The sequence below is a fragment of the Camellia sinensis genome, chromosome 3 (assembly GCF_055761805.1).
Source record: "Camellia sinensis isolate YWXY chromosome 3, ASM5576180v1, whole genome shotgun sequence".
In the NCBI taxonomy this organism is placed as follows: Eukaryota; Viridiplantae; Streptophyta; class Magnoliopsida; order Ericales; family Theaceae; genus Camellia; species Camellia sinensis.
Window position 1 is genome coordinate 128,007,243 of NC_138963.1, and position 144,179 is coordinate 128,151,421.

At 40.3% G+C, this 144,179-nt stretch overlaps 1 protein-coding gene and 2 long non-coding RNA genes across 3 annotated transcripts; all 3 read left to right on the forward strand.

Annotated features, from left to right (window-relative positions):
- The first annotated feature begins 6,415 nt into the window (after window positions 1-6,415).
- Window positions 6,416-79,348, forward strand: LOC145821831 (uncharacterized). The gene is made up of 11 exons (XM_082918401.1): window positions 6,416-6,518; window positions 29,703-30,015; window positions 30,828-31,919; window positions 32,087-32,215; window positions 32,347-32,635; window positions 32,798-33,493; window positions 33,556-33,775; window positions 33,834-33,891; window positions 33,995-34,026; window positions 34,156-34,297; window positions 79,147-79,348. Exons 1-11 carry the CDS (start codon window positions 6,416-6,418, stop codon window positions 79,346-79,348), a joined length of 3,276 nt encoding a protein of 1,091 aa, XP_082774527.1.
- Window positions 79,349-114,804: 35,456 nt separating this feature from the next.
- On the forward strand, window positions 114,805-118,288 carry LOC145821127 (uncharacterized). Its single transcript, XR_014363167.1, has 3 exons — window positions 114,805-114,872; window positions 114,954-115,058; window positions 118,093-118,288. It is a non-coding gene; the product is annotated as an uncharacterized LOC145821127 (long non-coding RNA).
- A 17,108-nt stretch (window positions 118,289-135,396) lies between these two features.
- LOC145821128 (uncharacterized) lies at window positions 135,397-136,084 on the forward strand. The gene is made up of 3 exons (XR_014363168.1): window positions 135,397-135,481; window positions 135,566-135,664; window positions 135,873-136,084. It is a non-coding gene; the product is annotated as an uncharacterized LOC145821128 (long non-coding RNA).
- The last annotated feature ends 8,095 nt before the right edge of the window (window positions 136,085-144,179 follow it).

The following is a 144,179-nucleotide window of genomic DNA, read 5'->3' on the forward strand; positions in this document are numbered from 1 at the left end:
AGCATTCGTTTTTTATATTAAACATCCATATGCATGTCATTCGCATGTTATTGTAGACACCCCATTTTTGAATGCCCTAAAGACTCGGGCACTACTGATGGTTTACTTGGTGGAGAAATGTGTGCAGGGCAAAAGTTCAGTTTCTTCGGCAAGGAGAGAGACAAATCTCAACTTCATATCCCTTTTGGACCAAAACAATCTTGATCAAAATATTTTAGACCTTGAAACCCTCTCTTTCAAAATGTTTTGAAAATAAAGTTCCTACGATGTTCCGATGCTCGCATTTCATTAAATGTTGCGCTTTTCGATAAACTGAGCAAGGACAAAGTGGAAATGAATGAAAGAGAGATGAAAACTTTGAAAAATATTTCAAAACACTTTGTTTAGGGGTTTGGAGTTGAAGAAAAGAAGAAAGGAGAGAAGAAAATTAGTTTGGCAGAAGTTCGGCATGAATACAGGTAGGACCAAAACTGCGCGGCTTCACCAAAACAAGAATAACTTTTTTTCTAGTTGTAAATTTGATGCAAGGTTAGTTCCGTTGGAAAGATAACTTCCGGGGCTTCAAATTGGACACAAGAATGACCTGAAAAGGAGTCCTGATGAAGGAGTTATGCCCATTTGAAGTTGGACCTGGAAAGTATAAAAGCGGTCGGCCGACCAGAAAAACTAGCTGGCCGACCAGAAAAAGTGGTCGGCCGACTAGAAAAGTGGCTGGTAGGTCCCAAAATAAGATTTTTTTGAAGATATTTTCTCTCCAACTGTTCTCCACAACTTCCAGCTGTCCCAAAAATAGATATTTCGAACCAACTCTTACTTTTTGATATATATGAGCCATATCTCCCATTTTGCAAAAAAAAGACTTCTTGGGCAAGCTTGAGAGCTTCTCTCACTAAAATCCCTCTCTCTCTACAAAACTTCCTGAACAAGATCTCTGCCTCTCTCTCTGGAGCCTCTCTCTCTTGCTCTTTTTGTGCATAGAAGTGTATAGAAGTAGAGATATACAACTTGTTTGCCAAGGCATCCTTCATCAAAGTTGCATATCATTGGGATGAGGTCCCTTAGAGCTCATTTTTGGACTGTTGGAAAGTCATTTGAGCCAGCAAAGAGGCCATTTTGTTGCTGTGCTACAAGAGTAAGCACATCTCCTCTTTTGTACTTGTTTTGCACACTTGCTTCACCACCATTTTCCCCTTGTTTTGAGGCTGTTTTTGGGTTAGTGTTGAACTACAAAAACCTTTATTTTTCAGTCCTAAAAATGGTGGTTTAAGCCTTGTTTGGCTAGGGGGTTGTCTCTCCCTTTTGTTTCTTAGCTTGCATAGCTTTTGAGCCATCTTTCAAGGCCTTTCAAAACAACTTTTCATAGCCTTTTCACCACTGAAATATAGAGGATTTTTAGTGGTAAAAACCTTGCTTTGAGGTCCCAAATGGGTGGGGGTTGTCCCCCCTCCTCTTCTCTTGTTTCCTTGCATTATTGGCCTATCAAAGGAGCATGTGTTTCTACTGTTTTGAGGCTTGGTTCAGGTACTTTTTTGTGACTTCTAGGACCTAGCTTGACTCTTTCCATGGCTGGTTTGGTCACCTTTTGCATGCTTCTTGTATGTGTAGTGCAATCCCATTTGTGGCTCATCAAAGTAGCATGTCTTTCTAGCATGTATGGGCTCCATTTCAGTAGGTTTTTGGTCATTATTTAGCATGTCATAACTCTGTCTAAAGTTGGTTTGATAGCCTCTTGCATGCTTCATGTACTTGTAGTATAAATCTTGCTTACTAGCTTTGTATGCATGTTGTTTTGGCTCATCATTCTAGCATATTTTGGTTATGCTCCAACATGATTTTATTCAAATTTTGGGCTGTTCTAAGACTGTTTTGGGCTTCCATGGTCATATCACTCATGTTTTGTATAGTTATAGTGCAAATCCTTTGGCTAGTCTTGAGTTTTGAGGTCCCTAGCATGCTATATTTGTGATGTTTGCATACCTTGGCGTCATTTGGCATGGAATTTTAGAGCTTATATCTTTGCCATACTCCCATATTTATCACTCTTTAATTGTATTTGAGAGTTGAGCTTTGTGCCTGGCTTGCGAGCCATCATTTGCGCATGCTTTTTCTTGCTTAGCATGCTATCATTTCAGTCCATTTCGGCCACTATTTTCACATGCATTAGGTCTGTTTTGAGTGCTTTAGGTCATTTGAGCATTGCTTGGTATGGTTGTAGTGTAAAGCCCTTGACTAGCTTTGTATTTCAAGTCTCTTGGCATGCTTTATTTGAGCTATTTGCATGATATGGCTTCACTTTGCATGTAACTTCAGAGCATATAGACTTTCCAAGCTCCCACTTTTGTCACCCCTTGAGTGCCCCTAAGGGTTGTGTACTTGTTGCCTAGCTTGTGGACCAATATGTGTGCACGTGTGTCTTGCCTTTTGGTGCCTTAGTCTTGGTGTTATGGCCACTGATTTGGACATGGCTGAGGCCTATCCATTTTGGTTTAAATCCATCGAGCATTGTGTATGCCATGTGGTTCATTGCGTTGTATATGCCATGTCCATTTGCATTGCGTATGCTAGTTGTTGTTCATATTATTGCATGCTTGTGTTGCCCTGCATTGAGTATGTATGCATTAGCATTGTGCATGCCATTAGCCTTGTTAGGTTGTTCATGTCACATTGCATATTTGCATGCTTGCGTTGCATTGCATTCTTACATACTCCATGTTACATTGCATTGTGCATGCCATGCTATGTGTTGTATTGTGCTTGGGATAGGAGTTAGCCCAAACACGGGAAATGAGGGGCATTTCATACTCGAAGTGATGAAACGTACCTCAATTTCCAGTTGCCGACACTCTTGACTATACATGATGGAGTTTTAGGCTTTACGTGTTCATATGTTTATTCATTTCATATTGAGTTGCGCAATTCGGCTCCTCAGCCATCATGCATCAAGATGCATGATTAATGGCCCGAGGATCGAGAACTATACTCCCTTGAGCTCGTGTAATGATAGGTAGGGTGGTTGTGCACATATATCTTGCAAATACATTGCCATGCCCTTTCTTGCTCTCTGTTGCAGCAAACTGGAAGAAGTGCAGCAAAACTGATCGGCCGACCAGTATTACTAGCTGGCCGACCACTTTTTTTTGTTTTTCAGCAAGAAAAGTGGTCGGCAGGTGGTCTCCCTCCCCAACAACTGTTCGGCAGTATCCCTAGATGTCTCCTAGGTGGAGTTAAAGCTTTGTGGAGCTTGGTGAAGTGTTCTGAAAACAGTTGCAAACAGAGGCAAGTTGGGGCATCGCGATGGATTTCCGAGCGAGGCAATTCGAGCATGCATGCATCCCTCGTGATGAGGCCATTTCAGTGCTTTGTTAACTTAGAATAGTTATTTGTTTCAACTTGTTTTGTAATAATTAATTAGCTAGAATAATTTGTTAATTAGTCGATTCTGTATTATTTATTCGGACCCTCCGTCGAGAGGGCACAGTTGTTGTAATAAGTGTGCGTGTGTGTGATGCATGTCTTCTAACCCCACGTCTTTCTCCCTTTTATTTTCTAGCTTACAATGGTTAGTATTAGGGTATATTTTGTTTAGCATACCTTATGCTTGCATGCATGCATTCATTCATTTGTATTGCATGCACTGGGCTCGGCGCATCATACTAACTGCATTGTATTTCAATCCCAATTTGAATACATGTATCAAGTGTTGCATTTCACATGACATCTTAGGATAGCCGAGCCTATTTCTAGTTGCATTTTGCATGTGTTGCATTAGCCATCTTAACAAAACTAGGATCATGCATTGATTACTAACTAGTTTTGTTTTGGCTCGGAGTACTCGGTGAGTGTTTATGCTTTTGCATCTTGCATTAGTGTGAGTGTTGCCATGATAGCATACTTATCACGAGGCTAACTGCTTAAGTGATATAACTGCCTGAATGCCTGTGGGTTAAGGTTGGATTACTTGAATTGGAACAATTCATCGAAATGCGAATCTTAAGCCCACTTGAGGTGGCAAAATCCTGTTTTCTTAAGCCCACTTGAGGGTGGCAAAATCCAGGTCTTAGCCTACTTGTGAGTAGCACATTCAGACCCTTATGCAATGATTTGTTCCAAATTAGGCGATCTAGTCTATACTTGTGTGTTGTGCGCATCACATAGTAATTCTAGCTAATTAACCGGAATAAGAACACATGTGTTTTCAAAAACAAGATATCATGCTTAGTACAGGCCGATCTTTGATCGGGTGAGTAGGGGTGCTCATAGATGACCTTCCCCTTTCGTACCCAAGTTCCCAAGCCGAGGCAACTTTGGTGATGACGAACACGTGGCCTTAGGCACGAGTCAGGGTTTCCTAAATTTTCCAAAAATAAAATATTTAGGTGGCGACTTTGTATCTCGCAAAACAGTCCATGTTTCACACTTCTTTCTAAAAATTAGTTTTTCAAAATGATTTGTCGGATTTGGACTCTTTGGTGATTTATCAATCTCGTATCGCACTTTGTGAAATTAGATTCAAGCCCATGACATTGAGTCCGAACTGTAGTGAGCCCAAATGAACAAAACGGGATTTTTCCCGGGACGTTCGGGCGCGTCTATAGTTTTTGGCGACTCTGCTGGGGATTTAGAGAACTTGACTCGAACTCATGATATCTTGTTTTGATTACACTTATGTGTTTCTTTGCATTGCATTTGCATTGGTGCGCCTAGGACACCGTGTTTATCATCTGCTATTCCTGAACGGTTTGCTGGAGGCTCGCTTTGAGAAGCGTGCCATAAGGCTGACCGGTTACGGGCTCTGCCACGACGGGAAGACAAATCCCGATTTTTACCGGGGCACCCTCTTTGACCATTCGACCCAGTGCATATCGGAATCCATAGTGACCATTCCAAACTAGGACAGGTTGCTTACCCGATTGTAGGTTGTTTGAAACTGCTGCGTGCGTAGTGAAACCCTAGCTCCTGACAAAATAGGACAGGGAAACCCTACCCCACCATAGGGGTGTTTTGGCTCTCATTTGCTTGTTATGTGCTTTTAGAGTGTGCCTCTACAAGGAATGCATGTATCAGTTTGCAAGTCTGGGTATCAGGCCTGAGGGCATCAGTATTTTGGGGGAATCAGTTTTACCTGAGGGTATCAGTTTACAGGCAGAATTTTGGGTAGAATTCAGTAGAGAGTGCAATCATTCAGCTATGCTCACATTTATTCCAGTGAAATTGGGCTGCGATGCTGCCTGTTTTCTCTTTTGCAAGGTAGTCTTGGAACCGTAGCTTCAGAAGGCTTCAATATCCCCCGAGGTTCATCAGACTTGTGCTGATAGACTTTGTCCGGTCAGAGATTTAGTTCAAGGGAAATCAGTGTTCCTTTGCCAGAGGTAGGGTAAAAGGGTTAGTCAGGCACAGATCACCAGTTCAGCAATTACCAGATCAGTGGCCCTTATCCACCCCACCAATGAATAGTCATACTGAGGTCTCAATTTCTACTACAGGGACAGATATACTAGTTGTTCAGATAAACCAATACTCTATGGCAGGTATGGAAGAGATGATGCGTCAGCTCCAGGAAAGTATGCAAGCCATGCAGCAGGATGCTGCCCGTCAAGCAGAATTTGCCGCACGCCAGGCCGAAGTTATGGCCCAACAGGCAGAGTTAATCACCAGGCTACAGCAGCAAATTGGGACATCTGCTTCACATCCAGCTCCCCCCCCACTAAGAGTCCCAATACTCGGGGAGACAGCAAATGTCCAGGAAGATACGGATATCCTAACGGGGCGGGCTCCGCCCCCAATCCTACCCCAGCTGTCCAAGGCACCCACACCCACCAACCTACTAGATTCTCCCTTTGAGTTTGAAGTGGACCCCACAACACTAAAAGTGAGCAAGCTAGAAAAGCTATTCAAGAAGTCTCAGGGCATGAAGTCCATTCCGGATATTGAGGATGAGTACACCGATTCAGCCGTGACTCTGCCGAACCGATTCAAAATGCCGCATATCGACCGCTTTGACGGCTCTGGAGACCCAATGGTGCACCTCCACCTATTTTCCGATATCCTAAGGCCAATGGGTTTGCCCCAGAAGTTGTCTCTCTTCAGCCGAACCATGTCTGGGATGGCCGCAATCTGGTATGCAAAATTGGAGGACTCTGTGAAATGAAACTGGGAAGAGTTGGCGGAGGCCTTTATTGCTCAATACTCCTACAACACACAGATTGAGGTCACAACTTGTGATCTCGAAGTCACCCGCCAAGAACCAAAGGATGGTTTCTCAGAGTTCGTGACCAGATGGAGAGCAAAGGCCTCAATGATGACTACAAGGCCTTCCGACAAAGATCAGATCAGGATGATTGTTCAGAATTTGCATGGCAAGTTACTGCAAAAGATGGTGATTCTACCTCTGTTTACCTTTCTAGCCCTTCATGAAATGGGGGTTCAAATCGAGGATGCTATCAGACAAGGAATCTTTGTGGAAGATGATGAGCCTTTGCAGAAGAATGTTGTTCGCAATTCCAATGCTACTACTGATGGTAACACAATTGCAAAATGCTGAGAAGTAGACTCTATCACCACTTCCCTCAATGGCTAGAAGCCAATCACTTCAAATTGGCCCTAAGCCCGAAAGTTCAATCCTCTTTACATGAGTCTCCTAAGCTTTGAAAAAGCAGCAAGAAGAAGGGCACCTAGAACTCCTAGAACCCCAGCCCCTTCCAAATCCCCTTCCACCAAGATATGACCTAGCTAAATACTGTGCCTATCATCAACAACATGGTCATGATACGAATTGTTGCATCCGCCTCCGTCAAAAGATTCAGGATCTTATTGACGAAGAGACCATAGCTCCACCCAAAGGACCTTAGGTTAGTACTGACTCTTCACCTCCCCACCTCAACCACATCCATACACTACCATCCACCTTCGACCCCAGCATATACATCACCCCGGCCCAGCTACCCAAACCTGAGGTGTTCATTCCAGAAAGCATGGACTTATGCATGATGGGTGCACCTGAACCCCAATCATCTCAAACCTGTGAACCCACTACTTCTGAGTTGATGAGAATGATTGAAGATCTTCAAAGAACTGTGACAAATATGGCCTCCGGCACATTGGCTCCCTCATCGACCACATCACATGCTATGAGTTTCACGACAAAAGGCTCCCCAATCTTGGGATGGGTTGTATTGGAAGAAGGCCAATCCCTTGGCAAAGTGAAGGCACGAGGTAAGAACAAGGTAGGGGCAGGCATTGATCCCCATGAGCACCTTCTGTGGGCAACGGAGGCTTTGAAGGCGAAAGGGCTAAATAAACAGCAAGTGCTCGCAGTTGTTGCAAAGATTGTGGAGGATACTTTCGTCACTCAGAATGAGAGCAGTTCGAAACAAGGAAAAAACCAGGAGAAGGGCCATCGTACCAGAAACGATCCTGTTAGCTCTAATCCTCCACTAGGAAGAGGTCAGCAAACCAGGCCAGAACTTGCCAATCCCTTTGCTGGCGTGTCCAACAAAAATCCACAAACCTTGAAGTACCAACCCCGAGGTCAGAGGGTCTTCCATGCCCTCCATATGCCTTTGTCCGAAGCTTTCCAAATCCTTGTTGGACAAGGCCATCTCAAACCCCTTGAGCCTCGGCCTCTCCCGAATCCTCTTTCGGCTATGCATGATGCTGCCCAGTACTGTGCCTTCCATCAACAAACTGGTCATGGCACTGACAATTGCTTTCATCTTCGCCGCGAAGTGCAAGATTTGATTGATGACGGGGTCATTGCCGCACCAAGCTCTGCAAAGTCTATCGCCATTCGATCGGTGAACTTGGGAGATAATGTGACCATGTGATCGGGGGATGAACCACCTGTGGATGGCACTCAGTTCACTCTAGCTATGGGGATGGTACACACTATTTTGAGCATTTGCGAATGCTATTTACTTTACTTTCTGACTTGGGTATTGGGTCAATCTTGTTGTGTTGTACAGAGTTAGTCTTTTCTTGCTGAGTCAGTTGGGTCTGTCTTGTTGTACCGAGTCAGTCCTATTTTGTTGGAGTCGGGTGATTTCGGGGGTGTTACCTCAGACATCACTTGCTTATTTTGTGTTTGTCTTTTCGTTTTCTTTTGAGTCTATTACTGCCTTGGAGCTAGTAATGCCAACAGATTTGAATGAACAACAGTGATTTTCACACTCTTGTGTTTGCTTCTGCCTTGTGCTAGTTGTGCCAAAAGTTCAAAATGAGGTGGCAGCATTTGACTAAAAACTGTGTCTTTTCTGTGCTTTGAAATCATTACATTGACCTGAGTTCTTCAAAACTTTTTGAACATTGTGATGAAGATAAAGATGAAGGAATTCCTCGGGATTTGCCAAAAAAATGATCAATTGAGAGAAAGAGAGGCATGCTAAGCCCTTAATGATTGAGATCATGCTTGTTAATGTGAGTATTGAGAAGGATCCTGGCTTGATCCAGATTGATTTCACATTGTCTTCCGCATGAGCGATTAGTCGCTTTCTTAAAAGATTTCAAAAAAAGTTTTGCGCCGTCCTGTGAAGACCTGTGTGGAATCTCTCTTGAGATTGTGCAGCTTAGGATCGCTCTCAGTCCCGAGACTCGACCCCTCACTTTCAAACCTTGAACTTGAATTCAGCATGTTCAACGGTCAACTACTATGTGAGGCCTGTGTGGCCAGATTCGAAGAAACCCTCGAACAAGGGGCAGGGAAGTCAGATCAAGAAGATCAGATGTCATCAAAAGAAGCTTGCAAAGCTAGATCAGAAGCACCCCTCAAACTAGGGGCAAAAATGTCAAAGGTGCTCGAAGATTCAAAATTATTGGGATGTTTCTCAAGCTAACAAAGATCAGCAAGAATGCCAAATCCTAGAGGGGAGGAAAGAAGAAAGTATTGCTGAAGGACAACCGAGTTCCTATCCACAACACTAGGGGCAAATTCAGCCCCCCATTGGATGGACTCCTGCATCATCAGTAAACAGCAGCCATTCTCCTGGATTCAGATGACTTCAGGATCTCCAAACCATTTGATATGGGCAAAGCTACACTTTTACCCTTGAGAGGCTCGCTGGGCTTAAAACCCGGAAGGGCGTCCCAGGCGAAAGTTAGAGCAAGAAAAAGAAGAAAAATGAAGAAAATGAAAGGAAAAGATGAAAAAGAAAAAAGTTGAAAAGAAATGAAAAGAATTGAAAAGAAAAGAAGAACATAGCTCGCAAGGTTGAAAACCCGGAAGGGCGGCCTTGGCAAAAGTTAGAGCGCAAAAGAAGAGGTCAATACCCAAGTGTACGTTAACCCCGAACTACGTAAGGCCTGATTCTTATCTTTGGGATACGTAGGCAACTTCATTTTGATGTCCAGCCATAAAACACTTCAAATTCGACTATGTCCATGTGATGGTTCTGGTCATCGTTGTCTTCTATGTATTCGAGAATTTGGTTGTAATTGTCACTGTGAGGACTGGTTACCACATGCTGCGTCGCTATTCAAACTAGGGGCAACTTTCCGTTGCCATGCAGTGCTGCGGTGCTATTCAGACTAGGGGCAACTTTCAGTTGCCATGCAGTGCCGCTCAGACAAGGGGCAATTTTTCATTGTTTTGGATCTGAGGTTGTGCATCTCAAGAGTAAATCCTGCGTTGGTCGAGCAGTGGCCATTTGCAAAAATAGTTTTTGAGAATTTTTAATGATGTTGACTAATTCTCTTGAAAATTATTCCATTTTTCTAAAATTGGACCATTTCTTAGACCCAAAAAAGGGAAATTTTCAGTGCTCATAACCTGACTTGCATGATTTTAAATCAGAAAGTTCAACAAGCATGTTAATCTAACTCTCATATTGATTAAAATTGTTTTGGTAGAAAGCAAAAACAAAAAATGGTCAAAATGATGAACTAAGGGCGCAGTTGACTTAGGTTTTCTGTCTGTTCCCCGTTATCAACATACTTGCTAGAAAGGGCACCATATTTGCCTGAAAGGGGACAACTGAAGCTGATAACAAAGGGCTGAAAGCTCTCTCATCCTCCAAGCAACGAGGTATCAAGCCAAGTGCGAAGCACGAACTCGAATGGGGCAAGATATTCCACTCCCTCTTCTGGGCCAGATCTAATCACGTCCAAACTCCCTAGCATAGCATCGTCAACCGATGACAGTTGCAGATATACTACGCGTCTGATCGCATTGCAACCCCTCTGTGGGAGAAACTCGCTATTGTGAACAAGAATAAGAATCTGGTAGAATAACAGGGGTAAGAGCCCACAACTTCCTGCTTATCCATCAACCACCCAAGGGAGGGATAAAAAAAAATGAGAGATTGAAGAATAGAGAGATGTGCACTGAGAGGAAAAGTGAGTAACGGGCTTTTTCAGAAAAACAGAGCCTGAGGGCCGAGTGATATGAGAATCACAAATGAGAAAGGGTAGGAAACAATACCCGAAGAAACTGGCTCCTCACGAACTGAGAGGTCTCTCGCCATTGGAACACGTCTGAGTGTCGTGTCACTTGTTTTTGTTTGTCTCGATTCTTGTTTTGAGTCGTTTCAAGTGTCTTTGTTTGTGTTTAGGTTGTTTACCTTTTGTTTTTCTTTGTTGAGTCGTACTGCGCTGGGTCCAATCGTAGGCTCAATACCCAGTTAAGAACTCATTTCTCAATTTCAAAATGAATCGTTTTGTGCTCAGGAGTGTTGTGCCGTTCTCAATATTTGTGCCAAAATAGGATTGGTTCTTTCATAAAACTGCAGGGTTCAACCCAGGTCATGTCAAAATAGTAAAACCAGGACCTATCTGAAGTTATGAAAGTTCCGGGCTGCAAAGCAAAAGAAAAGAGGAAAAATGTCGGGTATCTGAGTATGTCTCAACTCCTGCAAATTCCGTCCTTGCATCCTGTGTGTTCAGAATGAGCAGAGTACTATGTTACGAGCTGTGTGTTCAGAATGAGCTGTGTGCTGTATGAGCTGTGTGTTCAGAGTGAACAGAATACTGTGTTGATTGTTTCAATGCCAGAGTGGCAATCAGACTGCTCTCCCTGAGTACCATTCCCCGTCAAAGTTATCTTGGTTATGTTTGCAACGAGGGAAAGTTGTGAATATGATCAGGAAGGAAAACGACATTTGTGGTTTCTGCATGCAGGACCTTTGTACTGCGAGTTGAAGGTAAGTGTTCGAAGAACACAATGGAGGGGAGATCCCCGTTAGAGTAATGTGGTTTACCGCCACTCACTCCATGAGGTGCTTTCTAAAGTGTCGCTTTGTTTGTTTATTGCATTCCCTAAACATCATGCTCTACATTGCTTGTAACATGTACTGTATCATCGCACTTATTGTGTTTATTTGCATCTTGTGTTATCTTGTACCATTTATCCTTTTACGCCGAGCTGTGTTTAGGATCGTTGTCCTCCGAGACTTTTGCAGGTTGTGCTGAGCACGCGCTTGATAGTTTGTTTCAGACCTCCTCTCACGATTTCAGCGTGGTTTGAGTGTCCATTTCCTCACACGATTTCTGCGTGTTTGGAATTCATCTCAGGTTGTGTTGTGTACGCACCTGGGCAGTTGTTTTCAGGCCACTTCTCACGATTTTAGCATGGTTTGAGTGTCCCTTTCCTCACACGATTTCAGCGTGTTTGGAATTCATCCCAGGTCGCGTCATGTACGCGCTTTGGCGTTTTGTTTTCGACCTCCTCTCACGATTTCAGCGTGGTTAGAGTGTTCTTTTCCTCACACGATTTCAGCATGTTTAGAATTCATCTCAGGTTGCGTCGTGTACGCACTTGGGCGGTTTGTTTTCGGACCTCCTCTCACGATTTTAGCGTGGTTAGAGTGTTCTTTTCCTCACACGATTTCAGCATGTTTAGAATTCATCTCAGGTTGCGTCGTGTACGCACTTGGGCGGTTTGTTTTCGGACCTCCTCTCACGATTTTAGCGTGGTTTGAGTGTCCCTTTTCTCACACGATTTCAGCGTGTTTGGAATTTATCTCAGGTTGTGTTGTGTACGCACCTGGGCGGTTTGTTTTCGGACCTCCTCTCACGATTTTAGCGTGGTTTGAGTGTCCCTTTTCTCACACGATTTCAGCGTGTTTGGAATTTATCTCAGGTTGTGTTGTGTACGCACCTGGGCGGTTTGTTTTCGGACCTCCTCTCACGATTTCAACGTGGTTTGAGTGTCCTTTTTCTCACACAATTTCAGCGTGTTTGGAATTTATCTCAGGTTGCGTCGTGTACGCACCTAGGCGGTTGTTTTCAGGCCTCTTCTCACGATTTCAGCATGGTTTGAGTGTCCCTTTCCTCACACGATTTCAGCGTGTTTGGAATTCATCTCAGGTTACGTCGTGTACGCACCTGGCCGTTTGTTTTCGGACCTCGTCTCACGATTTCAGCGTGGTTTGAGTATCCCTTTCCTTACACAATTTCACCGTGCTTGGAATTCATCCCAGGTCGCGTCGTGTACGTGCTTGGGCGTTCTGTTTTCGACCTCCTCTCACGATTTCAGCGTGGTTAGAGTGTTCTTTTCCTCACATGATTTTAGCGTGTTTGGAATTCATCTCAGGTTGCGTCGTGTACGCACCTGGGCAGTTTGTTTTCGGACCTCCTCTCACGATTTCAGCGTGGTTTGAGTGTCCCTTTCCTCACACGATTTCAGTGTGTTTGGAATTTGTCTCAGGTTGTGTTGTGTACGTAGCTAGGTGGTTGTCTTCGAGCCTCTTCTCGCGATTTTAGCATGGTTAGAGAGTTCTTTTCCTCACACGATTTCAGCGTGTTTGGAATTCATCTCAGGTTGCGTTGTGTATGCACCTAGACGGTTGTTTTCAGGCCTCTTCTCACGATTTCAGCGTGGTTAGAGTGTCCCCTTCCTCACACGTTTTCTGCGTGTTTGGAATTTATCTCCGGTTGCGTGGAATGCGCTCCTGATTGGTTTTCTTTGTTCTGCCTCACCTCACGATTCCAGCGTGGTTGGAGTGCGTTACCCCATTTGCATCTATTGCTCTATCTGTTACATCCATTGCATCCTATCTGTTTTATGCTGGTCTAGGAGTCCTTAAATCCTCTGGTCTAGGAGACCTTAAATCCTGCATCTTTATTCGCACTGTCTTGTGCACTTTCTAGTCTAGGAGACCTTAAATCCTCTAAAGGTGCAATTCCTTTGGTGTTTGTCGTGCCTGAACGACTTCCAGTGGTCTGGTATAGCCACCTACCCGTGTTTGCGGTGAGTTCCTAGGAGACAAACTGAGACGGTGGAAACTAGAGTTCGAATGGGTCATGCCTAGAATGAAAAGGTTCGGGATTTTCGAGACTAAAGTCTGGTTTAAATACCAAGGGGTATATCATCGGCATGAAATCTGTGTGGCAGCCTGTAGACGCGCCCGCGGAGGGGGGCCTCGCTGCTACAGTTCGGACTCGATTTGTGTCACGGTTCTTAATCTGAACCAAAGAGTCCAAATCTGGCAAATCGTTTTGAGAAACAGATTTTTGAAGAAGTAGTGCCAAACATGGACTGCTTTGCCAGATATAGAGTCGCCACCTAAATATTTTTTAAAATGAGGGAATTTAGGAAACCCTGACTCGGTGCCGAAGGCCACATGTCCGTCATCACTGGAGTTGTCTCGGCTCGGGAGCTTGGGTACGATCGGGGAAGGTCAGCTATGAGCACTCCCTTTCGCCCGGTCCAAAGACCGGCCTCTACTAACCATGATACCCGATTTTGAAAACGTTATGTGTTCTTATTCCATTTATTAGCCTAGAATTACTATGTTATGCGTATAGCAAACAAGTATAGACTAGATTGCCTAATTTGGAAAGGAACATTGCATATCCGTTTGTTTTGAAAATGTTTTGGAATTTGCTACTCGCAAGTAGGCTAAAACACGGATTTCAATGAGTTTTTCCAACTCAAACAATCCAACCTTCACCCACAGGCATTTAAAACAGTTTAACACATAAACACTTAGCCGCATGGCAGGCATACTGTCATGTTAACATTCACACGCATGCGAGATGCTAAAGCGAAAATACTTACATCGTACTCCGTGCCAAAACAGTAAACTAGTTAGCTAACATGCGTGTCCTAGTTCATGTTGAATTGCCTAATGCAACACATACAGGATGCAATTAGATAGACTCGGCTAACCTAAGCATGGCATCTGAAATGCGATCAACTATCACATAGTCAATTTTTTAATTGAAGTACAAATGCAGTTAGCGTGATGTACCGAGCCTAATGCATGCAATACAAATGCATGGATGCACGCATGCATAGCATGAGGTATGCTAATTTAAACGTGCCCTAATCTACCATCATAAGCTGGTAAATAAAAGGGAAGAAAGACGTGAGGTTGGAAGGCATACACACACTCACGCACACTTATTACATATTTACCCTCACTCAGAGGGACCAAATAAATATTACAAATTAATTAACTACGCAAGCTAATTAAATATTACAAATTAATCAATTTAATTAACAAATTAAATTAAGCTAAGAAAACAAATAAACCGCCTCGAGAAACGCACCACCATGCATAGGCTGCCTCTGTTTTCCTTCCTTCACTCCTCTGGAGGCTGTCAAAACCTCAGGACTGCGTCCTTGGGCACCGGGGATTGCCACCGGCTGAGTGGAATTACCACCGGCAGTGGTGTGTGCCCATCGGCATAAAATGAAGCTGTCGGCAGAGGAATTGTTGTCGGTCGGCACCTTACACTGCCGGTCAGCAGAGTGTTCCTGCAGAATCTGCAAATGACAGCAACAGAGGGCAAGGCAAAGCATGGCAGCACAATTCAAGGCATATATGCACCAACCATGCCCCTTATCATGATAATGACTCAAAGGGGCATGTGCCTCGATTCTCGGACCACCAATCACGCATTTCCATGCATGATGGCCCAAAGAACCAAGTATGCAACTTTGATTTCCAATGCAATGCAAACCAATCAAACCAAACAAGGCCCAATTCCTATCATCAAGTCAAGGAACAAGGCATGCATGCAAGATGCAATGCGACCTAGGCACACAAGCTAAGGATGCAACATGGCATGGCAACAAACTTATGCAAGCATACAAGCAAACATAGGGGCATGCAAATGGATGCAAAGATGGACTTATGCATGAATTAGGCAGCTCAAAATAGGCCTAAAACAGTAGCCAAAATGCTATAATGAGGGACCAAATACATGCACACATGCACCTAATTGAAGGCCGACACTTAAGCACAAATTGAACAACCCTCAAATACATTTGAAAGGGGGAATCATGGACTAATTAGCATGCAACATAAGCATTGAAATCATGCTAAAACATAGTGCCAAACCAAGCAATAAATCAAACCAAATATGCAACAAATGGCCTAAGTGCTCAAAACAAACCAATGGAGCATTGGACTACACTAAGCAAGACCAAACATGGCATGAGCTTATTGACCAAAAACAGAGTTTTGGGACATTAATACAAGGCCTAAGGATCACTTAGATGGCATCCAAATGACTTAAAACAAAGGCATGCATAATCACCAAAACATGGACCATGAGATGACAACCTTACAAGGCATTAAAGGGACATCAAATGCGAACTCTCAAGCATACAATAAGGTCTGAAATAGCATGGTGGATGGTCCCAAATCACCAAAACAATGCAAGGATGGCATGCTATACATTCACATACTTAAGGCCAACAAGCCGAAATGCAAAGGGGCTATATGATGCATGCCAAAATCGACCCAAACACTTATGGACAGACCTAAAACATGGCAAAATAAGCACATAATCTTCACAAGACTAAGCCTAAAACATGCTCCAACAAAGGCTAGCAACCTAAAGCATATTAAGGCATAAACAAGGCATTACATGGCAACTACGCTAAGCATGCATGGAGTACCAAAACCAAGTAAAAACAGAGGCATAACATGACATATTAAGCATAAAAAAGCAGCCAAGTCATGGTCAATACACCCTCAAACATAATGCTCTCTCAAGAGGCCAAAACATGCCCTTTTCAAGGACAACAAGGAGAGGGGGTGGCCCTCTCCTTCTTGGGACTTCAAGGCATCATCTTCACCACTGAAATCCCTCAAGATTTCAGTGGTGAACAGACCCCAACACGAAAATCCCGGAGCTAGCACAAAAGGGCACAAAATGAGGCCTTTTAAGGCCTAAGGGTGTTCAAACTTACCCAAACCACAAAACACTCTTAATAAACAATCAAGAGGACTAAAAAATAGAACTTTTTTGTATTATACACTAAGCTTAAAAACGAATTCAAGATAGGTAGAAATACAATGCAAAAATGAGGTAAAAAGGGGTGAGATTCTTACCCTTGAAGCCTTCTTCAACAATGATGCTCCAATGGCCTTCCTTAGCTTGAATCCAAAACCAAAACTTCAAAACCAGTCCCTTAGAACCTCAAGAGCCAAAGGAAGGTGAAACACTATGTGTTTGTGTGCAATAGTATGGACTAAACACACTAAAACACACACAAGAGGGAAAAAGAGAGAGATAAGGTGTAACAAACCCTAACCCTAGATCTCAAACCCTAACAATGGCTGTCTAAGCTCTCAAAATATCTTAAAATGTCTAACCCTTCAAGCCAAGAGACCAACCTCTCCCTTTATGGCACTTCTTGTCTTGTAAAGCTTACAAGACAAGCTTCATAAGAGGGAGATCCCTCCATACACGTGTATGGAGGGGAGCAAAAGCAAGACAACTGTCTTAAAATATCTACAAAAGCAGATGCACAGTAATCGGCGGGCCAAAAATGCCATCTTGGCCAAAAAGAGTGCAGGCCGGCACTAAAAAGTGCTGACCGGCAACAAATAGTGCCGGCCGGCAATATACATTGCCGGTGGCAGCAAAAACTAGCCGGTGGCCTCTAGCCACTGCCGGTGATGGGTGGGGATGGTCCACAAGCCCTACCCTGCCCTTCCAAGGCAAAACACAAGTGTTTGGTGCAAAACCAGACACTAAACGGTCAAGTTCGGAGATCCTGAGGCAAGGCACGCGAGCCGAGGCCTCCGGGAACTCCAAACGAACACAAACATGGATAATCACCCGAGTGTTCAAACGGTGACGTCCAAGTCTTGAGGACGGTCAAAAATGGGGTGTCTACACAGCCCCATAGATTGAGATAGCATATGTATGCGCCTCAACTCTGGATACTGAACCAACCTAGTTTGTCACCCTGTTAGAGAATAGGGAAAGCTGCGACCATAGTCAGGGAGAAAAGTAGTACCTGTGATTCACCCGAGAAGAAGGGGAAGGTCCCCAACAGCATGAGGTAGGTCATTGCCAATTGCCCCTGTAAGGTACCTTCACTTCCTAGCTATTACATTGCATTGCATTGCATTTCATAAATCCTGAATTATCAAACCGGCTTCGCGTAGCGTATAAGTCCAATTTTCAAACCGGCTTCGCGAAGCGTATAAGTCTAATTTTCAAACCGGCCTCACATAGCGTATAAGTCCAATTATCAAACCGGCTTCGCGTAGCGTATAAGTCCAATTATCAAAATCGGTTAACAACAGCAGATGCGACTGTCTGTTCACACCACCCAAATCGGATTCGCGTAGCTATAAGTCCAATAATCAAAATCTTCCTGCATAACATTTTGCATCCTGCCCCTGAACTACGCTGGTTTGATTCCTTGAAAAGGGATACGTAGGCAGCCTGCGAGTTCAACCAACTACATCTGTATTTTGTTTGTTTGTCCAAGTCTTCGATCTTGTAAAAAATGGGTCGTCTCTGGCCTTTGACATTCACTCCCGTCACTTCTTGACTTCTGAGTTCTATCAAAGAGGGGCAACTATAGACACCCCATTTTTGACTGCCCGTAAGACTTGGGCACTACTGATGGTTTACTTGGTGGAGAAATGTGTGCTAGGCAAAAGTTCAGTTTCTTCGGCAATGAGAGAGACAAATCTCAACTTCATACCCCTTTTGGACCAAAACAATCTTGATTAAAAGATTTTAGACCTTGAAACCCTCTCTTTCAAAATGTTTTGAAAATAAAGTTCCTACGATATTTCGACGCTCACATTTCGTTAAATGTTGCGCTTTTTGGTAAACCGAGCAAGGACAAAGTGGAAATGAATGAAATAGAGATGAAATCTTTGAAAAAACTTTCAAAACACTTTTTTTAGAGGTTTGGAGTTGAAGAAAATAGGAAAGGAGAGAAGAAAATTAGTTTGGGAGAAGTTCGGCATGAATCCGGGTAGGACCAAAACTGCGCGGCTTCACGAAAATAGGCATAAATTTTTTCACAGTTGGAATTTTGATGCAAGGTTGGTTCCATTGGAAAGCTAACTTCCGGGGATTCAATTTGGACATAAGAATGACCTGAAAAAGAGTCCAAATGAAGGAGTTATGCCCATTTGAAGTTGGACCTGGAAAGTAGAAAAGCGGTCCGCCAACCAGAAAAACTAGCTGGCCGACTAGAAAAAGTGGTCGGTCAACCAGAAAAGTGGCTGGCAGGTCCCAAACTAAGATTTTTTTGAAGATATTTTCTCTCTAGCTAATCTCCACAACCTCCAGCTATCCTTAAAACAGATATTTCGAACCAACTCTTGCTTTTTGCTATATATGAGCCATATCTCCCATTTTGCAAAAAAAAAAAAGACTTCTTGGACAAGCTTGAGAGCTTCTCTCACTAAACTCCCTCTCTCTCTACAAAACTTCCAGAGCAAGATCTCTGCCTCTCTCTCTTGCTCCTTTTGTGCATAGAAGTGTATAGAAGTAGAGATATACAACTAGTTTGCCAAGGCATCCTTCATCAAAGTTGAATATCATTGGGCTGAGGCCCCTTAGAGCTCATTTTTGGACTGTTGGAAGGTCATTTAAGCCAGCAAAGAGGCCATTTTGCTGCTGTGCTACAAGGGTAAGCACATCTCCTCTTTTGCACTTGTTTTGCACACTTGCTTCACCACCCTTTTTCCCTTATTTTGAGGCTATTTTTGGGTTAGTGTTGAACTACAAAAACCTCTATTTTTCAGTCCTAAAAATGGTGGTTTAAGCCTTGTTTGGCTAGGGTTGTCTCTCCCTTTTGTTCCTTAGCTTCTATAGCTTTTGAGCCATCTTTCAAGGCCTTTCAAAACAACTTTTCATTGCCTTTTGACCACTGAAATCTAGAGGATTTTCAGTGGTAAAAACCCTGCTTTGAGGTCCCAAATGGGTGGGGGTTGTCCCCCCTCCTCTTCTCTTGTTTCCTTACATTATTGGCCTATCAAAGGAGGATGTGTTTCTACTATTTTGATTTCTTGGACCTACCTTGACTCTTTCCATGGTTGGTTTGGTCACCTTTTGCATGCTTCTTGTATCTGTAGTGCAATCCCATTTATGGCTCATCAAAGTAACATTTCTTTCTAGCATGTATGTGCTTCATTTCAACAGGTTTTTGGTCATTATTTAGCATGTCATAACTCTACCTAAAGTAGGTTTGATAGCCTCTTGCATGCTTCATGTACTTGTAGTATAAATCTTGCTTACTAGCTTTGTATGCATGTTGTTTTGGCTCATCATTCTAGCATATTTTGGCTATGCTCCAACATGATTTTATTGATATTTTGGGCTGTTCTAGGACTGTTTTGGGCTGCCATGGTCATATCACTCATGTTTTGTATAGTTATAGTGCAAATCCTTTGGCTGTCCCTAGCATGCCATATTTGTGATGTTTGCATACATTGGCATCATTTGGCATGGAATTTCAGAGCTTATCTCTTTGCCATACTTTCATATTTATCACTCTCTAATTGTATTTGAGAGTTGAGCTTTGTGCCTTGCTTGCGAGCCATCATTTGGGCATGCTTTTTCTTGCTTAGCATGCTATCATTTCAATCCATTTCGACCACTATTTTGACATGCATTAGGTCTGTTTTGAGTTCTTTAGGTCATTTGAGCACTGCTTGGTATGGTTGTAGTGTAAAGCCCTTGACTGGCTTTGAATTTCAAGTCTCTTGGCATGCTTTATTTGAGCTATTTGCATGATATGGCTTCACTTTGCATGTAATTTCAGAGCATATTGTCTTGCCATGCTTCCACTTTTGTCACCCCTTGAGTGCCCCTAAGGGTTGTGTTCTTGTTGCCTAGCTTGTGGACCAATATGTGTGCATGTGTGTCTTGCCTTTTAGTGCCTTAGTCTTGGTGTTATGGCCACTGATTTGGACATCGCTGAGGCCTATCCATTTTCGTTTAAGTCCATCGAGCATTGTGTATGCCATGTGGTTCATTGCATTGTATATTCCATGTCCATTTGCATTGCGTATGCTAGTTGTTGTTCATATTGTTCCATGCTTGTGTTGCCTTGCATTGAGTATGTATGCATTAGCATTGTGCATGGCATTAGCGTTGTTAGGTTGTTCATGTTGCATTGCATATTTCCATGCTTGCGTTGCATTGTATTTTTACATACTCCATGTTGCATTGCATTGTGCATGCCATGTTATGTGTTGCATTGTGTTTGGGATAGGAGTTAGCCCAAACGCAGGAAACGAGGGGCGTTTCATACTCAAAGTGATGAAATGTACCTCAATTCCCGGTCACCGACACTCTTGACTATACATGATGGAGTTTTAGGCTTTACGTGTTCATATGTTTATTCATTTCATATTGAGTTGCGCAATTCGGCTCCCAGGCCATCATGCATCGAGATACGTGATTGATGGCCCGAGGATCAAGAACTATACTCCCTTGAGCTCGTGTAATGATAGGGAGGGTGGCTGTGCACATATATCTTGCAAATACATTGCCATGCCCTTTCTTGCTCTATGTTGCAGCAAACTGGAAGAAGTGCAGCAAAACTGGTCGGCCGACCAGTATTACTAGCTGGCCGACCACTTTTTCTGGTTTTTCAGTAAGAAAAGTGGTCGGCAGGTGGTCGCCCTCCCCAACAACTGGTCGGCAGCATCCCTAGAGGTCTCCTAGGTGGAGTTGAAGCTTTGTGGAGCTTGGTGAAGTGTTATGAAAACAGTTGCAAATAGAGGCAAGTTGGGGCATCGCGATGGATTTCCTAGCGAGTCGATTCGAGCATGCATGCATCCCTCGTCATGAGGCCATTTCAATGCTTTGTTAACTTAGAATACTTATTTCTTTCAACTTGTTCCAAATTAGGCGATCTAGTCTGTACTTGTGTGTTGTGCGCGTCACATAGTAATTCTAGCTAATTAACAGGAATAAGAACACATGTGTTTTCAAAAACAAGATATCATGCTTAGTACAGGCTGATCTTTGATCGGGCGAGTGGGGGTGCTCATAGATGACCTTCCTCTCTCGTACCCAAGTTCCCGAGCCGAGGCAACTTTGGTGATGACGGACACATGGCCTTAGGCACGAGTCAGGGTTTCCTAAATTTCCCAAAAATAAAATATTTAGGTGGTGACTCTGTATCTAGCAAAGAAGTCCATGTTTGGCACTTCTTTCTAAAAATCAGTTTTTCAAAACAATTTGCCAGATTTGGACTCTTTAGTGATTTATCAATCTCGCATCACACTTTGTGAGATTAGATTCAGAACCGTGACATTGAGTCCGAACTATAGTGAGCCCAAATGAACAAAACGGGATTTTTCCCGGGACTTTCGGGCGCGTCTACAGTTATTTACATTATTATGCATGCATAACTTGCGCTGTTACGCTTGTTTTTATTTTCATTATTTTGCATACATAACTTGCGCTGTTACGCTTGTTTTTTTACTTACATTATTTTGTATCCATATAACCTGCGTTGTCTTGCATGTTTTATTTGCGTTGTTTCGCATTCCTGTAACCTGCGTTGTCTCGTATGCTTTATTTGCGTTGTTTCGCATTCCTGTAACCTGCGTTGTCTCGCATGTTTTATTTGCGTTGTTTCGCATTCCTATAACCTGCGTTGTGTCGCATGTTTTATTTGCGTTGTTTTGGCATTCCTATAACTTGCGTTGTCTCGCTTGTTTTATTTGCGTTGTTTCGCATTCCTATAACCCGCGTTGTCTTGCATGTTTTATTTGCATTGTTTTGCATTTCTTTAACCTGTATTGTCTCGCATGTTTTACTTGCGTTGTTTCGCATTTCTTTAACCTGTGATGTCTCGCATGTTTTATTTGCGTTGTTTCGCATTTCTTTAACTTGCGTTGTCTCACATGTTTTATTTGTGCCGTTACGTACTTCTTTAACTTGCGTTGTTTCGCATGCTTTAATTTGCGCTATTACGTACTTCTTTAACCTGCGCCGTTACGCATGTTTTATCTTACGTTATTACGCGCTTTTCACTTGCATCATTATGCATGTTTCTAACAATATTGTACCTGTTGAGTTTCTTTCTTTTACAGGCACAATATTGTATGTACGGTTCATTTGAAGCTGGCGCGACCAGACAAATCAAACAGGTATTGTATTTACTCCGTGTGAGGCGTAGCGAGAATTGTGTAATTCTCTTACATCCTTTTTGCCTGTAATGTAGTTAGATTTGTATTCGCCTGCTTAAAACTGTTGCATTTATTGTATATAATTGCCTCGTTATAGCTTTCTTTGCATAATCATAAGTTATGCTCTTGCATCGTGCATGTTATTTGCATCTTTCCCCAGCCTGCGGCCGCATCTCTGCATGATTGTATTGAATGATTAGCCTAAGTCTTTGGCCTTGTCAAAAATGGGTCGTCTCTGGGCTTTGACATTCACTCCCGTCACCTTGTGACTTTCGAGTTCTGTCAAAGAGGGGCAACTGTAGACACCCCATTTTTGACCATCCTCAAGACTTGGTTGTGCTTGCAGGTACATCCAACCATAAGTTCGATTGCTCGTCGAGTACTCGACTTTCGCGGCAGAATGTCACAAGCTTGAGCTTTCCAAACCGTGTATCCTTTCTGCCCCATTCTTGGACCATGTGTTGGCCCTTCTAGCTTGATCCTCATAGTGCACTGCCGGCCACTTTTTGGCCCCGCCGGCCTTGCTTTTTCCCCTGCCTGCTACTGATGATGCCTGCCGGCCATCATTGAAGCACTACAGGCCACAACTGATGGTCGGCAGAACACTTGTCTCAGCAGGTTTCATGCCAAATCTTTTGAGCCAGCTGGTTTTCACTCATCTCTCCTCCATACACATATGGAGGGATGAAGCTCTTGCCAAGCTTGTTTAACAAGCTTTACATTGCCCTCTTCTATATAAGGAGAGGCCCTTCCTCTCTATCAGGGGTTGAGCATTTTTTAGAGAAGTTGTATCTCTTTCTCTCTATATTTCTCATTCTCTCTCTTTATATTTTGTTTGTTTGTGCTCTAAAGTCCTTTTTTCTTGCACTTTTGCACTACAACACATAGTGTTACACCACCATCATTGAGCTGAGGTTCTTGGGAGTGTTACATGAGCTCTGAAACTTGGTTTTTGGCCTCAGAAGTTGCTGGTTTCGAAGTTAATCTTCAAGGGTGAGTATATTCCCCTTTTTAGCGTTTATTTGTATCTCATTTTGGCCATCCTTGCATTTTGTTTTAGGCCTTGCTTTCAACTGAAAAAAGTTATGTATTTAAGTGCTTTTGATGATTGTTTAAGGCCTCTTTGGTGTTAAGGGTGTTCTACCCTCTTGTATGCCTTGTTTGGCCTTGTTTTGTGCCATGCTTTAAGGCCTTTGAGTTAGTCTTTGTTTGGCCTTGTAGCCACTGAAATCTAGTGGATTTTCAGTGGTAAGCATGTGGTTTTGAGGCCTCAAATCAGAGGGGGTGATCCCCCTCTCTTTTTATTTTATTTGCTTGAATTATTGGCCTATCAAAGGAGCATGTATCCCTATACTTTTGAGGCTTAGTTCAGGTCCTTTTTTGTGACTTTTAGGACCTGTATTAACTCTATCCATGGCTGGTTTGGTCACCTTCTACATGCATCTTGTATGTGTAGTGTAATCCCATTTGTGGCTTATCAAAGTAGCATGTCTTGCTACCATGTATTGACTCCATTTCAGTGGGTTTTTTATCATCATTTGACATGCCATAACTCTGTATAAAGCTGTTTTGGTTGTCTCTTGAGTGACTCATGCACTTGTAGAACAAATCTTGATTACTAGCCTTATATGCATATTGTTTTGGCTCATCATTCTAGCATATTTTGGCTATGCTCCAAGATTATTTTATTCTTATTTTGGGCTGTCCTAAGACTGTTTTGGGCTGCCATGGTCATATCACTCATGTTAGTATAGCTATAGAGGAAATGCTTTGACTAGCCTTGAGTCTTAAGGGAGCTTGTACGCTAAACTTGTGATGTTTTCATGCTTTGGAATCATTTGACGTGTTATATCAGTACATGTTTCATGGTCATACACTTGCCTTTGTCATACTTTCAATGCCTTGAAGAGTTGGTGTTTTATGCCTTATGAATGGATCATTGTGCATGCCTCTATGATTAGGTCTTTGGGATGCCATCTTAGTAGGTTTTTGGGCTTATTTTGACATGATGTAACTCTGTTTTATGTTATCCAAGTCATGCCATGTTTGGTTTTAATAGGTGTAGTTCAACACCCCTTTTGTAGCCTAGTATGCTTCATGTTTTTGGCCTTTTGTTCTAGCTTGTTATGGCTAGCTTCAAGCATGTTTTTAGACTCACCTTGACCTGCCTTGGGACTGTTTTGATGCCCTTGCCCCTTTGGGCTTACTTTGTATAGCCATGGCTTAAGTCCCTTTGCTATTTTCGAGCTTTGAACTTTTTGCATGCTTTATGTGCCTTGCTAGGGTGGTTTGACACCATTTCATGCATGCTTTTAGAACTTTTGGGTGCTATCATATATCCATGTTTGTCACTCTTTAAGTGTGCTTAAGAGTCACATCTTTATGCTTTGATCCTTGAGCCAATTGGCATGCATGTTTGCCTTGCCTTTTCATGCTTTTCATACCATCTTTTCAATACTTATGGCCACTTATTTGGGCATAACTGAGGTCTACCCCTTTTGGTTTATGTCCATTTAGCATGTTCACTTGCATGTTGCTTGCATGCTCATCTTATTTAGCATTGAGCATGCCATGTAGTTCATAGCATTGAGTATGCCATGATTGTTTCTATGTAGTTCATAGCATTGTGTATGCCATGTGTTTGCATGCTTAGGTTACATCGCATTGTGTATGCTATGTTGTCCATTTGCATTGTGTAGGCTAGTTGTTCTTAGCATTATGCATGGTGCATGCCATTAGCCTTGTTAGGTTATTCATATTGCATTGCATGCTTGCATGCTTAAGTCATATTGCATGTTTGCCATGCTTGTGTTACATTGTTGTTTGGATTAAGTATTAATACGAGCACGAGAAACGAGAGACGTTTCATACTTGAAGTGATGAAACGTGCCTCAATTGTCGGCCGCCGACGCTCTTGACGATGCATGATAGAGTTCTAGGCATTTATATGTTTATTTGTGCATTCATTTTACATTGATTTGTACAAGTTAGATCTTTGGCCATCATGCATCGAAATACGTGATTGATGGTCTTGGATCCGATTATGCCTCTCCCTTGATGTTTCGAGGTGATATAGGGTGGCATAGTGCGTACATATCCATGGGAGACCCTATCTTTCCTCTGTTTTGTGCTCTGTTGCAGCTTGGTGTCATACCACACCAGTGGTCAGCAGCCTCTCATCCTTGGCCGGCACCCCCCTCATCTTTGGTCGGCAGTTTGTACTCTTGGCCGGCAGGGTGGTCGGTAGAAGCTCCTCATGGTCGGCAGGCCACTGGTGCACTCCCCAGCATGGTTTTGGTAAGATCCAGGAGTAAGTTTTCAAGGACACCCTGCAGACAGAGCCACAAGAGAGCAACCGGAGAGTTTTCGGGACAAGAACCGAGCATGCATCCTCTTCTAACTTCAAGCAGAGCTGAGGCAGCATTGTTTATTGCTTTTCTTATTCATTAGCATGAATTTGTATTTAATTAGTTAATTTGATAATTAGTTAAAGTTTTGTAATAATTAGTTGTAGCTAGTTATTCAATTTGTTGTGTAATTAATTAGCTTGTTAGTTAGTTAGTTAGTTAGTTAATTTGTATTATTCATTCAGACCCTCCGTCGAGAGGGCGAATTTTGTAATAAGTGTGTGTGCGTGTGTGTGTGCATGTCTTCCAACCCCATGTCTTTCTCCCTTTTACTTACTTGCTTACAGTGGTTAGATTAGGGCATATTTTGTTTAGCATACCTTATGCTTGCATGCATGCATCCATTCATCTGTCTTGCATGCTCCGGGCTCGGCGCATCATACAAACTGCATTGTATTTCAATACCAAGTTGAATACAGGATTATCAAGTTGCATTTCACATGACATTCTAGAATAGTCGAGCCTACTTTAGATGCATTTTCGCATGTGTTGCATTAGCCATCTTAACATGAACTAGGATCATGCATTGATTTCTAACTAGTTCTTTGTTTTGGCTCAGAGTACACTGTGAGTGTTTACGCTTTAGCATATTGCATGAGTTATTGATTGCCATGTATAGCATGCTTGCCATGAGGCTAACTGCTTAGTTGATATAACTGCTTGAATGCCTGCGGGTGAAGGTTGGATTGCTTGAATTGGAACAATTCATTGAAATCCTCGATTTAGCCTACTTGCGAGTAGCAAACTTCAAACCATTTTCAAAACAAATGGATATGCAATGTTTTGTTCCAAATTAGGCGATCTAGTCTATACTTGTATGTTGTGCGCATCACGTAGTAAGATTAGCAAATTAACCGAAATAAGAGCACATGTGTTTTCAAAAACAAGATATCATGCTTAGTACAGGCCGATCTTTGATCGGGCTAGCGGGGGTGCTCATTGCATGACCTTCCCCTCTCATACCCAAGTTCCCGAGCCGAAGCAACTTTGGTGATGACGGACACGTGGCCTTAGGCAACGAGTCAGGGTTTCCTAAATTTCCCAAAAATAAAATATTTAGGTGGCGACTCTGTATCTGGCAAAGCAGTCCATATTTGGCACTTCTTTACAAAAAAATCAGTTTTTCAAAACGATTTGCCGGATTTGGACTCTTTGGTGATTTATCGGTCTTGCATTGCACTTTGCAAGATTAGATTCAGAACCGTGACATTTGAGTTCGAATTGTAGTAGCAAGCCTAATCCGGGCGCGTCTACAATGAGAATTAACTAAAATATGAGCATCAAATAAATGTGCAACATTCTTAACCAACACATATTCTTTTCAAGGTCATTCAATATAGATAACCAATATCTCAATTCATTTCCATTCTACCATTTTGGATAAATCAATTAGCCAAATTCATTATTATCAAGCAACCAATATGAGACTACAACTCAATGGTTCACAATTCAATACATTCATCAAATTCAACACTTCTATTTCTTGCCATTTTACAGAACCACGTCCGAGGGAACCAGCACCCATAAATATATAAGATTTCGTGACTTTCACCCTGGACACTACGGCTAACTTAATTATCAATGGAGTCCATCCCCTATCTCCTCCCAAACAATGGAGTACATCCTTTATCTCCTTTCAAACAAAGATACATATACAATGTATTTAAACAAGTTGTCATATACAATGACCAATCAAATCACATATTGAATAGTTTAATCCAACCGTCATATTTAATGACATAATCCAATTGATTAGTTTCAATTCACCTAATCCTCATGTAGTTTCTACAACAATCATAGCTATCCTCTACCGATAGCCCAAAGCAGATATTTCTAAACAGATAAATAAATCTAACAAACAAATAATTTATCATATTTTCCATATATGAGTGATTTATCAAATCCAACTACACAACTCACTTGTGCATTCTTCCAATTTCATATTTCTCATAACGATTTCATTATTTATACCAATAATTTATTTAACTCGTATTAGGGCAAATCTCCCCCTTTTTAAACATCAACCCCCAAGACTCAATTTCATCATTTATATACAAATAACCCTATTTTCAAGACCTCACATACACATATGCAACCCCAAATAGAAAACCCCTCTTTCAAAAATTGAAACCCAATCCCTAACTTCACTCAAATCTTCCCAAATCCCACAATTTACACGAAATGACAAATATCTAGGTTAAAACCCATATTAAAGAGTAGAATATCCCTACCTCAAGCTTAGACGAGAGAGAAGAGAGGAAGCTCAAAAGTCGGTGGTGACAAAACCACGTTTTGCTCTGATCAAAATGAAGCCCTTGACAAGCTCTACACTTAATCTCAAAGGAGCAAGGTGAAAAGGTCACTCTAGGTGAGTAGATCTAGAAATTTAAGTGAAAAAGTTTGAGTTTTAGAGAGAGAAGAGAGAAATCACAGTTCAAGAGGAAAAAGGGGATGAAAATCATGAAAGAAAAATGGTTTGGGCCTATTTATAGTAGTAAGAAATAGCCCTAAGGTCAAATAAAATAATAGGGCCAAAACCCCCCTTAGATAGGACCCATTCGGACCTCAAAAATCGGGAAAAAAAAAACACGCAGTGGTCAACCTTTCGAGCATGGGGGTCTACCCTTAGGTAGAAAAGACAATCTGCACAAGTAAGGGGGGGTCGACCCTTAGACAGGAACGGGTCGACCCTATTTGCCAGCAACTAACACACAGACATAAGAGGGTCGACCCTCCCCAGTCTGGTGTCTACCCTATTTTCCAGCGACATCGCCAACAGGTAAGGGTCGACCCTTAGGAAGGCTGGTATTGACCCTAGAATAGAATTTCTAAGTTTCCAATGAACTTTTGACAAGAACAAGTACGAACAACCAAACCCAACAAGTTTAAATTAGATTATACTCCTCCAAAACCAATCCATAATAACACCAAAGATTTTCAGAATAAAAATAAAGGATTCGAATACACTTTCCCATAAGCTTTGAAGGATACAGGTGCTACATGTTAGACCAATTTTCCCTAAATAATATGAATGAAATATAAGTTTTTTTTTTTATTTTTTAAATCGGTATTTAAATTTATAATCTAAATACAATGAAAATGAAATATTACGTATGAGTCTTATAAATAGTATATTAAATGGTTGGTGTTATTTTTGTACAAAGTGTGCAGTAGATGATGATGAACCACCAGTGTGGTATAGCGATCCCAGTTTTCCCTCCATTGTTTATTGTATTCCGAACTTGGGTTCTGTCATGGTTGTTGTTGTCTTTATCTTGTTTGCGTCCTTTAAATTCTTTGTATTTGATTTTTGAGATGGATTAGGCAGGTTTGAAACAGGTTGGGTGTGATTTGAAAAAAATAGTTGCTGTCCAGATTTTGGTTTCTTCGCTCAAGCGAGGATTTTGTTGCTCGTGCGAGCTTTGGGTTTTAGTTCCTTCGCTCGAGCCAGGGTTCCTTCGCTCGAGCGAGCTTTGAGCGGTGTGTCTCTTGGCTCGAGCGAGCACTCTTGCGCTCGAGCGTGCGTTTGCGTCTCTTTTTGACCTGAAGGTTATGTTTCTTCGCTCGAGTGAGCGAGGACTATGTTTTGAGTTTCTTCGCTCTAGCGAGCACTCTTGCGCTCGAGCATGCTTCTGGGTTGTAGACTTGAGGCTTTGCATTGTTCGCTCAAGCGACGCTTCTTGCACTCGAGAGAGGTTCTTTTGTGTCTGGTCGCTCGAGCGACCACTCCTTCGCTTGAGCGAGCCTCAAGTATATCAGTTGCAGTAGCATGTTTCTACTTCACTTTTTCATCTCCTTTTTTCCGCAAAACCCTATATCTGGTACGCTCTCTCTCTACATACACCTTCTCTCTAGAAATACACTTAGTTCTTAGGTGTCTCTACCCTAGTCTCTTTGAAGAAAAGGTAGAGCTTTGCTTGGGCTACACTTTGATAGGGGCATGACATAGTGGCTGAAATTCAGCCTGATCATTCTGAGATTGAAAAAATTGCTACTATTGATACTGATCAGATACCTGCATTCCATTCTGGGGTTGTGGAGCTCGTTCACCCCGCAGTAGCAGAAATTATTAGCAGCATTGAGCATGGGGGAACAGAGGCAGAAAGAGCATATTCCCTGGAAATGCAGGGTGGAAAAGAGGCAGTAAGAGCTAATTCACTGAAAATACTGGGAGGAAAGGGAGATAGTAGGAAAAATGTGGGCAGTTCCACCAAGAATAGGTCCTCTGGCAGAAACTCAGGAAGCCAAAGGAAGAAAAAGAGGTAAATTAGTGATTTTTTTTTTTTTGTGGTGATCTGGTTGTGTCCAGATTTTTGTTATGTTAATCATGTCTATAAATCTTTCTTGTTGGAATGTCAAAGGGTTTAACCACCCTTCAAAACATAAAGAAGTCATTGATTTTGTGAAAAAAGAAGATATTAAAATTATGGGAGTTTTGGAGGCAAAAATTAAACTGGAAAATGAAGCTAAAATTTTTGAACAAAGCTTTAAAAATTGGAAGTTGTTGTCCAACTCACAACCAGATCTGCCAGCTAGAATTTGGATTTGTTGGGACCCAAACTTTTGTGATATTTTGGTGGTTCAACAGTCAAACCAATTCATTTTTGTTAAGGTGACTGTTTTTGAAAGTGACTTTAATTTTTTTGCTACTTTTGTTTATGCAGAAAATAAGCATGAGTTGAGACTTCCTCTTTTTTGTGATCTAAAAAAAATTGCTATCAACCATGCTAGTCACCCTTCTGTCTTCCTTGGTGATTTTAATGCTGTTCGGTTTTCGTATGAAAAAATGAGGGGTAAGGAGGGTTGGAATAGTAAAAATGGTACCTTCAATAATCTGATTTTGGATTCTGAGTTGGAAGACTTATGTTATAAAGGGTGTCAATTTACTTGGTCTAATAAGCGGGGGGGTGGCAATTTTATTACCTCTAAAATTGATAGGGTTCTCGTTAATGAGAGGTGGCTTACTGTTAATCCTAACTCACATGCTCTCTTTTTGCCTCTTGGAGTCTCTGATCATTCTCCTGTGATTGTGCATTTTGGTTCTGATGCTGTTAAACTTAATAAACCTTTTAAGTTTTTTTGATTTTTGGGCTGACCATGTTGAGTTCCTTCCTAAAGTGCATGATATGTGGAGAAAATATGTCAGGGGCTCTCCTATGTTTAGGGTTTGTCAAAAGCTTAAATCTCTAAAACCTATTTTAAAAGCTTTGAACAAAAAGGAGTACAGCGAGATTTCTACCAGAGTTGGAGTGGCAAAGGATCAGCTACTTAATTCTCAGATTAAGCTTGATAAAGATCCGATGAACTTAACTCTTCAAGAGGAGGAAAGGACTGCCTATGGTAGATATGTGGATCTCAGTAAAGCTGAGGAAAGCCTTGCTCATCAGAAATCTCGGGTCCAGTGGTTAGGTTTAGGGGACAGGAATTCCAAATTCTTCTTTAGAACTATTAAGGGGAATGTGAATAGGGGGCGAATTCATAGTGTTGTCCTTCCTAATGGGGATAGAGTGACTAAAAGTGATGAGGTCCATAAATCCTTTGCGGACTCTTTCACTAGTTTATTTGGGAAGCCTTTTAATGACCATTACAATGGGTATGATAGGATTAGTAATCTGGTCACCAAAAGAGTGTCTGAAGCTCAATATCATATCCATGCTAGGGAAGTTACTGTGAAAGTGATCACTGATGCTTTTCGTTCCCTTAAAGCAAATAAGACCCCTGGGCCTGATGGGTATTCTGCTGGCTTCTTTTTGAAAGCCTGGGATATTGTGGGGAGAGAGGTTGTTGAAGCTATCCAATCTTTTTTTACTTCGGGGGAGCTCCTTCAGGAAGTGAACAGTACCTCCATTGCTCTTATTCCTAAGACCCCCAATGTTGAAAGAGTGGGAGACTTTCGTCCTATCTCTTGCTGTAATACTTTGTATAAGTGTATTTCGAAGATCATTGCTGATAGGATTAAGACTGTTCTACATGATCTCATTGATCCTGTGCAATCAGCTTTTGTCCCTAGGAGGAGAATTGCTGATAATATCTTTCTTTCACAAGAGCTTATAAGGGGCTATCATAGGTCTTCACCTTCTCCTAGGTGTGCCATGAAAGTGGATATTATGAAAGCTTATGATAACGTTAGATGGGACTTTGTTCTAGATGTTTTAAATGCTATGAGGTTTCCCCCTAATATTATTCTTTGGATAAAAGCCTGCATGACTAGCCCTACATATTCCATTTGTATTAATGGGAGTCTGCATGGCTATTTCAGGGGGGAGAGAGGGTTGCGGAAGGAGACCCCATGTCTCCTTATCTTTTTGTTATTGTTATGGAGATCCTTTCCAGGATTTTGGCTGAGAAGGCCTCTCACCCTGATTTCAAATTTCATTGGAGGTGTGAGAAAACGAAGATTGTTAATGTGTGCTTTGCAGATGATTTGATGATCTTCTGTAAGGGGGATGTGTTCACTGTCCAGTCTATCAAAACTGGCTTAGAGGAATTTGAAAACTTATCTGGGTTGCCCCTAGCCCTAATAAGAGCCACATTTTCTTCTCGGGTTGTGCTAAGAACTTGAGGGATGAGATTCTTCGGGTGTGTAATTTCAGCGAAGGTGCTTTGCCTGTGAGGTACTTAGGGGTTCCTTTAGTCTCTACTAAACTCAAAGCTACTGATTGTGATCAGCTTATGGAGCGGATCACAAAGAGAATTAAAAGTAGGACTAATAAGTGCCTTACTTATGCTGGTAGAGGCCAGTTGATCCAATCTGTCCTTTTTTCTATGAAATTGTATTGGACTTCACTGTTTATTCTTCCTAAGAAGGTCATCCATTCTATGGAGAGTCTATTTAGAGCTTTTTTCTGGTCTGGGTGTGATCTGAAGAAGTATGGGGCTAAGGTGTCTTGGGATAGAATGTGATCCCCTAAAAATGAAGGGGGCTTGGGGTTTAAATCTCTCCAAGTGTGGAACAAAGTTGCTATTGCTAAACATGTCTGGTTCCTCTTTTCTGGGGGTGACCAATCTATGTGGTGTCTTTGGATTAAATCTTATATCCTCAAGGGTAGAAGTTTTTGGAGAGTTAGGGTGCCAAATGACCCCTCCTGGGTTTGGAGGAAAATTCTTTCTCTTAGGCCTATCATTTACCCGTTAATCAAGCATAAGGTGGGTGATGGTTCTAGAGTTTTTCTATGGTTTGATAATTGGCACCCTATGGGATCTGTGTGGGATAGATTTGGGCCTAGAATTGTTCATGATTCTGCTTTGGGTATTGATGCTAAGGTTAGTGAGATTGTGGAAGGTACTACCTGGAAATGGCCTTTCCCTTCTTCATGGGAGATTATGGACCTCATTTCTAGTACTCCTACTTTTCTCCCTTCGGGTGGGTCTGATGATGTGAGTTGGAGCCCTACTGCTAGTGGTAAATTCACTATCCAGTCCACTTGGCATGTTTTGAGGGCTCATTTTGTTCCTGTGAACTGGTCTAAGCTTCTTTGGGGGCCTCATAATATCCCCAAAGTGAGCTTTGTGGTGTGGATGGCTATACTTTGCAGATTGAACACTGGTGATAGGTTAAAAATTTTTGGTGTGACCCAAACTAGTGAGTGTGTCTTCTACCAGCACCTTTGTGAAGATCGCAACCATCTTTTCTTTGAGTGTCCATTCTCTGATAGAGTGTGGGCCTGTATAAAAGGAAAGAGGAATGTTGATTGGCCATCAATTCCTTGGGGTGATTTGGTTCAGATTATTGCAACATCTGTTAAAGGGAATCTTTGGGGACTATTATTACCAAGCTTGCCTTTACATTTACTGTGTACCAGTTACGGATTGCTAGGAATAATAGAGTCTTTGGTAAGGATATGGTCCCTGAAGAAGTGGTCATAAAGCATATTGTGGACATGGTTCGATTCAGGGTTATGCACATAACAAATTTGAATTCACAGCATACTGATAGATGGTACTTGAGTTCGTGGAGAATTCCTCATGCTGTGCTGAAACATGCCGAACCTGCTGTGAGGGATGTGAGTTCACAGAATGTGGGTTGAGTGAAGGAAAGCAAATACATTGTGGGGTTTCCTAATGTTTGTTATTGATATAGGTTTGCGGCCCACTAGGAAGGAGCAGTTTGAGTGTGTGCCATATTTGATGAGGGTTGAGTATAGTGTGAGGAACAAAATTAATCCTAACCCACAATCACTAGCCATATTGAGAGGGGCTAACATGTTTTTTTTATATATTCTATGTATCTTTATTTTGCAGGTGTATGGAGCATTGTTTCTTGAGTGATGAGAGTATATATATTTGTGGGTTGAGTGATGAGAGCATTTATATGTGTGTTGTAACAAGCAATATGCCTTTGTTTTATGTTTGCTATTGGTTTGTGGATTGGCTAATCCTGTCTTGGTATTTGCTCTTGACAGGGTTTACTATAATGTCTAATCATTGTTTTGGATGTATGGAGTGGCATCAGTGTACCCTCCGTGTTGATACTGTCTGTTTCGGTGCTCAGCCTGGGTTAGTGCAAGCTGTGGAATTGTCTATGATCGTGTTGATGGCGGCTTTGTGTGTGAAGAAAGCTATTATTTTATTCTGTTTTACTTAATTTGTTTTGTTAGATGGCCCACCCGTGCGGGATGTGCACGGGGTATTCTGTTTGTTATTGTCGGATATTTTCTACTTTGTCATATGGGTGTGTTCATGTCCCTCATCAAACCTGCATGCGGCCCATGAACACATTGGCAGATATTATGCTGTTTTGATTGGGTTTCTAGTTTTGTTTGTTTCTTCTTGCATTTTCTTTCGGACTAGTTAGATATGTGTTGGTAGTTTTTTAATCTGGTTTGGCTTTGGCCTTTTGTTTTGTTGTTCGTGGTCCTGTCTCTTGTATAGTTTGGTTAGGGCCTGGGGTATGCTCGTTGTAGTGGTGTAAGTTTTTTGTTTGTTATTTTATGACTTATCCACCCAAAAAAGCGGCTACACTTTGATCTGAAAAAGGTTGGATTTGGAGCACTTTGAGTTTCTTCCTTCTTCTCCTTTGAGCTCCGAAACTTGAGGTAGGGATAACCTACTGTAGACACCCCATTTTTGACCGTCCTCAAGACTTGGACGTCACCGTTTGAACACCCGGTGATCATCCATGTTTGTGTTCATTTGGAGTTCCCGGAGGTCTCAGCTATATGCCTTGCCTCAGGATCTCCGAACTCGACCGTTTAGTGTCTGGTTTTTCACCAAACACTCGCATTTTGCCTTGGAGGGGTAGGGAATGCCTTGTGAGGCACCCCCACATACCACCGGCCATGGCCAAAGGCCACCGGCTGGTTTTTTGTCTCCATCGGCACTGAATTTTGCCGGTCGGCATCCTTTTTTGCCGGTCGGCACCTTTTGTTGCCGGTCGGCACTAAATTTAGTCAAAATGCCTTTTTTGGGCAGCCGACTACTGTTCATCTACTTTATGTAGATATTTTGTGCCAACTGTGATAGCTGGCACCAACTCTGCTTCCCTCCATACATGTGTATGGAAGGATCTCCCTCTAACCGAGCTTGTTGAATAAGCTTTGCAAGAGGGACTTCTATAAGAGGAGGAGCCTTCTCCTTATTCTAGGTTAGAAACTTTGAAGGCAAAACTAGAGCTTATACATATAGATACACCCTCTCTCTATACTTCCCTCTCTCTCCTCCTTTGTGTGTGTTTCTTGGCCCAAAAGTGTGATTTTACCTTACTTTTGCACTAATACACACACTATTACACCTTGCTTCGAGATTGAGGGACTTTGAGGGTTGATTCTTGAGTTTTGGGGCTGTTTTTGATCAGAAGAAGAGGGTTGCATTGGCTGTTCTTGAGGTGTGCTTCAAGGGTGAGCATCTTGCTTTAGTTTCCCCAAACTTGCACTAGTCTTTTACCTATCTTTCTTGCTGATTTAGTTTTTGTGCATAACATAAAAAAAGCTTATATTTTCATGCTTTAGAACTTTCATTAAGGGTCTTTAGTAGTTTGAGTTCAAACTCACCCTCTTAGGCCTCATTTGGCCTTTTTGTAGCCTCCTTGGTAAGGCCTTATTTGCTTAAGTGTTTTGGTCTCCTCACCACTGAAAACCAGTGGATTTTCAGTGGTAAGGAAGGTGGTTTGAAGTCTTGCATAGGGGAGGGACACCCCTATCCCTTCATTGTTTTATGTCCTTGCATTTTGGCTTAAAGGGTAACATGCATGCTTGATTAGTTTTAGCCCCTATTTAGAGGTTTTTGGGTGTTTTTAGGTCATTTGTAATCTCTGTTTTTAATCGGATTTGTGGCCCTTTGCATGCTTAATATACTTGCTTTACATCCCCATATTTGGCCTAGAAATGTATCTCATGATTAGGCCATGATTCTTGCATGTGTTGGCTTAGTTCCATGAAGGTGTTGGCACTATTTTACCATGTTTAAGGTCTGTTGGCCATCTATTTCAGTCATGCTTGCCCTACTTGGTATCCTCTATTTGTGTTTTGGCTTGTAAGCTTTGAACATTTTGACCTCTAGCATGTGAAGCTATGACCATCCTCATGATTTGGCACCATTTAGGACCATATTTCAGTCAAAAAATCATGTTTATATGTGTGCATGTGTGACCTCTTTCATGCCTTGAGAGTGTGCCTTTTTATGCCTAAATATGAGTTTTGGTGCATTCATCCCATTGGAGCCATTTAAGCTGCCATATTAGTAGGTTTGGAGTCCATTTTGCATGCTAAGTTTCTGTTTTGGCTTGTCCAATTCATGCCATGAGTGGTCATGTTGGTGGAGGTGAAATGCCCTCCTTTTGTGCCTTAACTTTAGGACCATTGGCTTGCTTGTTGGCATGGGTTTTTGTCCACCTTTCTAGGCACTTTTGGTCACTGTTTTGGGGTGGATCAAAGTCTGCCCCTTTATGGTTCAAGGCCTTCTTGCATGCTTGACTCATGTCCATTGCATGATTGCTTCATTAAGTGTTGTAATATGTTGATCTCATTCCTTAAATGGTCCATGTTTGCATTGCACTTGCATCTTGCATGCCTAGCATTACATACTTGTCATATTAGTTACATATCATTTGGCATGCCTTGCATAATTAGTATCTTGTTGCATTTTGAGCCATGTGAGCATAACATGCATTGCATTACTTGGTTTGGGGTGTCAAGCCAAGTGTGAGGGTCAAGGAACATTGATACTATGAGTGGTGTAATATGCCTTGATTCTCGGTCACCGGGACCCTTGACTTCGGCATGATAGGGTCTTGGTCCTCATTTGTGTGGTTGCATGCATCTTTACATCAAGTGGCAAACTTGATCCCTTGGGCTATCATGCACCGTTGATGGCTCGAGGATCGAGGGCCATGTTTCCCTGAGTTCAAAGCATGATGGGAAGCATGACCATGCTTACATGTGCCTAAAATCCCATGCCATATACTGTCTGTTCTCTGTTGCTGTCAAATTTGTCTTCTGCAGGAAGCTTCTGCCGACCGACAGAATTCAGTGCCGACCGGCCATTGGTGAATGGCCGATAAATCCAAAAACAACCGATGGAAATTCTGCACTGCCGGTGAGAATTTCCCCGAGCCAGTGGTACTCTTCAGTATGCAAGGAATCTGTCCTAGGGCTTTGGCAATTTTCAGAGAGACAGGGCAGTATAAACAGAGGTGGCAGGGGTATGGTACAGGTTTTCCATGCGAGCCGGGTTTCAAGCATGCATCACACGCGCATCCCGAGGCAGGGGGCTGTGGCCACCTTTCTTCCTTTTGCATTCATTCTGTTAAGTAAATTAGAAATTCTGTAATAATTTATTTGTTTATTATTCGGACTGTAATATTCATTTGGCCCCTCCGAGTGGGGGCAATTATGTAATAAGTGTGCGTGAGTGTGTGTATGTCTTCCAACCTCACGTCTTTCTTCCCTTTTATTTACCTGCTTATGATGGTAGACTAGGGCATTTTTAAAATTAGCATACCTTATGCTATGCATGCGTGCATTCATGCATTTGTATTGCATGCATTAGGCTCGGTACATCACGCTAACTGCATTTGTACTTCAATTCAAAATTGAATACGTGCATCAAAATTGATCGCATTTCACATGCCATGTTTAGTTTAGCCGGGCCTACTCTAATTGCATTTTTGCATGCGATACATTAGCCATTTTTAAACATGAACTAGGGCATGCATGTTTGCTAACTAGTTTATTGTTTTGGCACGGAGTACGATGTAAGTATTTATGCTTCAGCATCCCGCATGCGTGTGAGTGTTGCCATGACAGTATGCTTGCCATGCGGCTAAATGCTTATGTGATAAAACTGTTTGAATGCCTGTGGGTGAAGGTTGGACGGCCTGAGTTGGAAAAAACTCGTTGAAATCCATGTTTTAGACTACTTGCGAGTAGCAAATTCCAAAGCACTTTTCAAAACAAACGGATATGCAATGCTTGTTTCCAAATTAGGCAATCTAGTCTATACTTGTCTGCTGTGTGCATAACATAGTAATTCTAGGCTAATAAACGGAATAAGAACACATAACGTTTTCAAAACTGGATATCACGGTTAGTAGAGGCTGGTCTTTAGACCGGGCAAGAGGGGGTGCTCATAGCTGACCTTCCCCAATCGTACCCAAGCTCCCGAGCCGAGGCAACTTTGGCAATGACGGACACGTGGCCTTTGGCACCGAGTCAGGGTTTCCTAAATTTCCCCATTTAAAAAATATTTAGGTGGCGACTCTGTATCTGGCAAAAGCAGTCCATGTTTGGCACTTCTTTTTCTAAAAATCTATTTTTCTCAAAACGGTTTGCCAGATTTGGACTCTTTGGTTCAGATTAAGAACCATGACAAATCGAGTCCGAACTGTAGCGAGGGCCCCACGCGGGTGCGTCTACAGTTTCTGGCGACTCTGCTAGGGAGTTTAGAGAGCTTGACTCGAACTCGTGATATCCTGTTTTGATTTCATTTATGTGTCTCTTTGCATTGCATGTGCATTGGTGCGCCTAGGACACCGTGTTTGCCATCTGCCATTCCTGAACGGTTTGCCGGAGGCTTGTCTTGTCAAGGCATGACCATAAGGCTGACCGGTTATGGGCTCTGACAGTATGGGAACACAAACCCCAGCTTTACCGGGGCACCCTTTTTGACCATTCGACCTAGTGCATATTCGGATCCATAGTGACCATTCCAAGCTAAGACAGGTTGCTTACCCGATGTTAGGTTGTTTGAAACTGCTGTGTGCATAGTGAAACCCTAGCTCCTGACAAAATAAGACAGGGAAACCCTACCCCAACATAGGGGTGTTTTGGTTCTCACTTACCTGCTATGTGCTTTTAGAGTGTATCTGTACAGGAACGTACATGTCAGTTTGCAAGATTGAGTATTAGACCTGTGGACATCAGTATCAGTTTATGAGGATCAGTTATCTGCGGGTATCAAGTTCAGTTTTGGGAACATTTATTCTGGGAAACAATGATCAGTATCGACGAACAGTATGTTCGGCTTACCAACTGTGTATTATGAAATGCCCAACTGCGCGTTGTATGTGTTTATTTTACGCTGTTACGCCGTCCGATTGTTTGTTTATTTACTGCTTTATTTATCTTTTTGCTAGGTAGTTTAGCACCATTGCTTCCAACCCGGTAGACATTCCTCAAGCACTCTGGATTAGAGGTCGTCGGCTCCATCGATCTGAGGATCTGGTAGACGGACAACCAGTGTACCGCTCCCTACCCCCGGTTACCAGACAGAGGACAGCTAGGCAGAGGACATCAGTTCAACAATCAGTTCAGAGGGCCTTATCTACCCCACCTGAGTTCAGTACGGATCAGGGTGCTATTTCACCTACAGAAAGGGAACATATACCAGTAATTCAACCGGAGCAGAATAGTATGGCTAGCTTAGAGGAGATGGTGCGCCAACTCCAAGAGAGCATGAAAATGATGTAGCAGGATGCTGTTCGGCAGGCAGAGTTCGCTAAACAGCAAGCCACGGTTGTGAGCAAACAAGTAGAGTTGATTGTGAAACAGCAAAACGGAGCATCTGCTTCGCAACAAGTTCCTCCCCCACCAAGGGTTCCGATACCCAAAGAAACACTGAATGCCCGGAATGTCCAAGAGGATACCGATCTTCCAACGGGGCCAGCTCCGCCCCCGATCCCGCCACAACTATCCAAGGCACCCACGCCTGTCAATATATCGGACTCTCCTTTTGAGTTCGAAATGGACCCCACAGCCTTAAAATTGAGTAAGTTGGAAAAGATGTTCAAAAGATCCCAGGGAGTCAAGACCATCCCTGACATCGAAGATGGGTATACCGATGCAGCCGTGACGCCGCCCGACAGATTCAAGATGCCGCAAATTGATCGTTTTGACGGATCCGGGGATCCTGTGGTGCACATGCGATTGTTTTCGGACATCCTAAGGCCAATGGGCCTCACTAGACTGCAGAAGTTGTCTCTATTTGGCCGGACCCTGTCGGGTGCAGCGGCCATATGGTATGCCAAATTGGAGGATGGCGTCAAGAGGAGTTGGGACGAGATGGCTGAGGCCTTCATCTTACAGTACTCATACAATACACAAATCGAGATTACGACCAGGGATCTCGAGACAACGAGACAAGAACCCAAAGAGAGCTTCTCGGAATTTGTAACCAGATGGCGGGCTAAGGCTTCGATGATGACCTTAAGGCCCACAGACAAAGACCAGATTCGGATGATTGTGCGCAATCTTCAGTCGAAGCTAATGCAAAGGATGATTGTACTCCCCTTCCCTACCTTTTCTGATCTGCATGAAATGGGGGTGCAGATCGAGGATGCCTTAAAACAAGGCTTAATTGACAATGACTGGGAGCAACCCCGTAGAACCTTCAACCGTAACACTAATGCAGGCCCGAGTGACGCTACAACTACCAGGACCTCCGAAGTGAGCATGGTCACGACCAACCCTCCCCCAAGAAATATGGCAGCCGCACCATTCTCCGGTGCGTCCGGAAGCAGCCCACAAACAGCCAAATACCTTCCCAAAAATACCAGAACCTTCGCTCCGCTTTATATGCCCCTGTCCAAAGCTTTGGTGGTTTTGATCAGAAAAGGGCATCTGAAGCCCCTAGAGCCGTGGCCCTTACCAGAAAGACTCCCCGCTGCCCACAATCCAGCCAAGTATTGTGCATTTCACCAGCAGCACGGTCACGACACCGACCTGTGCTTTCGATTGCGTCATAAGATTCAAGATCTCATTGATAACGGGGTGATTTTACCTCCTGAGAAACCCAATGTTACTACAAATCCTCTCCCCACACATAACCAAGCTCCACCACCCAAAAGAATCAATTTCATCCATACTGGGGTCGTGTCGTACGATCCTAGCATCTATATCACACCTTCCTACCTACCTAAGCCGGAAGTTTTCCTTCCTGATTGCACCGATTTGTGCATGATGGACGTCTCCATAACCCAACCCAAGCCAGTAGTGGTGACCATTGAGAGCAGGAGAGAGAAGACTCCAAAGGAGAAGGGGGTTGTCAAGCTAGAGTCTGCGGAGTCTGGGAGCGATGTTGGGAATACTTATAGTCCGAGTGACTACATTTCACCGATGGGCCAGAATAGACCAGATGTGACGTTTCCAGCAGAGGGAGAGTTGTGTGCAATCCAAGGGGACAGTCTAGGACAGGGAACAGATGATTTGACAACTGTGGAAGAGGATCTCGCCAAGTTCCAGTTTTACAGTAACCAAGATCCAGAAGACTCAACCGTCAACTGGTTCGATTTTGAGGAATCGGTAGAGGCCACGGGATGGTTGGACGATCAGCCAGATGTGGTAGGAGAGTTTCAGTCAGAATAAGGCCCGGCAGGGGCAGGAATGTCAGTAACAGCCGGGAACGTTGAAGAACAGAGTACATCGCCGGGGAGCGCCGGTGTCGATAGTTTCGCTCGGGAATGGAGCATTTTGAGTACAGGGATTATTGAACAATCTACTGCATTGGCATAGTCAGAACAGGAAAGATTCGAAGATTCTGAGAGGATCAGGAAGTCAAAAGCCCACATGGGGATTGAGACTGCTGTGAGTACAGAAAGAGAAAATGCTGCGAGCATAGGGATAGAAGGTACTGCGAGTACGAGAACAGTCATGCCAGAACCGGACAGGTGCCTGTCGGCCGCAGATGGAATGTGGTGAGAGGATGATGATCTGTGTCTTGCCCACACCGACGAAGATTGGGGGAATAACCAACCAGATGATACCTGGTATATCGGCGAAGTCGATCACATGACCAGGAGTGGACGGTATTTCAAACCTCCACACCTAGATCAACCAGAGGCGTCTGGAAAAGATAGGGAGGCAGAAAAGCAAAAGGAAAAGCGACTCGAGGATGAGGCCGTGTTAAGACAATTGAAGAAGATACAAGCAGACATCCCCATTTGGGGGCTGCTTATGGCTTCTCGAGTACATAGGCAGGCTGTCCTTTCAGCCATGGACAAAGCCAAGCTTTCTATAGACACCATGCCCGAACAGCTGGTGGGCCTAGTCTTTTCGGGAGGAGCTACCCCGATGCTGACCTTTTCCGACAAAGAATTACCACCTGAGGGTGCGAACCATAACAAGCCGCTCTACATCTCTGTGGAGTGCAGAGATAAATGGATACCCGTGGTGCTTGTCGACACAGGGTCCGCCATCAACGTCTATCCAGCAAGAACAGTCTACGCGATCGGTTTGAAAGTCGCGGATTTTGTGCCAACGGCCTAGGTGATTCGGGCGTATGACAACACAAGTCGGGAAGTAATGGGGACAGTTAAGATTCAAACAAAGGTTGGGCCGGGACAGCATGAGATAGATTTCCATGTCTTGGAGGTCCCTGCAACGTTTAACCTGCTTTTGGGGCGACCGCGGCTGCATCAGGTGAAGGCGGTCTCCTCCACCCTACATCAAGTGGTGAAATACCCCTATGGGAAGGGAGTAGCCATTGTTTTCGAAAACTCATCAATCCATCCGCCGCCGGAGGTATCTACGCCTGTTCTAGAAATCGAGCACGGTATGCAAGATGTGTTCATATCGGGTTTTACCTTGGCTGAGGCTCCAGTTGTACAGGACTTCATGGTAGCTAATGAAGGGGTATATGTCAGTGCCCAAGCAGTCTATCTCATGAACAAACTCCAGCACATCCCCGGGATGGGATTGGGGAAGAGCGGCCGGAAGGGCGTCGCAGCATTGGCCGAAGTGCCACACAACCCTCATACCTTTGGATTGGGTTACCTACCCACCAAAGAGGACTGGATAAGGAAAGGAAAAGAGATGGCCGGAAGGGCCAGAGCGAAACAGATGGGGAAGCCCTTTGACTTAATGCACCGGCCCATTCAGGGTACCCTGAACGGACGCTTCGTCCGGGAGGGGGAGGACTTTCCGTTCTGTGGCTTCCCCGAGCCGTGGCTGAACGCAGAAAGGAAGCGTGTACCGGGGTTTGAGATTTTCTTTGATCTACGGCTACCTGAGAATGACATCGCCGAAGGACAGGCAAATCTATCGGCTGATGCTGAGCAGAGTGAGGAAGTGCAGTCTGAGGACGCTGAAGATGAAATGGGGGTAGCACTGGCGTGTCTACTTTCAGATCCTCCGATCGAACAGAAGTGCTTGGGGGATAACTCCTCAGTATGCATGATCGGGAATGAAACGGCTGCGGGCCTACCATCAGCTATTTTGGATGCAACCATCGCACCCTCCCTCATCTGGCAATATGCAGAAAGATTTCTGTCCAGCAGCACCGGGTCAGGTAGTGAGCCGGAATCTGATTCCACCGAGTCCTGTGAGTCAGAATCAGGTTCCAGCTCGACTGAGTCTGAGTCCGGTATTCCTGGGGGTGATAACCCGGATGCCACAGTCCTGTCTAGGTCGTCATTTTCTTTCTCTTTTGAGTCTGTTGTAATAGAAGAATCGGACGGCTTGGAAGTATTTAATGAGAGTGATGTGGATGTGGTTTTTGAGTATTTTTCTGTGCCTTTGATTTATTGCTTAAATCAGGATTTTCAAAATTTTGTTGAAAACGACGAGGAAGAAATTTCTCCGGTTTTGCAACGATTAATTGATCAAGAGCAGGAAAGATTTGTTAGACCCTTAATGAATGAAATCACTACTGTAAATGTTGGTATTGAGAAGGACCCGCGGCTGGTCCAGATCGGGTCCACGTTGTCTTCAGAGGAATGCGAGCGCTTAGTCGCTTTATTAAAAGATTTCAAAGATGTTTTCACGTGGTCCTACGAAGACATGCCTGGAATCGATCCTAAGATTGTACAGTTCTTGATCCCGAGGCCCGACCTGTCAAGCAGAAACTCAGAAGGATCCGTCCCGATTGGGCCATTAAGATCAAGGAAGAGGTCACCAAGCAAATTGATGCAGGCTTCCTGCTGGTATCCGAATACCCGACTTGGTTGGCCAACATTGTTCCAGTGCCGAAGAAGGATGGCAAGATCCGAGTATGTGTGGATTTTAGGGATTTGAATAGAGCTAGTCCGAAGGACGACTTCCCCCTGCCGCACATTGATGAGTTGGTAGATTTTACAACGGGGCATGCTTTGCTTTCGTTCATGGATGGCTTCTCAGGATACAACCAGATAGTGATGGCACCCGAAGACTGGGAGAAGACTGCTTTCACCACCCCGTGGGGGACATATTGCTATAGAGTGATGCCGTTTGGGCTGAAGAATGCTGGAGCCACATATCAACGGGCTGCGACCACAATATTGCACGATATGATCCACAAGGAGGTTGAGGTGTACGTGGATGACATGATTGTCAAGTCCAAAGAAAGAGAGGGCCACTACACCGCCTTACAAAAGTTCTTTCAAAGGATCAGGGAGTTTTGGCTGCGGCTGAATCCCCAAAAGTGTACATTCGGTGTTACAGCGGGAAAAATGTTAGGGTTTCTGATTACACAAAGGGGCATCGAGGTCAACCCTTCCAAAATCAAGGCCATCTTAGAAATGCCACCACCAAGGACTGAAAAGGAGGTGCGAGGCTTTCTAGGTAAAGTGCAATTCATAAGACGGTTTATCTCAAAATTAACCTTGACTTGTGAACCACTCTTTGGTCTCCTGAAGAAAATAAAGAAATTCCAATGGGACGGCCGATGTCAAGCAGCTTTTGAGCAGATCAAAGAATATTTACAGAACCCGCCCGTGTTATCACCACCAGAGCCGGGGAGACCGTTGACATTGTACCTTTCAGTAACTGAGACTACCATGGGCTGCATGCTTGCACAAGAGTCAGAGGACAAGGTGGAAAAAGCCATCTACTATCTGAGCAAGAAGATGCTGGATTATGAGACCCGCTACAACCCGCTGGAGAAGGCTTGCTTGGCCTTGGTATGGGCTACCAGGAAGCTGCGGCACTACCTGTTAGCTCACTCTGTAATGTTGGTTTCACGCTTGGATCCCATCAAATATCTTTTCGAGAAACCGGCACTTACGGGTAGGCTAGCTCGCTGGCTGTTGTTGCTTTCTGAATTTGATCTGAAATATGTAACACGCAAGTCAGTAAAAGGAAGAGCAGTAGCGGAGTTCCTTGCCGACCACCCGGTTGAAGGGGATGAAGTGGTTGAGTACCTGTTCCCAGATGAAGCCATTCTGCATATCGAAGATGAAACTTGGACGATGTACTTTGACGGAGCGTCGAACCAATACGGGTATGGGATAGGAGTGCTGCTGATAACGCCGGACGATTCCCGTATCCCTTTAGCATTCAAGCTCTGGTTCAAAGTCTCGAACAATGAAGCAGAATATGAGGCATGTATTGCTAGCCTAGAAGCAGCCCTAGAACTAGGGGCAAGACGGTTGGACGTTATTGGGGACTCAAACCTTGTTGTATCTCAAGCAAAAGGAGACTGGAAAGTCAAAAAGGAAAGGATGATAATTTACCATCAAACCTTGGATTTGTTAATTCCTCGATTTGAGAAGCTGAATTTCACCCACCTGGTAAGAGAAAACAACAGGGTTGCAGATTCACTAGCAACTCTATCTTCCATGATAGACATCCCGTCTGGAGTCCGGATGCGTCCAGTCATTATTGACCAGAAGTTTGCGCCAGCGTACGAGTCAATTTCCGCCATAGATGAGGTTCAGGACGACAACCCCTGGTATTACGACATTTGGAACTTCTTGGAAAAGGAGGCGTATCCACTAGGGGCAAATGCCAAGGATAAAAGGGCAATCAGAAGAATGGCTGTTCAGTTCATCATCTGCGGGGGTAAGCTGTACAAGAGAGGTCATCTGGGAATGCATAAGCTCTGTGTAGAAGCTGAAGAATCAAAGCGCCTGATGAAGGCCATCCATGGAGGAGAGTGCAGTGCACACATGAATGGAGTAATGCTGGCCAGAAAGATCCTCAGACAAGGCTACTACTGGTCTACAATGGAAGAGGATTGTATCGGTTTTGTTCGGCGATGCCACAAATGCCAGATCCATGCAAACCGCATGAACATCCTGCCATCAAAACTGTATAACATGACTTCGCCATGGCCATTTTCGGTTTGGGGAATTGATGTGATCGGGGCTGTTACTTCGAAGGGATCGAATGGGCATGAGTTTATTTTGGTCGCGATAGATTACTTTACAAAGTTGGTCGAGACCCAATCATATGCCGTGTTGAAAGCATCGCAGGTTGCAAAGTTCATCAGAAACAACATCATCTGTCGCTACGGGGTCCCAAACGAGATTATTTCGGATAATGGTTCCCACTTTAAGAAGGAAGTAATTGACTTGTTGGAGAAATATAATGTGGCTTTTCATAAGTCATCCACGTACCGGCCGCAAACCAACGGAGCAGTTGAGGCCGCCAACAAGAACATCAAGCATATACTATAGAAGGTGGTGGAAACCTACCGGGACTGGCCAGATAAGTTGCCGTTTGCTCTGTGGGGCTACAGGACTTCAATTAGAACTTCTACCGGGGCGACTCTGTATTCATTGGTCTATGGGATGGAGGCCGTTCTACCTATCGAAGTTGAGGTTCCGTCATTACGAGTATTGGCCGAGTGTCAAATAGCCGAAGCAGATTGGCAGCAGAGCAGGTTTGAGGAACTCATGCTCTTCGATGAGAGAAGACTGAAAGTACTGTACCATGTTCAGAGTTATCAGCGCAGAATTGCCCGGACTTTCAACAAGAAGGTTAAGTCCCGGAATCTAAGGGAAGGAGATCTGGTGCTCAAGGACAACCGAGCCCCCATCCACGACCCAAGGGGCAAGTTCAGACCTAATTGGACTGGTCCTTACATTATCAAAGCTATCTGGTCAGGTGGAGCTGTGGTTCTGATGGACCTAGATGGCCTGGAGTTCTCCCAACCGATCAACATGGACAAGTTGAAGAAATATTACCCTTGAGAGGCTCGCTAGGCCGAAAACCCGAAAGGGCGACCTAGGCAAAAGTTAGAGCACAAAAAAATAGAAAATATAAAAACTGAGCTCGCAAGGCTGAAAACCCGCAAAGGGCGGCTTTGGCAAAAGTTAGAGCGCAAAAGGAGAGTGAAAATACTCGAGCGAACCTAAGCCTGAACTACGTAAGGCTTGATTCCCATCCATGGGATACATAGGCAGCTTCATATTGGAGTTCAGCAATAACTTTTTTTCCCCGATCAACTTTGTCCGTTTGATCGTCTCGGCCATCTTTGTCTATTCAGCATCCAAGGGTTCGGTTATGATCTCCGGTGCAGTGCTCTTCAGACTAGGGGCAACTTTCTGTTGCCATGCAGTGCCGCGGTACTATTCAGACTAGGGGTAACTTTCCAGTTGCAGAGCTCCGGGGTTGTGCATCTCAGTGACAGATCTCAGGCGTGTCCAGTTCTGACCCACATCGAAAATGTTTTTGAAAAGTTTTAATAAAAGCTGACTTCATTCAGAATAATCTTTTTACAACTTTGACCATTTTGGACCAAAGCGAAAAATTTTCAGTACCACAACCTTCAATTTCATTGATTTCAAAACAGAGTTCTCCTACTCTTGCATACAATCAAAGTCGCTTTTTATTACATTCATGAAGAAAACTTGAAAGTACTAATAAACAATAAACCCGAGGCATAGTCTAGTCAGGTGCTCCTGCGCCCTCTCCCAGAGCTGGTCGAAGCCTCTGGCGCTAAGCTGGGTCCGACCTGTGCCTCCTCGTTAAGCCAATCCAAGCACTCGTCAGACAAAGTGCAACTGAAAGTAGGAGCGGGGGCTAGGAGTTCTCTCATCCTCCACGCGGTGGCCTGCCAAGCAAGTTGTGCACCTCGGACTGGGAATGCAGCAGGATACTCTATCCCCTCTGGCGGGCAGGTCTGATCATGGCCAAATTGACGTCGAATCCAGAATGGGAAGTAGAATACACAGTGAGTAAGACCAATCAATTGAATCCCAGTCTACCGGGGCATATTGTAACTCATTGCCGGAAGGCTCAGCCAAGGGCACCGCCAAGCAATACGGTCTGCAGACAAGTGGCACATCCAAGCGAACTACCATCTTGCGTCTAGGGCATTGACTAGACGGTGCCGGAAGAAGTAGCCGCGAGTTGAATATGCTGGGCAAGAGTCCACAACCTGCAGTTGTCCATTAACCATACCTGGGAAGGGATGAAAAAATAAATAAATAAATAAAAAATAAATAAATAAAAAATAAATGATGAGAGAATAAAGAATAGGGAGATGTATGAGGAGAGAAAAGTGAGAATAGGGTTTCGTGAGAAAAGACCGAGCTTGAGGGTCGAGTGATGTGAGCAATGCATATATGTGAGATTGGGTGAGAAACATTACCTGTAGTAGTAGTGGACTCCCTGCTAATCTGGTCGTCTCATGACGATAAAAGGCGTCTAAGCCCATCAGCGTGTCAGCCAGAGTCATGGCAATACAGCTCTTGCCCTCCTTCAAGCCTTGGGCAACCTCAGTCAGCCGGACACTAGACCCTCCGGAGCCTGAGACAAATAGAAAGTGAGATAGCATGCACAAACAGAGGGCGTGTTGCCGGAAGCCTTGCCAGTGATGGTTGCTGCGATCGCCGGCATCAGAAAACCGATCGATCAAACTCGGAATGTCCAGCATCCCGTCATAAATCAGAGACCGAGCGTCACGCATACCGAGTCCACACATTCGGCCTAAGGATTGGGCATGGCCAAAATTGAGTTGGGGTAGGACCTCCTCGTCGCGCTCGGACTCCATTAAGGCTCGAAAATCTTCAAAGGTAGGACATATCTCTTGCCCAGCAAAGCTAAAGGCGTGCGTCACCAGATTCCAAAACCTTGCCGTGGCATGAAGAAACGGGAGGTGCAATGGGGTACGACCCAGAGTGAATAGTGCATTTATGCCGAAACCCTGGAAATTCACTTTTTTCGAGCCATCCAAGCTAGCAATCCAAGCTGTGAGATTTTGAGCAAGAAACTCTTCCATTGGAGCAAATCAGTGTGAAAGAGAGAAAAACTACGAAGCTGGGGTCTTTTATAGGAGATAAGGTTGGGTGGAGGACAGGTGTCAACATTCTGGTGATCCCCTCATTAAGTGCCGGCCGGCCAAACTCTTTGCTGACAAACCATTATATCTTGCCAACCGAACAAACTTTTGGCCGGTGGCCATTCCTCGCGGCCGGTGGCCTCTACCCCTGGCCGGTGGGCTTCCTCTTAGTTCCCTGAGCTGTTTATGCTAGGCATTGGGGAACTTCACCACCTCCGATCCCTCCCCTGGCGATCGATTCTTGCGGGGTCACACCTGTCCGCTTGACAAGTTATTGTGCATTTGTTTATCGAGTTGTACTCACACTGGTTTGGTTATATCGCGTTTTTGTTTTGCTTATCGAGTTGCAAGTCGGTTCACTACCTGATTATTACGATGCAAATTTTCAGTATTCAAAATAAGTTCAATTTCGTTCACGTTGTGGTGTGATACCTTGTGATGCGATGCAAAGAAGGTTTACAAATGCAACATCTTTTGAACAAAATGGTTGTTTCATTCCCATCACGCGTTTTGCAAAATGTATAATTTTGAGAAAAAAATAAAACCTGCCCGAGGCAGTGCAATGTGCTTAAACTACCAGTAAAAAGGAAAGTAAAGCATAGAATGGCAAGGTAGCAAAGTATCGGAACTGATACCAATAGAACTCCCCCTTGCGGTCAACGTACCTTCCGCACCTTTGTTCAGGTTAACTATGTGGTTTGACGCCTTCATCACTCGAGACAATACGGGAAAGCACACTTTTGAAACATGAACCTTCGAGTCGACCTTAGGCCACGACCTCTGCGGGCGATGCTCGATTCATACGAAGGACGTCCCGTCCCGTATCTTTCTCATATCTTGTGGATTCCCACAAATCATTTCAATTATGCTGTGTTACAGTATTTTGCATCCCTGCATTATGAATGATATGTTTTCGCTCACATACGTTCGAGTTTCTCTTTATATTCATTATTTGAGTAGACCGCACGTTAATTACATTACCCGCGTAGACCGCATGTTTGTAATCAATTTCATCACTTGCGTAGACCGCATGTTAATTACATTACCTGCGTAGACCGCATGTTCGTAATTAATTCCATTACTTGCGTAGACCGCACGTTAATTACATTACCTGCGTAGACCGCATGTTTGTAATCAATTTCATTACTTGCGTAGACCGCATGTTAATTACATTTACCTGCGTAGACCGCATGTTTGTAATCAATTCCATTACTTGCGTAGACTGCATGTTAATTGCATTTACCTGCGTAGACCGCATGTTTGTAATTAATTTCATTACTTGCGTAGACCACATGTTAATTACATTACCTGCGTAGACCGCATGTTCGTAATTAATTCCATTACTTGCGTAGACCGCATGTTAATTTCATTACTTGCGTAGACCGCATGTTTTGCCTGCGTAGACCGCATTATTGTTCAATTTCATTACTTGCGTAGACCGCATGTTTTGCCTGCGTAGACCGCATTATTGTTCAATTTCATTACCTGCGTGGACCGCATGTTTTGCCTGCGTAGACCGCATTATTGTTCAATTTCATTACTTGCGTAGACCGCATGTTTTGCTTGCGTAGACCGCATTATTGTTCAATTTCATTACTTGCGTAGACCGCATGTTTTGCTTGCGTAGACCGCATGATTGTCCAACTTCATTGCTTGCGTAGACCGCATGCTAATGATCAAATTCATTGCCTGTGTAGACCGCACGCTCCATTTACACATCTGTGCCTTCGCAGCATTGTTATGCTCCCCACTTGCTTTGCGTTGTCACGCATTTCGAGTACACTACTATGCATGTTGTTGACAATATTGTACCTGTTAAGTTTGTTTTCTTTGCAGGCACGATATTGTATGTACGGTTCATTTGAGGCTGGTGCAACCAGACGAGCCGCACAAGTATTGTATCCTCCGAGTGAGAAGTATCGAGAATTGCATAATTCTCTTACATCCTTTCTGCATTGTAGTGTAGTTTGGTGTTTGTTAGCTTAAAGTTGTCGCATGTATGCTTCATTACAGCTTTCTTTGCATGATCATAAGTTATGCTTGGCTTCGTGCATTGTCTTGCAATTTCCCCCTGCCTTCGGGCGCATACCTTGTTTGTCTCGCATGTTTGTCTAAGTCTTCGGCCTTGTCAAAAATGGGTCGTCTCTGGGCTTTGACATTCTCTCCCGTCATTGTTATGACTTTCGAGTTCTGTCAAAGAGGGGCAACTGTAGACACCCCATTTTTGACCATCCTCAAGACTTGGACGTCACCGTTTGAACACCCGGTGATCATCCACGTTTGTGTTCATTTGGAGTTCCCGGAGGTCTCAGCTATACGCCTTGCCTCAGGATCTCCGAACTCGACCGTTTAGTGTCTGGTTTTGCACCAAACACTCGCATTTTGCCTTGGAGGGGTAGGGAATGCCTTGTGAGGTACCCCCACATACCACCGGCCATGGCCAAAGGCCACCGGCTGGTTTTTTGTCTCCATCGGCACTGAATTTTGCCGGTCGGCATCCTTTTTTGCCGGTCGGCACCTTTTGTTGCTAGTCGGCACTAAATTTAGTCAAAATGCCTTTTTTGGGCAGCCAACTACTGTTCATCTACTTTATGTAGATATTTTGTGCCAGCTGTGATAGCTGGCACCAACTCTGCTTCCCTCCATACATGTGTATGGAGGGATCTCCCTCTAACCGAGCTTGTTGAATAAGCTTTGCAAGAGGGACTTCTATAAGAGGAGGAGCCTTCTCCTTATTCTAGGTTAGAAACTTTGAAGGTAAAACTAGAGCTTATACATATAGATACACCCTCCCTCTATACTTCCCTCTCTCTCCTCCTATGTGTGTGTTTCTTGGCCCAAAAGTGTGATTTTACCTTACTTTTACACTAATACACACACTATTACACCTTGCCTCGAGATTGAGGGACTTTGAGGGTTGATTCTTGAGTTTTGGGGTTATTTTTGATAAGAAGAAGAGGGTTGCATTGGCTGTTCTTGAGGTGTGCTTCAAGGGTGAGCATCTTGCTTTAGTTTCCCCAAACTTGCACTAGTCTTTTACCTATCTTTCTTGCTGATTTAGTTTTTGTGCATAACATAAAAAAAGCTTATATTTTCATGCTTTAGAACTTTCATTAAGGGTCTTTAGTGGTTTGAGTTCAAACTCACCCTCTTAGGCCTCATTTGGCCTTTTTGTAGCCTCCTTGGTAAGGCCTTATTTGCTTAAGTGTTTTGGTCTCCTCACCACTGAAAACCAGTGGATTTTCAGTGGTAAGGAAGGTGGTTTGAAGTCTTGCATAGGGGAGGGACACCCCTATCCCTTCATTGTTTTATTTCCTTGCATTTTGGCTTAAAGGGTAACATGCATGCTTGATTGGTTTTAGCCCCTTTTCAGAGGTTTTTGGGTGTTTTTAGGTCATTTGTAATCTCTGTTTTTAATCGGATTTGTGGCCCTTTGCATGCTTAATATACTTGCTTTACATCCCCATATTTGGCCTAGAAATGTATCTCATGATTAGGCCATGATTCTTGCATGTGTTGGCTTAGTTCCATGAAGGTGTTGGCACTATTTTACCATGTTTAAGGTCTGTTGGCCATCTATTTCAGTCATGCTTGCCCTACTTGGTATCCTCTATTTGTGTTTTAGCTTGTAAGCTTTGAACATGTTGACCTCTAGCATGTGAAGCTATGACCATCCTCATGATTTGGAACCATTTAGGACCATATTTCAGTCAAAAAATCATGTTTATATGTGTGCATGTGTGACCTCTTTCATGCCTTGAGAGTGTGCCTTTTTATGCCTAAATATGAGTTTTGGTGCATTCATCCCATTGGAGCCATTTAAGCTGCCATATCAGTAGGTTTGGAGTCCATTTTGCATGCTAAGTTTCTGTTTTGGCTTGTCAAATTCATGCCAGGAGTGGTCATGTTGGTGGAGGTGAAATGCCCTCCTTTTGTGCCTTAACTTTAGGACCATTGGCTTGCTTGTTGGCATGGGTTTTTGTCCACCTTTCTAGGCACTTTTGGTCACTGTTTTGGGGTGGATCAAAGTCTGCCCCTTTATGGTTCAAGGCCTTCTTTCATGCTTGACTCATGTCCATTGCATGATTGCTTCATTAAGTGTTGTAATATGTTGATCTCATTCCTTAAATGGTCCATGTTTGCATTGCACTTGCATCTTGCATGCCTAGCATTACATACTTGTCATATTAGTTGCATGACATTTGGCATGCCTTGCATAATTAGTATCTTGTTGCATTTTGAGCCATGTGAGCATAACATGCATTGCATTACTTGGTTTGGGGTGTCAAGCCAAGTGTGAGGGTCAAGGAACATTCATACTATGAGTGGTGTAATGTGCCTTGATTCTCGGTCACCGGGACCCTTGACTTCGGCATGATAGGGTCTTGGTCCTCATTTGTGTGGTTGCATGCATCTTTACATCAAGTGGCAAACTTGATCCCTTGGGCTATCATGCACCGTTGATGGCTCGAGGATCGAGGGCCATGTTTCCCTGAGTTCAAAGCACGATGGGAAGCATGACCATGCTTACATGTGTCTGAAATCCCATGCCATATACTGTCTGTTCTCTGTTGCTGTCAAATCTGTCTTCTGCAGGAAGCTTCTGCCGACCGGCAGAATTCAGTGCCGACCGGCCATTGGTGAATGGCCGATAAATCCAAAAACAGCCGATGGAAATTCTGCACTGCCGGTGAGAATTTCCCCTAGCCGGTGGTACTCTTCAGTATGCAAGGAATCTGTCCTAGGGCTTTGGCAATTTTCAGAGAGACAAGGTAGTATAAACAGAGGTGGCAGGGGTATGGTACGGGTTTTCCAGGCGAGCCGGGTTTCGAGCATGCATCACACGCACATCCCGAGGCAGGGGGCTGTGGCCACATTTCTTCCTTTTGCATTCATTCTGTTAAGTAAATTAGAAATTCTGTAATAATTTATTTGTTTATTATTCGGACTGTAATATTCATTTGGCCCCTCCGAGTGGGGGCAATTATGTAATAAGTGTGCGTGTGTGTGTGTATGTCTTCCAACCTCACGTCTTTCTTCCCTTTTATTTACCTGCTTATGATGGTAGACTAGGGCATTTTTAAAATTAGCATACCTTATGCTATGCATGCGTGCATTCATGCATTTGTATTGCATGCATTAGGCTCGGTACATCACGCTAACTGCATTTGTACTTCAATTCAAAATTGAATACGTGCATCAAAATTGATCGCATTTCACATGCCATGTTTAGTTTAGCCGGGCCTACTCTAATTGCATTTTTGCATGCGATACATTAGCCATTTTTAAACATGAACTAGGGCATGCATGTTTGCTAACTAGTTTATTATTTTGGCACGGAGTACGATGTAAGTATTTATGCTTCAGCATCCCGCATGCGTGTGAGTGTTGCCATGACAGTATGCTTGCCATGCGGTTAAATGCTTATGTGATAAAACTGTTTGAATGCCTGTGGGTGAAGGTTGGACGGCCTGAGTTGGAAAAAACTCGTTGAAATCCATGTTTTAGCCTACTTGCGAGTAGCAAATTCCAAAGCACTTTTCAAAACAAACGGATATGCAATGCTTGTTTCCAAATTAGGCAATCTAGTCTATACTTGTCTGCTGTGTGCATAACATAGTAATTCTAGGCTAATAAACGGAATAAGAACACATAACGTTTTCAAAACTGGATATCACGGTTAGTAGAGGCCGGTCTTCAGACTGGGCGAGAGGGCGTGCTCATAGCTGACCTTCCCCAATCGTACCCAAGCTCCCGAGCCGAGGCAACTTTGGCAATGACGGACACGTGGCCTTTGGCACCGAGTCAGGGTTTCCTAAATTTCCCCATTTAAAAAATATTTAGGTGGCGACTCTGTATCTGGCAAAAGCAGTCCATGTTTGGCACTTCTTTTTCTAAAAATTTGTTTTTCTCAAAACGGTTTGCCAGATTTGGACTCTTTGGTTCAGATTAAGAACCGTGACAAATCGAGTCCGAACTGTAGCGAGGGCCCCACGCGGGCGCGTCTACACCTACTCCTTTCTATGAGTTTTCAATGGTTAAGCTCCATGTATATGTGAGACCTTGGAAAATGGGATTATTGGTGTAAGATTGAGGAAATCAAGCCTTAGGGTTGAAGTTGAGAAAAGGGGGAAAATTCCCTAATTGAATCTAATTAATTAATTTGATAATTTGTGAAAATATGAAATTGAGTTGGAAATCATGAAATTGGGAAATTATGAGATTGAATGGTGTAGTTGGAATGATTAATCACTCACCTATGAAAATGTATTAATTTATCTATTTGATAAATTTAATTATCTATTTAGAAATAACTGTTTTGAGCTATAGGTGGAGGATAGCCATGATTGTTGTAGAATTGCATGATGATTAGGTAGATTGAAACTAATCAATTGGAATATGTCACTGAATATGACGGTTGGATTAACACATTGTATATGTGCTTTAACTTGATCATTGTATATGATAAGCGTTTAAATACATTGCATATGTATCTTGTTTGGGAGGAGATAGGGAATGTACTCCATGGTTTGGGAGGAGATAGGGGATGGACTCCATTGATAACTAAGTTGGCCGAAGTGTCTAGGGTGAAAGTCCCGAAATCTTAATTATGTTTGCATAACATAGATGAATTGAAGTGCTAATAATATGAGTTGTAGTCTCATTTTGAGTTGATTATGATTGAAGTATTGATAGCATGAGTTGTAGTCTCATTTTGAACTGTTCGGATAAACAATGTACAATATCTATGAATTGATTTGGATAATGAAACGGAAAAAGGATTGAAATACACTTGTGAATATGGATTGGTTATGGAAGAGATGTACGTTGGTTTATATGAGTTAAACATTTATCATATGCTAATGTTTTAGTTATTTCTCATATTTGGTTTAGCGTATCTCTACTGGGCTTTGGCTCACCCTATATGGGACATCATTTTCAGGTACAGGTGATATGCCGCCTCCAAGGATGTAGCTTGGGAGGTTTAGAAGCTGAAGGTTTATTTTTGTGGTTATCTTATGTATTACATGTAATTCAAGCCAAGGGCTTAATATGTTTAGAGTTAGAACTCTCTTTCATTAAAACCAAGTGTTGACTTCGAAAGTTATAAGCCCGTACGGCATTTACTTTTGTTGTCAACCTGTAACACCTTTTGTAAGAAACACTCTGATGAAGGAATATATTTTACTTTCTAATGTCTATGGATATTATAAATGATTGGTTTATGCATTTATTTTGAGGGAGAGAGAGAGAGAGAGAGAGAGAGAGATACCCATTTCCTATATAAATGATTGGTTTATGCATTTATTATAAAGGCATTTGCTTTATGCTATTCCTGTCATCAATGAGAAGATACCCATTTCCTCTATAATTCAAAAATTGAGAGAGAGGGATAGAGAGATAGAGAGAGAGAGAGAGATGTGAGAGATGAAATAAAATTAAGTTGTAGTGAAAAGGGAAAATATAACAATCTCGATTTTTCCCCATTGTTTATTGTATTCTAGACTCGGGTTCCGTGGTTGTATGTTGTTGTTTATATCTTGTTTTCATCCTTTAATTCTTTGTATTCGAGTTTTAGGGTGTGTTGGGTGAGTCTGGTACAGGTTGGTTGTGAGTTCGAACAATTGGCTGCTGCCTAAGTTTTTGCTTCTTCACTCGAGCGAGGCCTTTTGCGCTCGAGCAAGCCTTGGGTATTTGCTTCTTTGCTCGAGCAAGGGTTTGTGCACTCGAAACGAGTATTGTGGGTCTTCAGGCTTCTCTTTCAGACGCAGCTTTCGCTCGAGCGAGCTTTCTTGCGCTCGAGCAAGCCTTGTGTCTTGTGTCTCTTCGCTCGAGCGAGAACTCTTGCGCACGCTCGAGCATGCTTCTGCGTCTCTTTTAAACCTAAAGGGTGGCATTCTTTGCTCGAGCGAGCTTTCTTACGCTCGAGTGAGCCCTGTGTTGTTGGTTCCTTTGCTCGAGCGAGAACTCTTGTGCTCGAGCATGCGTCTGCGTGAGTGGCAGACCTGAAGTTTCGAATTGTTCGCTCGAGCGACACTTCTTGCACTCGAGCAAGGTTATTTTGTGTCTGGTCGCTCGAGCGACCAATCTTTCGCTCGAGTGCCCCGTGTATATCAGATCGCAGCAGTGTGATTTTACATCACTTTTTCATCTCCTTTTCACCCCAAACCCTAAATCCGGCTATCTCTCTCTCTACTCTCTCACTCTCTCTACAAATACTCCATGTTCTAGAGGTTTTCTACCCTAATCCCTTTGTAAGAAAGCTAGAGCATTGCGTGGGCTATCTATTGATCCAAGAAAGTTGGTATTTGGAGCATCTTGAGTTTCTCCTTCTTCTCCTGTGAGCTCCTAACTTTGAGGTAGGAATAATCTACTCCTTAATATGAGTTTTGACATAAATGTTAGTCTTTTTGTATAAATGGTGGGATTTGAGAATTTTGGGTAAAGTTAGGGTTTGAAATGTGAAATGTTTGAAAGAGGGGTTTTCTATTATTTGGGCTCCATTGTGTATGTAAGGTCTTGAAATGGGGTTACTTGTGCATAATTGTTGAAATTAAGCCTTAGGGTTGATATTTGAGGAAAGGGGAAAAATGCCCTAAGATATAAGATCCATGTATAAGATATTTGAGGATATAAAAATGTGAAATTTTGGATCTCTAACATAAAATTTTCTTATTAATTAAGCCTTAGGGTTGATATTTTCTATAAGGCTTAATTTTTCTTATAATCTCGAGATTGAGAGCGCTACGACAATATAATTTTTCTTATTTTGAGGGCGTTATAGGAAAGAAAAAAGGAAAAAAAAGAAAAAAAAGTGGGGGGGGGGGATTTGAAGGAATGAGGAATGGGGGAAGAGTAATGATAGAGATCCTAAATTTTTAATTAATTATCTTATATAAGTATGAGACTCATATTGTGTGGGTTCTACACCCATATGAGACCTTTGATAAATTTTGGTAGAATTTTGAGATTTCTACCATTTTCATGGGGAAATTCGGTAGGAGCTTTGTGGGTAATAAATAGGTTCCAAGATGATTATTTAGTACTTAGGCCTCATTTGAAAATAAGTTTTTTCCGTAATTTTTTAGTTTTTTGGTTAAAATATGATGTAAAAAAAATTAGTATGTTTGGGATGACTTTTTGATTTTTTACGAAAAGATATGTAAAAAGTAGAGAATTTTTTTTTTTTTTGACTTTTTTATGTAAGTTGCTAATTTTTTAATTTTTTTAATGACTTTTTAACTTTTAAATTAAAAAGTAATGTTGTCAAAACATGTTCTCAAACGAGAACTTAATGCTAATGCTTACGTGGTCGGTGGATTCCCTCTAAATTATTCTCCACCGAACTCTCAACCATTTCGCTTCGTTTGGGAAGCCAAAAGCTACACTTTTTTGGCTATTTTAGTCACAAAAAAAAAAATAGGCTTTTTAGCCCAATAAGACAAAACATCACGTCCAATTCATAATTATTACATTCTTTTTCTTACAAAAAGTCAGAAAAATCAAAAAAAGCCAAAAGCCCTTCCCAAGCGAGGCATTTTAACCTCCCCAGGTTAAAATAGCCAAAAAAGGCAACCCACTTCCCAAACGAAGGCTTATTCTATTTCTCTAATTTTTTATGTTTTTTTTTTCCACAGTAAAAAATATGTAATAAAACCATAGTGTTATCGGTTAAAAACAAATTATAAAAAAGATTAAGTAAACGATTTTTATCTGTAATGTTGTGATTCTTATCGCAAATCAAAATTGTTGCTCATTGAAAACTGATATCTCCATGTGATATCACTGTTATATTTAGGATTATTTTAAAAATTAGCTTTTTTAGTTATTTTTTATTTTTTTATAAAAAGACGTGCATAAAAATAGAATAAATAATTATTTTTTTATAATAATTTTTTAATTTTTAACTATTTTAATCTATTGTCAAAAAAATCTCAATATTTACTTGTCATATGAACCCATGTTATGATTTTCTATATAATATTAGTATTTATTTTTGTATATGTAAATGGTCCCATATTAAGATTTTGCTTAGGATCTTTAAAAATTGAGGATCGGTTGCAGTCATAATAATGGGTCTCATTGTTTTTAAATATGGTAATGTAAAATGAATCAAATTGCTTAAAAAATTTATTCGAAAGTCAAATTTAAACATGGTTAAAAGCTCCTTAAATTTCCAAATAAAATTTGAACAAATTGATACTTGATAAACTTATGTATAGAGGTGTGAAAAAAAAAATTAAAAAAAAAAAACTATATGTTTCATCAACCCAAACCGACCCAATTCAATTAGTAAGGTCTAAAAAGGTGGGCAGGTTGAATGATGGATTTTTTTTGTTTAAAATTTGATTTATTTAAGATATTATAATAAAATTTAATAAATTACAATTATATTAATGAAATTCAAATATATTATAATTTTTTTTAGAAAAAAATTCTGAAAGTGAGAGAGAAAATCACAATTAATACACAAGGAATGAAACCCACACACAGGTAGAAAGATTCAAACTCCCAACCCCGTTGACTGTTGAATGATAGAATTTGACACATCAATTGGTCTGTAGATTAAAATTTATTAAAAGTTTTTTTGGGAAGTGCAAAAAAAATTAATTTTTTTTATTTACTACAAAAAGACGTGCAAAAAATAAAAAAAATAATACTCAAATAAGTCAATAAGTCAAAATCTACTATTTGACATAAAAGTGATGTGACCTAAATAAGTGCACTTATCTAAATAAATGCATTTATTTAATTTATGTCAAATAGTGTTTATTAGTCACACTCCAAGATAATATACATTACAGAAAGTAAAAGTTTATGGAGCAAGAAAATTACCATGATTGTTTTTTATCAATAATGTAAATTTTGTATTGTAAAGGTAAGTATTGATTAAATCTCCAGCATTTATTTCAAATTCTAAAGTGTTGTTTGGAAATAATAATTTTTACGTAAAAAGTTTCTACAATTTGGGAAATCAATCTCTTTATATTTTTATAAATTTTATTATAAAAAGTTAAAAAAATTATTTAAAAAAACTAATTTTCAAATCATGATTATTTTACGTTTTATTTTTTTATATTTTTTTATAAAAAAACCTAAATTACTCCTATCACATGGCTAGCCATCTGACCATCACTACTATAAATTCGTCTGACCATCACTACTCTTTTAGGTGATTTCATCACATTGTGTGCTTCTTCCAAACAAACATTATTCATTTGTTTGGTTTTAGTTTTCAGAATTTACTTTTTCAAAAATTTTACTTCTTCATTTTTCATATTTTTATGTTTTCCCTGAATTTTTTTTAATATTTTACGTAATTTTTTTTAATTTTTAAACACACGTAACATAAATACACTTAAAAGGTATAATATTTGTGAAAAAAATCTTTAAAAAATTCACTAAATACCAAAAATAAAAAAAATTCACCATTTTTTAAAAATATTTTTGAGTGTTTATTAATTTTTTAAAATATTTTTTCACAAATATTTTACTATTTTGATACGTCTAAGTAAATTGCATCTAAAAAAGTAAAAAAAAAATTACTTAAAATTTAAAAAATATTCACTAAAAACAAAAAAATACGAAAAATAAAAAACTCATTTTTCAGAAAACTGAAACCAAACACACTATTGTTTGGCCAAGTCAGTTGGTGTTAAAATAGTCATTAAAAAATAAAATAAATTAAAAAAATTAATAAGATAAAATGTTATATTTAAATTATAATTATTTCATTTTTGAGTTGGGACTTTGGGACTAAAAAGTTTGTTTGACAAAATATTTTTGACTTTTATGAGAGAAAAAATAAAATGATTATGATTTGTGTGTAATAATTTATCTTATTGACTTATTTAATCTAATTTTTCCTTTATATATATATTTTTTTAATTCCGACCAACTTAGCCAAATGAAGGCTTATGTCCTAACATCATTCAATAAATAAAATAATAATTTTCGATAACCAAAAATATTTGGGCTTCAACTGATACATCCATTCACATATTTTTTTTTTTAAAAAATGCATACACAACTAGAGAATAGGAAAAATTTAGAGTATCATATGACAATACTCTTATTAAATATTATACTTACCAAATCGTAAGTCTCGAGAAATTATTTAATAGGTTAGATACACTACTTCATCATGTTGATATGGTGTGCCTAACCAATGAAATTTTGAAAAATGTGATAATTATTGACAGAATTCCTAAAATTATTACATATGTTGTGATTTTTTTCCTCTATGTATTGTTCCCATCGACTGGAACACACTACTTTCATCTAAATCCAAAGAATAACTTCTCAGTAAGTCTCACTTCCTCCACTAATCATAATGTTCTTAGTATCATCTCACTACACACAAAGACCACCAAATAACTTCTCATATAGAACATAATTGGTTTGTATGAAATTTCTATTACATTTGGAATTTAACATTAAATATAAATTTTTTGGATGGTTGAATGTTAAATGTGTGCACATTGTGAAATGGTTGATAATATAATTGGTATATATATTATTTTTTTTATATACTGCATACAAGTTGCACTAATAATGGAATAAATATAGGTTGTTAAGAAATTAATTAAAACAACACTAAATGAAGTTTTTGGTGACTAAACGTTTAGTAGCAAAAAAAAAAAAAAAACAATTTGGCGACTAAATATTTGGCAAGCAAAGATTTTTCGTGACTATATATTTAGTAGGGAAAAAAAGACTTTTGCCGACCAAGTAGTTAGTAGCCAAAACAAATCAAGATGAGGAAAAAAACTTTTCCTGACTAAATATTTTAGTCACGAAAAAAAATGGCATTCTTCAACGACTAAAATGTTTTGTTGTAAAATATAATTCTACTAAAATATTTATTATTTGACGACTAAAATATTTGGTGGCTAAATGTGACATAAAACGGCAACTAAAATATTTGGTCGCTAAACGTAGGAGTATTTATGACAAAAATGTATTAGCGACTAAACATTTCAGTTATTTTTATTTGAGAACTTTCGGGAACTACAATTTTAGTCCCCAAAAAGTGTCAATTAAGGACTAAGTTAGTTTTAGTAGTCAAAGTGGAGAGAATTAGCTACCAATATAAATTTAGTCACCAATATTATCATCGAGAAGCCTTCGGTGACTACCTAGGCAACTAAAGATTTAGTCACCATTGACTTTCGATGACTAAAAAACAGGTTTTAATAACTAATTTTTTGATAAGCGAATGTTCATTTTCTAATAGTGAATGACAGATTATAAAGCAACAATCAAATCAACCCATCTGTTGATCTTCAAGATTCAACTGATATTTCCAAATGTGGAGAAAGTTTATAACACTCCATGACAACTACAATTTTAGTCCCCAAAAAGTGTCAATTAAGGAGTAAGTTAGTTTTAGTGGTCAACTAGGAGAGAATTAGTGACCAACATATATCTAGTCGCCAATATTATCACCGAGAAGCCTTTGGTGACTACCTAGGCGAGTAAAGATTTTAGTCACCATTGACTCTCGATGACTAAAAAAAAGGTTTTAATGATTAATTTTTTAATAACTGAGGGTTCATTTTCTAGTAGTGAATGTCAGATTATAAAGCAACAATCAAATCAACCCATCTATTGATCTTCGGGATTCAATTGATATTTCCAAATATAAAGTTTATAACCCTCCACAAAAAGGGTATGGGGGTGGCTGCTGTCTGGGGGGCACAACAGTCATTGCTGTGTAGCGAAATGGGCCCATTTCGGAGTCTATTTCGATAATTCAAACTTTTCACATTTTATAATACATCAAGTAGAACATACATGCAAAAAATTAAGTTAATCAGATATCGTTAACCTTTTCATCCATTGCCATTGTATTCATTTTAATACTTTAAATCATAGTTATTATTTATTTTTGTAGATACAAATGTGAGTCGATGAATAGGTTAACGATATCTGATTAACTTGATTTTTGCAAGTATGTTCTGCTTGATGTATTCTAAAATGTGAACGGTTCGGATTATCAAAACGGACCCCAAAATGGGCCCATTTCGCTACAGAGTAGTGGCTGTTGTGCCCCCTACTCTTTAAATGTGGAGACAATGCAAATGAATTGTTCCAATGTAAAAAAAATGGAGGGTTTTCTTGGTTATTGAAATGCAATTTGTTAAGATTAGTTGCTTTTTTGGGTAATTTTATATTTTGAATTTGTGGAAGATTTGTGGAGGGAAATGAAGAAAAAGTTAGAGAAGTGAATGCAATATTAAATAAATTTTTGTTTACTTTTTTTGTTTATTTTTTTTTCCCCCAAAAATTACCTTACAAAATCTAAACATAGAAGAATGAGATATAGGAGAAAACCCTAACAAATTTATAGTCTATTGCAACAACTCCAATCAACCAATAAAGTACAACGATGGCCAACTAATTGGATTCAAATAGTACCATGTTACTACGGTCATCTCCTCAAGTGCCACCATGACCACCGTTCAAGGAATCCAGCATAGTCACCTCATTAAGCAGGTTCTCTACTTGTAGCTCAAATGCCACTACCTTCACGGCCACTTTCCACAGTGCAACTCAAATGAAAATTGATTAATACATTTAATATCACAACGTTACAATCAACAACTGTCATGTTAAGATGTAATAATATGTCATAATATCATTTAATTTATTTTTATTCAAAAAATATTCTTTGTTTCTCGTCTTTTGTATTTGTTGAGACGGATGATATATTTTCTAAAAAAGAAAAGAATAAAAAGGTAGTTTTGTCTTTAAAAAGATTATTGTACAGTACATTACTTCACCTGAATTGATAGTTTGATATCTATCCTTGATCACTTTTTTTTTCCCTCTCTCTATCCTCACCATACATTTAAGTAATATCATTTTTCTAAATATTTTTCATGTGAAAATGTTTTGTATAATGAATTTTAAAAAATATACCTACAAATTAAAACTCAACACATTTTAAATTCTTAGTAATTTTTTAAATATTGTTTTTCTAAGCAGGCCATCTCAATATACGGATAACTATTGAGGTTCTCTCTTATTTTTTATTTTTTCATTTGAGTTACTACAATATCATTGATTTGTAATAAATTGGTAATTCGACAAGTATAAAATAATATAACATAGGCACACAATTTGATTATATGCTTAAAATTATTTTCAATTGACTTTTTGCCAAATCTATTTGTTAGTAGATTTATATAAAATCAGTAAATCATTTAGAAAATATTTCCCAAAGAATTGGTAGATTTTCAACCCAAAATTATTAAGTTTGACAAAATATTGCATAAGTATGAAAGTAGATATGGTGTGCCATGTTCTTCTCTTTCCTTTTCTCCTTATTATTATTATAAGAAAAATATTTGAAAGCTCTAATTGAGCATTCCTAATCCACCCACAATGACATGGAATGACCATATGAAGAGGGACTCACACTCCTCATTCCTCCGCACTCTATCTCTCTCTATTCTCTCTCTTCCATCTCATTAGAGGTCAATATGGAGATGATATATTATTAGGGGATGTAGCACCACTCTTCTTTTCTTTTTCTTTTTTTGATCAGCAAAATGAAACTTTATTGATGAAGAAAACAATACATGCAAAAAGCTTACATCAACAAAGAGGGAAGTACAAAGAGCATCAACGCTAACCTAAACAATCCCAACTAGGTTGGCACCATTATGGAAGCACAATCATTTGCAAGCACTTGACCCAAGATTGGTGAGAAACCAATCAAAAGGAACTAAAGGAATGAGAAGAACAAAAAACAAAACAACAACACCGTAATCAACAGAGTAAAAACCAGTACGTCCGCATTTCAACTCCTCTCTAGCTGCACAGATGCCTCCTGCACAGACTAGATCAATCAAATGGACCAGTAGCATACAGTAAACTAAAAATAGACCAGACCAATCCTCTGAACAGACCAGACCAGATCAACAACCTTTCACCAAGTCTTTTAGTAGACCTTAGATACATACCTTTACCACAAAACAGCAGTAGCATCACACAACACCAGCAGCTAACAAAAATAGCAGTAGCCAAAGACTAGTGAAGTGCTTAAAAAAATCTTAACAGCAGAGAACAAAAAGCAGAGAATTAGCAGCAGAGTGATAGCAGTAGAGTAAAAGACTAGAGACCCCATATACCTAACCAAGCAATTGTTTTATGCCACCAGACTTGAGCCATTTCTGATACAAAACTTCACCTAAGCAAAGCAATCCAGCAGCAGCCATCAAGATCAGCCAAGAAGTAAAACACCCAAAAACAGTAGCCAAACTCACCAACAACAAGCACCATCATAGTAGCTGCCCTTTTCAGCCATCTACACAGAGTTCAGTGAATACTGCTCCTGTATGAAAAATTCAGCTAATTATACAAACTGGCATATGGATAGCTCAGCTCCCATTCCTAATGCAATATTGAACCTGCTCATAAACCCTAGTCCTTGTGCCCAATCTTCCCACCCAGTAGCAGGGCAGCCTCCTTATAAGCCCAGAAGACCTCACACCAATGCAAACCACACTCTAGAGAAATCAAGGCCAAACCACAACAATATACAACAGAACACACCAGAAAACAGCACCAAGCTCCGGGCCACACTCCAAAGACTCAAGGTCATCTCAACCTCCACTAATGCATACTCCACCCAAACAATATCTGATGTCTCTAAGATTAGAAATAAAATCCTGAACAATAAAGTGATACTCCTTAAGGATTGGTTTTAACCAAATAGCAATTCTAATCTTGACCTCTTCACACAATTTAGGTAGACTGGGTGAGGAATTATTGAACACTCAGTCATTTCTATGTTTCCATAAAGACCACAACACAGTAGGAGGAATAGCTCTCCAAATCTTTCTCTCCCTCTTTTTTAGACTAACACCATCCCACCATAGTAATAAGCTATCAATTGTTCCTGGGAAGGCCCCTTGTAAATCCCACCAACTCAACATATGAGACCGTACACTCCAACCAAATGGGCAGTACAACAATAAATGATTCACTGATTCAATCTCCTTTTTACAAAATATACAGAGTGTTGAGGCACTAGCAGGTAGTACACCAATTCTATGGAGAAAGGCAAAGGTTTTGACTTTATTTTTCCAAGAAAGCCAACAGAAAAATTGAACTTTGGGTGGGAGGTACTTAATCCATACAAACTTGTTGGTTAACAGATATGTACCAAAAGAGTGTTCAAAAAATTGGTATATAGACAGCACTGAAAACACACCTGAGTTTGTGACAGCCCAAGATAGCATATCTGTTTGATCAAAAGTGATGTTAGGAGCAGCCAAAATCAAATCAGTGAGTTTGGAAACCTTCCTATACTCTCAGTCAAACAGCCTCCTTTGGAAATTGAATATCCAATTAGATGAACCATCTCTTTTCTCATACATTGATCTAAATGATTCTTCTTTGTCAACTATCAATCTAAAAAGAACAGGGAACTCTTTTTCCAAACACACATTCAAACACCATTTGTCTTTCCAAAACTTGACTCTAGGTGCATCACCAACTTTTATAATTAGGTTGTTCAAAAAGAATTCCATTAAACTGCTTCTGCAATCTGCTAAAGATATGATGTCTTTCTATACACAAGAATACCTGCTACTAGATCTAAACGATGGAACCCAGCTATCCAACTCCAGGTTGTAATTCCTACAGATTACCCTCCTCCACAAAGCTTCCTTATCAACCCCAAATCTCCACTACCACTTCATTAATAAGCTATCATTGACCTCTCTAACTCGTCTAATGCCAAGCCCACCTTGTTTCACACTTTTTGAAATTTCCTCCCACTTCACCATATGAAGTTTCTTCTTCAAATTAGATCCGCCCCATAGGAATCTAGCTTGAAGCTTCTCAAATTCAGTAGCTACCCCTTCTGGCATCTTGAAGAGGGATAGATAGTATACAGGTAAAGAGGAAGTTACAGCTTTAATTAGAGTGAGCCTACTAGCAAATGATAGCAACCTTCTCTTCCAAATCGCACTTTTGCTAACTAAAAACTTGGTCAGCAAAAGTCCATTTTTAGTTAGCAAAATTTATTCGTGACCAATTTTTTTGGTCTCCACTTTGGTCGCCAATTGAGGGTCGGCAAAAGTAATTAGCGACCAAAACTTTTTTTAGTTGCGAAAAAGTTGGATTTGCCGACTAAATTTTTGGCCGCTAAAAATATCATTATTGCAACTAATCCATTTAGTTGCTAAAACACTTTAGTCACAAAAAGTGACATATTCCCGACCAAGCATGTTAGTTGCCAATTGTCACATTCCACAACCAAAGATGTTAGTCGCCAAAAGTCACAATACACGACCAATAGATTAGCCACCCAAAGTCACATTCCACGACCAAACATGTTAGTTGCCAACATTTTGGTTGCCAACATCCAACAAAATAAACCTGTAATTGAAGATAAATATTCCATCCAATCCATTCAATATAATCTGTAATTAAAAGAATCATTCATACTAACAAAGTATCTGAATCATTAGCATTCAACAAATACATAAATCATCCAATCCTGAACCTATTTAATAAAAGTCAGCAACTATTATAAGTTTCCATCCACAAGTAATTTCAAAGTACATATTCCTCTAATTAAAATTTCAATTCACATCCCGACTAGCATAAAAATTTAAAACATAACAAGTACTTGTTATTATGTTTTAAATTTTTATCCATGCGCATCTATCAAAAAATATAACTAGTAGTGTACCCAAATATTTTCCATATACACCCATCCAAAAATATAACTACTAGTCTATCGAAATATTTTCCATACGCATTTATCCAAAAATATATAATCCTTCCAAAAATGCTTATAGTGCCAATTAGTCATGTACAATTTAGCTTCGTGCACGAGTTCATCCATCTATACCAAAGAAAAAGAAAAAGAATGTCAAGAATTGAGCAATCATTAAACCTTGTTTGTCCAAAATGTGGTAAAACACTTAAAATTTTACTTTCAAACTGGAGGGATGGAGCTCCTTCTTCAAAGACCACATAGATGGGATTTGAGAATTAGTCACTACAAAACTAAATCTTTGTTTGGATGCTTCTAGTAAACTGCCCAATACTGTATATGATTATTCAGAACATGCAAACATGTTCCTTGCTATACCACACTATTACCTGATGTCAAACCAACCATCATGTTTACATTGTGTAAGAATCTCAAAAAATCAGATGTAACAATTTTTGCAAGAAGAAAATTCTATCGTTTCCCTGCCATTTCATGCAAGTTAGTTTTGTGATAAAGAAAACAAACATCTTTGAATGAGACCTCTAACTTCTCGAGAAGTCTATCCACCACTACTAAGGACATAAATCTTTCTGTTACATCATACCTATCACATTAACTAGACATATGATAGTTTGACCCACCATTTAAATAAGCTTAGACTTCTTTTATTTTTGACAAAAGCATGGATGTTGGCATTAACCAGTCAAGAACACTTACAAGGAAAGGGCCACTAATTTTCTCACTCAAGTGCCTCCAGAGTCAATTAAATAGCACAAGAGCCCATGCTTACCTACAATTTTTCAGAGTTTGCACTGTATGAATTTAAACACTCCATGGACCTCCAACATCTGTAAAAAACAATTCAGTCAATTGCAATTTATACGATACACAATATTTAAATTTTCTTTAAAATTTTCCAAACAAAAAGTAATTGAACTTATTTTATAAAAATTAATATTACTAGAAAGGTTTATTAACTTATTAAAAAAATAAGAAGAATGACAATGTTACTTTTTCCTTTAGTTTGTCTAACCTTTTTTACAAATATCTACTCATCACAAGAATTGCTTCTCTTAGGCTACTCTGACTCTAGCAGATTGGATAAAACACCTAAAGTTCTCGCAAAAAGATTTAGTTCTTGTAATCCAATATTACACGCACAATATTAAGTCACTTCTTCATCCATTTGTTTTTGCCTTTTTTATCACATTTTTTGGTCTAAATATCTAACCGTGAGTCCTACTGACATGCTAGTTGCTCTCACAAGTTTGTTTAATCTAGGCCGAGGTGACCATTATGATCTCGAGGGCATTTCGAGACTGTTTCCAATTTCTGGCCTCAAACGGCCCATTTTCACCTTTTTAATCACATGTTTTGGTCTAAATAGCTAACCGTGCATCCTATCGACACACCGCTTGCTCTCACAAGTTTGTTTAATCTACGCCGAGGTGATCGTGATTATCTCGGGGCTGTTTGGGGCCTATTTCCAATTTTCACCCCCAAACAGCCCGTTTTCACCTTTCTTATCACATTTTTTGGTCTAAATATGTAACTGTAGTGACCCTCATTACTCACCTTAGCCTCGGGCATGAGCATTTGTATAATCTTGTTTTGCTAAGTTGCAGTAGTGAATTTTCTTGACTTGTCTTAACTAGAATGAGATTTTGTCTTGGTTTGTACTTACGTGAAATCTACTTGTTGAGCCTTGTTCCTTTCTAGTGAGTCTAGCCGAAGTCACCTTAAAGCCAGAACCACCTTGAAACCACTTTGGTTGACCTCTACCTTCGTCCTGGCATATTGGCCGAGATGTCATCTTTTAGGCCGAGGTGTATCATCTAGGCCGAGAGGTGTACCATCTAGGTCGAGATGTTATCCTTGAACCCAAGTGATCTTGTTCCAGATTGGTGCGACCTAGACCAAGGTGTGGCGTATCTAGGCCGAGGTGTGGCACAGCTACGCCAAGTGTCATCCGTCCTAGCCAGGATCATTGATACCTCACCTACCATAGCCGATGTTTGCACCCGATGTCAGTACCTTGTCAGAATGCCATGCCACTTTACTTGTTAAACACCCTTTCGCCATACTCTGTCTGGCCTGTCAGCCACCTTTTTGGGGAGAACCAACCAGCCGTTGCCACGTGTCTGAGCTGAGTGTTAAATCAGCCGGCAGTGAGTAGAACCTATCATTTTGTATAATATTTTTGCCTTGAGAGAGAGAAGCTCTAGAGGGAGTTTTAGAGCGAAGGAGTGGACCTTCGAGCTTGATTCTTAGAGATCTAACCGTTAGATTCGTGTATTAAGGTTAGATTCTTGATCTACTCTTGTTGTTCTTATTGTTCATCTAGCTGCATTGCATGATTGAGCACAATTGGTAAGCCATGCATCGATTTAAAGTTTGGTTTTAGAAAGAGAAAGTGTTATTCATGTGTTCTTGAATAAAAGTCTTGTTTGATCCGAAAGCTTGCATCAAGATTCATGTTTTGTGTTTCTTTTCATAAAATCTTCGAGTATGGGTACCCAGGTCCATGTTTTTGAATTCATAGCATGAAATCTCAGATTTTGTAATGATAAGTTATGATCTTTGCATCCATGTTCTTCAAGAAAGGGAAAACCCAGATTTTTCCGACTTCACTTCCTTGAGCGTGGCCACCAGGACCACACCTCGGCAAGAAGGTGTGGGACCTCGGCAATAGCCTGGTTGGTACCCAGCATGTTTTTCCCGAGAGGAGAAACAGTGTTTTGCCTTGGTTCGACTTAGTTTTGAAGGAATGTCGAGATCATTTGCATCCATGTAAAGCTTGTTTGAAAGTGCATTCAATAGACCTTGCCATGTGTTTGTAGGACTTGGACTCTCGCTTGACCCCGACGTTGAAGAACTAGGTCAGTGGTATTTTTAATAAAGTTATGTTATAATGTTTTGATAAAGCTTTGTCTTGTCTTGAAAAGTATTTGCTAAGCATGAATGACTATCCCTATTTGTGTATCAAGCACTAGCCTTGTTTTGAATGACAACCATGAAAGTCAGTACGTGCTAGGGGACTATAAGCATTTGTAGCACAACCTTGAAAGTCCGTACGTGCTAGGGGACTATAAGCATTTGTAGCACAACCTTGAAAGTCCCTACGTGCTAGGGGACTATAAGCATTTCTAGCACAATCTTGAAAGTCCGTACGTGCTAGGGGACTATAAGCATTTTTAGTACAACCTTGAAAGTCCGTACGTGCTAGGGGACTATAAGCATTTGTAGCACAATCTTGAAAGTCCGTACGTGCTAGGGGACTATAAGCATTTGTAGCACAATCCTTGTTAATGTCACCCATGAAACCTAAAAGACTTTGATTGATGAAGCTCGATAGATTTGTTAGATGAACTCGATTTATTCCACGGTTGTCATAAGCTATGATTATGCATTGTTTGTTAAGGATCTCGGATGTCATATATGCAAACCCTTTATTACTTGTACCATTCACTGAGTATCCAAGCTCACCCTCTCTATATATATATATGTAGGTGATGAGCAGGAAGGCGGTGACGCCTAGGTGTGACTCGCAAAGCTTGTTTTGGGCTTTTGTTATGTCGGCCTAACTTGTATTCATGTCGGCAATCTTGAAAATTATGCTTCTCGGCTTATAACGCTTGTAATTTACACACGTCGGCTGGAGAAGCCTTTTGATCAAGAAGTAAAATGTATTTTTGTACTTCATTTCTAACTGTATTCAAGTTGTAAAGCTATGTGAAGATGTATACCATTCCATTTGACTTATGCACTGCTCCTATGGACCACTTGTATTTTGGATTATTGCTTCCGTACTTGTGAGCCCTATATATATTTATACTTTGAATGTGTGTGAATTCTTGTAAGTTGGCCATATAGCGATCCCGGTTGTCCCTTTACTGTTCTGTTGTGTTCCGGAATCGGTTCTGCGAAATTGGTAGTGGTATCTATGTTGTTGTTGTCCTTTAATTTCACTTGATTGAGTTTTAGGATGTTTTCAGATAGGTGATCATGTCTTCTTGAAAATATCACCTAGGCGAGGTTTGATGAGATTTGGGAAGAGTAGGAAGTTATCCCCTCGATTTATTGGGCCTTTTGAGACCCTTGAGAGGATTAGCGAAGTTGCTTATCGTTTGGCCTTACCGCCATAGTTGTCCAGAGTTCATGACGTGTTTCATGTGAGTATGCTTCGGAAGTATGAGCCGGATCCATCGCATGTGTTAGATTGGACCGACTTAGAGATAGATGAGGATGCCTCATATGAGGAGAGACCGGTTCGGGTCTTGGATAGGCGGGATCAAGTCCTGCGTGGCAAGACCATCCCTTTGGTAAAGGTTTTGTGGAAACATCACAGAGTGGAGGAAGCCACTTGGGAACGTGAGTTGGAGATCCGCGAGAAATATCCGGACTTGTTTGTTGATGAGTAATCTTGTATTTAAATTTTGTAATGTTGTTGAACTTAAGAGCTTTATATATGTCTTAAGTTGTAAAACATTGGTAATGCTTTGGTTTAATGGAAGTATGTTGTAGAACTTACCTTGATATGGGAGTTGATTATGATATTGCATATGTTGGCTATATTGTAGAATTGGAGTTGTATCATGTATGTTAATTATGATATGAACTGTGAACCATGTGTATTGGAAATGGTTGGAAATGGAAGAAAATTGCATGATTGATAATGCACTTGTAATATATGTTGTGAAATGCCTCTTGAAAAGAGATGGAATTGACCGGTAATGGGTCGAAGTGTTTAATATTATGTCGTAATATTATTGAGAATGGAGGAAAACCTGTTTTTGAAAAACTTGTGTTTAATTTTGGGGACGAAATTCTTTAAGGGGGAGAGGTTATAGCGATCCCGGTTGTCCCTTTACTGTTCTGTTGTGTTCCGGACTCGGTTCCGCGAAGTTGGTAGTGGTATCTATCTTGTTGTTGTCCTTTAATTCCACTTGATTGAGTTTTAGGATGTTTTGAGCAGGGTTGTTACAGGTTGGTTAGGCCTTGGTTTCAATTCCTTGTTGTCCAGTTTTTAGGCGATCCGCTCGAGCGGGTCTTCTTGCGCTCGAGCGGGGATTGTACACCTCCAGTATTTCGTGTTCCTGCAAAACTTCTGCAGATGTGATTTTTACGCTCGAACGGGTTTGTTTACGCTCGAGCGGTGGCGTTCGAGCAGGATTGGTGGCGCTCGAGCGGGTAGTACTTTCTGGGTATAAGTTCTGGGAGATGGAAATCTACGCTCGAGCGGACTGGTTTTCGCGATCAAGCGGAAGTGCTTTATTCTTGTGTCTCGGCGCTCGAGCGGGCCTTATTGCGCTCGAGCGTGTTCAGATTTTCGTCCTTGGCGCTCGAGCGTTGTGTTGTCCGCTCGAGCGGGTCATGCGTATATGAGTTATCCGCTGTGTGATTTTAAATCACTTTTTACTTTCCTTTCTCTCTCCTACTTTTTCTAAAAGCCATTTTGAGAGATCCTCTCTCTAAAACCTTGACTTCTCTCTAGGTATTGATCTAGTAGGAGTGAGTTCCTCACCTTCGGCCTTTGTAAATGTTGTGTGGATCGTCGAGGGCGTCGTTTTGATCCGAAATCTCGGTCTTTGCAGCACTTTGGTTTTGGTCTCTTCTCCATCCGAGCTCTAACTTCGAGGTAGAGATATCCTACTCCTCTTTATGAGCTTTGTCTTTAAATTTTTGCATTTTGATATGTTGGGGGTTGTTGGGTAATTTTCAGAGAGTTTGGGCCTTGGTGTAATTTTTACAAAAGTTGGGGTTTTGGCTTTATAAAACCTAGATGCATGTTTGGCATGGGAAAGTGAAATTAATGCTGACACATTAATGAAAATGGAACCTAAGGGTTGTAATGTGAATTATGGAATATGCCCTAATTGCATTGATTAATTAATTTGTATAATTAATTATGAGAAATGAGGAATTGACTTGGAAAGGTATGGGGTGAAAGGGTGTAGTTGGATTATTTATCGCTCACCTAGTTGAAATGTTGATTATATATCCATTGTTGCACTTATTTTCTATATAGAAATAACTGCTTTGGGCTATCGGTGGAGGATAGTCCTGATTGTTGTAGACAATGCATGATGATTAGGCAAACTGAGACTAATCACTGGAATGTGTCATTGAGTTTGACGATTGAAAGAATAAATTAAATTTATGTGTTGTGTGATGATGTGTATAATTATTGTTTATATGCATTGTGTTGTGTTGGAGGAGATAGGGGATGTACTCTACGGTTTAGGGGAAGATAGGGGATGGACCTCTAAACTAGATGTTGTTGGGAGGAGATAGGGGATGGACTCCATAGATAGAGCTCATATGCTTATCTAGTAATGTATTGACAGAGCTCATATGCTTGTCATTGGAAGTGTGATAGTGCTCTTATGCATATCTGTGAAAGTGATGATATAGCTTGTATGCTTATCTGTTGGTGTGTAATATAGCTAGTATGCTTATCTATGATGAAATGGGAAAGTGCTTAATGTGAGTTATTGTCTCATATGAGTTGTTTGGCCAGGTTCTGAGCCTGGGTTATAAACTGAGAATTTGAAAAGAATTGGAAAATGGATTGTAACATGGGCTTATATGTCATGAAACTGTAAAATGTGATAAGGGAAAGTTTCAGTGTTAGCCATCTATCAACTGCTAATCTTTTAGTCATTGTTCATATTTGGTTTAGTATATTTCTACTGGGCTGTGGCTCACCCTATATGGGAACATCATTTTCAGGTACAGGTAGCATGCTACCTCCAAGGACATAGCTTGGGAGGCTAGAGGCGGACATTTTTTTTATTGTTTTATTTCTTGATGTATTACATGTATATTCAAGCCAAGGGCTTAATGTGTAAATGAGTTAGTACTCTTTTGTTGTAACCAAGTGTTAACTTGGAAAGCTGTAAGCCTTTAGGGCATTTGCTTTTGTTGTTAACATGTAATATTTTTGATAATGAAACTCTGGTGAATAGAAGAATGTGGAGCTTTTATATATATCAATGCATGTCTCTATTGATGGGTTTAATGTTATTATTTTGAGGGCCTGACAGGCCCTCGGTAATCTCGGATTACTGGCCATCACGGCACTAAACTACTAGGGGCGGTTTGGGGTCGTGACAGTAACCGGGCGTCCTATCGATGCGCCGCTTGCTCTTACAAGTTTGTTTAATCTAGTCCGAGGTGACCGTGATGATCTCAGGGCTGTTTGGGGGCTATTTCCAATTTTTTCCCCTAAATGTCATCCTTCAAAATAAAGAACAAACCTAACTAGAAGTGATCAAACCAAAATAGAGAACAACCCTCAGTAGCAGCAAAGCAAATGATCCAAAAGGAAGTTTCAACATTTCAATACTTGTTCCAAAACTATTTGTAACGCCCTCAAAATAATAACATAAAACCCATCAATAAAGACATGCATTGGTAATAAAGATTAACATTCTTCTATTCATCAGAGTTTCATTACAAAAGGTATTACATGTTAACGACAAAAGCAAATGCCCTAAAGGCTTACAGCTTTCCAAGTTAACACTTGGTTACTATAAAAGAGCACTAACTCATTTACACATTAAGCCCTTGGCTTGAATTTACATGTAATACATCAAAAATAAAACGATAAAAGTGTGTCTACCTCTAGCCTCCCAAGCTATGTCCTTGGAGGTGGCATGCTACCTGTACCTGAAAATGATATTCCCATATAGGGTGAGCCACAGCCCAGTAGAATACACTAAACAAAATATGAACAATGACTAAAAGATAAGCAGTTAATAGATGGCCGACACTGATACTTTCTCTTATCACACTTTACAGTTTCTTGACATGCAAGTCCATGTTACAATTCATTTTCCAGTTCCTTTCAATTCTCAATTTACAACCATGGCTCAGAACCTGGCCAAACAACTCATATGAGACAATAACTCATATCAAACACTTCCCATTACATAATAGATAAGCATGCTAGCTATATCACGCAACAACAGATAAGCGTACAAGCTATATCATCACTTCCATAGATATGCATATGAGCACTATCACACTTCCAATGACAAGCATATGAGCTCTGTCAATACATCACTAGATAAGCATATGAGCTCTATCTACGGAGTCCATCCCCTATCTCCTCCCAACAACATCCGGTTTAGAGGTCCATCCCCTATCTTCCCCTAAACCGTGGAGTACATCCCCTATCTCCTCCAACACAACACAATGCATATAAACAATAATTATACACATCATCACACAACACATAAATTTAACGTGTTCTTTCAATCATCATACTCAACGACTCGTTCCAGTGATTAGTTTCTGTTTGCCTAATCATCATGCATTGTCTACAACAATCAAGACTATCCTCCACCGATAGCCCAACGCAGTTATTTCTATACAGAAAATAAATGCAACAATGGATATATAATTAATATTTCAACTAGGCGAGCGATAAACAATCCAACTACACCCTTTAATCCCTTCCCTTTCCAATTTCCACATTCTCAATTCAATTCCTCATTTCCAACAATTAATTATACAAATTAACCAATCAATGTAATTAGGGCATTTTTCGTAATTAACATTACAACCCTTAGGTCCCATTTTCATTAATGTTTTATCATTAATTTCACTCTTTCCATGCCAAACATGCATCTAGGTTTTATTTAGCTAAAACCCCAACCTTTGTAAATTTACACAAAAGCCCCAAACTTTCACCAAATTACCAAACCAACCCCAACATCTCAAAATACTAAAATTTAAAGACAAAGCTCATAGAAAGGAGTAGGATATCCCTACCTCAAAGTTTGAGCTCCAATGGAGACGAAGACCAAAATCAAAATGCTCCAAAGACCAAGATTCTCGGATGAAAACGACGCCCTCGATGATCAACACAACTTTTACAAACGTCGAAGGTGAGGAACTCACTCTAGCTAGATCAAAATCTAGAGAGAAGGCAAGATTTTAGAGAGAGGAGCTCTCAAAATAGCTTTTAGAAAAAGTAGGAGAGAGAAAGAAAAGCAAAAAGTGATTTGAAATCACCCAGCGAATAACTCATATACGTATGACCCGCTCGAGCGGAGAACACGACGCTCGAGCGCCAAGAACAAAAATCTGGACACGCTTGAGCGCAATAAGGCCCGCTCGAGCGCCAAGACACAGGAATAAAGTACATTCACTCGAGCGGGAAAACCAGTCCGCTCGAGCGTGAATTTCCCCCTCCTAGAACTTACACCCAGAAAGTACTACCCGCTCGAGCGCGAACAAACCCGCTCGAGCGCCACCACTCGAGCGTAAAGAAACCCGCTCGAGCGCAGAAATCAAATCTGCAGAAGTTTTACAGAAACCCGAAATACTGGAGGTGTGCAAACCCCGCTCGAGCGCTAGAACACCCGCTCGAGCACTAAACTAGAAAGCAAACTCCGCTCGAGCGCAGAACGATCCACTCGAGCGTAACACCAAAATCCTGGGCAACAAGGAAATGGACCAAGGCCTAACCCACCTGCAACAACTTTCCCCAAAACATCCTAAAACTCAATCAAGTGGAATTAAAGGACGACAACAAGATAGATACCATTACCAACTTCACGGAACCGGGTCCGGAATACAACAGAACAGTAAAGGGATAACTGGGATCGCTATACTATTAAGATAAAGAGTGGCCCTTTTTCCCTAAGAACATGTAGCCTTTTCTTTCTTAATATTTCTGAATCTCAAGTAATCTTCCCGGATTACTAAACTTATCATTTTCAACCATTCCAATCATTCCATCTGTAAACAAAGTTTAATCTTTGAAAATGAATGAGACATAGGATTGAAGGAAAATATTACCTAAACCAGATCAAATGAAGATGTTGTTAGTAAGGATGAAGATTAGTTTCATGAAGAAGCCTACAAATCCCATCTACACCAATTCAATTGCTGTATGGACAACCTTCGTGAATTCTGCAAAAAAAGTAATAAAAATAATAGAAAAAAATAACAACCAAAAACATTTCAGATCAGATTAAACCATATATTTTTTTAACAAACAAGTGTAGAGCAATAGCATCAGACTGAGATTGCAAAACTTAGGAATTTCTGAGAACAATCCTTAAGATTCTCAAAGGTTTAGAAAGCCAAAGAAAAATGGACACTTGATAAACTATATACCACATTGATCTATATATCAAAAAACCTTTTCGAAATGAAAAATAAAAACCTTCATAAAATCTAAAACAGATCTATTTGTATGCATCAATATGACCATGATACGATTGTAGACAGCAGCAAGGTCTAAATTAAGATAACAGAGAATGCATAAAAAAAACACTTAATTAGATCCATATGTTCATATGATCGTATTCACAACCACAACTATATATAATAATGATAAATAATATAACAAATAAAAAAACTAAAAACAAAACAAAATGTCAATATTTTTTTTTTTCCAATTATTAAGCCATCCTTTTGCATATTGTTCCTTGTCTCAAGCAAGTCAGAAACACACTATGAGAGACTATTCAAATAGGATATGTGGCATACCAAAACAAAAGCATTCTAACGAGTATTCTGATGAGTGGTATGTTGCCTCAAGGTGGGAAGTGTGATATGATTGGCTAATGTTGTCCTTGTGAACAAAGCTTTCTTTGGAGTTTGTTGGTCGAAATTGCTTGTGATCTTAACAAGAATAATGGTATCTGATGCAGCCTCCGGGATATATAGCAGTTCTTGGAAAGCCATGTTAGAGCAAATAGTAACTAATTTCTCACCTCTTGTGTGTCACATTATTGTAGCAGGGTCTAGTGTCTGTTTCTTGGAGGGATTTATACCAGTTCTTGTTTTATTTTTCTTTTTTTGATACTTCTTTCTTAGACCTCCAAATGGTTGTGGGTCCCTAATTTTTATTCACATATAAAATCTGGTGTGTTTTTTGGATTTATAGGCTCTTAAAATGATTTTAAGTTTTATTAGGATTAGAGTGAAGGATGTGCAAGGTGGAAAGCCCTTTGTATATGTGTTTAGGCTTTTTCACCCTGCTAACTGTGTGGAGATGTGTACACAAAAGTCTTGTTTTATGATTCCCACTCACTTCCCTCTATGACTGCATTCCTTGCTTATTGTATAGCAAGGGTTTTGTATTGAAGGATGTTTGGGGCTATTTTTTAAGTGTTTTTTTTTTTGGGGGGGGGGGGGGAGTTAGGATAAGAGTGTTGAATCCTAATGCCAACACAGTGTGTGTTCTATGTGTAGTAGGGAGTTAACCTTTATGCTGCTACAGAATGGAGTTGTTGCTGTTAGTTGTTGCTGTGTGTAGCAAAGCTGCTGGAGAGCCGCTGAGTGTTGTTGTTGTTGCTGATTGTTGTTGCTGCAGAGCTGATTTTGGTGCTGTTTTGGGTGCTATAGAGCTGTTTTTCATGCTGATTTTGGTGCCCCAAAATTCGCAGCAGCACACACAGCAGCAGCAGGCTACTCCCAACTAACAGCAGCATGATTCTTTGCTAATTCAACAAAGAAACACAGGCATCTCTAATGTTGCAAATTTGTGAGAATTATATGTCAAAAAAAAAAGGTCCTTAACAACATTTCTAGAAAGAACATACCAACTGTGATGGTGCAGAAAGCTCTAAAACTGTCTTACGCAACTCCTTGAGGGCACTGAAGTCTCCTTCTCCTAAGTTTTTCTTCAATAGTTGTAACTGCTCTACAACTTTCTGCCAATTAAATACAAGCAGCAATATGCCATCAAAATTAAGAAAGAGCATTAAGGTAAAAGAAACCACACTCACACCAAATTGAAACAAGAGAAGATTTCCATACTAACAACTTAACAAAATAACTCGAGCTGCAAAATGGACCTTGCAAGGTTATCCAAAGATTATGCACAGAAAAGTTCAGTTAAATGAATACTTGACCCTATCCTTCTAAAGGTTTCAGGGATGGTAAGCATCTATCAGGAATAAAACCTTCTATGGAATTGAAGTCACCTAGAATTTAACATTGACATCATAGTTCATAGTAATGAATGGCATATTCGCATTGTTAGAGTTCAGTGCATCAATAATATTGGGCAACATTATACAATTGAATTCTGCCCATGCAGAAGTACCCTAATTAAACCTCAATTTAGACGATGCCAACATCTGTTTAGTAATGCTGGTGTATCTAACATGATCCTTTCTTTAATTTGTCTTCCTTAATTTTTGATTAGTACAGAGTTCACAAAGGAGTGGATCAGTAAGCTTCTCTCTTGTTTCTCAGATTACAACCTGAATCCCTTGGATGGTCACTACTTAGCAACAGACTGATTCTTTCTTTCACATTTGTTTGGCTAGAACAGCAATCTAAAACAAGCCTGCCAATCTAGGATCAAAACAAATGCAAATTCACCCAGTTGGTGTGTCTACTATTAAGAAATAATTGGAAGAAAAGAAAAAATCCTATGCCAAATGGAAAAATTAGAAGTTGCTGAATGAAGAGTGCAATAACAAATTACAATAGAGATATGTGAAAGATTTTGAGATGAGGAAAACCTAATTTAAACCGTCTGGAAAAACTTTCTCGAAAACTCCAAATGGCAGGACAACCGAGGTAGGAATCCCAACCCAAGAAAGCACTTTTCCTTTTAGATATCCAATATTACATGATTTAGCTCCAACCTGTGAAAATCAACATTTTGTAACTTACACAAACTGTTTAGAAAAAAGAGAAAACTCCTCATATATAAATGAAATTTGACAATATAATGCTAACCACTTCACTAGTGAACTCCTCAGATGATATGGCATATCTGCCACCAAACTGCTTTCTGACCAATTTTATAGAGGGCAAAGGGCCTTATTCATTGAAGTTTGCTGAACTTGCACTTGTTAAGCCACCCTCCACCTTGCTGGGGTTAAGCACAAGAAAGAAAGAGAATTAATATTGGCTTCTTGTGTATTTTGGATTTTTAGTGGAGCAATGAATATTTTGATTTGTAGATTATATGAAAATGTATTCATACCTAAAGAAAAGTAAATGAAAAAATGGACTACAATTTCATCATGCACATTATAAGTAGTAAATTTCTGGTGATATTTAAATGGATGCGATTACCTATAAACTATATCTGCAGATGTAGTTTTTATTTGCAACAACTTCCCTTCATTTGCTTGGAGATCAGCCAAAATATTGGGATCAAAACATGTAGCAAAGCACACTTGCCAAAGATCAAAATATCATCACATCTGTCACACATCAGTGTCACTCATTTCAACAGTCGCCCATTGAGAAAACAAGAAAAAAAATTACAGAATGATAGTGAATTTTACCTTGTTATTTCTTGCTCGCACAGAAACATGAGATAGGACATCTAGCATGTCAGGTATCAGCACAACAACTGCACCATCGGGAATATCTTCCTCTCCTTTCACAGATTTTGCCACCAAAATTGTTGGCTGTCCATACGAGTTATTCTGAATAGTAAGCAACTTATCCACAACAACAACATACCCAATAGCTTCAACAGGGCTGATAACTTGCCAACTATATCAGACGAGACTAAGTTGGTTATATTATAGAACATACCTAAAAAGTGTCTTACAATATTAGACTATAATATGCTTGAGCTTAATAACATAAAACTAAATTATAAAGATAATTTTTTTAGGGACTCGATTTAATAAGAACTTATTCTGAGGATATGTGTATTTGAATTTTGAATAAACACTCACTAGCTCATTGAATTGAGCTTAAAAGAATTATGACAATTAGAACAACCTTCCCAAATTAGCAATTTCACAAAGAAGAAGAAGAAGCAGAAGAAGAAGAAGAAGAAGAAGAAGAAGAAGAAGAAGAAGAAGAAGAACAGTTTATGAGGATATTCCACAGTACAATAATAATTTTTTAACAGATAAAAAAGACAGTACAAATTAGGCTAAAAATTGTAACATACAATCAACCAGAGTAATCAAATGAGAAAAATACTCTGTTTGGTTAGTCAGAAAAGAGAATCAAAGCAAGAGGAAGTTCACCTCACTTGGGACTTTTGTCAAACACGTTGTCTTCAGACTGGGCCAACTCACCAATTAGAGTAACCTGCATATTAACACCAAATCAGTAACCACACAAATATACCAAACCACCACCAGCTAACCTTGACCTGATTTCATGACAGAGTTTGGGAGTGACCACTTCAACAAGAACCAGGCATTTGTCACATCCTCTTTGAAGCGATGGACATTATCCTGTTTCTCACAAGTCTAATCTTAGATTGAACAACCAATTCAGTTGACTTTGAGTCTTTGAAAATCCTGCAATTCCTCTCAATCTATCTATAGTAAACAGAACAGGTAAACACAAGTTTAGAGATGGTGGCAGCCAAAGAACTGCCTTTGATATTACTGGTTAACCAATCTACTAAACTTGTCCAATTTAATTGAGGCACATTCAGATTGCACATAGCTTGCATAAATTTCTAAACTTTGTAGGAGAATGAACAATTAAAAAACAAATGGTTATGATCCTCAGTCCAAGTACCACACAGACAGCAAGTAGCAGAGTTCCTAGTACCAAATAAAACAAGCTTATCAAGAGTGTTCGGCTTATCAAGGACCAAGTGTTGTATTTTCTATAGCCCTATTTTATATTTACGTTAGCCTTTATATATATATATATATATGTATATAAGTAATATATTTATGTTATGGTTAGGGTAGTGCTTGCGAGTTTACTCAATGTTTTATAATGTCTTATCGATAAGGGATATATGCATAATTTAAATTTTTTCTATACATGAGTGGTAGCATGTATGGTTTCCTTTGCAATCTATATAAGGTAATGTTGTATTGTTTGCATATATGTTTTAGTTCAATTTAAATGGGTTGTACAAGTCAAACTCTTGGTTTTGAAATTTGGGAACCACGGTCTAAGGTTTGCAATTTCTAGAAATGTGTACCAAGTTATGTAATGCTTCTAGTTCGAAGGAGAACATACTTAATAGAATTTTATAAAGCTCCAATGAGATACTACAACAAATGGCACTTTTGGCGACTAAATTTTTAGTCGCCAAAAGTCCTTTTTTTAGTGACCAAAAATTTTTATTGACTAAAATTTGTAGTTGCCAAATTGGTCGTTGAATGATTGTTGGGAAAGGTAATTGGCGAACAAAAAATATTTAGTCGCCAAAAGTCTACAATTGGCGACTAATATTTTAGTCGCCAAAAGCTTTTAAACAAAATTAATAGCTCATTTTCAGCGACTAAAGCTTTTTGTCGCCAAAAACTTATATTATTTAGGGCGACTAAATATTTAGTCATCAAATTTTTTTTTTTGTTCATCTTAATTTTTTTAGCTACTAAATATTTTAGTCGCCTAAAACTTTTTTTTTTTGGCTACTAAATATTTAGTCGCCAAAAATCGTTTTTGTTTTATTTTTTATTTTTAACTACTAATGTTTTAGTCGCATAAAATTTGATTTCTTTTGGCTACTAAATATTTAGTCTCCAACTTTTTTTTTGGTTTTATTTTTATTTTTAGCTACTAATGTCTTAGTCGCATAAAGTCTGATTTCTTTTGGCTACTAAATATTTAGTCACCAAAAAGTTTTTATTTTATTTTATTTTTTTTAGCTACTAAAATTTTAGTCGCTAAAATTATTTTCTTCCTTTTTAGCTACCAATTGTTTAGTCGCCAAAAACATCATTTTGTATTTTTTTTTAAAATTAATTTGTTCACAACCTATATGTATTCCATGCAACCTATATCATGTATATAAACAAAACAATACAATACATATATTATCAACCATTCCACAATCTGCATCCATTTTCATTTCCAACCATCCAAAAAAGAAAAACTTTTAATGTCAAATTCCATAAAAACTATGTAACGCCCTAAAAATAATAACATTAAACCCATCCATATAGAGAGATGCATTGATACACAAAGATCCACATTCATCTATCCATCAGAGTATTTCATTACAAAAGTATTACATGTTTACAACAAAAGCAAATGCCCTATGGGCTTACAGCTTTCCAAGTTAACACTTGGTTACAAAAGAGGGTGCTAACTTAATTACTCAATAAGTCCTTGGCTTGAATCTATATGTAATACAATCAAAAAAAAATAAGGCAACAAAAGTATGTCTGCCTCTAGCCTCCCAAGCTATGTCCTCAGATGTGGCATGCTACCTGTACCTGAAAATGATGTTCCCATATAGGGTGAGCGACAGCCCAGTAGAAATATACTAAACCGACTATGAACAATGCTAAAAAAAAATTAGCAACTGATAGATGGTCAATACTTACACTTCCAATTACATCTTATTACAATTCCATGACAGCTAAGTCTATGTTACAATTCACTTTCCATTTCTTATTCAACTTTGAGTTTGAAAACAAGGTTCAGTACTCTGGCCAAAACATTTGATGAGATTATAGTTCATCACTAGAACACTTTCGACATTCAAGTGGATACACATTTTGGTGTTGTATCAATAACACATAAACTACTTCCATACTTCGCAAATGATGATGATGTACATTTTAGTGCTATATCAAATCAAACAAACTTTTCAGTAGATAAGCATATGAGCTATATCACTAATACAACAGATAAGCATATGAGCTATATCAATACTTCAACAGATAAGCATATGAGCTATATCAATACTACAACAGATAAGCATATGAGCTGTATCAACATTCGAATAGATAAGCATATGAACTGTATCAACACTTCAACAGATAAGCATATGAGTTGTATCAACACTTCAACGGGAGAGCATATGAGCTGCATCCCTGGGTCCATCCCCCATTTTCCCTTAACCATTAACTGGTTTAGCGGTACATCCCCCATCTTCCCCTAAACCGTGGAGTACATCCCTCATCTCCTCCCATACACAAGTAATGCATATAAACACAGAATCACATACGTAATCAATCAATACATAAAGTTAATGTATTCTATCAACTGTCTACACATAATGCATATAAACACATTGGCCATATGCACAATCAGCCAACACAAAAAGTTAATGCATTCTATCAACCGTCATACTCTATGACACATCCAATTGATTAGTTTTAGTTTGCCTAATCATCATACATTGTTTACAACAATCAACACTACCCTCCACCGGTAGCCCCAAGCAATTATTTCCAAGAAGGAAATAAATTCACAAGTGGATAATATATTAACATTTCAACTAGATGAGCAATAAAACATTCGACTACACTCTTTAGTGCCATACATTCCCAATTTCAACATTCTCAATTCAATTCCTCATTTTCTTCAATTAAATATATGCATTAATTAATTAAACCAATTAGGGCAAATTACCATAATTCACAAAACAACCCTAAGGTTCCATTTCCATCAATGTCCCAACATTAATCACATTTCTCTATGCCTAACATGCATATAGGTTTATATATTTAAAACCCCAACTTTTGTAAAATTACACAAAGGCCCAAACTTTCTCGAAATTACCCAACAACCCCCAACATATCAAAATGCTAAAATTCAAAGACAAAGCTCATAAGATGGAGTAGGTTATCCCTACCTCAAATGATGGGACTCAACGAAGGAGATGAAGAAACGGAAATGCTCCAAATCCTGAAATTTTCAAATTAAAAGATAGCCCTCGACGATCAACACAACCTTTGTAAAGGCCCAAGGTGAGAAAACAACTCCTACTAGATCAATCCTAAGAGAGAAGTTAGGGTTTTAGTGAGAGGAACTCTCAAAATAGCTTTTTGGAAAAGTAAGAAAGAGAAAGGATGTTGAAAAGTGAACAAAAAGGTCGGATCTCGGCTTTATATAAAAGTCGCCCCGCTCGAGCATCACTCATAGATCCCTGCTTGAGCCTCCAATCCCCCGCTCGAGCGGCAGATGCACGCTCCCAGAACTTTTACAGGCATGGTTCCCGCTCGAGCGTCAAACTCCCCGCTCGAGCGTCAAACACAAACTCCCGCTCGAGCGGCCAATCCCCCGCTCGAGCGTCTACCACTGCAGACGAAACACTGGATGGGTGATTTCCACGCTCGAGCGCCAACATCCCCGCTCGAGCGGACAAGCAACAACAGAGTCCCGCTCGAGCGTCAAAAGCGCCGTTCGAGGGGAGAGACCAAAAACTGGGCAAAGATTTTACGTTTTCAAACACAACCAACTTATTCCCAACTTGCCCAACACAACCCAAAGCTCGAACACAAAGAGAAAGGGATAGAAAGAGGATAAGACAACAGCACCCTTACGAAACCGAATCCGGATTACAGTTAAGCACGAAAGGGAAAACCGGGATCGCTATAAACTATGTATATTCCAACCTAAAATAATAATTCCATATAAAACATAAAATCATACGAAAACCATGTCCTCCGTACACAATATATTCACTACCATGCCAAATGACAATTTGGTGTGATACAAATTACATGACAAAAGGTAATCTATATACTATGCCAATAATTATCCATTCGATGTCAAAAGTAATATGTACCATGCCAAAAGTTATATGTATGATTAATACTAATCCACACAAAAGTAAAGGACGACAAAATAGCGGGATTATAAAAAAGTGTAAATTGTCCTCCGTGCACAAAAATGGAATATCCACAAGTCCACGCAAAAGCCATCTACAAAAAAAAATTGCACCCATTAGTACCATAAATGCATACAGAACTTGATAGTTTGAGGCAAAAACATTAAAGGCTATGGTGAATGAATTAAACTATTCATCTTCTTCACAGGTTTGAGCATTACATAATTAGGTGCAAGTGTATTTTATCCTCATTTATTTGGTTGATAGTCATTTGTGGTGCTTCTACTATTCTCTATGCATGTAAAGTTGATCCAGAGAGCTAATTATTTATTTCTTTCTAACTAATCAAGCCTTAGCTTAGTTTAGTCACGATTCACTATTATTAGATTCAGACAACATCTTTGTTGGCTTTTGAAAAGGAATTTCCACACGCTCGGTCATGTTGGCTTTTTACAATTGAAAAATTAGACTTGCATTTCTTCATTACCTATTTTATGTGTTGCATTACTAGTAGTTGTTTGTTTAATTTGCAAATTCATGTGACATCCATAGACTGGGTCGGAGTTGTTTTGTATTTTCGCCCCTTGAACACTCTTTTTCGACTCTAACTCCCAACCTATGTGTACTAATTACATGTCGTCTATCCCCACAGGTCCTATTTGTCACAAGGAAGCTGCCCGTTACATCCATAGAGTGGTTTGCGACTGTTTTGTATTTTCGCCCCCCGAACACCCTTTTTCGACTAAGTTTAAGGCATTTTCGACTCTAACTCCCAACCTATGTGTGCTAATTACATGGCGTCTAGCCCCATAGGTCCTATTTGTCACAAGGAAGCTGCTTGTGATGTCCATAGAGTGGTTCGGGGGTTTTTTTGCATTTTCGCCCTCTGAACGCTCTTTTTCGACTAAGCTTTATGCGTTTTTCACTCTAACTCCCAACCTAAATGTGCTAATTACATCTTGTTTGTCCTCTCAGGTCCTATATGTCACGAGAAAGCTGCGTGTGACATCCATAGAGTGGTTCAAGGGTTGTTTTGCATTTTTGCCCCCCCTCGGAGCTCTTTTCGATTGAGTTTTAGGTGTTTTTCACTCTATCTCCCAACCTCCGTGTGCTAATTACATGTCATCTGACCCCACAAGTCCTATTTGTTATGAGGAACCTGTCTGTGACATCCTTAGAGTGGTTTGGGGGCTATTTTACGTTTTTGCCCCCCAACGCCCTTTTTTGACTTAGTTTATGGGGTTTTTGACTCTAAATATCCAAATGAAGGGAGACTTAAATCTTGACTCAAATGTTCAATTCAAAGGCTATATTTGCTTCATTTGAAGTTTATCATTTAGCGAACTACCATTCTTGTGATAAGATGAGAATTTTTAAAAAGAAAATTGGTTTTTTCCATTGGAGTTCATATCAAATGAAGTTTTTATTCAAAATCCAAGTGAAAATGAGTGATGATTAGGAGATTTAACACTAACTATACAATTGCTCTAAAAGTTCAAACAGCTGTCAAAATTATGCAATTTTTGTGATATAGCCATCAACATATTCCTAACTTCAACATATCTATGTACCAACATTATCCATTCATCATATTACTTTTATTAATTTCGGCAAATTCTTCCCTGCTATCATATTTCGTAAAATATTCATAGATTTAGGGTTTCCATATATCTTTTTTTATCAATATGTAATTCCTTATAGTCAAGAAATAAAAATATATATACAACTAGGAGTTGAAACTACAATCACAATGTACTTAAGTAGAAAATTGCAATCCAAAATGTTTGATATAAGATTGTGTAGAATTTAAACATGATGAAAAAACTTCTCAAAAGAAATGTGAATGAAGCAAATAATGTTCCTATACCAATTAATGCATAACAGACAATAAGCCCCAAACACTAGTAAATACAGAAATTCTCGTAGGATTTTCTATTTTAGTTCAAAACAAAGTATAAATTACAAGAAAAAAAAATGAAATGAGGGCATATTGTTAGTTGATAACAAAGTATAGATTTTTTGTTTTAGTTCATATTGTTAGTTCATAACAATATTCAAGCTTGCTTTTTATTGTTGTGGGTTGTTGTTGTTTTCCTCCTCCATTGCTGTAGATTTGTTATACTATTCCAATTCCATCTTGACTCCTTGGCTATTGCAGCTTTTTCATTCCAGGTTTGCTTATCTTCTTCAATCAATTCCTACAAGTACAAAACCAAAATTTTCATCAGTACTTCTTTTTACATTTTCAAAAAAAGAATTACCCAAACAGATAGTTAAATTTCACACCTTCCATTTCACTAAAATGAGGGTATTAAGGGTAGAGTCATTAATTCCCAGCCTCTCTTCCAACAAGTTCTTCCTTGCCTCTTTGCTGTATTATCAACAAAAATAACATAGTATAAGAAAACATAAAGCAAATTTCATTACATTTTGTTGTACTGTTAATGTCTGCTGATTCTTTGATTCACCTCCATATGGCTAATCTGTGACTGCTAGCAATTCCAGCATCATAATGAATAAAAATAAAATGACCAAAATTTTAGGTATTACTTTTAATCTTTTTAGGTATATATATAGGTGCTTGTAACATATTTTAAAATGACTGACCTGAATAGAAGGAACGAAGATGTGGGCTTCTTCGGTTTGTTGGGATCAACAATCTTCTTCTTCTTTTGGTGATTCTCTTTCGTTTTTTGTAACAAGAGCATACATAATTTAGCGGTCACAAAAGCCAAGCTTCACAAGAAGGTATCGACAATTCATTGTTATAAGGCCAAACCTTGATTATGTTATCGGTTTTCTCTTTCTTCATGTCTAGTTTGTGAATTTTCATCATCTCATCCTCTTCTGTTTCGGGATTGGCAGACTCTTCCTCCTTCTTCTGCTTGTAAGCCTCCATTTCTTCCAAATCATTTTCCATGTTTTGTTTTGCAATATGCAAGTTCCCAAAATGTGAAATTGATGTTGCAGAGACAATAAGAGAGAGAGAGAGAGATTGATAGAGAAAGACAGAGTTAATTGTACCTTTTCATAAGGCTTCTTCTATTTCTCTGTCATGTTATTCCATTTTTTAAAAAAACCTCCCAGCCACTCTTGCTCTCTCCTCTTTGCTCATTTCTGAACATGAAAAACGCAGACATGGGTTGCTTCGGTTTCAACGGGTCCTTTTCTTTCCTGTAGAAATTCAATGAGACAAAGATTAGAGAGAGAAGAAGAATAAGGGGGGGAGAGATAAATATAGAGAAAATTACTGAATTTACTTATTCAACTGAAGAAACTGGTCTTCCTCTAACAATTTCATGGCTTCAGTTGTGAACGCCAAAGACGCAGACATTGGTTGATGAGGACTCAAACTGTGAAGATCAAAATGATGAAGCTAAAAAATCATAACTCTAACTTTTTTCCTTCTGATCTTCCTTTTTGCTGTCGGTACAGAAGAGGCGGTGGAGGATGTTGGAGTACCAAAAGGTGGAAAAAACCTTATTCTGTGACTATGTCATTTTGAGACACACACACACACACACACACACACACACACACAGAGACTGTGTGAATGGTTGCGAAAACTGTCGTGAGAGAGAGATAGATAGATAGACTGTGTGAATGGCTGCAAAAAATGTCGTGAGAGAGAGAGAGAGAGAGAGAGAGAGACTGTGTGGAACGGCTGAACTAAAAGTGATTAATATATATGGATAGACAGAGGGGACAAGGGATCAATGAAGGCAAGGGAGATTTTATTTTCAAACAGTGATGGCTGGGTGCGAGAGACACATTTGAACATGAATATACTCTCTCCCTCTCTCTCGTTAGCAGTAAATAGTATGTTTCTTACATTCCTTATTTTCTTCGAACACGCTTTCCCTCTCTTCTATGGAAGTTTCATTCCTTCCTTCCTTCCTAATTTCCAAAAGGCAATATATCCTTATATGCTTATTTCCATAATTTCCATAATTTGAATTATTTAAAATATGAATAATTTGAATAATATTTGAATAATTTGAATAATTTACAATATGAATAATTTGAATTATTTACAATATGAATAATTTGAATAATTTCCATAATTTGAATAATTATCCAAATAATTTTAATATTTTTCATAATTTGAATTATTTACAATATGGAGAGAGGAATGATTCGCTGAGTCTATCCTAATTTCCATAATTTGAATAATTATCCTAATAATTTGAATAATTTTCATAATGGGCACCCAGAGCATGTGCTAGACAATTGGACAGCTATTAAAGTATCTCTAACGCTTGCTCAAAAAAAAATTTAATATTAAATTTGAATAAAAAATTAATGAAAAGTTTCATATGACACTATGTGTTCCAATGCTAATTTTTTAATTTTTATCAAACAACTGGTTGACCAAGAGGTCGTCCGACTTATGTAAATTTTCATCAAACAATTAGTTGATCGGGAGGACAATCAATCAGTCATCCGATGTATGGTGAAGTCTCTGCAAAAGTAACGGCTATCTGTAAAAATTTGATAAACGATGAAGCCTCCCTCAATTTGATGAAATTTTTTATTTTCCTTTCATTTGATATGGGTTTGATGCCATGGTTAGAGCAACAAAAGTGTGCGTATTTTAACAAATTAAAATTTGATGGAAAATGTAAGTAAAAGTTGAGACGCTCTTATCGGAGTAGAAAAAAATAAATATATGCATTTATGCTTAGGGCTTGTTAAGGAAATGGTTTTTTAGTAATTTTGTTAAATTATGAGGTGAAAAAAAAAAGTGTTTAAGAATAATTTTTTGAATTTTTAAAAAAAGAAGTACAAAAAGAAAGAAATGAATCTTTAACTTTTGTATATGATTTTTTAAAACTTTTTTAATGATTTTTTGATTTTTGATTTTATTTTATTTTATCAGCCTCCCAAAGAACCTCTTAAGCTTAATTTCATATCACTTGATGGGTAAACGAAACAAATATCACATGTTTCTTTTTTGTCTCTTTAAATTTTGTTAATTTATAAAATTATTCATGTCACAAAAATCATCATAAGAATCGCATAAGATCCAATCGGATGGAGAAGAGAAAAGAGGTAACAAGTAATGTAGATTCGTGTAAACTATCATGATGATTTACATTCATTTATATAATCCTACTTTTTTTTTTTTTAAAGAAGTGTTGAAATTTCAATCCAAACATCTAGTTTGCTAGAATAACCCTGATCATAGGATAATTATTTAGTAATTTCAAAACATTATGTAATATTATTTATGTGATATTCTAAATTAATCATGTAGTAAAATATTGTATGACTGAAATTTGGAGATTTATACAATTATTAGATAATTAAAAGACAAATGATGACTGTGTGTTGTGATTTTTCTTATTTGTCGAGATCAATTATCATATAGACAATGTCATATGACGATAAAAAAAAATATAGACAATTTTATATGGTAATTCCATTTCTTCCAAATACTTTTCCACGTTTTGTTTTGCAATCTGCAAGTTTCCAAAATATGAAATTGATGTTACAGAGACAATAAGAGAGAGGGAGAGAGAGAGAGAGAGATTGATAGAGAAAGACAGAGTTAATTGAACCTTTTCATATGGCTTCTTCTGTTTCTCTGTCATGTTATTCCATTTTTCAATTACCTCCCAGCCACTCTTGCTCTTTGCTCTTTGCTCATTTCTGAACATGTAAAACACATACATGGGTTGCTTCGGTTTCAACGGGTCCTTTTCTTTCCTTTAGAAATTCAATGAGACATAAATTAAAGAGAGAAAAAGAAGAAGGGGGGGGGAGTGAAATATAAAGAAAATTATTGAATTTACTTATTCAACTGAAGAAACTGCTCTTCCTCCAACAACTTCATGGCTTCAATTGTGAACGCCAAAGACACTGACATTGGTTGATGAGGACTCCAACTGTGGAGATCAAAATGATGAAGATCAAAAATCATAACTCTAACTTTTTTCCTTTTGATCTTCCTTTCTGCTGTCAGTGCAGAAGAGGTAGCGAAGGATGTCGGAGTACCAAAAGGCGGAAAAAACCTTATTCTGTGACTCTGTCATTTTGAGACACACACACACACACACACACACACACACACACACACACACACACAGGGAGACTGTGTGAATGGCTGCGAAAACTGTCGTGAGAGAGAGAGAGATAGAGAGACTGTGTGAATGGCTGGAAAAACTGTCGTGAGACAGAGACTGTGTGGAATGGCTGAACTAAAAGTGATTAATATATATGGACAGACATAGAGGACAAGGGATCAATGAAGGCAAGGTAGATTGTTTTTTCAAACAGTGATGGCTGAGTACGAGAGACACATTTGAACATTAGTATACTCTCTCCCTGTCTCTCACCAATAGTAAATAGTATGTTTCTTACATTCATTATTTTCTTCGAACATACTCTCCCTCTCTTCTATGGAAGTTTCATTCCTTCCGTCCTGCCTTCCTAATTTCCAAAAGGCAATGTATCCTTATATGCTTATTTCCATAATTTCCATAATTTGACTTATTTACAATATGAATAATTTGAATAATATTTGAATAATTCGAATAATTTACAAGATGAATAATTTACAATATGAATAATTTGAATAATTTCTGTAATTTGAATAATTTGAATAATTATCCTAATAAATTGAATATTTTTCATAATTTGAATTATTTACAATATGAATAATTTGAATAATTTCCATAATTTGAATAATTATCCTAATAATTTGAATAATTTTCATAATGGGCACCCAGATCATGTACTAGACAATTAGACAGCTATTAGAGTATCTCTAACGCTTACTCAAAATAAAAAAACATTAATATTAAATTTGAATAAAAAATTAATGAAAAGTTTCATATGACACTATGTGTTCCAATGCTAATTTTTTAATTTTTATCAAACAACTGGTTGAGCAAGAGGTCGTCCGACTTATGTAAATTTTCGTCAAACAATCAGTTGATCGGGAGGACAATCAATCGGTCATCCGGTGTATGGTGAAGTCTGTACAAAAGTAACGGCTATCTGTAAAAATTTGATAAACGATGAAGCCTCCCTCAATTTAATGAAATTTTTTATTTTCCTTTCATTTGATATGGGTTTGATGCCATGGTTACAGCAACAAAAGTGTGCGTATTTTAACAAATTTAAATTTTATGGAAAATCTAAGTAAAAGTTTGAGACGCTCTTATCGGAGTAGAAAAAAATAAATATATGCATTTATACTTAGGGCTTGTTAAGGAAATGGTTTTTTAGTAATTTTGTTAAATTATGAGGTGAAAAAAATAAAGTGTTTAAGAATAATTTTTTGAATTTTTAAAAAAAGAAGTACAAAAAGAAAGAAATGAATCTTTAACTTTTTTATATGACTTTTAAAACTTTTTTAATGATTTTTTGATTTTTGATTTTATTTTATTTTATCAATCTCCCAAACAACCTCTTAAGCTTAATTTTATATCACTTGATGGGTAAATGAAACAAATATCACATGTTTCTTTTTTGTCTCTTTAAATTTTGTTAATTTATAAAATTATTCATGTCACAAAAATCATCATAAGAATCACATAAGATCCAATAGGATAGAGAAGAGAAAAGAGGTAACAAGTAATGTAGATTCGTGTAAACTATCATGATGATTTACATTCATTTATATAATCCTACTTCTTCTTCTTTTTTTTAAAGAAGTGTTGAAATTTCAATCCTAACATCTAGTTTGGTAGAAAAACCCTGATCATAGGGTAATTATTTAGTAATTTCAAAACATTATTTAATATTATTTATGTGATATTCTAAATTAATCATGTAGTAAAATATTGTATGACTGAAATGTGGAGATTTATACCATTATTAGATAATTAAAAGACAAATGATGACTGTGTGTTGTGATTTTTCTTATTTGTCGAGATCAATTATCATATAGACAATGTCATATGACGATAAAAAAAAATATAGACAATTTTATATGGTAATTCCATTTCTTCCAAATACTTTTCCATGTTTTGTTTTGGAATCTGCAAGTTCCCAAAATATGAAATTGATGTTGCAGAGACAACAAGAGAGAGAGAGAGATTGATAGAGAAAGACATAGTTAATTGAACCTTTTCATAAGGCTTCTTTTGTTTCTCTGTCATGTTATTCCATTTTTCAACTACCTCCCAGCCACTCTTGCTCTCTACTCTTCGCTCATTTCTGAACATGAAAAACGCAGACATGGGTTGCTTCGGTTTCGACGGGTCCTTTTCTTTCCTACAGAAATTCAATGAGACAAAGATTAGAGAGAGAAGAAGAAGAAGAGGGGAGAGAGAAATATAGAGAAAATTACTGAATTTACTTATTCAACTGAAGAAACTGCTTTTCCTCCAACAACTTCATGGCTTCAATTGTGAACGCCAAAGACGCAGACATTGGTTGATGAGGACTCAAACTGTGAAGATCAAAACGATGAAGATCAAAAATCATAACTGTAACTTTTTCCCTTCTGATCTTCCTTTCTACTGTCGGTGCAGAAGAGGCGGCGGAGGATGTCGGAGTAACAAAACGCGGAAAAAACCTTATTTTGTGACTCTGTCATTATGAGGCACAGAGAGAGAGAGAGAGAGAGAGAGAGAGAGAGAGAGACTGAGAGAGACTGTGTGAATGGCTGCGAAAACTGTCGTGAGAGACAGAGAGATAGAGAGACTGTGTGAATGGCTGCGAAAACTATCGTGAGAGAGAGAGAGATAGAGAGACTGTGTGAATGGCTGCAAAAACTGTCGTGAGAGAGAGAGAGAGAGAGAGAGAGACTATGTGCAATGGCTGAACTAAAAGTGATTAATATATATGGATAGACCGAGGGGACAAGGGATCAACGAACGTAAGGGAGATTTTTTTTTCAAACAGTGATGGCAGAGTGCGAGAGACACATTTGAAAATCAGTATAATCTCTCCCTCTCCCCTCATCAGTAGTAAATAGTATGTTTCTTACATTCCTTATTTTCTTCGAACACGCTTTCCCTCTCTTCTATGGAAGTTTCATTCCTTCCTTCCTTCCTAATTTCCAAAAGGCAATATATCCTTATATGCTTATTTCCATAATTTCCATAATTTGAATTATTTACAATATGAATAATTTGAATAATATTTGAATAATTTACAATATGAATAATTTGAATTATTTACAATATGAATAATTTGAATAATATTTGAATAATTTACAATATGAATAATTTGAATAATTTACAATATGAATAATTTGAATAATTTCCATAATTTGAATAATTTGAATAATTATCCTAATAATTTGAATATTTTTCATAATTTGAATTATTTACATTATGGAGGGAGGAGTGATTCGCAGAGTCTATCCTAATTTCCATAATTTGAATAATTTGAATTATTTACAATTTGAATAATTTGAATAATTTCCATAATTTGAATAATTATCCTAATAATTTGAATAATTTTCATAATGGGCACCCAGATCATGTGCTAGACAATTAGACAGCTATTAGAGTATCTCCAACGCTTACTCAAAAAAAAATTTAATTTTAAATTTGAATAAAAAATTAATGAAAAGTTTCATATGATACTATGTGGTCCATTGCTAATTTTTTTATTTTTATCAAACAACTGGTTAACCAAGAGGTCATCCGACTTATGTAAATTTTCATCAAACAATCAGTTGATCAGGAGGACAATCAATCGGTCATCCGGTGTATGGTGAAGTCTCTACAAAAGTAACGGCTATCTGTAAAAATGTGATAAACGATGAAGCCTCCCTCAATGTGATGAAATTTTTTATTTTCCTTTCATTTGATATGGGTATGATGTCATGGTTGGAGCAACAAAAGTGTGCGTATTTTAACAAATTTAAATTTTATGGAAAATCTAAGTAAAAGTTTGAGACGCTCTTATCGGAGTAGAAAAAAATAAATATATGCATTTACACTTAGGGCTTGTTAAGGAAATGAATTTTTAGTAATTTTGTTAAATTATGAGGTGAAAAAAATAAAGTGTTTAAGAATAATTTTTTGAATTTTTAAAAAAAGAAGTACAAAAAGAAAGAAATGAATCTTTAAGTTTTTTATATGACTTTTTAAAACTTTTTTAATGATTTTTTGATTTTTGATTATATTTTATTTCATCAGTCTCCCAAACAACCTCTTAAGCTTAATTTCATCTCACTTGATGGGTAAGCGAAACAAATATCACATGTTTCTTTTTTGTATCTTTAAATTTTGTTAATTTATAAAATTATTCATGTCACAAAAATCATCATAAGAATCAAATAAGATAAAATAGGATAGAGAAGAGAAAAGAGGTAACAAGTAATGTAGATTTGTGTAAACTATTATGATGATTTACATTCATTTATATAATCCTACTTTTTTTCTTTTTTTTTTTAAAAGAAGTGTTGAAATTTCAATCATAACATCTAGTTTGGTAGAAAAACCCTGATCATAGGGTAATTATTTTGTAATTTCAAAACATTATTTAATATTATTTATGTGATATTCTAAATTAATCATGTAGTAAAATATTGTATGACTGAAATGTGGAGATTTATACCATTATTAGATTATTAAAAGACAAATGATGACTGTGTGTTGTGATTTTTCTTATTTGTCGAGATCAATTATCATATAGACAATGTCATATGACGATAAAAAAAAATATAGACAATTTTATATGGTAATTCCATTTCATCCAAATACTTTTCCATGTTTTGTTTTGCAATCTGGAAGTTCCCAAAATATGAAATTGATGTTGCAGAGACAACAAGAGAGAGAGAGAGATTGATAAAGAAAGACATAGTCAATTGAACCTTTTCATAAGGCTTCTTTTGTTTCTTTGTCATGTTATTCCATTTTTCAATTACCTCCCAGCCACTCTTGCTCTCTACTCTTCGCTCATTTCTGAACATGAAAAACGCCGCCATGGGTTGCTTCGGTTGCAACGGGTCCTTTTCTTTCCTGCAGAAATTCAATGAGACAAAGATTAGAGAGAGAAGAAGAATAAGGGGGAGAGAGAAATATAGAGAAAATTACTGAATTTACTTATTCAACTGAAGTAACTGCTCTTCCTCCAGCAACTTCATGGCTTCAGTTGTGAACGCCAAAGACGCAGACACTGGTTGATGAGGACTCAAACTGTGCAGATCAAAATGATGAAGATCAAAAATCATAACTATAGCTTTTTTCTTTCTGATATTCCTTTCTACTGCCGGTACAGAAGAGGCGGCGGAGGATGTTGGAGTACCAAAAGGCGGAAAAAACCTTATTTTGTGACTCTGTCATTTTGAGACACACACAGAGAGAGAGAGAGAGAGAGAGAGAGAGAGTGAATGGCTACGAAAACTGTCGTGAGAGAGAGAGATAGAGAGACTGTGTGAATGGCTGCAAAAACTGTCGTGAGAGAGAGAGAGAGAGAGAGAGAGAGAGAGACTATGTGGAATGGCTGAACTAAAGGTGATTAATATATATGGATAGACAAAGGGGACAAGGGATCAATGAAGGTAAGGGAGATTTTTTTTTCAAACAGTGATGGCTGAGTGCGAGAGACACATTTGAACATCAATATACTCTCTCCCTCTCTCTCATCAGTAGTAAATAGTATGTTTCTTACATTCCTTATTTTCTTCGAACACGCTTTCCCTCTCTTCTATGGAAGTTTCATTCCTTCCTTCCTTCCTAATTTCCAAAAGGCAATATATCCTTATATGCTTATTTCCATAATTTCCATAATTTGAATTATTTACAATATGAATAATTTGAATAATATTTCAATAATTTGAATAATTTACAATATGAATAATTTGAATAATTTGAACAATTTCCATAATTTGAATAATTATCCCAATAATTTGAATATTTTTCATAATTTGAATTATTTACAGTATGGAGGGAGGAGTGATTCGCAGAGTGTATCCTAATTTCCATAATTTGAATAATTTGAATTATTTACAATATGAATAATTCGAATAATTTCCATAATTTGAATAATTATCCTAATAATTTGAATAATTTTCATAATGGGCACCCAAATCATGTGCTAGACAATTAGATAGCTATTAGAGTATCTCTGACGCTTACTCAAAAAAAAATTTAATATTAAATTTGAATAAAAAATTAATGAAAAGTTTCATATGATACTATGTGTTCCAATGCTAATTTTTTAATTTTTATCAAACAACTGGTTGACCAAGAGGTTGTCCGACTTATGTAAATTTTCATCAAACAATCAGTTTGCAACGCCCTCAAAATAATAACATTAAACCCATCAGATAAGACAAGCATTTACATATAAACTAACCACATTCCTTTATTTCATTGAGTTTCATTACATAAGTATTACATGTTAACATTAACACAAAATGCCCTACGGGCTTACAGCTTTCCAAGTTAACACTTGGTTACAACAAAAGAGTACTAACTCGTTTACACATTAAGCCCTTGGCTTGAAGTTACATGTAATACATCAACAGTAAAACAACTACGCTATGTCCGCCTCTAGCCTCCCAAGCTATGTCCTTGGAGGTGGCATGCTTCCTGTACCTGAAAATGATATTCCCATATAGGGTGAGCCACAGCCCAGTAGAAATACACTAAACCAACCATGGACAATGACTAAAACATTAGCAATTGATAGTTGATCAACACTGGTACAATCACATAAATTACATATTTATGTCAACGACTTACAAGTCCCAATTACTTTTCATTTTCCCTTTTTCAACAGATAAGCATGCTAGCTCTATCATCATTTCCACAGATATGTATAAAAACTATATCTCACATTCAGATAAGCATAAAAGCTATATCCACATTCTCAACAGATATGTATATCAACAATATCCACAGATAAGCATACAAGCTGTATCCACATTCTACAACAGATATGTATATCAACAATATCCACAGATAAGCATACAAGCTGTATCCACACTTCACAAAGATAAGCATATGAGCTCTATCTTCACTTCTCTAGACAAGCATATGAGCTCTGTCTACGGAGTTCATCCCCTATCTCCTCCCAATACCTATCCGGTTTAGAGGTACATCCCCTATCTTCCCCTAAACCGCGGAGTACATCCCCTATCTCCTCCTCTACACATAACGTATATAAACACATTGGTTCTATATACAATCACACAATACACACAATTAATGTATTCTATCAACCGTCAAGTTCCATGACACATTCCATTGATTAGTTTTCGTTTACCTAATCATCATGCATTGTCTACAACAATCTCGACTATCCTCCACCGATAGCCCAAAGCAGTTATTTCTAAAACAGAAAATAAATGCACAAATGGATATTCAATCAACATTTCATTTCCTCATTTCTCACCAGTTAATTATCCCAATTAATTAAACAATGTAATTAGGCCATTTTCCATAATTACCATTTCAACCCTTAGGTCCCATTTTCATCAATGATTCAACAATCATTCCATTTTTCTATGCCAAACATGCATCTAGGTTTATTATGAATAAAACCCCAACTTTTGTAAAATTACACAAAAGCTCCAAACTTTCACAAAATTACCAAACCAAGCCCAACATCTCAAAATACCAAAATTTAAAGACAAAACCCATAGAGAGGAGTAGGTTATCCCTACCTCAAATTTGGAGTTCCAAAGGAGAAGACGACAAAACCCAACGTGCTCCAAAACCCGTGATTTTCAGATTAAAATGAAGCCCTCGACGATCAACAACTTTTTTGTAAAGGCCAAAGGTGAGTAAATCACTCCTACTAGATCAAAACCTAGAGAGAAGGTAGAGTCTAGAGTGAGAGGCTCAACAATGGTGATTTTGGAAAAGTAAGAGAGAGAAGAGAAAGTGAAAAAGTGATTTAAAGAGTCACAAATTCGGGACTTTAACCCAGGTCTCCGCTCGAGCGTAAAACACCCCGCTCGAGCGGCCACTCACAGACTTCCGCTCGAGCGGCCAACCTCCCGCTCGAGCACAGAATGCACTCGCCCAGCACTTTTGCAGAACCAGGCCTCCGCTCGAGCTCCCAACCCTACGCTCGAGCGGCACTCAGACAACCCCGCTCGAGCGGCCAATACCACGCTCGAGCGTACAACGCTGCACAGGAAAATACTGAATGGGTGTAATCTACGCTCGAGCGCCAACACCTCCGCTCGAGCGTACAGGCCAAAAATCTGGGCAACTAGTTTTGGTTTCTAAACTCAACCAACCTGTAACAAACCCGCTCAACATATCCTATAACTCAAATACAAAGTAAGAAAGGATGCAAACAAGATAATAAACAACTACCAACATCCACGGACACATGTCCGGATCACTATACAACAAGGGTAAACCCGGGATTGCTATAACCTCCCCCCCTTAAAGAATTTCGTCCCCGAAATTAAACACAAGTTTTCAAAAACAAGTTTTCCTCCATTTTAAACAATGTTACATTTTAACATTCAACAATTCGACCCATTACCAGTCATCCCATCCCTTTAACAAGAGACATATCACAATATGTAAACAACATATGTATTTTCAACATGCATCAACATTATGCACTATCCTTCCAATTTCAACAATATATTTAACACATATAATGTCATTTTCAACTTCCATATGAGGCAAGTTCCAAAACATACTTCCAATAACCAAAACATTTTCAATGTTTTACAACTTAAGACATATATAAAAGCTCTTAAGTTCAACATAATGTAAAATTTAAATACAAGATCACACATCAACAAACAAGTCCGGATATTTCTCACGGACTTCCAACCCACGTTCCCAAGTGGCTTCCTCCACTCCGTGATGTTTCCACAAGACTTTCACCAAAGGAATGGTCTTACCACGCAGGACCTGATCCCGCCTATCCAAGACCCGAACCGGTCTCTCCTCATACGAGGCATCCTCATCTACCTCTAAATCGCTCCAATCCAGCACATGTGATGGATCTGGCTCATACTTCCGAAGCATACTCACATGAAACACGTCATGCACTCCGGACAACTGCGGCGGTAAGGCTAACCGATAAGCAACCTCACCTATCCTCTCAAGGATCTCAAAAGGACCAATAAACCGAGGGGATAACTTCCCACTCTTCCCAAACCTCATCAGACCTCGCCTAGGTGATATCTTCAGGAAGACATGATCACCTACCTCAAACGCCAAAGGCCTCCTCCTACGGTCGGCATAACTCTTTTGTCGACTCTGGGCTGTAACAAGCCTCCTACGGATAAGTTCAACTTTCTCCGTCGTCTCCCTAACCAACTTCGGACCCAACAAAGGTGCATCACCCACCTCGGCCCAACACACTGGAGACCTACACGGTCGGCCATACAAGGCCTCAAACGGTGCCATACCGATGCTAGACTGAAAACTATTGTTGTAGGCAAACTCTACCAATGGCAAGTGCCTCTCCCACGTCCCACTGAAGTCCAGGACACAACCCCGAAGCATATCCTCGAGGATCTGAATAGTACGCTCGGACTGCCCGTCAGTCTGAGGATGATAAGCCGTACTAAAGGTCAACTTAGTGCTCAAGGCACTCTGCAAACTCTGCCACAACCTAGTAGTAAAACGAGGATCTCTATCTGAGACGATCGTCACTGGGACCCCGTGCAATCTCACTACGTTCCCAATATACAAATCGGCAAGATGATCTACCGAATCTCTCACGCGCATAGGAATAAAGTGCGCCGACTTAGTCAACCGGTCTACAACCACCCAAATAGCATCACTACCCCGCTGAGTCCTCGGAAGACCTACAACGAAGTCCATAGTGACATGCTCCCACTTCCACTCGGCAATAGGCAAGGGTTGCAACAAACCCGCTGGCCTCTGATGCTCGGCCTTCACTTGCTGGCAAGTAAGGCATTTCGATACGAAAACAGCCACATCTCTCTTCATACCCCGCCACCAAAACTGGCGACCCAAATCCTGATACATCTTAGTACCTCCCGGATGCACCGCAAGGCGCGAATGGTGAAACTCTCGGAGTACCTCCTCTCGGCAAGCCTCCGGTACAAACAAACGGTCTCGGTATCTCACACTCAGGTCGGGATACACCGTCAAACCCTTCTCAACTTTCCCACTGGAGATCTTTTCTCGGAGGGATTCTACCTCAAGGTCACCTCTCTGTGCCTCTAACACTCTAATCACAAGTGTAGGCTGCACAACGACAGAAAACAAGGCCGCAGCCTCAACAGATTCGCCCAGTAGCAAATCAAACTCGCCAAGTGCTCCCAACATCACCCATTCCCGGATGGCTATACTAGCAACATCACTAATGGTCTTCCTACTAAGGGCATCGGCCACAACATTGGCCTTTCCCGGATGATAATGTAACTCAAAATCATAATCCTCGATGAACTCCATCCATCTCCTCTGCCTCAAATTCAAGTCTCTCTGCGTAAACAGATACTTCAAACTCTTGTGATCCGAGAATACCTCGAACCTCTCACCATAAAGGTAGTGCCTCCAGATTTTCAAGGCAAAGATCACTGCTGCTAACTCTAGGTCGTGTGTGGGGTAATTCTTCTCGTGTATTTTCAACTGACGTGAGCCATAAGCTACCACTTTCCCCTCTTGCATCAACACACAGCCCAAACCCTCTCGTGAGGCATCACAATAAACCGCATAACCCAACCCTCTCTCCGGAATAATCAACACCGGAGCGGTGGTCAATCTAACTTTCAACTCTTGGAATGACCTTTCACAAGTCTCACTCCATACAAACTTGACTCCCTTCCGAGTCAGTCTAGTCAACGGTGACGCTAACCTGGAGAAATCTTTCACAAACCGACGGTAATACCCAGCCAATCCCAGAAAAACTGCGAATCTCAAACACACTCTTAGGCTGTGCCCAATCTTGCACTGCCTCAACCTTGGATGTATCAACAGACACCCCTTCCCCGGATACCACGTGGCCTAAGAATTTGACTTCCCTCAGCCAGAACTCACACTTCTCAAACTTGGCATACAGCCTATGGGCTCTAAGTAACTCAAGCACCACTCTCAAGTGTGCCTCGTGCTCCTCCTCAGAAGACGAATAGATAAGGATATCGTCCACGAAAACAACCACAAATCGGTCTAAGAACTCCCGGAAAATCCGGTTCATCAAGTCCATAAAGACTGCCGGTGCATTGGTAAGTCCGAATGGCATCACCAAAAACTCGTAATGGCCATACCGCGTACGGAATGCCGTCTTAGGAATATCTTCCTCCCTGACCCTCAATTGATGGTAACCCGATCTCAAGTCTATCTTAGAGAAACAACGGGAACCCTTCAACTGGTCAAACAAATCATCTATACGGGGCATAGGGTACTTATTCTTAACCGTAGCCCGATTCAACTTCCGGTAGTCTATACACAATCTCAAGGCACCATCTTTCTTTTTAACAAAGAGTGCCGGTGCTCCCCACGGTGAAACACTAGGGCGAACAAAGCCCTTATCGAGCAATTCCTGGAGCTGAACTTTCAACTCAACCAACTCTGCTAGAGCAAAACGGTAAGGTGCCATAGAAATCGGCGCCGTACCAGGCACTAAGTCAATAGAGAATTCTATCTCTCGGTGAGGTGGCAAACTAACAAGATCTTCGGGAAAAACATCCGAATACTCACAAACCACCCTCGGCAATACATGCTGGGTCTCACCACTCTCACCACTCTCAAAGCTAGCAAGTAGACTACTAAGCTCACTTCGCCCTCGCGAATCATACCCCGGTGGCAAAACACTACCAACCCGGTCTCCCAAGAAATGGAACCACTCCCCGCTCAAGGTACACAATGTAACCCTCTGGCGGTAGCAATCAATAACAGCTCGGTATGACGATAACCAGTCCATACCCAAAATAACATCAAAACCCTTCATGGGCATGACAACAAACGGAAAAGGAAGCCTATAGTCGGCGACCTCTATATCACATCCTCTAACACCCTGTTTCAGAATCAACTCACCACCCAAAGGCGATACCACACAAATAGGAGATGCTAACTGTGCTAACTCCAATTCCAAAATAGATGCAAATGCAGCAGATACAAAAGAATGAGATGCACCCGTGTCTATCAACACATTAGCAACCGAGTTGCAAAACAGAAAAGTACCTCTCACTACTGATGGGGCTGGTACTAAATCCTGCGCGGTAACAGCATACACGCGCCCCGTAGGCCCCTGGTCTACCTGCTCACCTCTCGGAGCAAAAGACTGCTGCACAGACTGGGATAACGAAGCTCCCGGATTGGCCCTCGAGGCCTGCACAGACTGAGCTGGCTGAAAGCCCTGCGTCTGCCTAGAACCAGACGCCCCCGAAGTGGCACTCAACTGTGGGCAAAACCTCTTCATGTGCCCAGGTTGTCCACACTGATAACAAGTCAAGAGCTGCCCCCTGCCCAAACTCTGACTCTGCAGTCTAGCTGAAGAAGAAGCAGCTTTCTGACCCCCACCCTTCTGCGGGCAAACAGATACCTTGTGACCCAGCTGGCCACACTTGTAACAGGTGAAATCCCCCTGACCACCTCTCCCGGAGCCTGCACTCGGCACTGGGAAGGTCGATCTAGCAACACCACCCTGCGACTGCTGAGGGTTATAACCCTTCTGTCTCCTGCCATCACTCTGACTATCCTGGCTCCTCTTGGAGCCTCTCTGACCCTCATCCTCCTCCTGCATCATAAGCTCCATATGAGCTGCAGCGTCCACTAGGTGTCTATACTCTCGAATATAAGACCCACCAATTCTCAACTTGAGGCCCCGCCTCAACTTCCGCTCAAACTCATAGCAACGGCGTTCCTCAGACGCCACCAGTTCAGGTGCAAACCTATACAGACTGGTAAAAGTAGCCTCAAACTCGGCCACTGACAAGCCCTGCTGATTAAGCCGGCTAAACTGATCCCTCAGCTTCTCCCTAGCTGCTGCTGATAAAAACCTCTCCTGAAAAGCATTCACAAACGCCTCCCAAGTACCACCAACACGAGCTTTCTCGTACTTCCACCATTGACCCGCATCTCCCTTCAGTTGGAAGGATGCCAAGGTCACTTTCAGTGCTCCGTCCTCGATGCCAAGCATCTCAAACGTCTTCGTTGTCTGTTCGAGCCATTCATCTGCCTTAAGTGGCTCTTTAGGATCCCCGATAAACTCGTCCGGATTACACCGGAAGAACTCCCTCTTCAAGAAGGAAGGCCCTGTCTCAGCTGCCTGATTCCCAGCTCTAAGAATACCCAAAGCTCCTGCTATCTCTCTGGCCAAGGCACCCATAGCCTGCTGACCCACTGGCTCGGCCACATTGGCCTGCCCAACTCCCTCCTGCACTGCCGGAATCTCACCCGGTAACGGTACTTCCTGCCTCGCAGGTCTACCACGCCTAGCACCTCTTCCTCGTCCTGACATCCTAATAAAGGCAACACAGAACGTTAGCACATTCATAAATGTGCCGAAACTAAACACTCACGTCCTAATGCCTGGACAACTGTAATTCACTCCACATAAGCACATAAACACATAAGCACTTACGAATTTCATTTCCGGATAATAATAGTCCCGAGGCGTTACTAGAGTTCCGGTTAGAAACAGCATTGATCAAGTGCTTTTCCAACAAGACTCCCAGAAACTCAAGGATCCAATCAATATCCTAGAAATTAAATCCCATACCCACATAGTCACATAAGCATGTTATCAAATAAACACATAGCATATGGTACTACATCTACGTCTCTATCAAGCGAGACAAACCCATTGTGATCCTAATCACTTCCCACGTACCCAAAGTATTCGAACCCGGTACGCTCTGATACCAAGTTGTAACGCCCTCAAAATAATAACATTAAACCCATCAGATAAGACAAGCATTTACATATAAACTAACCACATTCCTTTATTTCATTGAGTTTCATTACATAAGTATTACATGTTAACATTAACACAAAATGCCCTACGGGCTTACAGCTTTCCAAGTTAACACTTGGTTACAACAAAAGAGTACTAACTCGTTTACACATTAAGCCCTTGGCTTGAAGTTACATGTAATACATCAACAGTAAAACAACTACGCTATGTCCGCCTCTAGCCTCCCAAGCTATGTCCTTGGAGGTGGCATGCTTCCTGTACCTGAAAATGATATTCCCATATAGGGTGAGCCACAGCCCAGTAGAAATACACTAAACCAACCATGGACAATGACTAAAACATTAGCAATTGATAGTTGATCAACACTGGTACAATCACATAAATTACATATTTATGTCAACGACTTACAAGTCCCAATTACTTTTCATTTTCCCTTTTTCAACAGATAAGCATGCTAGCTCTATCATCATTTCCACAGATATGTATAAAAACTATATCTCACATTCAGATAAGCATAAAAGCTATATCCACATTCTCAACAGATATGTATATCAACAATATCCACAGATAAGCATACAAGCTGTATCCACATTCTACAACAGATATGTATATCAACAATATCCACAGATAAGCATACAAGCTGTATCCACACTTCACAAAGATAAGCATATGAGCTCTATCTTCACTTCTCTAGACAAGCATATGAGCTCTGTCTACGGAGTTCATCCCCTATCTCCCCCCAATACCTATCCGGTTTAGAGGTACATCCCCTATCTTCCCCTAAACCGCGGAGTACATCCCCTATCTCCTCCTCTACACATAACGTATATAAACACATTGGTTCTATATACAATCACACAATATACACAATTAATGTATTCTATCAACCGTCAAGTTCCATGACACATTCCATTGATTAGTTTTCGTTTACCTAATCATCATGCATTGTCTACAACAATCTCGACTATCCTCCACCGATAGCCCAAAGCAGTTATTTCTAAAACAGAAAATAAATGCACAAATGGATATTCAATCAACATTTCATTTCCTCATTTCTCACCAGTTAATTATCCCAATTAATTAAACAATGTAATTAGGCCATTTTCCATAATTACCATTTCAACCCTTAGGTCCCATTTTCATCAATGATTCAACAATCATTCCATTTTTCTATGCCAAACATGCATCTAGGTTTATTATGAATAAAACCCCAACTTTTGTAAAATTACACAAAAGCTCCAAACTTTCACAAAATTACCAAACCAAGCCCAACATCTCAAAATACCAAAATTTAAAGACAAAACCCATAGAGAGGAGTAGGTTATCCCTACCTCAAATTTGGAGTTCCAAAGGAGAAGACGACAAAACCCAACGTGCTCCAAAACCCGTGATTTTCAGATTAAAATGAAGCCCTCGACGATCAACAACTTTTTTGTAAAGGCCAAAGGTGAGTAAATCACTCCTACTAGATCAAAACCTAGAGAGAAGGTAGAGTCTAGAGTGAGAGGCTCAACAATGGTGATTTTGGAAAAGTAAGAGAGAGAAGAGAAAGTGAAAAAGTGATTTAAAGAGTCACAAATTCGGGACTTTAACCCAGGTCTCCGCTCGAGCGTAAAACACCCCGCTCGAGTGGCCACTCACAGACTTCCGCTCGAGCGGCCAACCTCCCGCTCGAGCGCAGAATGCACTCGCCCAGCACTTTTGCAGAACCAGGCCTCCGCTCGAGCTCCCAACCCTACGCTCGAGCGGCACTCAGACAACCCCGCTCGAGCGGCCAATACCACGCTCGAGCGTACAACGCTGCACAGGAAAATACTGAATGGGTGTAATCTACGCTCGAGCGCCAACACCTCCGCTCGAGCGTACAGGCCAAAAATCTGGGCAACTAGTTTTGGTTTCTAAACTCAACCAACCTGTAACAAACCCGCTCAACATATCCTATAACTCAAATACAAAGTAAGAAAGGATGCAAACAAGATAATAAACAACTACCAACATCCACGGACACATGTCCGGATCACTATACAACAAGGGTAAACCCGGGATTGCTATACAGTTGATCGGGCGGACAATCAATCGGTCATCCGCTGTATGGTGAAGACTCTACAAAAGTAACGGCTATCTGTAAAAATGTGATAAATGATGAAGCCTCCCTCAATGTGATGAAATTTTTTATTTTCCTTTCATTTGATATGGGTTTGATGTCATGGTTGGAGCAACAAAAGTGTGCGTATTTTAACAAATTTAAATTTTATGGAAAATCTAAGTAAAAGTTTGAGATGCTCTTATCGGAGTAGAAAAAAATAAATATATGCATTTACACTTAGGGCTTGTTAAGGAAATGGTTTTTTAGTAATTTTGTTAAATTATGAGGTGAAAAAAATAAAGTGTTTAAGAATAATTTTTTGAATTTTTAAAAAAAGAAGTACAAAAAGAAAGAAATGAATCTTTAACTTTTTTATATGATTTTTTAAAACTTTTTTAATGATTTTTTGATTTTTGATTTTATTTTATTTTATCAGTCTCCCAAACAACCTCTTAATCTTAATTTCATCTCACTTGATGGGTAAGCGAAACAAATATCACATGTTTCTTTTTTGTATCTTTAAATTTTGTTAATTTATAAAATTATTCATGTCACAAAAATCATCATAAGAATCAAATAAGATCCAATAGGATAGAGAAGAGAAAAGAGGTAACAAGTAATGTAGATTCGTGTAAACTATCATGATGATTTACATTCATTTATATAATCCTACTTTTTTTTTTTAAAAGAAGTGTTGAAATTTCAATCCTAACATCTAGTTTGGTAGAAAAACCATGATCATAGGGTAATTATTTCGTAATTTCAAAACATTATGTAATATTATTTATGTGATATTCTAAATTAATCATGTAGTAAAATATGGTATGACTGAAATGTGGAGATTAATACCATTATTAGATAATTAAAAGACAAATGATGACTGTGTGTTGTGATTTTTCTTATTTGTCGAGATTAATTATCATATAGACAATGTCATATGACGATAAAAAAAAAATATAGACAATTTTATATGACAATTTCATTTCTGCCAAATACTTTTACATGTTTTGTTTTGCAATCTGCAAGTTCCCAAAATATGAAATTGTTGTAGCAGAGACAATAAGAGAGAGAGAGAGAGAGAGAGAGAGAGAGAGATTGATAGAGAAAGACAGAGTTAATTGAACCTTTTCATAAGGCTTCTTCTGTTTCTCTGTCATGTTATTCCATTTTTCAATTACCTCCCAGCCACTCTTGCTCTCTGCTCTTCGCTAATTTCTGAACATGAAAAACGCAGACATGGGTTGCTTCAGTTTCAACGGGTCCTTTTCTTTCCTGTAGAAATTCAATGAGACAAAGATTAGTGAGAGAAGAAGAAGAAGGGGGGAGAGGGAAATATAAAGAAAATTACTGAATTTACTTATTCGTAATTTTGGTTTTTTAAGTAAAAGTTAAGGAAATGGTTTTTTAGTAATTTTGTTAAATTATGAGGTGAAAAAAATAAACTGTTTAAGAATAATTTTTTGAATTTTTTAAAAAAGAAGTACAAAAAGAAAGAAATGAATCGTTAACTTTTTTATATGATTTTTTTAAACTTTTTTAATGATTTTTTGATTTTTGATTTTATTTTATTTTATCAGTCTCCCAAACAACCTCTTAAGCTTAATTTCATATCACTTGATGGGTAAACGAAACAAATATCACATGTTTCTTTTTTGTCTCTTTAAATTTTGTTAATTTATAAAATTATTCATGTCACAAAAATCATCATAAGAATCAAATAAGATCCAATAGGATAGAGAAGAGAAAGAGGTAACAAGTAATGTAGATTCGTGTAAGCTATCATGATGATTTACATTCATTTATATAATCCTACTTTTTCTTTTTCTTTTTTAAAGAAGTTTTGAAATTTCAATCCTAACATCTAGTTTGGTAGAAAAACCATGATCATAGGATAATTATTTAGTAATTTCAAAACATTATGTAATATTATTTATGTGATATTCTAAATTAATCATGTAGTAAAATATTGTATGACTGAAATGTGCAGATTTATACCATTATGAGATAATTAAAAAGCAAATGATGACTGTGTTGTAACGCCCTCAAAATAATAACATTAAACCCATCAAATAAGACATTCATTGGCATATGAAATAACCACATTCTTTTATTCATCAGGGTTTCATTACATAAGTATTACATGTTAATAACAAAAGCAAAATGCCCTAAGGGCTTATAGCTTTCCAAGTTAACACTTGGTTACAACAAAAAGAGTACTAACTCATTTACACATTAAGCCCTTGGCTTGGATTTAAATGTAATACATCAAAAAGTAAAACGACAAAAGTATGTCCGCCTCTAGCCTCCCAAGCTATGTCCTTGGAGGTGGCATGCTACCTGTACCTGAAAAATGATATTCCCATATAGGGTGAGCCACAGCCCAGTAGAAATACACTAAACCAACCATGAACAATGACTAAAAGATTAGCAATTGATAGATGGCCAACACTGATACATTCACATAAATCTCATATTTATGTCATACGACTTATGAGTCCAAGTTACTTTTCATTTTCCCTTTTTCAACAGATAAGCATGTTAGCTCTATCATTATTTCAACAGATATGTATAAAAACAATATCCCACATTCACAGATAAGCATATAAGCTATATCCACATTCTCAACAGATATGTATAACAACAATATCCCACATTCACAGATAAGTGTAGGCGCGCCCGTGGAGGGGGACCTCGCTCATTACAACAAAAGTAATCTATTGTGACGAAAAGTAGTGAAGAAAATAAATTTCGTCACTAAATAAGAATAATCCGTAAGGAATTACAAAATTTTGTCACATATAATAAAAAAATAAAAATAATAGGTGACGAAATTTATTTTCGTCAATAAATACTTCTTTCTAGGTGAGGAAAAATTAAATTTCGTCACCGAAGGTTTTTCTGCTAATTTTTTTTAGTAGCGCCAAAATTTTGAGACTTTTGGTGATAAAAATTTTTGTCACCACTTATATATTTATTAGTGAGGAATATATTTTTGTCACAAATAATTTTATATATTTTCTTTTTGAGAAACTTAATTTTAAATATTTTAAGATCATTTGGTGAGAATTCTCACTAATAATTTTTAATATTTTGAGACCTTTTGGTGAGAAAATTATTTCGTCACTAATTTTAGAGGAAAAATTTTTACAAATTGAAATGGTAATAAAAAAAAAAAGTAGACTGCTAATTTCGCCCAACCCCCCCTCCCTCCAAAACCCATTTTTTTCTTTCGTTTTTTTGTTTTTTTTGTTCATCAGTTTTCCTCCCATCCCTCTCTCGCAAAACACAATGCCCCTTTTCCTCATTCACCTCGTTCTCCACCTTCAGTGCCGCTACCGACGTTTCCCTCGTTCTTCTCCGAGCAATCGACAGTGCCGTCCGCGTCGCTTCGAGTAGTATTCAATTATTTCTCTATTTTTCTAGTTTTAGGTAAGTAATCTATGGTGACGAAAAGTAGTGAAGAAAATAAATTTCGTCACTAAATAAGAATAATTTGTGACGAATTATAAAATTTTGTCACATATAATAAAAAAATAAAAATAATAGGTGACGAAATTTATTTTCATCAACAAATACTTCTTTTTAGGTGAGAAAAAATTAAGTTTCGTCACTGAAGGTTTTCCCACTAATTTTTTTCGGTGGCGCCAAAATTTTGACACTTTTGGTGAGAAAAAAAATTTGTCACAAATTATAAAATTATTAGTGAGGAATATATTTTCGTCACCAATAATTATATATATATATTTTTTGAAAAATTTGATTTTAAATATTTTAAGACCATTTAGTGATAAATATATTTTTGTCACTAATAATTTTTAATAATTTGAGACTTTTTAGTGAGGAAATTATTTTGTCACTAATTTTGAATGGAAAGTTTTGAAATATTGGGCAGTAATAAAAAAAATATATACTACTAACTTTCCCTCCCCCCTCCTCATTTTTTGTTTATCAGTTTTCATCTCCCCTCTTTCTCTCTCTCTTTAAAAACAAAACACAAGTTAATTAGCTCTCTAAGTAACCTACGGTGACGAAAAGTAGTGAAGAAAATAAATTTCGTCACTAAATAAGAATAATCCGTGACGAATTATAAAATTTTGTCACATATAATAAAAAATTAAAAATAATAGGTGACGAAATTTACTTTCGTTAATAAATACTTCATTTTAGGTGAGGAAAAATTAAATTTCATCACCAAAGGTTTTCTCTCTAATTTTTTTGGGTGGGGACCAAAATTTTGAGACTTTTGGCGAGAAAAATAATTTGTCACTAATTATAAAATTATTAGTGAAGAATATATTTTCGGCACCAATAATTTTAATTTTTTTTTTTTTGAAAAATTTGATTTTAGTATTATTAAATTTTTATTTATATGTATTACAGGTACATACACCAGACAGACTGACCAAAGACCAAACATTTGCTCTCGCCCTCTCTCACCGTTTATGCTTAATTTTAGTATTATTATTTTTTTATTTATCTGTATTATAGGTACATACACCAAAACAGAGTGACTAAACACCAAACATAGTCTTGCTCTCCCCCTCTCTCTCATAGTTGCTCACCGTCGGTCAGTCACCGTTGCTCGCCGTCGGTTAGTCACCGTCGCTCTCCGTCTCCTCGATTCCCATCAATGTTCAGGTCTCTCTCTCTCTCTCTCTCTCTCTCTCTCTCTCTCTCTCTCTTTATTTTCCCATTTCACTCTAGAGCTAGGGTTTTTTTTTGTTTTTTGTTGATGTTGTAGGATTTTTATTTTTGTGAAATGAGTACATGAGTTTTGATTTTTGTTCTAGATTTAGGGTTTTTTGAATTAATTATTGGTGTGATAGATGAGATGATTTATTCTGTGAAATGATTTAGGGTTTTTGAATTTCAAGTTGAAGATATATTGAACAAACAAAATGGATTGTAGTTTTAATTATACACAATTTTCTGTCGATTCTTAATATTAACTCCAATACTAATTTAACAATGATTTTTTCTCATTGCTAAAATTGTAGTTCTATTTCACTGCTCCTAATGTTTGTCTATTTCATCAAGCGTTTTGTCCAAATCATTCATCAAGACACATCGGGGATTGGTATGTATATATATATATGAAAGAACATATACGTGAAATGAAAACAAACACATTCATTAACAACTCATAATGTATGTTATTAAGTAGCTTAAACAATTGAAGAGCCCTTATTCAATGGTCATCATTCAGTACAAATCAGTTTGCTTACAAAGATAGTCACACTTATACAATAAACTATTGGGTGGATAAAAGCAAACATTAAAAAATGACATCTAACCTTTCCTGCCCTGTAGAGGAAAGTGAACAATGTAGAGCAAACCACATGTAAGTCACAGTCAGGTAAACTGTGTCTACGAAAATTAGGCCTAGCACAGCACCGGATGATAACAGAGTCAACCAAGTAAAGATGCGGACATGGGGCATCGTTTCAAGAACACAGGCTTGGGAACACGCCAGGACAGTTACGATTAAGGATATGAACAAGGTAAGCATAACAGAAAGAAATCTAAATGGCAAAGCCATGTAGAAATCACTGCTACGAAACCGCGACAATTGAATTGAAAGCATCATTATCAAAGTGAATAGAGAACAAATCAGAGTCAAAGTAATGTACGCATTGAAGACGTTAAGCTCATGTCCATGTTTATTTTTAAGAACTGGAAGACCAGTTTCTCCATCGAAAGCTCCAGGGATAGTAAAAAGTGCTGTGTAGCTGACGGTGCCAATGAGGGCAGAAACCACCATTAGACTATTGTTCATATCTTTGAGTGCTTTCTCAGATTGGTCTTTTAGGTTTGAGTGATTTTCTTTAAATAGATCTCTCGGAGTCTTCCCATCATTGTTTTCATGATCTAGGAAATGTGCTAGGAAGCTGTGCTCATACAATACACGCTGCAAAAAAAATAAATATATATTTATATATTGAAGAAGAACCCCAATTGATTAAGTTTATGCATAGAGTAATGATAAAATAACCATATTTATATATCACATTTTAATCATGTGATGTGATATCATTACATTGGTAATAGACTAAAAGTTATTTTTACAATGATAAAATAACCATATTTACATTACTAATTCAACCAATACAATTGTCACAAATGAGATGATCAACCCATTGTGGTATATAAATATGGTCATTGTAGCATTACTCATGCTCAAGGATGGAACTTGCATTGTAATTCGTTTACTTGAATTTTTGTATTATACATTTGATCAAATGTATTTTGATCAGTAGGGTGCTCGTGATTTTTACCTGAACTGATTGTTGTTTAGTTGCTCTCAATGGTTTTTCACATAAGTCATGATGTCTATCATCTTGATTTATTTAGTGTGTTACTGTGTGGAAGACTTTTGATCTATCTTGAGATTGAATAACTGTTAATAATCCACCTGGTAATTTTTAATTGCTAATTTGTTTTAAGAGTTTGGCCTATTCACTCCCCTCTAGGCACAAAGGTGTCTGTCTCTGCAATTTCATTATCCTACTAATTCATTTATGTTGTTTTGCAGGAAGACAAGGAGAAACTTGAGAAGCAATTGCATGATATGGCAGTGGTGGTTGAGAGATTGGAGAGCAGCAGACAGAAACTGCTAATGAAGGTAACATCCTTTCCTACTATTTCAATTCATTCAATAACCTGGACTTGAAGTTTTCAGTTTGCTGCTTAATCTTGTTTATAGATTGATTCCCAATCTTCAGAGATAGACAGGGTTTTTGAGGAAAATTCTAATCTTTCATCTGCTTATCAAGAGGCAATGGGTGTAGTAGTGCACTGGGAGAATCAGGTACTTAGTGCTGGAGGTTTGACAGAATCTGGTTTTTAGATTTAGTAATCTGTTGACACCTTTTGTGGTTTCTTTCTCTCTCTGTTTTTTTCCCTTCTCCCTTATTGATGGATCTTTAGGCTGTCCCAAGGTAGTTTATGAATAACCTTGGACAGTGTAATTTGGTTTAATTATAGTGTTTGGATTGGCTGCATTACATTTTCATTTTAGAGATTGGACATAAAAAGTTGCTTCCCTAGGTGTTTAGCTTTCATTTCATTTAGGGTTCACAATGAAAGCTACCCTGGTCAAATGAACAAAGAAAGAAAAAAAATTCTTTATCCTTTGTGCATGCCTACAGCATTCATGGTTTTCAATTGTGATTTTACTTTTTTTTTTTGGTAAAAATTTATGTTGACTAAGGACCATCAATTTAGCGCATAATTGAGCTCCTATTCCTCATATTTGAACCCTTGGACAAGTTGCATGAAAAATGAATTCATGCCTTGATGTATTTGTCCTGCTGGAGATTTGTGGTGAGGTGGAAGTTTAAGATATAGATGTAGGATCTCAATTATGTCAAAAGAGAACTTCATGAAGGGGGTGTCAGAAGTTTTAAGGACAAATATTTAATCAAATAATATATTGTTGTGTTTGAGAAGAGAGAATTTTACATACAATGCTCTTTAGAGATTTTGGATTAAGCCTTTGATTCAAGGGAAAATAGTTAATCAGATGTGAAATAATACTGGCTGCACAATGAAGCCAGATATTGAACTACAATACTTGTATCTAAGACACCTATTTGCCTTTGTTTTAGGAGGAGCATCCGAAAACTCCAACAAATAACCAACTGTACAAGACAAAAATAAACAACATTCTAGCTGTAGCAAAATTTTCCAATAGAAAAGGCAGTAATACTAATAGTAACAGTATTAGCCAATAGCAACTAGATACACCAACTACGGCAACATCAACCAACTACATGGCTCCATCAGGATTTGCAGATCCAACCAATCAAACAGTAGCAATGTGTACAGCAGTAACAAATAGCTCACTATAATAGTCCCAGATTTTAGACCATAGCACAGTTGCATCATGCCCTACAGTATAGCTCAGCTAAAGGTGCATAGAACCCCAATAATAGCAGTAGGTATACTAGAACCAACCACTGCCCAGTTTCAGCAAACCCAAGCAGCAGATACACCAACTCAAACATAGGATTACATATGTTCAACCACCACATAACGAGAGCTATGGGGGTGTTAAACACATGAGAGACCCATTTTAAGTAGTATAACAACCATCAGTTAGGACCAAAAGGAAAGAACAAAATACGTTGAGAACAAACACAGTATAGTCCTTAGCCACTCAATCCACACTCTCAAATCACACATAAAACACTCAAGAAAATATATGCTCACATTCATCTCAACCCACCAAACAAAAAATTTCCTCATAATATGTATCAGCTTGCCAATTTGTATAACAGACATTAGAAAAAAAAATATTTGTATGCTCAACATCACTCAACCCACAAGTCTCACTAGCTCCACACAAGTTTTATTATTTAGGACGGTAGTTCCCTACCTTGCTAGGGTTAGGAACCTTTGATAAAGCTTCAGCTTCAGTTGATCATCTAGCTTCATCAACATCAGCTCAATTTTATCCATCTTCAGTTGATCATCTAGCTTCATCAACATCAGCTCAATTTTATTCATCTAGCTTCATCAACATCAGCTCAATTTTATCCATCTTCAGTTGATCATCTAGCTTCATCAACATCAGCTCAATTTTATCCATCTTCAGTTGATCATCTAGCTTCATCAACATCTATATCAGCTGCACCTACTACATTTGATGCCTTTGCTATATCTTCTACTGAAGCCGAATACAGGGCTATGGCTCTTGCAAGTGCTGAAGTTGCTTGGCTTCACGTGCTTCTTAAAGATATGCATATATGCCATTCTTCTGTTCCTGTGCTTTGGTGTGATAACTTGTCTGCTCTTTCTCTTGCTGCTAATCTTGTGTTTCATGCTCAGACAAAGCATATCGAGATCGATTATCATTTTGTGCGCGAAAAAGTTTCAGCTAAGCAACTTCTTATTCGTCATGTGTCTTCTTCTGATCAAGTGTCATATATTTTTACCAAATCTCTTCCTGTGTCTCGTTTTCTTTTTCTTCAATCCAAGCTTTTAGTTGGTCTCCCACCTTTCAGCTTGAAGGGGCCTGATAAAGCTTCAGCTTCAGTTGATCATCTAGCTTCATCAACATTAGCTCAAGTTCATCCAGCTTCAGTTGACCATCTAGCTTCATCAACATCTATATTAGCTGCATCTATATCAGCTGCACCTACTACATCTGATGCCTCTGCTATATCTTCAGCTACTGCAGGTGCATATAGGAGATCTGCTCACTCTGGTGTGTATGATAGTTGCAAGTCAACTATTGGTGTTCATGATGAGAGACCAATACAAGCATCTAGTCTATGTACATGAGATCATTTTAATGCTAATGTTAAAAATAATAAGCTTATTATCTACATCCATTTTGGTCATTACTGTCACAACTCACCAAGCTAATGGTCCAGTTTTCCATTTTTTGCATTGTAGGTTGTTGCTCTCTCTCTCTCTCTTCAAAATTTTTTTAAATCCCATTTGTGCAGCAGCCACAATATTTGTTCCTTCCCATTCTCATTGACTGCATGCTTTGGTTCTTACCATGAGATGTTGTAGTGTTATAACTGGTTTGGCTGCTGTCCGTGGGTCACAGCCAGTTTTTGATCCGAGCATAATTCTAGGGATACAGTGAATTGCCATGTTAAGGTGATCATTGCAAAGCCCATGGGTCGGAATGAGCATGGTATTCATCTTTTTAGTTAATCTTTGTTAATTTCTATTCAAATAACTTCAAGCTTGTGATCTTGAGAACAGTTCTGTATATTTGTTAAGTTTCTGATATTTGGCTTTAAGTTTATAATAAAACTTTGCTATTATAATAAACTTTATATATATACATTCTATGCTAATGTTTGCCTTGTTTATTTTTTTTGTAGGTTGGTTTTGATGACGTTCGGAAGCATACTTGCAAATGAAGATCAACTGTTGAATTTTTTTCCTAAACTGATGCTTAGTTGTAGTTGCAAATTAAGATTGAGTGTTGATTTTTTTTGGTGGACTCCACGTTAGTTTATTTTGGAATTTACTTTGATGGTTTTTTTGTGATACTTAATGGATTATTATTAAGGTTGTTTGATGAATATATTTTGATTTATAAAATAAATTATTTAGTGAATTTTTTTGTGGAGTACTGTATAATAGCTACTGTATTTCTTAGTACAATTAAAAAGCTATTGGGATATGAGCAGGGATATTTGTGAAATAATAATTTAAATTGAATATAAAATATGGAACAAGTTTACTGATGAATTTGTTTCGTCATTTGTACTTGTTATTATGACAAAGTGATTATTCGTCACCAATAAACTTTTTTTGTGACAAAATTTACTGCAGTTTATATATGAAAGTTTTTATTTATTTTGTTGTTTGGTGACTAAAAATTTCGTCACGTATATATATATTTGTGACGAAATATATTTCGTCACCCATGTATGACTTTTGAAGACGAAAAATTTCGTCACCTTTACATCTTATTGTGACGAAATTATTTCCTCATCAATGATCAACATGCGTGGCAAATTTATTCGTCAACTAAAGTTATAAATATGGTACTGAATAACTATTTGGTGACGAAAATGAGAATTTTTGGCGACAAAATATTGTTTTATTGGTGACAAAATTATGACTTTTGAAGACGAGAAATTTCGTCATCTTTACATCTTATTGTGACGAAATTATTTCCTCATCAATGATCAACATGCGTGACAAATTTATTCGTCAACTAAAGTTATAAATATGGTATTGAAAAACTATTTGGTGACGAAAATGAGAATTTTTGGAGAAAAAATGTTGTTTTACTGGTGACAAAAAATTTCGTCGTTGAAGTAATTTCATTGGTGACGAAATTATTTTTCGTCACGTTGGTTTTTAGTGACAAACATTCAATGACGAAACCGGTGACGAAAATATTTCCTCACAAATATCTATAGTGACGAAATTAGCTCTTTGAAGACAAAAAAATTTCGTCACTCAAGGCCCAACTTGTTGTAGTGGCTGCTACAGTTCGGACTCGCGATTTTTGTTGTCGCGGTTCTTAATCTGAACCAAAGAGTCCAAATCTGGCAAATCGTTTTGAGAAACAGATTTTTGAAAAAGTAGTGCCAAACATGGACTGCTTTGCCAGATACAGAGTCGCCACCTAAATATTTTTTTTAAATGGGGGAATTTAGGAAACCCTGACTCGGTGCCGAAGGCCACATGTCCGTCATCACCGGAGTTGTCTCGGCTCGGGAGCTTGGGTACGATCGGGGAAGGTCAGCTATGAGCACCCCCTTTCGCCCGGTCCGAAGACCGGCCTCTACTAACTATGATATCCGATTTTGAAAACGTTATGTGTTCTTATTCCATTTATTAGCCTAGAATTACTATGTTATGCGCGCAGCAAACAAGTATAGACTAGATTGCCTAATTCGGAAAGAAACATTGCATATCCGTTTGTTTTGAAAATGCTTTGGAATTTGCTACTCGCAAGTAGGCTAAAACACGGATTTCAACGAGTTTTTCCAACTCAAACAATCCAACCTTCACCCACAGGCATTCAAAACAGTTTATCTCATATAAGCACTTAGCCGCATGGCAGGCATACTGTCATGGCAACACTCACACACATGTGGGATGCTAAAGCATAAATACTTACATCGTACTCCGTGCCAAAACAGTAAACTAGTTAGGGAACATGCGTGTCCTAGTTCATGTTAAAAATGGCTAATGCATCACATGCAAAAATGCAATCTAGGCAGGCTCGGCTAACCCTAAACACAGCATGTGAAATGCGATCAACTACCACATATTCAATTTGTGAATTGAAGTACAGATGCAGTTAGCGTGATGTACCGAGCCTAATGTATGTAATACAAATGTATGGATGCACGCATGCATAGCATAAGGTATGCTAAATTAAACGTGCCCTAATCTACCATCATAAGCAGGTAAATAAAAGGGAAGAAAGACGTGAGGTTGGAAGACATACACACACTCACGCACGCTTATTACATCATTGCCCCCACTCGGAGGGTCCAAATAAATATTACAGATTAATTAACTACACAAGCTAATTAATAATTACAAATTGCCTAATCAACTAAGCAAATTAACTAAAACTAAGAAGACAGGAAAGACGCCTCGGGAAACGCGCCGCCATGCATAGGCTGCCTCTGTTTTCCTTCCTTCACTCCTCTGGAGGCTGTCAAAACCTCAGGACTGCATCCCTGGACACTGGGGAGTGCCACCGGCTGAGTGGAATTACCACCGGCAGTGGTGTGTGGCCATCGGCACAAAATGAAGCTGTCGGCAGAGGAATTGTTGCCGGTCGGCACCTTACACTGCCGGTCGGCAGAGTGTTCCTGCAGAATCTGCAAATGACAGCAACAGAGGGCAAGGCAAAGCATGGCAGCACAATTCAAGGCATATATGCACCAACCATGTCCCTTATCATGATAATGACTCAAAGGGGCATGTGCCTCGATTCTCGGACCACCAATCACGCATTTCCATGCATGATGGCCCAAAGAACCAAGTATGCAACTTTGATTTCAAATGCATGCAAACCAAATCAAACCAAACAAGGCCCAATTCCTATCATCAAGTCAAGGAACAAGGCATGCATGCAAGATGCAATGCAACCTAAGCATGCAAGCTAAGGATGCAACATGACATGGCGATACACTTGTGCAAGCATACAAGCATACATATGGCAATGCAAATAGATGGAGAGATGGACTTAAACATGAATTAGGCAACTCTAAATAGGCCTAAAACAGTAGCCAAAATGCTATAATGAAGGACCAAATACACATGCACACATACACATGTTGAAAGGCCAACACTTAGGCACAAATTGGACAACCCTCAAACACATTTGAAAGGAGGAATCATGGACTAATTAGCATGCAACATAAGCATTGAAATCATGCTAAAACATGGTGCCAAACCAAGCTATAAATCAAGCCAAGCATGCAACAAATGGCCCAAATGCTCAAAGCAAACCAATAAAGTATTGAACTACACTTAGCAAGACCAAATATGGCATGAACTTGTTGGCCAAAAATAGAGTTTTGGGACATTAATACAAGGCCTAAGGACCACTTAGATGGCATCCAAATGACTCAAAAACAAAGGCATGCATAATCACCAAAACATGGAGCATGAGATGACAACCTTACAAGGCATTAAAGGGACATCAAATGCAAGCTCTCAAGCATACAATAAGGTCTGAAATGGCATGGTAGATGGTCCCAAATCACTAAAACAATGCAAGGATGGCATGCTATACATTCACATACTTAAGGCCAACAAGCCCAAATACAAAAGAGCTATACCAAGCATGCCAAAATCAACCCAAACACTTATGGACAGACCTAGAACATGCCAAGATAAGCACAAAATCTTCACAAAACCAAGCCTAAAACATGCTCTAACAAGGGCTAACAACCTAAGGCACATTGAGGCAATAATATGGCATTACATGGCAACTATGCTAAACATGCATGGGGTACCAAAACCAACTTAAAATCATGTTATATTATGGATATATAAGCATGAAAAATAGCCTAAACATGCTCAACACACACTCAAGCATAGGCTCTCTTTAGAGACCAAAATATGCCCTTTTCAAGGACAACAAGGAGAGGGGTGGCCCACTTCACAAATGGTGCTCCAATGGCCTCCTTTAGCTTGAATCCAACACCAAAACTTCAAAATCAGTCCCTTAGAACCTCAAGAGCCAAAGGAAGGTGAAACACTATGTGTTTGTGTGCAATAGTATGGACTAAACACACTAAAACACACACAAGAGGGAAAAAGAGAGAGATAAGGTGTAACAAACCCTAACCCTAGATCTCAAACCCTTACAATGGCTGTCTAAGCTCTCAAAATATCTTAAAATGTCTCACCCCTTAAGCCAAGAGACCCCCCTCTCTCTATATGGCACTTCTTGTCTTGTAAATCTTACAAGACAAGCTTCATAAGAGGGAGATCCCTCCATACACGTGTATGGAGGGGAGCAAAAGGCAAGACAGCTGTCTTAAAATATCTGCAAAAGCAGATGCACAGTAGTCGGCCAGCCAAAAATGCCATCTTGGCCAAAAAGAGTGCCGGCCGACACTAAAAAGTGCTGATCGGCAACAAATAGTGCCGGCCGGCAATATACATTGCCGGTGGCAGCAAAAACCAGCCGGTGGCCTCTAGCCACTGCCGGTGGTGGGTGGGGATGGTCTACAAGCCCTACCCTGCCTCTTCAAGGCAAAACACAAGTGTTTGGTGTGAAACCAGACACTAAACAGTCAAGTTCGGAGACCCCGAGACAAGGCGCGCGAGCCAAGGCCTCCGGGAACTCCAAACGAACACAAACATGGATAATCACCGAGTGTTCAAACGGTGACGTCCAAGTCTTGAGGACGGTCAAAAATGGGGTGTCTACAATAAGCATATAAGCTATATCCACACTTCACAAAGATAAGCATATAAGCCCTATCTTCACTTCTCTAGACAAGCATAAGAGCTGTATCTACGGAGTTCATCCCCTATCTTCTCCCAATACTATCCGGTTTAAAGGTACATCCCCCATCTTCCCCTAAACCGCGGAGTACATCCCCCATCTCCTCCTCTACACATAACGTATACAAACACATTGGTTCTATATACAATCACTCAATACATACAGTTAATGTATTCTATCAACCGTCAAATTCCATGACACATTCCATTGATTAGTTTCCGTTTGCCTAATCATCATGCATTGTCTACAACAATCACGACTATCCTCCACCGATAGCCCAAAGCAGTTATTTCTAAACAGAAAATAAATGCACAATGGATATTCAATCAACATTTCATTCCGGTGAGTGACAATTAATTCAACTACACCCTTTAACCCCATACATTCCCACTCTCAACAATTCCATTTCATTACCTCATTTCTCACAATTAATTATCCCAATTAATCAAACAATGTAATTAGGTCATTTTCCATAATTAACATTTCAACCCTTAGGTCCCATTTTCATCAATGATTCAACATTTATTCCATTTCTCTATGCCAAACATGCATCTAGGTTTATTATGAATAAAACCCCAACTTTTGTAAAATTACACAAAAGCCCCGAACTTTCACAAAATTACCAAACCAACCCCAACATCTCAAAATACTAAAATTTAAAGACAAAACCCATAGAGAGGAGTAGGATATCCCTACCTCAAAGTTTAAGCCAAAAAGGAGATGAAGACTCGAAGATCAATGTGCTCCAAATCCAAACTTTTTCAGATTAAGTCGAAGCTCTCAACGCCCTCTATCTTTTTAACAAAGGCCCTAGGCTAGATTCACACTCTAGGGAGATCAAATCTTAGAGAGAGTGTAAGTTTAGAGAGAGAGAGTCTCGGATCTAGGGTTTGAAAGAAAAAGAAAGTGAAAAACTGATGTTCAAAAATGCTACTGTTCGCTGATATAAAACACGCTCGCTCGAGCGAAGCCTTTGTCGCTTGAGTGACCAGACACAAAAAACTCTCGCTTGAGCCAAGAAGTTCTCGCTCGAGCTAAAAACTCAGAAGTGTGCTCGAGCAAAAGAATGCTCGCTCGAGCCAACAACTCAAACCCTCAGGTCTGCAACTAGCACGCTCGAGCGACAGACTTCTCACTCGAGCGAAGAACAAACCAGACCGCTCGAGCGAAGACAACTCGCTCGAGCCAAGAAATGCAACTCTCAGGTCCAGAACCAGACGCAATCGCTCGCTCGAGTGAAACCACTCTAGCTTGATCCACCAGACACGAACTCAACTCCCACTCGAGCAACCAACTCCTCGCTCGAGCGAAGGTCCAAAAATCTGGGTAGCAGCACTAGGCTCCCAAACACAACCAACCTGTAACAAACCTACCCAACACATCCTATAACTCAATATACAAAGTAAAGAGGATGCAAACAAGATAATAAACAACTACCAACATCCACGGACACATGTCCGGATCACTGTACAACAAGGGTAAACCCGGGATCGCTATAGTGTGTTGTGATTTTTCTTATTTTTCGAGATCAATTATCATATAGACAATGTCATATGACGATAAAAAAAAATATAGACAATTTTATATGGTAATTCCATTTCTTCCAAATACTTTTCCATGTTTTATAGCGATTCCGGTTTTACCTTTCTGTATTTATTGTTTTCCGGACTTGGGTTCCGTGATGTTGGTGGTTGTATACCTTGTTGTCATCCTTTAATTCCGCTTGATTGAGTTTTAGGATGTATTGGGCAGAGTTGTTACAGGTTGGTTAGGCTTTGGTTTCAATTCTCTGTTGCCCAGTTTTTAGGAGGTCCGCTCGAGCGTGTCTTCTTGTGCTCGAGCGGAGATTGCACACTCCTAGTATTTTGGTGCTCTGCAGAACTTCTGCAAGCATGTTTTTCACGCTCGAGCGGGTTTCTTTATGCTCGAGCGGTTGCGCTCGAGCGGGTACTCTGGCGCTCGAGCAGACTGGTTTTCGCGCTCAAGCGGATGTACTTTATTCTTGCGTCTTGGCGCTCAAGCTGGTTTACTTGCACTTGAGCGGATCTAGTTTTTTTGTTCTTAATGCTCGAGCGTTGTGTTTTCCGCTCGAGCAGGAATGTCGTATAACAGAGGGCAGTTGGGCATTTTTGAATCATTTTCTACACTTCCTTTCTCTCTCTCACTTTTCCAAACCGCCATTTGAGAGCTTCTCTCTCTAGAAACTCCCTTCTCTCTAGGGTTTGATCTAGTTAGAGTGCTTCCCTCCCCTTTGGCCTTTGTAAAAGTTGGGTTGATCGTCGAGGGCTACATTTCGATTTGAGAAACTTGTGATTTTGGAGCAACTTCGATTTCGTCATCTTCTTCTTTGGGTGTCATCTTTTGAGGTAGGGATTCCTACTCACTCTTATGGTCTTTGGCATAGATTTTTAGTTGTTTTGATAAAATGTTGAAGTTGGGTAATTTTGGGACATAGGGTTTCAAAATGTTAAAAGAGGGTTTTGTTATTTTGATTCTAAAATGTGTATTGTGGATTTCAAAATAATGATATTGTCGTTGGTTGTTGATATATGGATCATTGGGTCAATATTGGGAAATGGGGTAGAAAACCCTAATTAGTTGTATAAATTAATTGGTATGATTAATTTGGGAAAATTGTGGTTATATGGAATTGAGTTGAAAATAATGAAATTCGCTCATTATATAGTAGAATAGTGGAGTTGGATTCATTAATCACTCACTTTCGAAAACATTGATATTTTATCTGTTGGAGCTTTTATTATCTGTTTAGAAATAATTGCTTGGGCTACCGGTGGAGGGTAGTTTTGATTGTTGTAGACAATGCATGATGATTAGGCAAACTAAAACTAATCAGTTGGATATGTCATAGAGTATAACGGTTTATAGAATACATTAACGTTATGTATTGATTGATTGTGTATATGACTGTAACAAGCCCGCAGGGGACCTCGCTACAGCTCGGACTCGACTTTGTATTCACGGTTCTAAATCTGAACCAAAGAGTCCAAATCCGGCAAATCGTTTTTGAGAAAACAGATTTTTTTAAAAGAAGTGCCAAACATGGACTGCTTTGCCAGATACAGAGTCGCCATCTAAATATTTTATTTTGGGAAATTTAGGAAACCCTGACTCGGTGCCAAAAGGCCACGTGTCCGTCATCACCAAAGTTGCCTCGGCTCGGGAACTTGGGTACGATTGGGGAAGGTCACTTCGTGAGCACCCCCGCTCGCTCGGTCATAGACCGGCCTCTACTAACCATGATATCAATTTTTGAAAACATTGTGAGTTCTTATTCCAGTTATTAGCCTAGGTTACTATGTGATGCGCACAGCATACAAGTATAGACTGGATCGCCTGAATTGGAACAAAACATTTCATGTTCGTTTTTTGAAAATGGTTTGCTACCCGCAGGTAGGCTTGAAACATTTGATGATTTACGCCAATTCAGATAACCCAGCCTCCACCCACAGGCATTCAGGCAGTTATATCACATAAGCATATTGTCTCATGGTAAGCATGCTATCATGGCATTCACTCACACGCATGCAAGGATGCTAAAGCATAAAGCTTACCGGGTACTCCAAGCCAAAACAGAAACTCATTAGAAATCATGCATGAAACCTAAGTATACAGAAATGCCTAGTGCAACACATACAAAAATGCAACTATAGCAGGCTCGGCTATTCTAAACATGGCATATGGAATGCTACAACTAACATGTATTCAATTTGGAATTGAATTGAAATACAAATGCAGTTAGTATGATGCGCTGAGCCCGGTGCATGCAAAACAGATGAATGATGCAAACATGCTGTCATACTGTATGCTAATTGAAACATGCCCTAACCTAACCATCAAAAGCAGATAAATAAAAGGGAGAAAGACGTGGGGTTGGAAGACATACAACACACTCACGCACACTTATTACAGTTATGCCCTCGCGCAGAGGGACCGAATAAATAATACAGTCCCAAATGAAAGAATATTACAGTCCAGATATTACAGCCTAAATAATATACAAATTCCTAATTAATTAATGAATTAACTAAGAAAATAAATAAAACTGGCATGCAAGCCAGGGATTGCCTTGCTTCTGATGGATGATGCATGTCCGGGTTGCCTGATGTTTAGCAGTTATTCTTGGAAAGCGTGCTGAACTCCGAAAAGTTGTTGATTCCTGATTTTGCTGCAACAGAGAGCAGGAAAGGGGCATAGCAGTGTATTTTCACAAATATATGCATGCCTCGATCCTCGTGCCACCAATCACGCATACCGAAGCATGATGGCCGAGGAGTCGAATTGCACAATTTAATGTAGGATGAATGCACATGAAAACACAACAAAACCTAACTCCATCATGGATGATCCGGAGTGTCGGTGACTAGGAAATTGAGACACATTCTGTCACTCGGGGTACGAAATGCACCTCGTTTCCCATGCCCGGGCTAACTCTTATCCCGAACACGATGCAATATGCATGACATGCATGAAATGCGACTAAGGTACAATCCTAATATACACAATGCTACGGAATGACATGCCTCGAAATGCGTGCACACGGGCACGCAAACCGAGGCGATGGCAGAATGCGATCTAAGATACAACCTAGCATGCACTATGCTGTAAAAATGAGGTGCCTCAAAATGCGTGCACACGGGCACGCAAACTGAGGAAATGGCATACGCAATGCAAATGACATGAAACTATGATATGGACTTATACCAACGTGAGAGAGCCTCAGCCAAACTCACATAGGATGCCGGTAGATGAAAATGGAGTGCCTCGAAATGCATGCACACGGGCACGCAAACCGAGGCAATGGCATATGCAATGCAAATGACATGAAACTATGATATGGACTTATACCAACATGAGAGAGCCTCAGCCACACTCACATAGGATGTCGGTAAATGAAAATGACGTGCCTCGAAATGCGTGCACACGGGCACGCAAACCGAGGCAATGGCATATGCAATGCAAATGACATGAAACTATGATATGGACTTATACCAACATGAGAGAGCCTCAGCCACACTCACATAGGATGTCGGTAAATGAAAATGACGTGCCTCGAAATGCGTGCACACGGGCACGCAAACCGAGGCAATGGCATATGCAATGCAAATGACATGAAACTATGATATGGACTTATACCAACATGAGAGAGCCTCAGCCACACTCACATAGGATGCCGGTAAATGAAAATGAAGTGCCTCGAAATGCGTGCACACGGGCACGCAAATCGAGGCAATGACGGAATGCGATGCAAATGACATGGAAATGGAAAGCAATCATTCTAATAGAATTTCAGCACTAAAATATGGGGGAAAACAGTCCCGAAATGAGGCGAAATGACACTAAATGCATGGAATTGTCCCGAAATGCGAATTTAGGCACCCGAAATGGCCTATAGCTATGCCAAACATGCACAATATGGACATGTAATGCAAAGAAAGAAGCTAGGCAGTCCCAAAAAAGGCACTTTCACAGTTATAAACATGGCCAAACAGCAAGCATAGGTAGGGCAAAAATGGCATGCAAGAATAGGGGCCAAGATAGGGGTAATGAAGCAAGTGATATAAGAAAAATCCAAACTGAAAAATTCCCTTCTACAACACTGAAGAGGGACCAAAAATATGCACATTTACAGTTTATGGTAGCCTCAAAATCAGTATACAAACATGCTAAAAAAAGGCACAAGATTAAGGCTCAAAAGGTGCTATAACATGAAGTATACAAAATAATCACCAAACAGAAAAAAAAATGTTAATGAAACATGAAGTATAGGCCAAAATAAGATTATCTCTAGGCCTGTAAAATGGCCAAAAACAAAACCATGGTAGGCTAACAAAACATGCAAGAATGGGGAATAAAAGAGAGATATAACATGAAGTGGCATATGGAGGTCCCAAAACATGAAAGGACCTAAATGAAACATGAAGAATGGACCAAAATAAGCACTTTTTCAGAACTGTAAAATGGCCAAAAACAAAAGCATGGTAGGCTGCCATTGCATGCAAAAATGGGACCAAAAGGGGAGTATAAAGGTAAGTACAACATGGAAGTCCCAAATGGTATTGAGCCCTTCTTAAATGTTGGAGAGGGGCTCAAAATAATCCTATTATCAGTTTACAACATGCTCAAAAATAGATCACTCATGGGCCAAAAATAGCATGCAAGATTATGACATATAAGAGGATCAATGAAGCAAGTGCATCATGGAGGGCTCAAACAGGGTTGAGCCCTTAATGAAAAGTGAAGATGAGCTCAAAAGAGGGCCCCTTTCAGTTAGGGCCGGAGCTTGAAACAAAAAGCATATAGGGCTTACTAATGGATCAAGAAAAAGGGCCAAAAGAGGAGAAGTGTCACTTACCCTTGAAGACCAAAGCTTTTGTTGCTTCTTGGACCAATTTGCAGCTCCTTTAGCCTTTGAGAAGCTCTCCTTGTTGCTGGAAATGAAGTGGTGATGGTAGAGCTTGGTGGTGATGAAGAACACAAGGTATAGGACTTAAGGTTTTTTAGGAAAATGAGAAGGATGGAGGGAGATATGGCTCTTGAGACTTGAAGAACAATTTTTCCAACCCTTGTATGTGATGCCACCAGCTGGTTATAAGGGCCAAAAAGGGGGCGTAAAGGTGGGGGAAAAGGAGGGAAACTTTCCCCCACAAAATATCCCCCGGATATTGATATTTTCTGGGGGATAAAGCTCTACAGCTGTAAAGTGAACAGTGCAAGGAACTCGGCCGGCCAGTTACTTTTGCTGCAGGTGGCCGGCTGGCCACACCCCCTAGCCGGCCGGCTAGGGGTCAAAAGGGTCAAGCAGATTTAGTGGCCGGCCACCATTTCTTAGGGTCCTCCCATGTGTGTACATCACAAATATGTGGTTCAAAGTTCAAGAATGTGGGTCCAAGGGGTTCAACATTAGCCCAGAAAGAGGGTTCAAAAGGGTCAAATGGAATTACTGGCCGGCCACCATTTTTTAGGGTCCTCCCAAGTGTGTACATCACAAATATGTGGTTTGGGTTTGAAGAAAATGGCCCCAAGGTGTTCAACATTAGCCCAGAAAGAGGGGTTCAAAAGGGTCAAATGGAATTACTGGCCGGCCACCATTTTTTAGGGTCCTCCCAAGTGTGTACATCACAAATATGTGGTTTGGGTTTGAAGAAAATGGCCCCAAGGTGTTCAACATTAGCCCGGAAAGAGGGGTTCAAAAGGGTCAAATAGAATTACTGGCCGGCCACCATTTTTTAGGGTCCTCCCAAGTGTGTACATCACAAATATGTGGTTCAAACTTCAAGAATGTGACCCCAAGGTGTTCAACATTAGCCCGGAAGCGCGAAAAACAGGCGCCGGAGGGCGTCGGAGGATGTATAACTGGTTGTTGCAACAATTACTGGCCTCCCACCCTTCAGTGACCTTCTTAGTGATAAAACAGAGGTACCTGCCAAAAATGAACGAAAACCGTTGCAAAATGAATGTTCGGGGGCCAAAACACGCAGTTCGGGGTCCCGAAAATGGGCCGTTAAGCACCGAAAGTGGCATTCGGCCACGAAGTGGGTTTCTCAGACCCCAGTGTCCCTCAAAAGGGAGAAAATAGGAAGTATGCCAAAAATTAGAGCAAACGGAGATGGTTAGGCAGTCCCGAACCGAGGCACACGGCCTGACGGCTCCGAAAACCGAAAATCGGACTCCGAAATGGGAAAAATGGCCTACGGCCACCAAATGTAGCCCACGGCCACTGAGAGATGGTCTACAGGACCTCTCCCCCCCTCAGGAAAAGAAACAGAGAAAACCGAGTCTGGTTCGCAAACCAAGACAAGGCACAGAAGAGGGTTCGGAAGTCCGGAGACAGGGCTCACGGCCGCAACTCTGAAACTTCTGAACGAGCACATTATGCAACATCACCAAGCGCTCAATCAGTGACGTCTGAGTCTTCAGGTCGGTCAACAATGGGGTGTCTACAGTTGCCCCTCTTTGACAGAACTCGGAAGTCACAAGTGACGGGAGTGAATGTCAAAGTCTAGAGACGACCCATTTTTGACAAGGCCGAAGACTTAGACAAACGTACACGATAAACAGAAATGTGCCCGCAGGCATGCCTGCAGGCAGGGGCAAAATGCAAATGATATGCAAAGAGCCGGAGGTAACCCAATGATTATGCAAATGCAGCAAGCTGTAATGAAGCAAGTATTCGCAAATAGATGCAACAGTTTTAAGCAAGAATGCAAAGCAACAACTACATTTCATGCAGTTAAGAAATGCGGAGGATTATTCAATCCCCGCCACGTCTCACACGGAGAAGATACGATACCTGCGCGATTCGTCTGGTCGCACCAGCCTCAATTGAACCGTACATACAATATCGTGCCTGCAAAAGAGAGAAATTGCAACAGGAACAATATGCTACCAATCATACATTTAATGTGATTCCGAAAGTTCGACACACGCAGTGCCGGTGAGTGAATGCATCGCAGTGCAAGAGTGGAACATGGGTGACAACGTATGCTCAAACATAGAGGTATGCCAATGTCAAGAAATGTGCATAAGAATGGGAGTATGCTCATGGGAATGCAAGTTATGTGCATGATAGTACAAAGCGAGCATGAATCAGGGCACCCGTTTGTCATGAAATAACGAGTACAGAAACGCGTGTTTCGGCGAAGGTAACTCAATCACGGCCTCCGATCCGCTTCTCGGAAAGGCTACAACTCATTCAAAAAGGATATACTTCGATTTCGATGAATGATGATGAGACATATGTCAGAACTTGAAGCATGAAGTCCCGGCGAAGCTATTTCGCGACCGGAAGTGTACTTTTCTTAAACTTTTTCAGGTCCCGGGAACTCCGATCTTCCTCAAAATTTGCAGGGAGCTAGGTGAGCCTGTGAGGGACATGGTCGGCCGGTTATATGGGAAGGGGGAGGTGGCCAACCGGTTTTCCAAAAAGCAAATAGCTGGCCGGCCAGTTTTCCAAAAAGGAAATGGCTGGCCGGCTAGAAAAAGTGGCCGGCCGGCCATATGCCCAAATCCGAGGGCATTTTGGTATTTTCACCTCCTTTTTGATGCTCCTTCAATCCAAAACTTGGGGCCTATAAAATGCAGCCGAGATCCCTTCCTTTCTTGCCTCCTACAACACTTTCTTCTCCAGATCTGAGTTCCTTACGCGTTTTCCAACGCCCCACGCAAGTTGTTTTCGCAAAAACATTCTGTTTTAAGCACTTTGAAGCGATTAAATTTTGGTTTCGGAGCTTCTTTTCTCATTTTCGCCACTTGAGGTAAGTTTGTCTCAATATTTGGAAGGTTTTCTCGGAAGTTGACTTTTGTTGCCTTTTTCATTTCCCGAGAGTTGACTTTTGTTGACTTTTTCCAATTTTGGCTCATTTTCGCTCATTTTTGCTCCTTTTGCAGATTCTTTGAAAATGGCAGGCAATTCTCCCCACGGCGGAGGCTTTCCAGGTGCCGGGGACGATTTTGATCCCATGACTTTACCCCCGAGGACCCGACCTTTTATTCCCGGGAGGTACAATCCGCCAGCACACGTCCTCCCTCGTGCCGTCTTCCGTCACTTCACTAGCTTTGATGAGCGAGCGCCCGGGGATCTGCTTCTCCGAGAGCCAGAGCATCACCTCTCTCATGAGGCCCGAGAGGTATTTACTTCATTTTCTGTATTTTTCGTACATTTCAGCACCTTTGCCATGCTTGAACACGCAGTTTAGCTTACGACATAGTACTTTGCTTGCATCCTGAACACGTAGTTTCAACACTCGAATTTCTGAACACTCGGCTCATTAATTAATTGCGAACGCACAGTACACATTAGTTAAGAGGTGATCACACGGCTCAAACACTGATTTGTCGAACACACAGCCCGAATTCGAAAGTGAACACACAGCCCACACTTTAAATTTTCTGAACACACAGCCCAGACTAGAATAGTGAACACACAGCCCACGCTAATTGAAATTCGAACACGCAGCCCAAACTTCAAATTTTCTGAACTCGCAGCCCAGTTGAATAGTGAACACGCAGCCCACACTGATAGAAAGTTGAACACGCATCCCAAACTTTACATTTTCTGAACACGCAGCCCAGATTAAATAGTGAACACGCAGTCCACGCTAGTTGAAGTTCGAACACGCAGCCCAAACTTCAAATTTTCTGAACACGCAGCCCAGATTAAATAGTGAACACGCAGCCCATGCTAGTTGAAATTCGAACACGCAGCCCAAACTTCAAATTTTCTGAACACGCAGCCCAGATTAAATAGTGAACACGCAGCCCACACTAATAGAAAGTTGAACACGCAGCCCACACTTAAAATTTTCTGAACACGCAGCCCAGGTTAGAATAGTGAACACGCAGCCCACGCTAGTTGAAATTCGAACACGCAGCCCAGATTAAATAGTGAACACACAGCCCACGCTAGTTGAAATTCGAACACGCAGCCCAAACTTCAAATTTTCTGAGCACGCAGTCCAGATTAGAATAGTGAACACGCAGCCCACGCTAGTTGAAATTCGAACACGCAGCCCAAACTTCAAATTTTCTGAACACGCAGCCCAGATTAGATAGTGAACACGCAGCCCACACTGATTGAAAGTTGAACACGCAGCCCAAACTTAAAATTTTCTGAACACGCAGCCCAGATTAGATAGTGAACACGCAGCCCACACTGATTAAAAGTTGAACACGCAGCCCAAACTTAGAATTTTCTGAACACGCAGCCCAGATTAGATAGTGAACACACAGCCCACACTGATTGAAAGTTGAACACGCAGCCCAAACTTAAAATTTTCTGAACACGCAGCCCAGATTAATAGTGAACACGCAGCCCACACTGATAGAAAGTTGATTATACTGAACACACAGTTCGTACACTTCACTTCTGAACACACGGCTACTTCATTTTATTTGTATGCAGCTTATTTTACTTCATTGGCACATAGCCCATCCCATTCCATTGGCACGCAGCCCAGTTCATTTCATTGGCACACAGCCCATTTCACTTCATCGGCACACAGCCCATTTCATTTCATCGGCACACAGCCCATTTCATTTCATCGGCACATAGCCCATTTCATTTCATCGGCACACAGCTCATTTCATTATTGACACATGTATTCATTCTGAATGCAGGTTGGTTCCCGCAGCGTACGGGGGTATGGTTCCACCGCCGCACGGGACTGGTACGCTGAGCTCCCGGAGGCTGTCCGAGATTTGGTAGATTTGACAGGATTCGGGGCTTTCTGCGTTGGGTTGTCCCGTTGCTCTGCCAGGAGGACTCTGATGGCAGCCTTGGTAGAGAGATGGTGGGACACCACCAACTCCTTTCATTTCTCTGCTACCGGGGACATGACCATGACGCCTTTAGATTTCGCTGTGTTGACTGGCTTAGACATAGGAGGTTGGCCCATCCCCTATGATGAGGATATGGGCGAGTGGGAGGCCGCTTGGATGTATCTATTGGGGGCTCGCCCGCCTGTTGACAGGGTTTCTGGGAGAGTCCGATACACTTGGTTCTCTTCCCACTTCCGGCGGGCGGAGATGGTACCCGAGACTCCTGAGGAGACGGAGCAGTACGCCCGTGGTTTCCTTATGTTCCTCTTCGGGACTACTCTGTTCGCCGATAGAGGGAACACAGTCGGGCTATACCTGCTGAGCGCTCTGGTTGACCTATCACAGGTCCATCGATATGACTGGGGTGGCGCCGGCCTGGCTACCCTTTACTTTTATATGAGCGCGACCTCCCGCGGGCGAGGAGATTTACTTGGCGGCTACTGGAGAGCCTGGGAGGTACTTTTCTGTCCCCTTGATTTACATTTCTGCTCTTCATTCCTTGTACATTGCACTCACAGCGCACTTTTACAGTCTGTATTTTGCTCTCAGCATTTCGTACTTACATTCTGCACTGCTTTTCTCAGCTATGGGTCTATGTATACTTCCCAGCATTAGCCCTAGAGTTGGAGGTGGCAGGGCTTCCCATGACCCCATACTCACTAGTGTTCGAGGGCCCGCACCGGCCGAGACCCCGAGAGACCCTCATTTACCTGCGACAGTACTTTGACACTGTGCGGCATTCGGAGGTACTTCAGAACTTTCAGTTCCTTTCATTTTCATCTTTGATTTGCTCTGTATATTCCCGATTTCTAATTGGTTTATGCATTTATCATCTGCGGATCTCATGGCAGCCTTGGGCGCCCCTAGGTGATGGTCTCCGACTTCAGTATACCGGAGGGTCGGGCATCTCCCAGTATAGGGTCCTGCTCGAAGGGCCGGTTGGCAGGGCATGGTTCCTGGGGGAACGCTTTCTGCGCCAGGTATGGGGGTATCTTTCTCAGGATCCTCCCGCAGTACCCCCAGTCAGTATGCGGACTGCTGACAGGCTCTCTTACTCGGAGGTAGTCGGCGCCATGCTAGGTAGCGATGCTTTACTATATCTCGAGGAGGGGGACTACGCCACTTACCGTCACATATATTTGATGCCTCCATTGACGGGAGCTCGCACCCCGATGACGAGGCCTGCCGGTATGTCATCCTCGGGCCAGGCCTGAGCTCGGGCTGTAGACGCCCCTTCTACTAGTAGGGCTGGTACATCTAGAGGTGGGGGTAGACCGGTTCCTCCAACTCCGTCGACTTATCCTCATCCTAGATGGCCAGATATGCCGACTGAGTTGATGGCGAGGCAGTATGGGGCTATCTCTCCGACCCCGATTCCGCTAGAGCCTCCGATGCCCAGTGATCGATACGCCAATGATCCTGACTCACCGCTGGTATGCTCCACTGTTTTTTTCATTCATCATTCAGATGTTTAGACATTCTTTTGTTCACTGATGATTATGAGCTCATATTTGCAGCCATCGCGAGGGTACATGGAGGAGGTGGTTGGACTGGTGGCCACACTCGAGGGCATGGTCCTGCGTAGGGAGGCACAGTTGTCTGTCGCGGGCATTCAGGTACCCTTCAGTTTTCTGGCATTTATCATACTTCTGATGACATGCTGATTTCTACTGCATCGATAGACTACTTGTGTAGAGCACATCTGACACACACCCCACTTGGACACTGTATTTACATGCACCCACTTCACGTAGCCTTTGCTTGTATCTGCATCTGATGTATATATTTGGACTGATGTATTTGAATTGAACTCTTTGTTTTCAGATGCCTTCATGGTCCGGTCAGCCGTAGGCCAGGCCACCTGGGCCTCCTTGGGGAGCTGGGCCATCTGGGCCTTTTCAGGGAGTTGGGTCACCCGGGCCTTTTCAGGGGGCGGGGCCATCCCGGCCTTTCCGAGGAGCCGGGCCATCTAGGCCTTTTCGAGGGGCTCGAGGAGGGCCTGTCTGCAGACGCAGGGCTCACGTTGTAGAGGTGGAGCCTGATGAGGAGGAGGAGGAGGCTACCGATCGTCAGTCAGAGACATCTGCTGAGGAGGGGGGCTCCGGTCTTGGTTCGGGGAACAGAGGCGAGGCTGAGGGGGATCCTGTGGATGACAGCTCCGACTCAGATGATGATGATGATGGTGCAGAGGTTGTCCCGCAGAAGAGGATGAGGAGTGCTTCTCGTTCCCGCTCCCGAGGACATTGATGTTGCTATTTCCTGCTTTATTTTTCTTTTTGCTAGTAGTTTGTAGCACTTTGCATATTGATAGGCAGTTTTATTTTTTGTAAAACTTGTACCTTTGTTTGTTGTAAAGCATGATGGAATGAAACAACTTTTGAAAAGGTGTTCGTATTTTAAACTTTAGCATCGTATCACATCATTTTATTTCGCACAAGAAAAGAATGAATTTGAATGGGAGTGCGCATTGTGTAATCACCAAGTCAGGTAGTGAACCGACGCAACAAACTAAGCAACTCAACCTACTAAGATATAACAGAACCTTTAGCAAGTTTACAACTCGATAAACAAAATGCAACAACGTTGACAACGCAAATAAACAAGACTTAAACAAAGATTGCTTAAACAGAGCGCAATGACTCAAAAACACGAAACACGTCCGCTCGACAAACAACTCGATAAGCACAACAACAACTCGATAATCAAAACAACAACTTGATAAACAAAACTCAGCAATAACAGAGTGTACTTCTGACAATCTGGGCACCGGGACGCATCCGAAACAGAGCGAAATGAAGGCCTTTAACTCTCCCGTTGCACGGAAATGCTTGGAATTTTCCCTCGAAGGGTAAAACAGGGCCAAAGGGATACACTGCAGCATTGCCGGCCATCTTTGGGAGCCGGCCGGCCAAATTTGTGGAGAGAGACAGCTGGCCGGCCATTTTTGAAAAAGAGAATGGCTGGCCAGCTGGAAAAGGTGGCCGGCCGGCCACTTAGTCCTGCAGCCACCTGATTTTTGACACGTGTCCCCGTGAATAGTGTTTTTCCCTCTATAAAAGCCTCAACTTCGAGAACATTCATTTTATCTTAGTTTTACACAAAGATGGAGGCATTTCTCGCGGAAAATCTCACATCTTGGATCTCTTCTCTAGATGGCTCGGAAAAGCTGAATTTCCGGGGTTTCGGTTTGAATGCACTATTCACGCTGAGCCGTACTCCGCTACAGCTCCCTTTTCTCCATGCCGCGGCAAGGTTCTGGAACCCAGTGACGCACGTTTTTAGCTTTGGCGGCCAAGAGATGTGTCCCACTTTTGAAGATTTTCAGGTTTTGATGGAGTCTGAATGCTCTGAAGTGATCTTGCCCCAGCTCCGTTTTGGCCATGCTCAGGCTTTAGGGCGAATGTGTGGGCTCACGGCGCATGATGCTCGATCTCTGATCTGCAGTGGGGAACTGGACATCCTCGGCTTGATCCATCGTTTTTCCGACGCTGGTGACCGCAGCAACCATTATTGGCAGGGTTTCCGGCAACACGCCCTCAGCTTATGTTTGCTGTCTCACTTTCTGCTTTCCTCGGGCTTCGGCGGGGCTAGCATTCGCCTGATTGAAGTCGCCCAAGGCTTGAGAGAAGGAAAGAGCTGTATTGCCATGACCTTGGCTGAGACACTGATGGGCTTAGATTCTGTCTATCGCCGGGAGGCGACTAGGTTTGCTGGGAGTCCACTACTGCTGCAGGTAATATTTCCCACCCGACCTCACATATATATTTTCTCACATCACTCGACCCTCATGCTCGGTTTTTTCTCACAAAACCCTGGTCTTACTTTTCCCTCATCGTACATCTCTCTGTTCTTTATTCTCTCATTTTCCATCCCTCCCCTAGGTATGGTTAATGGATAAGTTGCAGGTTGTGGACTCTTGCCCAGCCTATTCAGCTCGAGGCTACTTCTTTCGGCAGCGCCTAGTCAATGCTCTTGACGAAAGGTGGTGGTTCCATTGGATGTGCAATTTATCCGCAGACGGCATTGCTTGGCGTTGTCCTTGGCTCAACCTCCTGGCAATGAGCTATAGTATGTCTCGACTGATTGGGATCCAATTGATTGGTCTAACCCACTGCGTATTCTATTTTTCGTTCCGGTTTCTGCGTCAGTTTGGTCATGATCAGACCTGCCCACCGGAGGGGATTGAGTACCCAGCTGCTTTCCCGATCCGGGGTGCACATCTTGCCCGATATGCCACAGCATGGAGGACTAGAGAGCTCCTGGCCCCTGCTTCTACTTTCAGTTGCACTTTGTCCGATGAGTGCTTGGATTGGCTCAATGAGGAGGCACAGGTTGGGCCTAGCTTGGCATCAGATGCTTCGTCCAGCTCTGGGAGGGGACGCAGAGATACTTGATTCAACTATGCCCCAAATTTATTGCTTATTTAGCGTTTTCAAGTTTTCTTTATGAATGTACTAAAAAAAGCAACCTCAACTGTAATGCAAAAGCAGGAGAACTCAGTTTTGAAATCAATGAAATTGAAAGTTGTGGTACTGAAAATTTTCCGCTTTTGGTCCAAAAATGGTCTTAGTCGTAAAAAGATTAATTTGAACAAAGTCGACTTTTATTAAAACTTTTCAAAACTATTTTCGATGTGGATCAGAACTGGACACGCCGAAGATCTGTCACTGAGATGCACAACCCCAGATCCCTGCAACTGGAAAGTTGCCCCTAGTCTGAAGAACAATGCGGCACTTCATAGCAACAGAAAGTTGCCCCTAGTCTGAGTAACTTTGCACCGTCGCGGCAACGGAAAGTTGCCCCTAGTATGAACAGCACTGTACCGGAGATCGCGATAAATGCTGATGGATAAAGATGACTGAGATGATCGAAATGGACAGAGTTGATCGGGGAAAAGTTTATGGCTGAACGTCAAGGTGAAGTTGCCTACGTATCCCAAAGATGGGAATCAAGCCTTACGTAGTTCAGGCTCAGGTTCACTCGAGTATTTTCACTCTCCTTTTGCGCTCTAACTTTTGCCAAGGCCGCCCTTTGCGGGTTTTCAACCTTGCGAGCTCAGTTTTTATATTTTCTAATTTTTTGTGCTCTGACTTTTGCCTAGGTCGCCCTTTCGGGTTTTCGGCCTAGCGAGCCTCTCAAGGGTAATATTTCTTCAACTTGTCCATATTGATCGGTTGTGAGAACTCCAAGCCATCTAGATCCATCAGAACCACAGCTCCACCTGACCAGATAGCTTTGATGATGTAAGGACCAGTCCAATTGGGTTTGAACTTGCCCCTTGGGTCGTGGATGGGAGCTCGGTTGTCTTTGAGCACCAAATCTCCTTCTTTCAGATTCCTGGACTTAACCTTCTTGTTGAAAGCCCGGGCAATTCTGCGTTGATAGCCTTGGATGTGGTACAGTGCTTTCAGTCTTCTTTCATCAAAGAGCATGAGTTCTTCAAATCTGCTTTGCTGCCAATCTGCTTCGGCTATCTGGCATTCAGCCAATACTCGTAACGACGGAACCTCAATCTCAATGGGTAGAACAGCCTCCATTCCATAGACCAATGAATATGGAGTTGCTCCAGTAGAAGTTCTGATTGAAGTCCTGTAGCCCCACAGAGCAAATGGCAGCTTGTCTGGCCAATCCCAATAGGTTCCCACCATCTTCTGCAGTATATGCTTGATATTCTTGTTGGCGGCCTCAACCGCTCCGTTGGTCTGCGGCCGGTATGTAGATGACTTACGGAAAGCCACATTGTATTTCTCCAACAAGTCTATCACTTCTTTCTTGAAGTGGGAACCATTATCTGAAATTATCTCGTTTGGCACCCCGTAGCGACAGATGATGTTATTTCTGATGAACTTTGCGACATGCGACGCCTTCAACACCGCGTATGATTGGGCCTCGACCCACTTTGTGAAATAATCTATCGCTACTAGGATAAACTCATGCCCGTTTGACCCCTTCGGGGTAACAGCTCCGATCACATCAATTCCCCAGACCGAAAAAGGCCATGGTGAAGTCATGTTGTACAGCTTTGACGGCGGGATGTTCATGCGGTTTGCATGAATTTGACACTTGTGGCATCGCCAAACAAAACTTATACAATCCTCCTCCATGGTTGACCAGTAGTAGCCCTGTCTGAGGATTTTTCTGGCCAGCATTACTCCATTCATGTGTGCGCCGCACTCCCCCCCATGGATGGCTTCCATCAGGCGTTTCGACTCTTCAGCTTCTACACAGAGCTTATGCATTCCCAGATGACCCCTTTTGTACAGCTTACTCCCGCAGATAATGAACTGAGCAGCCATTCTTCTGATGGCCCTCTTATCCTTGGCATTTGCCCCTGGTGGATATGTCTCTTTTTCCAAGAAGTTCCAGATGTCGTAATACCAGGGGTTGCCGTCTTGAGCCTCATCTACGGCGGAAATCGACTCGTATGCTGGCGTAAACTTTTGATCAATAATGATTGGACGCATCCGGACTCCAGACGGAATGTCTATCATAGAAGATAGAGTTGCCAGTGAATCTGCAAACCTGTTGTTCTCTCTTACGAGGTGGGTGAAATTTAGCTTCTCAAACCGAGGAATTAGCAAATCCAAGGTTTGGTGGTAAATTATCATCCTTTCCTCCTTGACTTTCCAATCTCCTTTTGCTTGAGACACAACAAGGTTCGAGTCCCCAATGACGTCCAACCGTCTTGCCCCTAGTTCTAGGGCTGCTTCCAAGCCAGCAATACATGCCTCATACTCTGCTTCATTGTTGGAGACTTTGAACCGAAGCTTGAATGCTAAAGGGATACGAGAATCGTCAGGCGCTATCAGCAACACCCCTATCCCATACCCATACTGGTTTGATGCTCCATCAAAGTACATCGTCCAAGTTTCATCTTCGACGTGTAGAATGGCTTCATCTGGGAATAGATACTCAACCGCTTCATCCCCCTCAACCGGGTGGTCGGCAAGGAACTCTGCTACCGCTCTCCCTTTTACTGACTTGCGCGTTACATACTTCAAATCAAATTCGGAGAGCAACAGCAGCCAACGAGCTAGCCTACCCGTAAGTGCTGGTTTCTCGAAGAGATATTTGACGGGATCCAAACGCGAAACCAACATTACAGAGTGAGCTAACAGGTAGTGCCGCAGCTTCCTGGTTGCCCATACCAAGGCCAAACAAGCCTTCTCCAGCAGTGTATAGCGGGTCTCGTAATCCAGCATCTTTTTGCTCAGATAGTAGATGGCTCTTTCCACTTTGTCTTCTGACTCCTGCGCGAGTATGCAGCCCATGGTAGTCTCAGTTACCGAAAGGTACAATATCAACGGTCTCCCCGGCTCTGGTGGTGACAACACGGGCGGGTTCTGTAGATACTCTTTGATCTGCTCAAAAGCTGCTTGACATCGGCCATCCCATTGGAATTTCTTTCCTTTCTTCAGGAGACCAAAAAGTGGTTCACAAGTCAAGGTTAATTTAGAAATAAACCGTCTTATGAATTGCACTTTACCCAGAAAGCCTCGCACCTCCTTTTCAGTCCTTGGTGGTGGCATTTCTAAGATGGCCTTGATTTTGGAAGGGTCGACCTCGATGCCCCTTTGTGTAATCAGAAACCCTAGCATCTTCACCGCTGTAACACCAAACGTGCATTTCTGGGGATTCAGTCACAGCCGAAACTCTTTGATCCTTTGAAAGAATTTTTGTAAGGCGGTGTAGTGGCCCTCTCTTTCTTTGGACTTGAGAATCATGTCGTCCACATACACCTCGACCTCTTTATGGATCATATCATGCAATATTGTAGTTGCTGCCCGTTGATACGTAGCCCCAGCATTTTTCAACCCGAATGGCATCACTCTATAACAATATGTACCCCACGGGGTAGTGAACGCAGTCTTCTCCCGGTCTTCGGGTGCCATTACTATCTGATTATAGCCTGAGAAACCATCCATAAACGAAAGCAAGGCGTGTCCTGCCGTGAAATCCACCAATTCATCAATGTGTGGCAAGGGAAAGTCGTCCTTCGGACTGGCCCTGTTCAAATCTCTGAAGTCTACACAGACCCGAATTCTGCCGTCCTTCTTTGGCACCGGAACAATGTTGGCCAACCAAGCTGGGTATTCAGATACCAGCAGGAACCCTGCGTCAATTTGCTTGGTGACCTCTTCCTTAATTTTGAGAGCCCAGTCCGGGCAAATCCTTCTGAGTTTCTGTTTGACAGGGCAGGCCTCGGGATCAAGAGGGATCCGGTGCTGTACAACCTCAGGATCGATTCCAGGCATGTCTTCGTAGGACCACGCGAAAACATCTTTGAAATCTTTTAATAAAGCGACTAAGCGCTCGCGCTCCTCTGAAGACAACGTGGACTCGATCTGGACCAGCCGCGGGTCCTTCTCAGTACCAACATTCACAGTAGTGATTTCATCCATTAAAGGTTTAACAAATCTTTCCTGCTCTTGATCAATTAATCGTTGCAAAACTGGGAGAATTTCTCCCTCGTTGTTTTCATCAAAATTTTGAAAATCCTGATTTAAGCAATAAATCAAAGGCACAGAAAAATACTCGGAAACCACATCCACATCATTCTCATTAAATATTTCCAAGTCGTCAGATTCCTCTTTTACAACAGACTCAAAAGAAAATGAAAATGACGACCTAGACAGGACTGTGGTATCCGGGTTATCACCCCCAGGAATACCGGACTCAGACTCAGTCAAGCTGGAATCTGATTCCGACGCACAAGATTCGGTAGAATCAGATTCCGGCTCACTACCTGACCCGGAACTGCTAGATAAAAAGCCTTCTTCATATTGCCAGATGAGAGAAGGTGCGATAGATGCATCCAAGATCGGCCCTGGAAAGCCCGCAGCTATTTCATCTCCAATCATAGAAACCGAAGAGTTATCCCCCAAGCACTCTTGGTCGATCGGAGGATCTGATAGTAGACTTGCCAGTGCTACCCCCATTTCAAGCTCTGTGCTCTCAGGATCCACTGTTCTACACTGCTCAACCTCAGTTGGTGGGTCTGTCTGTGCTTCGGCAACGTCATCCCCAGATAATTGTATGTCGAAGAAGATTTCAAAACCAGGCATGCGCTTCCCCTCCGCGTTTAGCCATGGCTCCGGGAAGCCGCAGAATGGAAAATCTTCCCCCTCCCGGACGAAGCGTCCATTTAGGGTACCCCAGATGGGCCTATGCATTAACTCAAATGGCTTCCCGGCCTTCTTTGCTCTGGCCCTTCCGGCCATTTCTTTCCCTTTCCTCACACAGTCCTCTTTGGTGGGCAGATAACCCAGTCCAAAGGCGTGAGGGTTGTGTGGCACTTCGGCCAACACTGAGACGCCCTTCCGGCCGCTTCTCCCTAATCCCATCCCGGGAGTATGTTTTAGCTTGTTCATGAGGTAGATAGATTGAGCACTAACGTACATACCCTCATTCACAGCCATGACATTCTGTACAATTCGGGCCTCTGCCAAAGTGAACCCCGACAAAAACACATCCTCCGTGCCGTGCTCGATCTCCAAGACAGGTGTGGACACTTCTGGCGGTGGATGGATTGATGAATTTCCAAAAAAGATCGCTACCCCTTTCCCGTGAGGGTATTTTAGCATCTGATGTAGAGTGGAAGAGACTGCTTTGACCTGGTGCAACCACGGTCACCCCAAAAGTAGGTTAAAGGTTGTGGGAACGTCCAAGATATGAAATTCAATGCTGTGTTGTCCTGGACCAACCTTGGTTTGAATTTTAACAGTCCCCATCACTTCTCTGCTGGTATTGTCGTATGCTCTGATCACTTGGGTAGTTGGGACGAAGTCCACGGGCTTCAACCCGATTGCATATGTCGTTCTGGTCGGGCAGACATTAATTGCAGACCCGGTATCAACAAGTACCACCGGTATCCACTTATCTCTACATTCCACAGAAATATAGAGAGGTTTGTTATGATTTGTGCCCTCAGGCGGTAGTTCCTTGTCCGAAAAGGTTAATGCCGGGGAACCTCCTCCCGAAAAAACCAGCCCAACCAGCTATTCAGGCGTGGTGTCTATGGAGAGTTTGGACTTGTCCATAGCAGATAGGACAACTTCCCTATGTACTCGTGATGCCATTAGCAGTCCCCAGATGGAGATGTCTGCTTGTATCTTTTTTAACTGTTTCAGC

Excerpts from the sequence above, each read along its gene's own strand:
- LOC145821831 (XM_082918401.1), top strand. The coding sequence starts at position 6,416 with ATGGGGGTTCAAATCGAGGATGCTATCAGACAAGGAATCTTTGTGGAA. Across the intron at positions 6,519-29,702 it reads TTCCAATGCTACTACTGATG|TGGCTGAAATTCAGCCTGAT; the intron begins GTAACACAATTG and ends GGCATGACATAG. Across the intron at positions 34,298-79,146 it reads ATCGTGTTGATGGCGGCTTT|AATGGAGTTGTTGCTGTTAG; the intron begins GTGTGTGAAGAA and ends ATGCTGCTACAG.